The 144,179-nt window shown below is 38.5% G+C and overlaps 4 protein-coding genes across 4 annotated transcripts; 2 read left to right on the forward strand and 2 right to left on the reverse strand.

Annotated features, from left to right (window-relative positions):
- Positions 1 to 13,118: 13,118 nt before the first annotated feature.
- On the reverse strand, positions 13,119 to 22,280 carry LOC121393888 (protein kinase C delta type-like). Its single transcript, XM_041563728.1, has 8 exons — positions 21,635 to 22,280; positions 19,358 to 19,467; positions 19,090 to 19,251; positions 17,859 to 18,013; positions 17,353 to 17,491; positions 15,762 to 15,953; positions 15,528 to 15,656; positions 13,119 to 15,014 (listed from the first exon to the last, which is right to left on the reverse strand). Exons 1-8 carry the CDS (start codon positions 22,278 to 22,280, stop codon positions 14,901 to 14,903), a joined length of 1,647 nt encoding a protein of 548 aa, XP_041419662.1. The 3' UTR covers positions 13,119 to 14,900.
- A 7,242-nt stretch (positions 22,281 to 29,522) lies between these two features.
- On the reverse strand, positions 29,523 to 62,395 carry LOC108716112 (two pore calcium channel protein 1). The gene is made up of 19 exons (XM_041562681.1): positions 61,997 to 62,395; positions 57,583 to 57,668; positions 55,786 to 55,900; positions 53,148 to 53,276; positions 52,891 to 53,007; positions 52,499 to 52,617; positions 51,975 to 52,076; positions 49,671 to 49,797; positions 47,505 to 47,706; positions 46,142 to 46,286; positions 44,277 to 44,462; positions 43,488 to 43,552; positions 42,474 to 42,561; positions 41,296 to 41,365; positions 40,858 to 41,077; positions 39,036 to 39,126; positions 36,190 to 36,303; positions 33,682 to 33,791; positions 29,523 to 30,819 (listed from the first exon to the last, which is right to left on the reverse strand). The coding sequence occupies exons 1-19, from the start codon at positions 62,102 to 62,104 to the stop codon at positions 30,674 to 30,676; spliced, it is 2,340 nt and encodes a 779-aa protein (XP_041418615.1). The 5' UTR covers positions 62,105 to 62,395; the 3' UTR covers positions 29,523 to 30,673.
- A 7,074-nt stretch (positions 62,396 to 69,469) lies between these two features.
- Positions 69,470 to 73,404, forward strand: mtln.L (mitoregulin L homeolog). The gene is made up of 2 exons (XM_041562682.1): positions 69,470 to 69,844; positions 73,191 to 73,404. The coding sequence occupies exon 1, from the start codon at positions 69,621 to 69,623 to the stop codon at positions 69,789 to 69,791; it is 171 nt and encodes a 56-aa protein (XP_041418616.1). The 5' UTR covers positions 69,470 to 69,620; the 3' UTR covers positions 69,792 to 69,844; positions 73,191 to 73,404.
- Positions 73,405 to 77,628: 4,224 nt separating this feature from the next.
- Positions 77,629 to 122,079, forward strand: nphp1.L (nephronophthisis 1 (juvenile) L homeolog; the record flags this gene model as incomplete). Its single annotated transcript, NM_001091731.1, is given in 20 exon segments — positions 77,629 to 77,986; positions 89,498 to 89,571; positions 89,906 to 89,966; positions 90,149 to 90,273; positions 90,433 to 90,625; positions 92,406 to 92,507; positions 95,336 to 95,433; positions 97,842 to 97,896; positions 98,982 to 99,066; positions 101,175 to 101,269; positions 102,561 to 102,689; positions 104,042 to 104,116; positions 105,314 to 105,424; positions 105,532 to 105,614; positions 105,954 to 106,030; positions 107,828 to 107,927; positions 111,950 to 112,062; positions 114,441 to 114,514; positions 118,298 to 118,342; positions 121,684 to 122,079. Coding segments are annotated over 20 exon segments (2,043 nt in total). The 3' UTR covers positions 121,963 to 122,079.
- Positions 122,080 to 144,179: the final 22,100 nt, after the last annotated feature.

The following is a 144,179-nucleotide window of genomic DNA, read 5'->3' on the forward strand; positions in this document are numbered from 1 at the left end:
TGAATACTGTGTTCAGTGGGAGGGGTTAAGCCTGCTCTGGCACGCCCACTCAATTTAAATAATTCAAGTGTCCTGCCTCCGGAGGATCGAGCTTAACCCCATCGTTCCCTGTGTCCCCCTTATCGACTACAGAGAAACAGATTTAACGGTAAGTAAAAAAATCCTGTTATTTCCTATACTGCATCACTATTGGCTTAATCATTATTTTGACTCTAGGTGAATAGCTTTAATTGATTTAATTTTTTCCCTGTTTAAATAGACTCTCCCGATTTCTTAAATTAAGCAGCTTAAAAATAGATCTTGCATCTATAACTGGATGTATGTTGGATTTGTGCAGAAATGTAAATGTCTCCCTCTTGTGGCTGACACTGCTCTCTGCTAATAAAATACAATGAAGTTTATGAATAAAGCTACAAATTCATGTTTACACAAAATTGATCGTAGAATTGTTCTTAATTATTAGCCGAACACATAAGAATTATTCTAAATAGATTCTTCCTGTCTTATGCTAATCACACATTAATTAAGGAAGGAATATTGGCAGTTTTGATGAGATTATATTAAAGGTTATAATTGATGTTGTTAAGGGGTAAAACAGTCAGAGAAGACAGTGGGATCCTCACAGCAGTGCACAATTGCACAAGCACCAAGTCCAGGACTAAAAGAAGGAAAACTATGCTGGAGGGACCCAAAAAGAATCACTCTTTATCCAGACCACCTCCCAAAGAATGAATGGTGACACCTTAAAGGCCAAGGCAAAGATCCAGTTGTTGGGTCCCAGACGCCCCAACCTCAACCTAACTCCATACACACAGATACAATCTTGTGTATAAACACTAACATTTTAACTAATAATAAGAAAAGTTAAGAGAGAGTGAAAAAGAGACGTTGGTTTAAAATGTCCCTGCTAACAGATTCAAGGACGTTTTTTAAAGCACTGTTTTTGTCATAGTTGCATAGTTATATACAAAAATCTAGGGGGGCGGTGGAAGCACTCTTAAGGCTAATACAAAATATATTTTAAGTATAAGGGAAGTGCTACTTACAATGCACTTCCCTGGGCCCCTGTCTCATAAGTAATTCAATATAAATGCAAGTGCATATGCTTACAAAACAGGGGTTTTTAGTTACAAAGTTATGATCATAAAGTTGAGAAGCCACCATACCACGTCAAGGTAAACCCCATATGGCGGTCCCTAACTTACTTAACTCAGGTCACAATATAAAAAGATACCCCCCTAGATTTTTGTATGTTCGCCTGAAGCTGTGGCTCAGCTCAGTGTGGTTTTTTAATAGCACCCCATACCCACCCCTTTATACTAATGGTGGTCCTATGCTTTTAAATATAGGCGTTGGTTTGAGCAATCTCTCTCTCTTAAAAGCCCTTGCTGGCGGGGGAGGATTTAGCTTCCAGATTGAAACCAATGCACAACACACATTGTGTACAGGTAATGCTATTATGCAGAGAAGTATCTTTTTATATTGTGACCTGAGTTAAGTAAGTTAGGGACCGCCATATGGGCTTTACCTTGACGTGGTATGGTGGCTTCTCAACTTTATGATCACAACTTTGTAACTAAAAACCCCTGTTTTGTAAGCATATGCACTTGCATTTATATTGAATTACTTATGAGACAGGGGCCCAGGGAAATGCATTGTAAGTAGCACTTCCCTTGTACTTAAATATATTTTGTATTAGCCTTAAGAGTGCTTCCACCGCCCCCCCTAGATTTTTGCATAGTTATATAGTTAAATTGGGTGAAAAAAAGACCAAGGTCCATCAAGTCCAACCCCTCCAAATGAAAACCAGCTTCCATACACACACACACTTACACCAACCCCTCAATACACTCACTAAAACTCTATATACCCATATCTATACTAACTATAGAGTTTAGTATCACAATAGCCTTTGATATTATGTCTGTCCAAAAAATCATCCAAGCCATTCTTAAAGGCATTAACTGAATCAGCCATCACAACATCACCCGGCAGTGCATTCCACAACCTCACTGTCCTGACTGTGAAGAACCCCCTACGTTGCTTCAAATGAAAGTTCTTTTCTTCTAGTATGAAGGGGTGGCTTCTGGTACGGTGATCCACTTTATGGGTAAAAAGGTCCCCTGCTATTTGTCTATAATGTCCTCTAATGTACTTGTAAAGTGTAATCATGTCCCCTCGCAAGCGCCTTTTTTCCAGAGAAAACAACCCCAACCTTGACAGTCTACCCTCATAATTTAAGTCTTCCATCCCTCTAACCAATTTAGTTGCACTTAATCTCTGCACTCTCTCCAGCTCATTTATATCCCTCTTAAGGACTGGAGTCCAAAACTGCACTGCATACTCCAGATGAGGCCTTACCAAGCACCTATAAAGAGGCATAATTATGTTTTCATCCCTTCAGTTAATGCCCTTTTTTATGCAAGACACAACTTTATTTGCTTTAGTAGCCACAGAATGACACTGCCCAGAATTAGACAACGTGTTATCTACAAAGACCCCTAGATCCTTCTCATTTAAGGAAACTCCCAACACACTGCCATTTAGTGTATAACTTGCTTTTATATTATTTTGATGATATATCTGCCTGCTTCTACCTGTATAAGTATTTATAAAGCAGCAACAAACTCCGCAGTGCTGTACAAAGGAAGGGTGTAAAAATCTAAATATACAGGCTACATACAAATACAGGTGGTTAAGAGAGTCTTGCTCCTTTGAGCTTACATTCTTAAAGAAGAAGGGGTATGCAGGGCTGGAACTAGTTGGCAGAAGAGGCACGTGCCTAGGGCTCAATGTTGGAGGGGTGCTAGACACATAAGTCTTTTTTTGCATTCCCATAGTTTGGGCCTTGAATAATACAGAGGTTGTTTGACCCACACTTTCAGTTATTCCCCTCCAGCAATGGAATAAGGGGCCCAAGGCCCAACGGGACTGAAGTCTCAGGGCCCCCCTGAGCCACAACCCTGCCACAAATCCCACTCTGGACCCCGTTTGCAGCCACCTTCGGCATGACCTCCCCCTGTCTGTGCATGCACGTACCTGGTTTTGAGGCAATCGGGGCCAGAGACAGAGATTGCGGCAGCAAGCAGGTCTTCGGCCCAATCCAACCCTGTTCCCCTCCCCTGCTCGAGTGCACATGTATGGGGGAGTGCCCCTCACTCCTTGCCTTGGTTATCATATTGCCTTGTTCCAGCACTGGGGGTATAAGACATAAGAGGTGAGATAAGCAAGACAAACAACATAAATAAAGAATAAATATGGCTGCCATTATGTTCGGCACTGAGAGCCACCGGCCTATCTGAATGGAGAAACAGCCGGCAGAAAGTGAAAGAGTTGATTAATGCTAGCGAGGTTTTTGGGGAAATATTGAGAAAACCTTTCTGGATGGGAAGCAGTGTTCTCTCATAACTGCTATACCTTTTTTCTGATATCACCAGATTCTTCCACTTTGGTCCTTATTTCAGTGTTCCATTTGAAGGATGTGCTAATATATGGGGAAAAAGTTGGATGTTTAACCCTTTAACTGCAAGGAACGGGCACCAGTTCCAAAAACATAACAAAGTGCCAGCAATATAGATTCTACATTACTGACAGTCACAGCGATGAAGAACATCTCTAACTGTGGGGCCTGTCCATTGCTCATATTCTCAGTACTTGAGTCATTCAATATTATTAAGAACACTAGGCCAGATTACAAGAAGTAACCCTCAGTTTGGTGTTGTCTGATTTATTGTTACGGTGGGGAAGGGTTATTAGGGGTAATAAACGTATTTATAGAGAAATAAGAACCAGCCCCAGCCTATGCTTTTCATCAGGTCACTGCTGTATAATTGAATACAATGTAAGAGACCCCTCAGATACTTATGAAAACAGAGAAATGCCCTCGGGTGCTCAGTCACCAAAGCTCTATCCCATTTATTATACAAACAACACACGCAGTAAGACATGGCCTTGTGGGCCACCTCCATCTGAATTCTGGGAGCCTCTGCCTTTTGTTCCATGGCTCTAACTGGAGAGCTGCTATTGATCTAATACAGAGGATACAACAAATAATACCCATTGCAGAGCTGAAGGTAATATGCTCCATCCAACACAGTCGTAGGGAAAAAAGAGACTTTCAGTGTAAAACTGACTGGCTCAAGACTGGAGGTTAACTCCCAATTTTGGTACATATATCACTATAAAACTATAATTGTGTTCAGAAAATGGAAAGAAAAAACTACCATAGATTTCATTTTATTGCTTATATTAAAGGGGTCGTTCACCTTTAAGTTCAGGAATCAAAAAAGCCGTACAATCCAAGATTTCGATTTTATCGAGTCTTTTCTTGCCCCAACTTTTTCAAACTGGTTATTTGATAAATGCCAAGGGTCCACAAGAAATCCTTAGACCGTGGGCCAACTTTCCAAACTATTATTCCTCTTCTCCTTACTCAACCTCTTTATTCTCCTAGTCTTTTATATCTACTTACTATACTCTATTCTTTCATTATTAAGCCTCTTTTTTGCCATAAAGAAATAAGGAATGACCATGAAATTGGTCAAATGTTTAAAAGCAAGAGGCCCACTGACACCTGGGCCCACCGGGAGTTTTCCTGATATCCCTGAGGGCCAGTACGACCCTGAGTTAAATTTGTTAAATGAATTAGGTCGACTTTGTTTTTATTACAAAAAGGGGAAAATTTTTAATTTTAGTAAATACCCCCCTTAGTATGTTATCGAATGGCCAGTTCTAAGTAACTTTTTAATTAGTCTTCATTATTTTTTTAAGTTTTAGAATCATTTGCCTTTTTTTTCTCTCTACATCATACTAACAGTTAATTCAAAGGTGAAAAACCCCTTTCAGCTTTCATTACCAACGTTAGTGTTTAATCAGAGCAGCAATTTATACATTCTGCCATACAGATAGGTTATTATTTTTTATAAAATCTCAATGTTTAGTTTAGAATCACTAGGCACAGGGAACTGAATAGGATTGGAACAAGATGCAGAACTCCAGATGTACTGTGTTACTATAGACCTACCTTAGCAATAAGACAAGCCGTAATCAGACGACATCTGGGTGGCATGGAGGTACCAGTATCCAGATGGGTCAGGGGAGCTTAGAAAGGGACTGCATTTGGGGGAGATAAAAGAATGAATAAATGTCCCTTTAGTCCCTATTCAATGATGACAGTGCGGCTCCATAAATCATCACCACAGTTAAGTTAGGAACCAGTGATAATTTGTTTTATGTAGGGGAGACAATGCAGTGCAACACAATCCTAATACAGTTAGTGCTGTACCTCAATCAGTATTGCTTCACTGATCCTCTGCCCCCCACCCACACATTTGGGCAATGCCCCCCCACACACACACACACCCCAGCACTAAAATGGTAAAAAGGTAAAGAATGAGATGAAATTCTTTGCTTTCTTCTGCTGACTCTTTCCAACTATGAAATGGGGGTCACTGACCCCATCTAAAAACAAATTGTCTGTAAGGCTACAAATGGATAATGTTGGTTTACTACTGTTCCTCCACTTCCGCTTCTTAATTTTTTTCTTATTCTTAGTGCTCCCCCATTTTCTAAACGCTTCTCCTTATACAGTTTTAGGGGTACAGCACCCAAACTCTCCAAACTTCTTTGTCCTATAGTTTAGCAGGTTGCTTGTGCTTTTCTAAGTGATCCTGCACTCTGTCTTTTTGCGGCGCCCCTTAGAACACCCTAATTTTTCCATTGACTTTGACAGGGAAGATTTCCAAACTGCTGCCACTCTTACAGCATTGAAGCTAAACTCACCAAACTAGTATCACATAATCATGGGAAGCTGCAAATTCTTTCAGGTTGTGGACAATCAGGCTCAACAACTGCAAATACTGTGTTGCAAGTTTATTTAACACAACATGTTTCGAGCGGTGGCTCTTTTTCAAGTGTTAGATCAGTGCCCATTACACATATGTTTTAAACCCAGTTACGACCCACCCCCTTGACGTGATAGGGTGCATTAAGAGATTGACACGATGAGGTCACTGCTGTTGGGGTTTTTTTTGTAGCCTGACCCCACATCCGACAAAGTTCATCTGTGATCTGTGAAGAACTCAATAGTCCTTGGTATCCAAAGTTAGTCCAATAAGTGAATGAAAAAAAGTGAAAGTAGAAGGCTGTCGAATTAGCCTCAAACATACACTTAACCCCTTGTATTGCAATTCAGCCTACAAAAGAGTCCAAGTAGCTTTCAACATTCATTGTAATTCATATACATGAAAAATCATTATAGGTTTGTAAACCATAATTTAATCGTAAATACATATCTTTCTGACCAAAACTTTTCTTTATATATATATATATATTGCGGACCTGCCCCATGTATCTTACCAATCAGTAGTTTTGCTAACGTAGAAAATCTTTTCTATCTTACATTCAGACTATAGGGCAGCCGCTTCCAATCGTTGCTGAAATGGATAAAGAACAAAGTTAATCATTGAATACATGTTAAAGGAAGCATGCAACGCTCCATTGGTCATTCATGCCTGTTGGAATCAGGCTATTTAGTTTTTTTATCCATATTGCCTCTTTTTGTAACATTATTTTCCTAATGTCACCTCCCCTATGTGGTGACTCTACCACCTCCAATACCAACCATTTTAACTGTGATACATGATGTTTGTTCATATTAAAGTGGCGTGAAACGGGGGTATCAGTAGCTGTATCTTTCTTAAAGTTACGAATGTCCCCTTTATGTTCCTTTATCCTTTCTTTCACTTTACGTATGGTTTGTCCAACATACACTATGCCGCACGGGCATTTTAACATGTAAACTACATGCTCTGACTCACATGTTGCATAGCTGTGTAGTTGGATTTTATTGCCTTTTGTCGGATGTTGTACTTTATCTCCTTTTATAATAGAAGGACAGCAGACACAATTTAAACATGGGAATGTTCCTACCACTGGCTTACCCTTAAAGATTTTTTGCATTCGGTTTTGTTTAGGTTCTGCTGGGCACAAAATATCTCTCATTGTATACCCCCTTTTATAGCAAAATAATGGCATGTCTGTAATGGTTTTACTCATAGTTTTATCATTTTGTACAATTGGCCAAAATTTTCTAACTATGTTCTCAACTTTCTTGCTATGTGTCCCATAAGTACTGACTAAGGGGATTCTATTTGTTTCATTGTTCTTAGGTTTCTCTATTAACAATGTTTCCCTTGGGATCTGCTCAATCTCTCTTGCTATAGAGACCAATCTTTTTTTCTGATACCCCTTTTCCGTAAGTCTGTCAATTAACTCAAATGCAGCCTTTTCATAGTTTTTATCCTCTGAGGTAATTCTCCTGGCTCTCAAGAACTGGCCTTTGGGAATAGCGTTAATGCATTTTGGGTTATGAAAACTTGTTGCATTTAAAAGATTATTACGATCTGTACTCTTTCGGTAAAGATCTGTACAGATCTTTCCTTGTTTCAGGGTAAGTTGGACGTCTAGGAAGTTCAGGGACCCTTTTCCTATCTCTGTAGTAAATTTTACATTGTATTGAATATCTCTTCTTATAAACTTACTCCTGCAGAAGAGAAAGTGCTGAACAAAGGCCTTGGTTTTGTTCCCACCTACCCAGTGGAATTTTCATCTTGGGAGATTGACTTTCAAAAATTTTTAAGGAATTTAAAGTTAAAAATGTGTTTTTCCAAAACTGATAATACACCTGTTTGCAATCAAAATAAGGGGGATACATGTCCTTATAAAAAAACGAGTAACTTTATGCCTAATGTAAACAATGAAGCCTTAAGTGCATTTGAATTTGTGGTCATCTCTGAAGTCAAAAAAGAGTTTGACTCTGCACACAGATTTAAACATAATTTATCTTTTAACGAAAGAGCAGCCCTGAAAAAATTGAAAAATAATGATTCAATAATAATCAAAAAGCGGATAAAGGGGGCGCTATAGTCGTAATGGATAAATCTATGTATGAAAAAGAGGTCATGAGACAAATAAATACCCCAGGTCATTATAGTAAGATACATAAGGACCCTACTAATGACATAAAAAACGAAATATTGTATATGGTGAATGATACAATGATGAATAATATTATTAGTAAAAAAACTGCAGATTTTTTAACTACTGAATACCCAAGGACCCCGGTGTTGTACTTACTACCTAAAGTACACAAATCCTTGGAAAACCCCCCCGGCCGTCCAATCGTATCTGGAATAGGTTCTGTGTTAGAACCCCTTAGCAAATTTGTAGATTTTTATCTGCAACCACTGGTTAAACAAATACCTAATTGCTTGAAAGATACGAGTGAGTTATTAAGAAGGCTTAACAATTTGGAGTGTCTAAGTGAGCAGTGTACCCTGTGTAGTATAGATATCGAAAGTCTGTACACTTCAATACCACAGGAAGAGGGGTTATTGTATATAGAAGAATATCTCCTAGAGACAAATTTGCCTAACAGTTTAATATACTTCCTACTGGACTGCCTTAGTATAGTCTTGAAAAAGAACTACTTTAGAATTAAAGGGGATTACTACTGGCAGTCCCAAGGCACATCAATGGGGGCAGCGGTCGCCCCTGCTTTTGCAAACCTGTTTGTTTATCATCTGGAAAAGAAGTTTTTCTTACAGCACAGATATAAACAGCACATTGTAACCTACCAGAGATATGTGGACGATATCCTAGTAATTTGGGAGGGCGAGATCGAAAAGTTCCATGAAATGGTTAACGAAGCCAATGACAGCCACCCCACCATAAAATTTACTACAGAGATAGGAAAAGGGTCCCTGAACTTCCTAGACGTCCAACTTACCCTGAAACAAGGAAAGATCTGTACAGATCTTTACCGAAAGAGTACAGATCGTAATAATCTTTTAAATGCAACAAGTTTTCATAACCCAAAATGCATTAACGCTATTCCCAAAGGCCAGTTCTTGAGAGCCAGGAGAATTACCTCAGAGGATAAAAACTATGAAAAGGCTGCATTTGAGTTAATTGACAGACTTACGGAAAAGGGGTATCAGAAAAAAAGATTGGTCTCTATAGCAAGAGAGATTGAGCAGATCCCAAGGGAAACATTGTTAATAGAGAAACCTAAGAACAATGAAACAAATAGAATCCCCTTAGTCAGTACTTATGGGACACATAGCAAGAAAGTTGAGAACATAGTTAGAAAATTTTGGCCAATTGTACAAAATGATAAAACTATGAGTAAAACCATTACAGACATGCCATTATTTTGCTATAAAAGGGGGTATACAATGAGAGATATTTTGTGCCCAGCAGAACCTAAACAAAACCGAATGCAAAAAATCTTTAAGGGTAAGCCAGTGGTAGGAACATTCCCATGTTTAAATTGTGTCTGCTGTCCTTCTATTATAAAAGGAGATAAAGTACAACATCCGACAAAAGGCAATAAAATCCAACTACACAGCTATGCAACATGTGAGTCAGAGCATGTAGTTTACATGTTAAAATGCCCGTGCGGCATAGTGTATGTTGGACAAACCATACGTAAAGTGAAAGAAAGGATAAAGGAACATAAAGGGGACATTCGTAACTTTAAGAAAGATACAGCTACTGATACCCCCGTTTCACGCCACTTTAATATGAACAAACATCATGTATCACAGTTAAAATGGTTGGTATTGGAGGTGGTAGAGTCACCACATAGGGGAGGTGACATTAGGAAAATAATGTTACAAAAAGAGGCAATATGGATAAAAAAACTAAATAGCCTGATTCCAACAGGCATGAATGACCAATGGAGCGTTGCATGCTTCCTTTAACATGTATTCAATGATTAACTTTGTTCTTTATCCATTTCAGCAACGATTGGAAGCGGCTGCCCTATAGTCTGAATGTAAGATAGAAAAGATTTTCTACGTTAGCAAAACTACTGATTGGTAAGATACATGGGGCAGGTCCGCAATATATATATATATATAAGAAAAGTTTTGGTCAGAAAGATATGTATTTACGATTAAATTATGGTTTACAAACCTATAATGATTTTTCATGTATATGAATTACAATGAATGTTGAAAGCTACTTGGACTCTTTTGTAGGCTGAATTGCAATACAAGGGGTTAAGTGTATGTTTGAGGCTAATTCGACAGCCTTCTACTTTCACTTTTTTTCATTCACTTATTGGACTAACTTTGGATACCAAGGACTATTGAGTTCTTCACAGATCACAGATGAACTTTGTCGGATGTGGGGTCAGGCTACAAAAAAAACCCCAACAGCAGTGACCTCATCGTGTCAATCTCTTAATGCACCCTATCACGTCAAGGGGGTGGGTCGTAACTGGGTTTAAAACATATGTGTAATGGGCACTGATCTAACACTTGAAAAAGAGCCACCGCTCGAAACATGTTGTGTTAAATAAACTTGCAACACAGTATTTGCAGTTGTTGAGCCTGATTGTCCACAACCTGAAAGAATTTGCAGCTGCTCTAGCCTCTAAGGGACAGAGGCCGTGGCACAGGCCTTGAATCGTGGGTGTTGGTACACTACCTTTTTTTCCAGACATAATCATGGGAACCTCCCGAATGAAACAGGGTTATTTGTTGGATGACCCAAAGTGGAAGAAGCCAACAGCAGCCAATCGAATTTCACCCATTGACTTAAATAGAGAGATTTAAACTGCTGATATTATTACAGCTTTGAGGCAGGGCCGGAACTAGGGATAGACAGAAGAGGAATGTACCTAGGGAGCAATAAAGTGTGGGTGCCACATACCTCTTCTTTCACCGACCCCTTCCGCTTTTTTATCTTTTTGTTATTCTTAGTGCCCCCCATTTTCTAAACGCTTCTCCTCCTACAGTTTTAGGGGTTCATCAGCCAAACTCTCCACACTTCTTCGTCCTATAGTGGAGCAGGTTGATTGTGCTTTTCTAAGTGATCCCGCACTTCCATTGACTTTGACAGGGAAGATTTTCAAGCTGCTGCCAATGTTAGAGCTTTGAAGCCACACTCGCCACACTTGAATCACATAATCATGGGGTCAGCATAAATGAAAAGGCGATATTTGTTGAATGCCCAAAAGGGGGAGGAGCCAACACCCTTTGTTTTTCAATGAAGCAATTTATACTGCTGCCACTCTTACAGCTTTGACGCAGGGCCAGAACACGGGGCAGGCAGCAGAGGCACATGCCTAGGGCGCAATGAAGTGGGAGGCCAAGCACGTTCTTCTTCACCTAACCCTGGTCCGGCCCCTTGTTCTCTCACCTCCACTCTCCAGTGCACTCCTTCGTGTCCTAAATCTTTCAGTAACAAAGGAAGGGAAACACTATATCCATGGCACATGCTATCAATGACAGACCAATCAGAAATACTCTGTTTGGTTCAACTCCATCTAAGCAGACTGCAACTATGACAAAATTGGTCCTTGCTATGGAGCTGCTTTTCATCAGGAAAGACTGATTTTACTCTACTGTGCAGCCAGAATTCTAAATCTGGGAAAAAGGTTGTGGCTGGTATTTGCTTACTCAAGTGCTTAAATCTGTTATGGAGCCAAAAGACAACTTTACAGACAATTAAAGTGTGGGAACTGAATAATTATGCAAACGGTATATTTCCTTTTTTCTACATAGTTTCAGTGTTTTGAAATAAAAATAGCCTAGAAAACAAAATGTAAGATTAGTTTTTCAGTAAAATGAATAATTGTTCAATGGTCTAAATACTAAATATACTCCACAATCACTATCACAGCCTCATAAATGGTTGAATTGGCACATGGTTACCCATGTGAGCAGTAACGCCACGTCAAGGCTTCAACTCTTGTTACTGTCCATTTATTGCAGCAAATGGCTCACCCTATAATTTGCTGCAATAGTTCCCTAGCTGGTCCAGCACTGAGTGACAAACCGTCATGGGACCTTTCCTCCTCAGTAATGACTGAGAGGCACAAGCTAAATATTCCCACACACATAATTGGCTTTTATTCACATATATACTAGCTAATTTTATTTTGTTGGAGCAAATCTTCTGGTGATCATAGGCATAAGGGCTGAACTCCATGGCACATTGAGGTCATATTTGTCGCCAGGTGATGACACGCATGTGATGTGTCGGACGTGCAGAATATAATGGGACTGATCGAGAAATCGCAGGTACAAACGACATGGATCGACTGTCGGATGTGAACGCCCCATGCTGCATCTCCATCCGACAGTTATATCGAGTGTCTGCGATTCCTTGATCAGTTCCATTATATTCTGCACATCTGACACTTTGCATGCGTGCCACCACCTGGCGACAAATCGTCCTTATCGTGATGTGGAGTTCAGCCCAGTTCAGTTCAGGAGAATGAAATCACCAATGATTTGCTAACATATGATTTGCTGCAATGTTCCCTATTTAGTCCATAAAGCTCTTCACTGGGATTTTTTAAGTTAACATTCAGACACAACACTGACACATACATTGGCTATTTTTACTGTGTTGGAGAAAATAACATTGAGACACATAGAGCAGGTGGGATTTATACTGCTGCTGCTTGGCTAAGTATATTATTTGCTGCACTACTCCCCTAACCAGTAAGGATTTTAGATTATAAATACTGGTGAATGACTAATGATGTCCCTATTTAGCTGATCAAATTACTAATCTAATTTGGGGTACAAAACAGGTAGTGTCTAGGCAGCGTTTTGAATAATCAAGCTATTTTATGCCCTAGATAATTTTGGTTTGTTTTTACAATGCTCATATGTCTCACAAAGCCATACAACATACATGCATATTAAAGCAAATCACATAGTAAGCTATCGGTATATATAAGCTAATATTATTGCTGTGGTTTGCTGGAATAGTCCCTGATCCTAGATTCATATGTAGCCAATTACCGGCTTAAAAAAGCCAGCACTGAACCCCCTCCTATTTGATTCAGTTTTGTTTTTAGGGGATTTTGTTTTAGTTTGTTTTAATTTATATTCTAATGGTGATTTGAATTATCTTATCTGCACTTAGTAGTGAGGCTAATGCCACACCAGGCTGTGAAAAAGCAGATCCACTTCCATCTTCTCCATGGTGTAAGTGCCCTGACACACACAGAGTAGATTTTGGTGCAAAGCAGCATAAATATGCATTTTAACACTAAAATCTGTTCCATGACTGTCAGTGCACTTATACCTTGGAGTCAATGGGTGCAGATCAGCTTTCTCAGCCAGGTGTGGCATTGATCTTATGGTTGAAAAAAGGTGTCCAAATTCAACCTTTTGCTCAAACAAACCCTACCTAATTTTTGGATGATCCAGAGGAAGGCAAAAAACCCCCGTCTGAAGCAGCCTCTAATTTGCTTCAGAAGGGGGAAAAAATTCCTTCCTGACTCCAAAATGGCAATCGGTATAATCCCTGGATCAATGGTTTCCTAATTCTACTAAAAACAGTAGCTTTGTACAGTAAGTACAATGCTACCGTCAGGGCATATGGGTTGGTTCAGTATTGGCATACATTTGGGAAAGTACCAGGTTATAAAAATATCCTGGCACTGGTGACTGGTTCATTGAACAGGAGAACAGTAAGGATGATACACACAGGGGCATTTGAAGGTGGTTCTAAGCCAATTTCACCTCCAGTACAGTCAGCAGCAGCTGCGCTATTAATGCAAGCTCTACAAATACAGTGACCTCTGAACTGGCTATGGACTGCAAGTAAAATGACTCTAGACGCACCTAGAAATACTAGTGGATAATAGTAAGAAATATATCTCAGTGTTCTCCTGTTCAACAAATGGGTGAGCATTTCAAATGACTAAACTGACTTACACTCAATCACACACACAAATACATAGAGCACACACTCACAGAGAAGAGCTGAGGGAGAAGTTGTGGAGAGGACAAAGAGGGCATGGGTATGGGAAGTGCTAGGGTTAAGGTATGGAAGAAAACCTGGAGGGTTTAAAAGTGGATGGTAAAGAAGCTGGGAATAGGGAAAGGGATTGAGAGTAAAAGAGAGAAAATGTAAATAAGGAAGAAGGAAATCAGGGGAAAGGAGGACACAGTATAGAGGAAGTAGACCCATGCCCCCCGCAGCCACAGGGTCTGCTTTCTTTATAGTTATGCCATCACAGGTAAGGAAATAAGGGAGAAACAGAAGTTTGGGGTGTTGTTTAGAGATCTGGAAGGAGGGAAATCAAGGGTAAGGGAGCAGAAGGGAGAAAGTATAGAGGAAGTAGACCTGGGCCCCCCGCGGCCAGGGGTTCTGCTTCCTTCATAGTTACACCACTGCTTAAGAAAGGGGTTAATCACAGGTAAGGGAATAAGAGGAAGGCAGATGTTTGAGGTGTTGTGTAGTGAGGGAAATCAGAGGAAAGGGAGTAGGAGGAGACAGTATAGAGGAAGTAGACCTGGGCCCCCCGCGGCCAGGGGATCTGCTTCCTTTATAGTTATGCTGCTGGTGTGACCCACTTAGGAAAGGGGTCAATCATGGGTAGGGGAAATGAGAGAGACAGAAGTTTGGGGTGTGGTTTAGTGATTAGAAAAGAGGGAAATCAGGGATAAGGAAGGAGACAGTATAAAGGAAGTAGATCCGTGCCCCCCGCGGCCATGGGGTCTGCTTCCTTTATAGTTATGCCACTGGAGTGGGCCACTTAGGAAAGGGGTTAATCACGGGTAAGGGAATAGGAGGGAGGCAGATGTTTGGGGGAGGGTGGGGGTAACCTGGTTATGTTTAGCAATCTCTTCATTCCAGATGTAACCTCACCATTGTACCTTTCCATCCTTTAGAAGCTACAGTCAGAGATCCCGTCTGGTGCTGGCTTTGATGGCAGAACCAGGTGACAGTCACAGGAGATGGTTTAGGTTTGGTACAGCAGGTGGATTGGTTGTTTAGGGGTGCAGCTTGCCACAGATGTTAAAGGCCTCAGGTTGTTACAGGCAGCAACTAATGATGGTATCCCATGTTAGAACAGAGGTCATGCCTTACTCCTGCCAATTCCAGTTGGGATCAACTTCTGAGAAATCTTTTAAATTCTTTCCATTGCAATTATGAGTGGAGAATGGTAGTGGAAATTCATAGAAGTCGTCCGCAGATGGCTGTGAACAAGAGAAAAGCACTTAAACTTTTATACAACAGTAGAATTGTGTATTAATTTCACTCATAGTTTTAAGTAGATTTGTTTTAACACCTTATTGGTCACTGCGAGCTTCCTAACTGCAAGGAAGAAAAGGATGAACTCATTTGCCTGGTGTTATTATGCAAAAGATCTGTCCTCCATCGCAATAACAGCAGGGGTTGTATGCACCGGACAACCTCTGTCTTAAAACTGTTATCCCTTATCACTCTGGTAGATATCAGCAGCAGCAATTTTTGGAGCTGTCTACTAAAGGGGGCTTTTAGTTATTAAGGGAGGTCCAACTTGACAACTATTTTGGGTAAAGGCTTATGATAGATGTTTTAGCTGACCATCACTGGAACAATGGGAGAGTTACGGTTATGACCATGTTTTCACATAATTCATACATGTATAAGAAGTCAGAAGACCTCTGCCCTGCTATTTCATGAAAGTATACAAAAAGTGCATTGATTGCTGCAGCGCATTAATTTACCATTCCTGGCTGAAAAGGTGTCTCCAGTCTTCGATTTTCCAGATCATCCCAGTTGATAGTGCTGTAGAAAGGATGCTCCCTGATGTTCCCATTCAGTCCAATTCGTTTGGTGTCATCAGTCTCCAAAAGCTAAAGAGAAACATGGTCATATGTTAGAGTTTTGCAGATGTTATACTAGGTAACTCCCTGCATTATTGGCAGGCACATAAGCAGTATGCCAGTATATCTATTTACCTTAGACAGGAGGTCCAGCATTTCCTCGCTCATATAAGATGGGTAATCTGGTGTTTCCGTCATTATCGCATAGGTCTGATTTAGAATGCTGCCTGATGTTGAATATGGCAATTTACCTGTGGCCATTTCATACATTATCACCCCGAAAGACCACCAATCCACGGCTGCATTGTACTCATCCTGTAATAGAACCTTTAAAGAGAAAATAAATAAAACAAATTATACCAACAAATATATTTACTCCTTATATGTGTGATAGTAAAGAGAACCAAGAGTACAGTTTTCTCCATGGAATTGCTATAAACTGCTTCTCTCGACTGTCAATAGGAATCACAATGCTTATAGTACAGCAACAAGATCATTGCCCAACACCTGGGATGTCTTTTTGCAACATATTGGAACGTCTAAACTGCATCAGAAAAGGGACGGACACAGTTACCTTAATTACATGTAATATTAACATTTAAACACACCATACATCAATATTGAAACAAATATATTTATTAAGCAACAGGTATAAAAATTTTATCTAAAAATCATGGGTGGCTAATTAGGAGGAATACATGCACCTGGGAAAAAGACACGTGCAACTAACAAACTGAATCACACAAGCTTTGGATATATTTGCACTGGAGTTCTGGATGTACAACAGGAATTACTAGTGGATTAATGTGTTTCCACAGTAGGACCCTTTGTAACTGGATGAGTTACAGTTCTGCAGTTACAAACTACATATTAATACTAAGATCCCATATAAGACTTTGTAACTATAACTGACATTTCTGTGCTGTATAAAATGTATTGAATGTCATTTAGAATGCTTTGTGTTAATTAAGTTTTAATTGCAACAGGAGAGGTGCATTCTTTTGCCTACCAGTGATTTTAAGGTGGGAAGTTCTGTTAACCCGTTGTTTAATAAATATATTTGTTTTAATATTGAAATACAGTGTGTTTAAATGTTAATAGTACATAGTTGGTCTATTTTCTGATACAGGATTAAAGGTTATAACATTGGGACTGACGGTTTCAGTTTCATTTCAATACTATAGGACCTGTTATCCAGAATTCTCGGGACCTGGGATCTTCATATCTTAGGTCTACTAGAAAATCATATAAACATGAAAAAACCCCAATAGGCTGGTTTTGATTCCAATAAGGATCAATTAAATCTTAGTTTGGATCAAATAAAAGGTACTAATGTATTATTACAGAAAAAAAGGAAATCTTTTTTAAAAATCTGGATTAATTGGATACAATGGAGTCTATGGGAGACAGCCTTTCTGTAATTTGGAGCTTTCTGGATACTGGGTTTCCGGATAACGTATCCTATACCTGTAATCATGTAGAGGTCACATTGGGTTCAGACCAGTGAAAATTATAACATCGAAACTGGACCCTAATAGATTCTAAGAAACTAAATTGCCGGAATTGGCATTGTGCCAGCATTTGTCAGGTGATAGATTGGGATAGATGGGAATGGGATCATCTGAGATGTTGATACTATTCTCTCTTTTTTTTTATACAAACCTTTTTTTCCAATATATATGCTACTATGCATATATTGTAAATATTTTACAACAAATTATGTTACCTCTGGTGCCCGATATCCACGGGTTCCTGCTAAGCCGTAGTTATTCTTCTGGCCAGTGATGTTCTCTTTTGCAAGGCCAAAGTCGCAGATCTTTATGTGGCCATCTTTATCCACCAATACGTTGTCCGGCTTCAGATCACTGTAGGTTAAACACAAGAACAATTTACTTTCAGAAAAATATACAAAGAGGTCAATGTTCATGGAACAAGTTAAGTCTTTGTCAGTTAAATGTGATCACATATTTTATTCCCTTCTGTTTAAGAAAGTTAATTGTTGTTAAAAATAACCTCAATTAAATAAACCACAAAAGAAGGTGATAAACTAATTTAAATTAAATTAAGCGTACAACAAAGCCCACTGTGTGCCACTGTCCTTGATTGATTGAGGGCATAATAGAGTACTCTATACGTATGGAACTTATAGTTGATAAGTAGCCACTTATACTGACCTCAAAGAACTTTACAAGGTTAAAGAACACAAACACAATATACTGAGATTTTACTGACCGATGAATGATTCCTTTAGAATGCAGGAACTGGAGGGCAACCACCATCTCTGCTGTGTAGAATATGATTCTCGACATTGGCAGATTTCCGTCACGAAGAATCATTTGCCATAAAGATTTCCCACTGGCATACTCCAGGACAAAGAAGGCTTCAAGCTGGTAAGTGCAGGTTAGAAGAATGTGAGACATGAGACATTACTACACAGAAGTAGAGCTGGTAAAAAGAAGGGCTAAAGGGACTTGAATAAAACCATCTATGTAACTTGGGCCTGCTGCAATGATCTCATACCCCCTCCCAACTGCATCAACATTAACAAGGCAAATAGGGCAGTATTGGGAGCTGTGTGGGGGGCATTTGAGGATGTGAGTCAACGTCATATAAATAGCTTTTGTTTAACATATTTAAATGCAAAAAATTATATATCAAAGATATATGTTCCAAGGCTCAATTAGCTCAATTTTTTATTAAAGCTTACATTTCAAATGGTACATACTAACCCCACATAGCCCACCTTACGAGTTTCATACCCTCCGGTACTTAGTCATAGGTGTCTCAGAGACACCTATGACTAAGTACTGGAGGATAAGAGCCTTGGGACATATATCTTTGATATATAATTTTTAGCATTTTGACTGCCTTTGGAATCAGGGCAAGTCCCTCTGGCTCAGCCTGGGATTCACAGGAATCGGTTGCATGAATTCCCCATTAAGAATAGAGAATAACATATTTAAATGTTAACTAAGTACCCTTGTAATACACACCATTAAGGTACCACCACTCTATACCAACAAGAATATATTGACAATGACCAAGCAGATTATGCTGTTAGTACTAGATGACAATAAGCAGTGTCGGACTGGGATGCCAGGGGCCCACCATAAAACCTCAGATTGTGGGCCCACCAGAAAACCTTAGACCATGGGCCCACTTTCCAAATTATTATTTTTCCTCTCCTCACTTAACCTCTTTATTCTCCTAGTCTTTTATATCTACATACTATACTCTATTCTTCCATTATTAAGCCTAAGAAATAGGGAATGACCATGAAATAGGCCAAATGGTTAGAAGCAAGAGGCCCCTGACACCTGGGCCCACCGGGAGTTTTCCTGGTATCCTGGTGGGCCAGTCCGACACTGACAATAAGCCTGTGAGTGCCAAGAATTGAATCTCAGAGACACATACAAAGTGCTATTTTAACCTGTTATCGTGCATAAGGATCAGTATGCTTTACCTCTGACTGAAAAGTTGCATAAGAATGGCATAAAAATGCACATTCTCTGCTGATCTTCAATAGACGGGCTTCTTTAGCGATGGAATCACAGTTGTTCTTCTGTTTCTTCAAGATCTTAATTGCCACCAGTTGTTTTTTTGGTCTAAAAGAAGCCAATATCACCTAATAAGAATAAGAGAAGAGATTCAATATCACGGGGTCTCTCGTAGAGACACAATGTAACTTGCTATGCAAACATGCTTCATGACTTGGGAAATCCATCACTCACCCAGCCAAAGCCTCCTTGTCCCAGTACAGTGTGGAACTTGTAGTTGTCACTATCCAGTGTAGCAGGTCTTTCGATGTCCAGACAGGGTCTCTTCTGTATGCTTCCACCTTCTTAAAGAGAAAAAAAATGCCATAAACAGATCACATCACAGATAAATTGTAGTGATGAGCCAATTTTTTCACCACACATTCCACATTTCGCCAACGGTGGACAAAAATTTGCCACGAAAAATTCACCAAGAAAAAACTGCCCATTCACTTTAATACATTTGGAATAAACTTGAAAAAAGAACCCCATTGACTTTAATGCATTTAGAGTGAGAATAAAAGCTGATTGCTGCAATAGGAGTGAGAAAAAAAGTCACCCATAGACTCTGAGTTATTTTGCTAGCTAAAAATCACTGCAAGAAAAAAAGAAAATGCCTATAGACTTTACTGTGCTTGGCAAATATTTCTCCATTTCGCAAAAATTTTCTGCACTTTTACAATCGCTAATAAATTGTACATGATACAGGTATCCGATCCATTATCCAGAATGCTCAAGACCCAGAATTTATCGGATAATGAATCTTTCCATAATTTAGAACTGCATGCCTTAAATCCACTAGAAAATCATTTAAACATTACATAAACTGAAAGGGCTGGTTTTGCTCCCAACAAGGATTAATTACATCTTCGTTGGGATCAAGTACATGGTACTGTTTTATTATTACAGGGAAAAAGAAAATCATTTTAAAAATTTGGATTATTTGGATTAAATGGAGTCTATGGGAGACAGCACTTCCATATTTCGGAGCTTTCTGGATAATGGGTTTCCGGATAACAGGTCCCATACCTGTAGCATATGTTAAAAAATTAATTAACAAATATAATGAAGATTATGTGAAAATCAAAACAACCTTTATATTTTAAATGTATAAATGGTTTCTTGGGAGGTACGTATTTATAACATATAATTGAAAGGGTGATACCTACCCACTTATATGTATGGCCTCTCGCAACCTCATTTTATGACCCAATGGCTTCATTTACAAATGTGAGGGGCAAAATGCAGAAAACAGCTGTACTTTTAAAGTGCCATGTTTTTTCTACTTTCTCCAAATTTGTTCACAGAGACCAAAATGGAGTTGTGCTGTTCTCTCTCTACCCGGAAATGGATGTGCCTACGTTTGTCAGTGTTGCATAGAGGATCAATGGGATTTTTGCAATACAAGGTATAGAGGGAAATTAGCAGATAAGGGATAAGTTGAAGGGGAACTAAAGTGTATATCGGACAATGTAAAATTGCTCAGCCTGCTAATATACTCACTTTTGCAGTTTACAATAGCCAATTTACTGTTCATGGTGGGACAACAGTTGTAGTACTGGGGAACTAGATTCAATATCAGCTAGGAATTAAAGAAATGTGTATGTTCATCCAAATTGATAATACAGGTATAGGATCCAGTATCCAGAAACCAGTTATCCAAAAAGCTCTGAATTGCTGGATGGCAATTCATAGATAATTTAAGTTTTAAAAAATGATTCTCATTTTTCTCCGTTATAATAAAACAGTAATTTGTCCTTGATCCCAACTAAGATCAAATTCATCTTTATTGGAGCCAAAACAATCCTATTGGGTTTCAATTCATGTTTAAATTGGTGGTTCACTTTTTAGTTAATTCTTAGTATGTTATAGAATGGCCAGTCCTCAGCAACTCTTCAATTGGTCTTCTTAGTTATTTGCTTTTTTTGACTCTTTCCAACTTTAAAATGGGGGTCACTGACCCCATCTAAACACAAATGTTCTGCGATTGCTACACATTTATTGTAATTGCTACTTTTCATTACTCATCTATCTACCCAGGCCTCTCCTATTCCTGTTCCAGTCTCTTATTCAAATCAGTGAATGGTGCTATGGTAATTTGGACCCTATCAACCAGATTGCTGACATTTTAAACTAGAGAGCTGCTGAATAAAAAGCTAAATAACTCGAAAACCACAAATAATAAAAAAATAAAACCAATTACACATTGTCTCAGAATATCACACTCTATGTGATACTAAACATGCTTGGAAGGTGAACAACCCATTTATATTATTTTTAGTACACAGAATAGGGAAAGACACTTTATCTGGAAGATCCCAGGTCCCAAGCATCCTGGATAACAAGTCCCATACCTGTAATGTATTAGGGCTTAGCAAAAGTGTTTATAATGGCACTGTAATTTCACATTAAGTGATCATGTACCTATATGTCTCTATATGTCATACAAAAAGGGTAATGTATTTTTCTTACCTTCTAATGGGTCTTCTGATCTTGATCTTTTATTATTATCTTCATTTTGCTTTATATTTCTTCCTTTACTGTTTTCTTCTCTGATTTTTTTATCATCTACATCAACCTGACTTGTTTTACTTCTCTCAAGCTTACTGGTCTTTTTCTTTGCTTGGCTTTCCTTTTGTAACTGTCCTTCTTCAACTGCTCTCCCTTTAGTGCTCTCACCTTCACTGGTCTTCTTCTCTGCTTGGCTTTCTATTTCTCCTTCTTCAAATCTTCTCCTTTTAATCCTTTCATCTTTAATGGTCTTCTTCTCTGTCTGGCTTTCCTTTTCTATATCTCCTTCTTCAAATCTTCTCCTTTTAATCCTCTCGTCTTTACTGGTCTTCTTCTCTGCCTGGCTTTCTTTTGAAATTTTTCCTTTTTCAATGTTTATCCTTTTAATGGTCTTCTTTTTATTTTCTGTCTGTTTCTCTACTCTCCATCTTCTTTTAATGCTCCTATACAGACTTGTCTGTGCATTTCTGCAAATCTTTTTATCATCATTTGCTGCATCTGATTTTCTTTCTCCTGACTCCTTGATCCAATCCTTGTTGGTCTTACCTTCTATGCAGCTTTTCACTACCTGTCCAGCCGGACATCTCCTTCTTTCACTCAAATCCATGTTAGTCTTTCTTTACTCCTATACTACACCTCCTATACTGTTTTTTATTTTTAATCACGCTTTGAATAAATTTAGCAATCGCTATCAAAAACACCTACTCTCTCCTACTCACTGTCTCTCCTACCAACGGCGGTTGGTCTGAACCAGCAAGTAACAGTTAAGCTAGGTGTGTCATGTGACCACCAGCAGTGGCATGCGGGCATCATTGGGTTTACCATGGAGCAACAAGCATGCAGTTGAGAGCTGAATACATTACTATGGCACTACAAACCTTTCTCTAATTTAGAAGAAAAGAAAACTTTCTAAAAGTAAAAAACTTACGCTGCTCCATGTTAAAGTATATAAAATATCGGCAACAACACTAGCAGAGCCTGAATCCTTCCAGTGATGATCGAATTTTTTTCGCCAAATTTTGCAGCAAAAATAATGCCCATACACTACAATGGGGTTTTTTTTTTCGTCACCCATAGACTTTACTGCATTTTGGCAAATTTTTACCGTTTTAGGAATTTTCAGCCAAACGGGTCAGATTTGCGGATTACTACTTGTAACGTATCCCATAATGTTGATTAAATACGAACTGCTAATAAAAGTTCAAAAATATATACTGGTTGGTGCTATTGGTTGGTTGTCTTCTTTAGATAAAATGTTCAGCTTTAACTCACAGTGCCAAAAGTGACCATCTGCAATCCCCATAATCCTATATCCACCTGGACAGAATCATTTTTATGTGAGGATGGTAATGCACTGACTTTGATCAGTTATGTAATGGCATTTGAACCTCTACTATCCATCTACAAGCAAGTGACTGCAGAGTCTGTATAGCTTTCCCTCCTAACGTATATTTTAACTTTTTTTTTTGTTTATTTTGGGCATACCATACTTTTGGTTGTGGGAATTTCCGTTTTATATACTAGGTGATGCAATCCAATGGGTCATTCTTTTTCTCTCCTTTGGTCAATTAGTATTTCACTTGACCCTGTACACTGGTAATTTCTATCAGCATTCTATCTGATGGAAGGTGCTCCCATTGTTACCTTTGGTTTATTAGTTCAAAATTTGTGTACACTTAGAGGAGATTACTGATGTTTGAAGTAAAGCATGAAAAAGCTACAGACTAGGAACAGATTATTTATGGTGGACATACATAACAGCATCATTCCTCCCAACATTTGTGAAAGAGGGACAAAAGGATTTTGAGATGTAGCAGCAACATTTTTTGGCTTTGGGCGGAGCCCTCCGCTACTCAGATACTGCTAGGAGTTAGTGTGAGAGGACAGAAGAGAGAGTTCTGGGCAAGCTAGGGAACCAAAAGTATGAAAGGGACGGGGGAGCAGGCAGCATAAACGTGGAACAGGCCGGGTCAAACCAAATGGGCAAGCAGCAGGCCCGGACTGGCAAACTGTGGGTAAGCCAAGCATCTAGAAAGGACTATCCTAAGCAATGGCATCATAGCCCTCACCCTGCCTCTTTCAGTGTTGTTAACGGTGTTGGACTGGAGGGTCTGAGGCGCCCTGGGGATTTTTCCTGCCGGCCCAGCCTGACCCTGGTTGTTACCATTTAGATGGACTGATGGTTGGTTTGTTGATTTTATCAAATTTGAAATCTTGGGGCTGGTTACAGTTGGGTGCAGGTAAGTATATGTCTGAGTCACTCATACACTCTAGTAGGATCACACTCACTTTACAAACCTTGCTTATGAAAGATACTAGGGATTTACAGCACAGTGCCTCCCCCACTGGGCACTAAGGAGTACTCCTCAGGAGAATGGCACTAGGAAAAATAAACACGCACAGTTTGCAGCAACAAAGATAAACTTTATATAAGAATCAGAAATCATAAATGTCCAGTCCCTGCACTGTATGACACATGGGGTCAGTCTAACTCACTATCACAGTCTTTCAAGTGCCACAGTCCCCCACTCCACTCTGGACAGACAATGTAATAACTCAGCTCAGTCCCTGACAATTTGTCTTTTCCCCAAGAGCTCTTAATACACCCCAGGTAGCGCTACCTGTCCCAGAGAACCTCTCCTATGGACAAAGCAGTTGCTCCTATATATCAGGCTCACGATTCACACAGGGGGCCACTCACACTGACGCTTCCAATACCTTCCTCCTGTGCATCACACACACTGGGGACTCACAAAGCTGACAGAGGGATCCACAGGAAGCTGGGCAGAGAGTGGCACTTCCTGTGTAGCTGGAGCTCTAGTCTTCTCATCCAAGTGGAGCGCACCACAGCTTGTCACAGAGATCCTTCCTGTATTCCTGGGCAGCTCTCTCCCCTTTATAAACTGCCCATCCTGTAGATTGGGTGACAAAACAAGGCTCTTTCTGGGTCCGCCTCTTTTCCCAGATGTCCTCTGGGGCTCCCAGCATGCCTCAGGCCTTTCTCCTGCTTCCCAGCCAATCAGTTAATTTCCTGCCGGTAACCGGGCTAGATTATGTCATATGTCACAGGCAAAATAGGGGGCAGGGTTCTTTGATTATACCACAGTATTAAAGTCTTTTTTTTTTCTTAAAAAAAAAAGGATTTTCGTTATAGTGGCAACATAGTGGAAATTTCACAGCAGCAAACGCCCATCTTCATATAGTTAGTGTAAATATCAGTTAAAACTAGAACTTCACTGTTCTGAGTTTGATCTGACCTGGACAGTTTTCCTGTGGAGTTTATGTGTTTTCTCCCTGTCCTACAGCCAGGTCTGGACTGAGATTCATACTAGGTCCTGGCATTTCAGATACACGGAGGCCCAAACAGGCCACACAGCAGCCCAAGCAGCCCCCCACCAGCCTAATATAAACAGTGACTGTCTATGGCAACTTACAGCAGCCCCTCTGGCATTTGCCACAACCCACATATTGCCAGTCCAGGCCTGCCTCCAGCTACTCTATTATACCAGGGAGGTGGGTGTAGTGTCTGGCAGGGGTGCTGTTGCCGTGAGAAACTCACCTCAGGTGGCAGCATCAAGCATGTTACCAGGGGTGGCAAAAAGCCTCTCCTGGTAACTTTAAAAACTGTAAATTCAGCTTTTAAACAAGAAATGTGGTTCTTCTAGTGCAAGAGAATGCAATTACGCTGTCTGCACTAGCAATACGGCCCCCCTGCAATGTTGATCGGGCACAAGAAAGGTAATTGCTGAGGGGTGAGTGGAGGTGGCATCGCAGGGGCCAAATGAGACATAGAATTGGCGCTGGTGTCTGGTAGAGACCTAAGTCTAGAGCAGGGACTGATGTAAATGAATTTTACTTTCTAAAGTGCTGCATAACATATAAGCACTTGAGGGCCCATGCCTAGGGCAGCAGCTTTAGTGGGGTGCCCCCCAGTTTTCTCTTGGGGGCCCAGTCTCTGTCTGATACTGAGGGGTGGAGCACTAGTGATGTGAGGGTCGGCCTGATACCCGCGAGTCGGGCTGCTTCGGGCCTACCTCACACTCCTCTTCGCAGGTGGTGGGTGCAGGTTGAGCTCTTCTCCTGCTCTCCCCACCCGCCACGTTACAGTGCGGACTTCCAGGTTCTTCTTTTTTAGACACTGCAGCTGCTTGCCCCGTCCCTTTTGTGACATCATCGATGGGGCAGGTCTATAAAAGTAAGCCGGCAGGTGCACATCGCTATGGGGCACCTAAATCTCTGCTATTGGCACATGTGCAGAACTGCATTTGGATTCCCTCCCCCAGTCTGCCATCACTCAATTGGGTATATTTATCAAAGAGTGAAGTTAGAGATTGCCACAGTCTGCTAGAGGGAAATTCCGCCACTCTCCATTCACCTCTATGGGATTTTGAAAGATGTATTTATCAAAGGATGAACTTTCACCCATTGATAAATACTCTTTGAAAAATCCCATAGAAATGAATGGAGAGTGACAGAATTTAACTCTAGAGGACTGTGGTGATCTCTGACTTTACTTTTTGATAAATATACCTCAATATGTGTAGACAGGGTCAGACTGGACTTTGGGGACCAAACCTCCAGACCCCCAGTGCGCATGCGCGAAGGGCAGTGCGCAAGCGCATGCTACCGTTTTTTTTCGGGGGGCCCAGCAGATCGGGAGGGGGTCTGGGCCAGGGCCCAATAAGGGCCGGGCCCACAAGGTTTCTTTCTGGTGTCCCGCCGGCCCAGTCCGACCCTGTGCGCAGAAGTGTTCCATGATGTCAGAGAACCATTTGTGCACATGTGCAGGCAGGGATCAGTAACTTCTGAAGCGCTTTGTGCGATTTCCTAGTGACATCACTTCCTAGGAGTAGCAAAAAGTTTGCAGCACTGTACGGTGAATTTAGAGTAGACTGTTAGCACTAAATTTGTAATGTTACTAGTGGCACACAGGGCTGATGATCAGCAGGCAGAGAAAAACCAATGTACTGCTATCTGCTCTTTTATACATGTGCACTGACAGGCACCCATTAGCCTGTGTGCAGACAAACCATGAATTTCAAGACAAAAATGCATGCTGGTACAAACATGTATAAAATAATCTTATACATATGCTTTATAATGGAAAAAAATAAGGAAAATATGGTTTGTTGTTTTTTAAATTAAAAGAGCAGACAGAATGCATTTTCACCACCAATTTAGTTTTATTTATTTACCGTGCTAATTTGTAGCAAGTGTTTTATTCTGCCCCTTTAACTACAGGCAAACACACATACGGTAAATGCACCTTGCATTCAGATTTAGTGCCAAATAAGTGTTAAACCCTTTGGGTGATGTGTCATTACCCCCCCCCCCACACTGATTATTGTTTCTTCAATATTTGTAGTTACTTTTATATGTATTTACTTTCTACAGAACCCATTACCTATATGTTCATCCTTCCACTAGATGCATTTGCATTTTGCAATATAGAGGGAAATACTGGAAGTCATAGAACCTGTTTCAGACTGCATTGGCAAAAGTTCATCTTGCAGTAGTGCATGGATCACAAAAACAAGGCCTTATTAACAGTTGAGTGGCTCAAGGAGTAAAAATGTTTAATTCCCTACCATAGACCAGTCAGTATCCCATCCCAAATACGATATCCTTCTGTTAGTGTGTGACTGTGAATTCCATTTGGAAATTTTCCTTTGCAGATTAAATTTAAACCTCATAAATTGGGAATGGCAGATTTAAAAGGGCCTCAAAGAAAAAACTTTAGGGGTGAGACAAGAAAAAGGTTTCCCATTAGTGCATAGTTTATTGAGGGTGTAGCTCCTGCATTTATAGATGTAACATGGCGATGAGTGAAATTTCTATTTTATTTATCTTTAATCCCTTTTCAAAAATAAGTTTCTGTGCATCTCACTCCAGCTTCAGATGGTGCCATCTAGTGCTGACCCTCTCTAGCTAAAGTGGGTTTATTCCTTTGGTATATGTCAGACCATGGAGCTTTTATCCATCCACAAAGGAACAATGTTGTGAGATAGGCATTCTGCTTATTTGTTGTAAGTCAGAAGTCTGTATGTATGTATGTATATTTTTTATGTACTGCAGACCAATAAATTAACAGAACAAACATTTTAATAATACATATAAAATAACTGCAGGCAGACCAGTACATTTTGAGCTTATTCAAAATTATTTTGGCTTGCTAGTTAGTTTTATTGACCCTGATCATTTTATCAGAGCATTGGGGATATTTTGTCTCCATGGAAAAATGATGCTTTTGATTGGCTGTATTTGGAACACAGGCTGGCCTTCTAAGATCAGTAGTTATACATATGAGTGTCACGTGACCATGGCGTCAATGCTAAAGGTGGCCATACACAAGCAAATATAAGCTTCCAGTTGCCTCCTTTTAGATTCGGTTGGCAACTTATCTGCCCTTGTATGGGTCCTTCTCAAAGACCTGCCCGACCGATATGTGCCTGCAAATTGGCTAGATATTGATTGTGCAGGTCTAAAAATTCCTTTGTGATCTGATCATTTGGCACTCATCCCAAAATATTAGATTACCCGATATAGCCCACCTCAAGGAAAGCAGAGTAAAGATCCGCTCATTTGGCAGCATATCTTCCAAGCAATGTAACAGAGCTAATGTGAAGTGATTTCTAAGTCTGGGGACACCATAAAGCTTTGAAGGGTGGTCCTACTGAATGCTGCTGAGGTCCTTTAAAAATATTCCTGTCCAAGTCCTTTAGCCTTTATTTATGAAAGAAGTTTGTGACCCTTTTTGGTGATTAGTACATCAATTCATACTTTTTATAGGAATATTGCGTCTCTTCCCCAGTGCATATTTGTTTTGGCTTGGTCTGTTTTTATATATACTTGATATATAAACTGAAGGACATGTTTCTGCAGGAGTTTGGTTTTATCAGACGATGTACTAGACAACGTATAAAATTCTCCTTGCATAAAGAAAACATAAGAATGTAACTATTTTATTTACTGTTTTCACTTTTATTGCAGTTATTGCCCACAGGCTATGTGCAAAGTGCAATAAATAGTGAAAGTTTGAAGAGAGCCGCACACCCCATTTATTACTCCACCAAAGGAGCAATACACAGACCATTTTGATGTTGACCTTGGCTTTTCACATGACGCCTAAAGAATATAAATATTTGGCTGTATTTAGCTCTTTATCAAGCTGGCCTCTTTAATTTATTGCTTTGACAAAAGAACATTCAAGGCAACCCTGTCTGTTTAACCTAAAATCTAATCTATTAAATAAATGAAGCCTGCAAAAAGTAAAATACAACAAGGACACCGGAAAGCCCTGGCAATCCTTATAAACAAATATAGGATGATTTCCATTTCATGTCCCCTCTCAGGTATGACAGTTTCCACATTGTACATTCCACTATATGGGGCAGATTTACTAAAGGGCAAAAAATTCACCAAAAAGACAGTTCACAGGGAGAAGTGGACAATTCGCTAGTGAAAAAGCTCAGCTCTAGAGAAGTGTTGTGCTGTTTTGCCAGGCGATTTTTTTCTCAGGGGAAATATTGTCAATCCGCAAATTTATCAAAGTGCGAACTTTCCTATTTGTCACCATTTTTTAGAAAGTTCATACTGATGAAGTTTTGCTAGCAAAAGTACTCCAGCGTTCATTTGCCGAGATGAAACGTCACTGTTGCTGCTGCCCCCCCTCCCCCGGAAATTCGCTCTTAAAGTACCAGGAGCAGCATTTTTGCTGCCCCGGGTACCTAGTGTGGCGCTGCCATCTGAGGCGACAGCCTCACCCTACCTCATTGGTGAAGCACCCCTGCCCCTGAGCAGCAAAATTGTAAATGGGTCAGACTCAATCAGCAGCTACCAGACCATCAGATTTCTTTTCATACAGTTTGTTCTTTATTTATAAATAATCACATCTTGCATATAACATAATTATAAACCATATTACCATTTGATATATATAAAATTTGTAAATGAAAAAGAAAAGTACATGGAACGTTTTCAGGAATGTAGATGATATGATCCCAAATAGCTGAGCACGTTACCGTAACCAACTGCGACTGTATCACACGTTTAACACAGGCATTTCAAGTAAGCGAATGGATCAAATGGAAAAAGTCTTGCTTCTCAGGGGAGATACTAAAAATATAAAACTGAATACACTATCTATGTAATAAATGTATCAGAGGAAGAGAAGAGGAACAACAGGGATCATATTGCTTATTGAAATATAGCTTCTATTCTGATATGGAATTCTGTAATTAACACGAATAAACTTCCAAAATGTATAATTATTGCCTCTATCTAGAATTTATATATTCAAAAGTAGAAAATCAAGTACTTTTCCCAGTAGTGTGGTATACAGACCAGTAACCAGTCAACAGTTATCTTTAATTGGACAAATGCAGTTACCATAACAATTGGACACTTGGCAAATTTTACCCACCCGACTGCACAACTTTCAGCTTCCAATGTCTATATAGGATGCACCTCATCTTTGGGAAAATCTTCAATATGTAAGTAGATCAATGAAAAGATGAAGTCATAATATGCGCTAAGCTGGTTGAACAAAGCCAAGATGGATACTGTCTACAGAAACATTTGTTTTACCCCATCAACATAAATAAATCAGATCTGTGGGAAGTTATACACAGTTATGTGGAGTCTCTTCTTCAGCATTTCATATACTGTCCAGATAATGTAAAAAGCAACATTTAGCAAAGAGCTTCAATTTGTCACGTCATTTGTTCAAATATCCTACTGAAAGATCAGATAATGGAATCAGTCATACATGTGTCCTTCCTAAGAGATTCTTTTTATCCATTTAATTCACATGAAGTGTGAAATTTAATGTTTTTTTTCCATTGCCTAAAGCTCTGTGTCCTCTTACATCTCTCAGCTTTTATTGTTTCCTCTTTGGTGAGTGCCAAAAAAGTATAGAGCCACTCGCTGAGTAGGGGAGCTTATTTGAAAATAAAGTGGATGTCTTGGCACACACACAGGTTCATATAGTTCAAGATATAGTTAGGCAGCTGTATCAAAGGTTGGGTTGTGAATGTACAGATCATTAGGAGAAAGGCTTAAGATATCTTCGATTGGGGGGCCTTCATCTTCTGGTGCTATTTCTGCTTCAAACATGCGCTGTAATAATGCATCCACTGTCCTGTATCCTGAAATGAATCAGAATCTCTATCAATATTTCTTACATAATGTGCTACATAGGAACGTCTCATCTAAAGTTCGTTATGAGAGAAATTTTCATTATTACATTTGTATGTATGTATATATATTTTTTTATTTGTATAGCGCTCCTTGAGGGCAAAGCACTGTACAGCAAAACAATAAATTAGTAGTAACAAACAAGGGTTCACTGCATTAATAAGTAACACTAAGTGCATTATTAGAAATACAATTTTAACTGTACGCTTCTATTTATAAAGGAAGTTACATGCATCAACAACAAGACACTTTCCAAAAAAGCCAATAGTCCATAAAATACTAGTCCAGTTTTCTGGGAAAATAATAATTAGTCCATAAAATCCAGCAATGCAACACTGCACTGACAACTAGGCTGCAACCTTGTGTTTTGGACACGGAGGGGGTTATTTACTAAAAGTCAAATTTATCTCGTCTTTTTATTAAACCAAGCTTAACCAAACTCCCATCCACGATTTCATTTTATTTATTAATAAAATAACTAGAAAAAGTCTGGATAAAATCGAGTGAAAACTTGCTCAATTTTTATGGGTTATCGCCCAAAAACCCTGAATTTCTCAGATTACCGGAATAAAACCCAGGGCAGATCACGATATCTTCAAAATGTAAAAGGGACATCTGTCATTGACTTCTATATGACCTCGGCAGCTTTGAAATGGCAGATTTTTAGATTCAGAGTTTTAGCAGCTTAGAGGAATAATATATCTCAAAAAATCCAAGTTTTTTTTTCCCTCTAAAATTAGTTTTTGCCCAAAAAATCTCAACCAGAAAATAACAGGGTTTAGTAAATAACCCCTTTTGCCCTATAACAAGTACGCTTTCAGTTCAGAATCTTTTAGCAGGTTCCAGTTAGAGACATTATGGGGGTTATTTAATAAACCTTTGAATTTATCTGGTCAGGCTTTCTGATGCAAAAACTGGAAGATATATTATACCTCGATGCTGCAAAAAGCCAGAATATGAAAATCTACCATTTATGACCAATAATCTCAACTTGAAGATTTGTGCTGAGTTTAGCCCAAAAATCCAAAAAATTTACGGATTTACGGGCAAAAATGTAACGATTCGGGAAAAAAGTTTGAAGGAAAATGGGACGATATGGGGTTTTGCACGATTTTATCTGGTTTTTGCCCGAACCAATTCAGTTGAGTTTTTTTTATTATTAAATAAGGTCAAATCGGTCATGGGATCTTATTTATTTATTTATTTTTTTTATAAAATATGAGAAATTCAGAGTTTAGTAAATAACCCGCTAATTATGTTCAGCATATGAGAAGAAGGAAATTTTTAAGAGCATAAAATAAACTGGGAACAAAGAAAAGGAAAAGCAAGAAAGGAGTAGAAAAAAGAGAAGATATGTCAAGAACAGAATAGAATTGATGGGTGAGAAAAGAAAATGGTATGGGGTAAAATCCAAAGACCAGGAGGGAAGGGGCACAGAAGAAGCGAGAGGTGAGAATTTTGGGAAATTCACAACCCATGCATCACTACACTGTTTTTTTTTTTAAATGTATATTCTATGAAAATTTTAAAAAAATACATTTTAAAATCCAAAAAAAGAAAAAGAATGGAGAGCATCAATGAATGTGTATGTGTTTAATACATGAAAACAATGAAGATGTAGCTCTTTATACAGTCAGAATAATAAACCAACTGTTTGATTACTATAGGAAATCCAGGAGTGCACAAAGTGGCGGATTAAGGACATGTAAGGCCCCTAGGCTACACTTTCCACAGGGCCCCCTTCTAGGGTACCACATTTTTTTTCTGTGTGGTCCGCGCCACGTTTTTTTAAAAAAAGTCAACCACCACGTAAATATGCTAGCGGTTTCAAGCTTAGGCAATGGCACTTGACGCTAGCGTATTTACGTGGTGGTCAGCTTTTTTAAAAACTGTGTCACGGACCGCGCAGAGACCCTGAATGGCCACCGGCTGCTAGATAGCTGGCTTGGTGTTTCAAAAAAATTTTTTTTTTTAAAGTTATCTTAAAAAAAATAGCAGGTACGCAGCTATTGCCTGGGAGTGGGACCAATGCTGAGCCCAGCAGTGGTGCACAGCACAGCCAGCAGAACCTGGTTGATTCAGCCTGTTTGGGCCTGGCTAAATTTTTTTAATTAGAATGAGAAAAATTCTATGTCCTGCAGGCTGCAAAGCACTACTGGATCTGGTGCTGCCGCCTGCCCCCATGTCTTGCTGCTTTCTAGCTGGCTGGGAAACAATTTAGGCAGGATAAAGGCAAGATATAGGTAGATTTAGGCAAGAAGTGGATTACATGTGTCTTCTGCCAGAGACTAGGATCACGTGTGCGCGCTCAGCTATCCAAAGCCGTGTGAGTGTGACGCATCTGCTTCGGTGCACACCAGTGACGTCACTGGTGCTCGCCAATTCTGCAGAAGACAGCCCGGCTTTAGAGACATTTGCACACACATGAGTTATAGACATGCAGCACCCGGACGCCTTGCCCAAATTGTCGCCCAGCCAGCAGTAAGAATCGGCAAGCACCAGGCAGCTACAGTGGACGGTGAATTTTTTTTTTTTAAAGAAAAAACAAATTTGCAAAAAAAAACCCATGGGCCCCTGACCACTATGGGCCTCTAGGCTATAGCCTATGCGTTAATCCACCCCTAGGTGCAGAAGTGTAACTTTGGCCAATGTGGACTGTTATACTGATGCCATTGAGGAATGAGAATTGGTTAAATGTTCTTATGACACTGGAATATGATTTTTGGTTATGAAGGTGAATAGGCTATAAGACAAAGTATTTTTAGGCTTAAAGTATTTTATATAACAAATTGAACAAACAGGAACAAACATACTTTTAGAAGCAATTCGAAACATCAGTCCTTTCTGAGTTGTCTCCCCAAAAGTACCAGCATCAGTTTCACAGCTTTCCATGTTCTCCACTAAATTTTCAGATGGCTCATCTCTATAAATAAACATATACCAAAACAGGAAAAAAAGAGTTGAAGCAGTGGATAAAAACGATGGGGCAGATTAACCGACTGGCGAAAATACGGCAGTGTCCACTTCGCACCGAGCACAACACTTCGCAAGCGAAAACTCAATCAGACTGCCATTTCAGTAACTGCAGAGTTTCTTACTGGATGACGAACGCTGGCGGCTTTTCGCTAGCGGTACTTCGGTAATGCGAGCATTTCAAAGCGAAGATACGCTAGCATTCATTTCTGCCTAGCGAAAATTCGCTAGAGATCCTGCCCTCAGGTTCATTTGCATATGACGAGAAATTTAAAGTTGAATGGACGTCTTTATGTTAATACTTTACATTTACTCTGTTTTTTACACATGTCCAGGAAACCTTAATAACGACAATAGAGTTGTTATAATGCCCTACACATGAGCCCAATGTAAAGTTAAAGGGATACTGTCATGGGGAAAACATTTTTTTTCAAAATGAATCAGTTAATAGTGCTGCTCCAGCAGAATTCTGAACTGAAATCCATTTCTTAAAAGAGCAAACATATTTTTTTTATATTCAATTTTGAAATCTGACATGGGGCTAGACATTTTGTCAATTTCCCAGCTGCCCCTGGTCATGTGCCTGAACTTTAGGAGAGAAATGCTTTCTGGCAGGTTGCTGTTTTTCCTTCTCAATGTAACTGAATGTGTCTCAGTGAGACATGGGTTTTTACTATTGAGTGTTGTTCTTAGATCTACCAGGCAGCTGTTATCTTGCGTTAGCGAGCTGCTACCTGGTTACCTTCCCATTGTTCTTTTGTTTGGCTGCTGGGGGGAAAAGGGAGGGGGGTGATATCACTCTGACTTGCAGTACAGCAGTAAAGAGTGATTGAAGTTTATCAGAGCATAAGTCACATGACTTGGGGCAGCTGGGAAATTGACAATATGTCTAGCCCCATGTCAGATTTCAAAATTGAATATAAAAAAATCTGTTTGCTCTTTTGAGAAATGGATTTCAGTGCAGCACTATTAACTGATGCATTTTGAAAAAAAAAGTTTTTTGAACTTTGATGCCTTTTCCACTCACAGAATATAATGTAAGTGAGAGATGATTGAGGATGATCTATGTACTCCATTGCACTTCTCCTGGTCTGAGCTGGCTACGGCAAGTCTGGCGATAAAGGCAACGTTCAGTAAAATCCGCATTTTAGTGAATTTGCAGAGTAACATCCATTAGCCAGAACTAATTGTCGCTTGGAGATAGAGTGCGAATGACCACTAGCGCCTGTCTCTTTCGCTAGCGAATTGGCGCTTGCGCCCGTTAGTAAATTTCGATTGTCCCTGCGGGTGGTAACGTCTGCGAATTGACGTTAGCGTTAGCCACTTCGCCTTTTAGTAAATCTGCTCTTTTTAGCTGATAATACAGGACACAGTGTTCCATCATTAGGATCTGTTACACAAGGGTCAGGAAAAATGAGAGGGGGCATGCAGGACTCCTTTGTTTTTTCTGTTAGTAAACAAGCAGGTCACCTACTGTATAAGCTAACTTTTAGTATATTAAGCAACTTTTCAACTGGACTTCATTACTTTTTTTTCTGACTCTTTTCAGCTTTCAAATAGGGGTCACCGATTGCTAGTATAATTTGGACCCTACCAACTAGATTGCTGAAATTGAAAACTGGAGAGCTGCTGAATAAAAAGCTAAACAACTCAAAACCACAAATAATTAAAAATTAAAACTAATTGCAAATTGTCTCATAGTATCGCCCTCTTTAACAGAAAGAAGTGAATACCCACGAGAGAAAACAGGATTCTGCACAACTGATCTATTACAAAGACTAGTGATGGGTGAATTTATTCGCCTGGCGCGAAATCCCGTGATTCGCAAAACAGCCGTGAAAAGTCAAAAAACGAACACCGTCGTCAAAAACGAGACGCCAGTGCCGTTTTGTGGATTTTTGCTGGAAATTCGCGCATTTTTCGGGGACGCTGAACGCCCCAAATTTTTCCTTCACTAACAAAGACCAGTTATATTTTTGATACTAGTCATATTAAGCAAAGACTCTGAAGAATGCTGGGGATTGTGATTTATTTAAGGATCCATCCAGTTTGTTGGTAGGATTAGTTGTACAGGTTCCCAGCTATTTTTACAGGCTAATCAGTGTTTACTATGGAAATAGTAAAAGGAGCCCCAAAGTGTTTCTGTGGTGGAGCAAAAGGCCACAAAGTAGCCACATAGCTGTAATTCCTCATGTCTGAAAGCATACAGTAAAATGAGCTTTGGTATTTTCTGTATTGTTCTGTACTGTAGTTGGACAGACTCTCTATTTAGTTTTTACAGCATAGTTTTGTATACTTTAAGATTGCTTGTAATAAAGTAATTAAATACATGAAGAAAATGCACTTACTCCTGAACCGCCATACCCAGCTCCTGAATTTTTTTTTCAATTGCAGTTTCAACTTCGCTCTTTTCTAGAGAATATTCAACAAAGAAAGCTTCCAAAATAAAGGCCACAAAAATGCTAAAAAAAACCAGAAATGCATATTTAGTACAGCTGCAACCTTCATACATTTACATGATCTTTATTAACACCAGAAAGCATTTGCATCATGTACTATCAGGACTGCCATCCGAAATCGCAGGGCCCCATACGACAAAATTTCCTGGGCCCCCTGGGACCCACCTCAAGCCCCACCTAAAGGTCCGCCCTCCCCACCCCACAGGTCCGCCCCCCACCACACAGTAAAAAAACAAAAAAATATTGGTGGCTAGGGTTCCCACATGTTAATAAAAAATAAAGAGATATTGGTGGTTAGGGTCCCCCATTAAAAACATTTGTGGCCAGGGCCCCCCCATTAAAAAATATTGGTGGCTAGGACTCCTCATGAGAAAAAAAAATTGGTGGCCAGGCCCCCCCCACATTATGAGAAAATTGGTGGCCAGGGCCCCTTAAATGTCCATGCCTTCCCGAATTCAGCAGCTCTCAGAAAGATGGGGGGCCTGGCTAATCAAGTAAGGGTGGTGTGGCCGGGCGTGAGGGGTTAGGTAGGTGAGAAAGCCAATCCACACACTTTGGATAAAAATCACTGTCCAGCTTTATTGAAAAAATTAAAACAACAGACAGGCATCTTTAGCAGTTGTACTCCTACCCTATGACATGTTGTATCACTTGACGCGTTTCATGCCCCCTTCTGGCACTTCATCAGAGGTGAGGTCACAGGATATCCTGTGCCTTATATACCTGTGTTCATTAAAAGAATCTCACATATATACCCTCGGGGCCCCCTACAACTCTGCCCCCTGTCCCCCCCGATGGCTGCCCTGTGTACTATGAACACAAGGGTACCTGAACTTTGCACCGTTCTTTAACCAGGTATCAACTTCATATTTCACTCAAATTGAAACACATGCAATTTGTACAAGATTTACAGTGGCTAATATTCCAGTTGTGTCTGTATTAGAATATCACTTGTGCCTAACAGTCTGCATAATGCAATATCTTGGAAAACACTGCATTCTGGGTACAAACCTTGGAGATTCATGTTGATTTTAGTAAATGTAGTAGACATGTGAAGAATATTGCTTAAATAAATATATAGGCATGGGATCTGTTATCGGAAATGCTCGGGACCTGGGGGTTTCCGGATAAGGGGTCTTTCCATAATTTGGATCTCTGTGTCTTGTCTACTTAAAAATCATGTAACCATTAAATAAACCCAATAGGCTGGTTTTGCATCCAATAAGGATTAATTATATCTTAGTTTGGATCAAGCACAAGGTACTGTTTAATAATTACAGACAAAAAGGAAATCATTTTGAAAAATGTTGGATTATTTGATTATAATAGAGTCTATGGGAGACAGCCTTTCCGTAATTCGGAGCTTTCTGGATAACGGGTTTCCAGATAACAGACCCCTTACCTGTATATATACAAACTAAAAAACCCTCGTAAATATAAATTATATAATAAATGATTAAATTACAGGCTTGACACAGTATGACTTGGGAAATTTAGTTCCTTTCAAAGCCACGGCAGATCCCATGAGTGCTAAAGGGACTTAAAAAGGTAAATTTCATTACTTGCAGGGTTTTGGTTTAATCGTGGGAAAATACATTACTGAGAGTAATGTAATTTACTTGTGGTGATTACAAGGTTAGTGTACGACAAGGCATTTTTGGGGAGATTTTAAGTCCACAGTAGCAATTTTTTTTGCCCTATGGACCATGGCACACGGAGATTTGTTGCCAGCAGTTAAATGTTGGCTACCCTGATCGTCAAGCCTCCCAAAAAACACTTTTCATTGAATAACAATACAATCGCTGCAAGCAAAACCGAGTACTCGGCGATCAAGGTTAATCTTAAGAAAATGTGAAGGAAGGCAATTTCCTGTGGTTCCGCTGGACCGCCCTGAGTACTAAGTTTTATTGTAATGATCATAATGTTATTCAACGCTAAGTCTTTTTCAGGAGATGTCACCTGTTGTGCTAGTGAAGAAGGAAAGGAAGGAAAGAAAGGAGAAGGAAAGGTCCAATCGATGGGGGGTGCCAAATATTAGGGCATCCCTAAGGATTGTAATGACTTACTTTATACCCCAGGGCGGTGCTCCTGTTAGCAGAAAACCGCACCAGCCAGGGGCACTTGTGAGCGAGCAATCCTCTTCCTCCGCTCTTCTTTCTTCAAAATCCATTTGCCGATGCATGTGCAGTAGAGCGAAATAACTGGCTTTTTTGTTAAAAGTCTGGCTTTTAACTCTACGGTGCATGCATGCCACAAAGAAAGAAGGAAGGAAGGAAGAGGATTGTTCACTCACAGTCCCCTTTGATTGGAGTTTTCATTCTCCTTTAACCACAGGTGACAAATCTCTCTGTGTGCTATCACCCTAAAGCAAAAGGCCTTGGCTGCATTTTTGGCCAGGAGCCTGGGGCATCAAACCTGATGACACTATGTGCTGGGAGACAGTTAAATGGGGGGCATTTCTAGTGCAGAGTGCAATCATGCTATCTGCACCAGAACAGCAGAGTTTTTGGAAATGTGACTCTTAAAAGTTACCAGGGGCAGCTTTTTGCCTCTCTAATATAGTGCTGCCTAGATTATCACCATGCCTGATGGCTAAAAAGGCACTGGCTTTGTTAATACAGACTTTAGCATATCAGTTCTTTACAAATAATTTCATGTGCACGTTGCTGTGCCTCAGGACAAGCTCTGCTATGTGATGCATGCATAGCGGAACCACAGAATAGAAGAGCACTTACTTGATGATCAGAATGACGATAACAACGTGAAATGCGATGAAGTAAAGCCTTGCTGCTGTATGGGTCGCCAGAGAAAACCCATTAGCCAGAAGTATGATATTAAGAGAAATAAAGCCATATTGAAAACAGCCGCTCACCACCTTCACATGTCTGCAGCAGGCAGGAAGCAGATAACTCAGCAGCCATGGTTGGGTGCCCAAATGATATGTTCTATTGTTATTAATGGTTTATCAGAAAATGTTTTACTCTGAGACATGATAATGGCCAAAGGTCATTTATACAGTATAAGCTATGTTACTTGTAAAAAAATTAGGCCACAGATTAGAATGACAGAATCCACCCATACACTGATTTTTTGCATAATGAAAGAAAATGTACTTTCTACAGTATTTATTATTCCTGTGGTGTCTTTCTGTTTCCATTCTCTTCCTTTTGCCTCTGACTATTTATTTGCATATAAGAAAATTGCTTAGACTACATTTTCTCATTGCTCAAACAGCTTTTTAGTGGAGGATGCCTTTAAAGGAAAACTATACCCCCAAAATTAATACTTAATCAACGGATAAGTTTATGTCAAATTAAGTGGCATATTTAAGAATCTTACCAAACTCACCATTTTGTGACGGTCTCTGTGCTGCCTCAGAGATCACCTGACCAGAAATACTACAACTGTATTGTGGAAACAAAAGACAGAAATCTGTCTGTTATTTAGCTCATATGACCTAACATGTAGGGTTTGTTTGTGTGCACTGTGAATCGTAGGATCCCAGGGGGGCAACTCTTATTTTTTAAAATGGCTATTTTCTATTTATGATTACCCAATGGCACATACTACTAAATAAGTATATTATTATGAAAATGGTTTATTGACATGAAGCAGGGTTTTACATATGTGTTGTATTATGTAATATATTTTAATAGAGACCTACAGTGAACGGGGGGATTGCCCACAACCTATGGCGGCCACTTTACTAAAAGTTGCCAAGCAAAATTTTAAAGTTGAATGGATGTTATTGATAACTGCACTGGTGAAATGTTGGTAAAATAGTTTAGGTGATTTAAGCACCTTTCTCATTTCTACCAAATTTTAGGAGTGCATTTAACATTAGCAAATCAACATTTGTCAGTAATTTCATACACAAGCAGTTTATTTACAGTTTCCACAAAATGAACACTCGCAGAGTTAGTAGTGAAAAGGCATAAAATATATTAGAATTAATATTGGTGGGCTATGTGACCCAGTGGGACTGATTTATTAATGCAGGCAGGGGTGTAACTATAAAGGAAGCAGACCCTACAGGGGGGCCCAGGGGTGTAGGGGGCCCAGTGAGGCCCTAATTAATGAGCAATTTTAATATATCTTGGTAGAATAGGCCAATTTATAAATATTTTGCAGCCCTAAATTGGGCCCAGTAACATCTAGTTACACCACTGAATGCAGGAGCTAAATTGCCTCAGACTACATACAGAAATTGAAGGAAAATTGTCAAATTGCCATAACTGCACCATAGTCAAAATGGGCTGGAAGAGCTTTGGGGAAACCCCACCTGCTGACTGGGATGGGGGTTCAGTTTTCAGGCGCTGTGGTGGTGGTGGTGGAGGGTGATTATGGCAGGGGTGGGGCAATCCACAGTTGTGTTGGTGGAGACTTGAGGTGGCAGAACCCCTGTGGGCCCTGGACACCCTAATCTAACACTGAGCTGCACTGGTGCAATTTAGCCCTTAGATTGTAAATCAGTCCCAATCTTTATTTAGGTAACCTCCACTAGGCTTACAAAAGGTACATTATGTTACATATCATGTAATTAGGTGCAAAGGATATCATGCCACTGGTTAACAACCGTCAGCTCCACAAGCACAATGAAGGCAGATCCCAAGTCATTGAAGTTATTTCTGCAGTACTTGCTCTTGGCAAAGGCAGAGTCTTTTAAAGCGGACATTCCACATTCCTGTGCATAGGGCTCAGTTGAATTTTCTGGGAAGAATCTGATTTTTCCATTGAAAATTTCCATTCCAACAATAGCAAACACATAGTATATTGCCTTTAAAAATAGAATGCATAATGTTACATTTATTCATTTTATGTTAAAAAAAATGCTATTTAAAAATATTTGGCTTGGCTAAGGATCCTTCAGAGAGCTGGTTGGTATAGTCGCATGCTTGCAGTGCAATATTTTGTATTCTAGTGGTTTTATTTCACAGAGCAGGTTAAAAAAAGAGAAGCCTGCAATGGTTTGGGGAAAAAAGGGAAATAACCTACTATGAGAAGTCCGGAAAATGTCAGCATCGTTGGCAATATATTAATTAACGTGTTCATAATAACCCGAAACCTGGAAGAAGAAAACATTGGCCACTAGATGCAAAATAGAAAACCTTAAGTTTTGTAGGATTCTAGTTTATAACCAAGGAAAGCACTTGTACAGTTCTCAGGTCAGCCCAAATCATCTCCTTTCATAATCCAATTCATTACAATGGAAGCTATGATAGCTATGACAATTTTAAGAGAGGAACTGGGTTAAACTATAATGATCAACTCAAACTGAACGTGCGGAATAAAGCACTGCAAAGATGACATAGGAATGCTGAGTGGTTTAAAGGGAAAATTAAAATGTTTAAAGAGATACTGACATCAGAAAATAATCTTTTTTATTATCACAACATTGTCTTTGAATGCTATTTATTATTTTGCCAAGTATTGCTACTACTCTGTTCCTCTATAAGGGGACTGCCATATTTGTGCAGCAATAGTCTGTTAGCAATGGAAACTATAACTGACAGACTTGAGATGGGACAGTCAGGTTTAGGAACTTCAAGTGACAATTACAAAAGCAGACCTATCAGCCAAAAACGATCAACATGACCTATAGGTAAACTATTTTTAAAAGAAAATTGTGGGGAACGCGTATTTGCTACCGGAAATAAGTTTAAGCTATATTGTCCATAGTGTTCAAATATATGTACCCATGTTAGGGTAAGGCCACACTGGGCATTTTGGGGAGATTTGGTCACCTGGCGACTAATGGCCTCGTCTTTGCAGGGACCAATCTCCCCAAATGCCTTCCCTCACTCTGTGCCAGCTAAAATGAAAAATCACTGGCGCTAATCACATGCGGCGGTTCATTTTCAGAAGTTGCCCGAAGTTGCCTAGCCGGTGCCGAGTGAGGGAAGGCGTTTGGGGAGATTGGTCACCGCAAAGACAAGGCGAATAGTCGCTAGGCGACCAAATCTCCCCAAAACCCCCAGTGTAGCCTTACCCTTAAGGTCTTGAACTGAAAAATGCATATAGGCACTTTGGAAGACCCACCAGGTATGCCTGTCTGTCAACTGGTTTATAAAGACACTTTAGGCAGAGTTAAATTTTTGGCATTAAAAAGCAAATATGTTTTATTTCTCATTAACATAAAATGTAACAAAAAATTCATTTTCAATATTCTTTACCTCTGAATGCTGTCAATGATCCTGATGAGTCGGAGAACTCTTAAAATGAACACAAGATCGAGCACCTGTTGACTGCTGTACTGGCCCACTGTATGAAAAGAGTAGCAACTTGTTAACTTTCAGCCCTGTATAAACTGCCCTGTGAAATCAACGTTTAATGGGGCAATGTAATAATGCTAACTGAAAAAAACTTTGTGCAAACAAATTTTCCTTTGTTTTCCAAATGTAATATGGCTTTTGCGAACCCGGAAACTTTTTAGCAACCTCTTCTGACAGTGGAAGACAGTTTGCGAATTCTATAGTTTGCACCAAAAAAAAATACGACACCTTCAAGCACTTCTTAAAAGTACATAATTAAAATTCACAATGCAATAACATTTTAAGGAAAAAATATTACATTGCAAGATGTTAATTTCTATTCTTGTTGGTGCAAATTGTTTTTCTCTTTGCAACTTTTATTACATTTCCCCATATAAGTCATATTTTGACTGAGTGATGGGAAAGAGGGTAGCTGTACAGATACATAGATAGTACAGGTATGGGACCCCTAATCTGGAAACCTGTCTCTCCGATTTACAGGAAGATAATTTCCCTTAGACTCTCTTTTAAGCAAACAATTAAAATTTTTAAAAATGATTTCCCTGTTCTCTGTAATAATAATGCAGCAGTTTGTACTTCCTAACTAAGCTGCATGGCATCTGTTTTGATGGCAAATCATTCCTATTTATTTAAAATAAATAAATAAATATATATATATATATATTAAATTATATATTATATTAATTTAAGGCATGGTGCTCTAAATTACAGAAACAATCCTTTATCTAGAAATCCTCAGGTCCTAAGCATTCTGGATAATAGATCCCAATACTAATAATAAAATGGACTGGTGGTTCATAAAACATTTTTCTTTTGCAGTCACATTCTGTTTATTCAGTTATATAATATAATTGACATTCTCTTGTGCACCGGTTACTAGCTGCAGACGATTAATAATATAGATGCCAAGCATACCTGATTTCAGCCATGTATTTATAATTGTAGCAATCAGAGCAGCAACAATGATAAGTGTGTCAAACCTGTCAATTACAAATAAAAATTATTGGTACTGCAAATACACAACAGAAATATTGTACATACAGATACAGTCTACAGCAGGGCCAGCAATAATAAGATTAGAAGTTTAAAGGGTTTGTTCACCTTCAAATCAGATTGGTCACCAGAAATAACGACTTTTTCCAATTACTTTCTATATGTGTCACTGTTTTTCCAATAAGTCTTTTTCTGCCTTCTGAAGCAGCCCTGGGAGAGGGGGGGGGGTCGCCGACCCTGTAAACTGTTCTAAATTGATACATTTAGTTGATACATTTCTTTTATTTGTCCCTGCTGTGCAGGGTTTAGTAATAGTTAAAGGCAGCTGTTAGAATTGATACAATAGTAACTAATATTCCAGAGAGTTGCTGAGAAATGTATCAACTAAATGTTGCACCTGAATTACTGAGCTGCCAGACTCAAACACCAGAGACAGGGACATTTAAAGCCAGCAACAGTTTTCAACAAAAAAGAAAGCAAAAATTAAAGTTAACTGTACAGGGTGCCAGCTTTTACTAGTTTAAAGAGAAGGGTTACCCATTATTGAAGTAGCACTATAGAAATATAATATATCTATAGAAATATAATGTCACCTGGAGGGCACTTGTCTCCCTATGTCAGGTCATTCATTCAGAGCTTTTTTCTTCATGTCTAAACACTGACAACAAAAATCTATTGTCAAACAAATAAAATATAAAGAATTCAACTAACCAGTTCCAGAATTGGTTCTTGGCGAAAAATGACCTGGGATCATATGTGTAAAGCTTAAGAAGAATTTCCACCAGGTAAAATGCAAGAAATACCCACTCTGCGTTGGAAATCAGTGGGTTATTTTCGTCCAGGGCAATGAAAATTGCATTCACTAGTATGATACCATCGTAAGCATAGACGAACCCTCTGAAAGCAGAAAGAAAAAGCAATATTTATTCCTCCAGTCTGAGTAGGCTTTTTAAAGCAGAAAAGAAGTCATCAGGAAACAAAATACATTATTTGTATGAATTGTTTGGACAAGATGATGCTCAATACTCTTCCTTGATGACAAGTAGCAGCAGATGAGAAGGGATGAACAGTTATAGTTTAATTAGCTAGATATATCCATCATCATAATATACAGTCACAAATAAGAACCTGAGCTGTAAGAACAGAAAAGGTCTTTGAAGCAAGATTATGCAAGTATGTTAAAATGGCCACATACAAGAAATGATAATACTAAAATATCGGAGGAGATTACATTATACATTTAGTTTTTAGACTAGACAGTCACTGAGGCGCCCCAATACGCACATATCGGTAGTAAAGTCAAGAGCAGCCAAACTGCCCCAAACAAATCTAGGCATGTTCATCTCAAGTATAAATTTTAAGAAGTTGTTGTTGATTTAATAAAAACCTCAGATGGTGGGCTTCAAACGATTTTAAATTGTAATTACCTGAAATTGGTGACTTTCATAGACCTAAATGGTAGCATAAGGTAACGAGAGTATTGAATTCAACGGCTGAGGAGCTGAATAGTATTCCATGTACAGTAACATCAAAAAATGAAAGTGTTTTAAAGTAATACAAATATAATGCACTGCTGTGTTTGCTTCAGAAACACTACTATAGTTTATATAAATAAACTGCTGTGTAGCTATGGGGGCAGCCATTCAAAGGAGAAAAGGCTCAGGTTACACAGCAGATAAGCTCTGTAGAACATAATGGTGTTATCTGTTAACCACTATTTAACCTGTGCCATATAGTCTTTTTTTCCATTATCCACCATGGCTACACAGCAGCTTGTTTATATGAAATATAGTAGTGTTTCTGAAGCAAACAAATCAGTTTTACCAGTACAGGGTACCAGTATATTATATTTAGTGATGGGCGAATTTGTCCCATGAAATTCACGAAAAAAAAAAATCCCAAAACAAGAATTTTGACGCCAGTGACAATTCGTGGGCGTCAAAATTGATGCCAGTGACAATTCCGTTGTCAGCATCCAAATTGGAAAATTTTCGCTACAATTTCACAAATTTATTCGCCGGCGGCAAAATTCAGAAATTCGCCACAAATTCGCGCCTGGCGAATAAATTTGTCCATCACTAATTATATTTTAATTACTTTAAAACACTTTCATTTTTGGTGTTAGTGTTCCTTTAAAAGTTACATTTGGTAGCTCTAAGCTAATTTGCTGTACAGTATATTGTGGGTTTTCCTCTAAGTTCTACAGCCAGAGCAGACTGAGTAAGGGTTGTACCCAGAGTACCAGAGGGTCTCCCAGTGGACGTCTGTACTACTGAGCCAGGTACAATTTCCATCAGCTCTTATTTTCACCATAGGTCTATAATGGTGTCTATAAACCTATCGCATTTAGTCTTTTTTCCAAGAGTGGGACCTCAATTTCAAATTTCAGTTTCTTTAGTGGGTGCTCAGTCAGATACTGAACTGGGCATGTGTAGTACCTTGGCAAAGCAACTTGGGTCACATTCCCAGGCATGGATCTTAAATATCATAAAAATGTAATTTGCAGCAATACTAGTCTAATCCATTTTTGTTGACCAACTGGTGTAGGCAAAAGGGAAATTAAAAAGTCCACTTACTTATGCTGAACCACTCGGCGAATGAACCGACTCCACGCAGACCTGTACACACGAGGCATCAAGAACTCCAAAGGATGTTTCCGTGTTTTCATAGTAATAACCTTGATGTTCAGAAGGTCAGCCAGGCGTATAAATGCATCTTTATCTAAATGTGAGAGTAGTGTGTATAGCCATGTAGTTATATACAGTATGAACTATTGATTTCTTAGGACATTTTCAGGTAAAAAATCAGGGACCAAAAGATACTACTCTTTCTATTGCAATAAGTGAGAGGCAGCCTACAGTAACCAGTTGGCCTTCATTATTTATTTTTTATAGTTTTTTGATGATTTGCCTTTTTTTTCTGACTCTTTCCAGTTTTCAAATGGGAGTCATTGACCCCATCTAAAAAAAAAATAAATGCTCTGTAAGGCTCTAAATGTATTGTTATTGCTACTTTTTATTACTCATCTGCAGGGTCGGACTGGGGGCCCTGCAAGTTTTTCTTGATGCATGTAAGTGCTTTTTTGAAGCGCTTTTTTTTTTTCTTACATGTGTCTTTTTTTTTTTTTGCTCATGATCCAGGGAGCGGGTCCCCCAGGTTTTTTCCCGGTGTCCCACCGGCCCAGTCCGACCCTGCTCATCTGTATATTCAGACATATCCTGTTTATATTTCGGTCTCTTGTTCAAATCAATGCATGGTTGCTAGGATAATTTGCACCCTGGTAACCAGATTGCTGAAATTGCAAACTGGAGAGTTGCTGAATGAAAAAGCTAAATAATGCAAAAACCACAAATAATAAAAAATGTAAACCGAATTGTCTCAGAATATCTACATTATATTAAAAGTTAACTCAAAGGTAAACAACCCCTTTAAAGGAGAAGGAAATGCATATTTAATTGGGGGTGCCAAAAGTTAGCCACCCCCAAGTGATTATATATATACTTGCTTCACAACCCTGGCCAGTTCTCTGATCAGCAGAAAACTGCACCGGTCCAGGGGTTCTTCCAGCGAGCACCACGGAGTGATTGGCTTCCTTCTCCTTTCTTCAAATTTCCCGGGGTAGACGCATGCGCAGTAGAACGAATAGCCGACTTCGTCGATCTTTCCGTGGTGCTCGCTGAAAGAACCCCGGGCCAGTGCAGTTTTCCCCGGCCCAGGGTGTGAGGCAAGTATATACAATCACTTGGGGTGTCTAACTTTTGGCACCTCCAAGTAAAGAGTGCCTTTTCTTCTCCTTTAAGCAGCGGAGATCGAAATGCTTTGGGTACCAGCGCCCTCGTTGCTTAAAATGGATTTTAAAGTTTAAATAAGCAATAAAGTGAGCTGTGATTGCAGCAAATTTTAGAAGAAAACTTAAGTAAATAAAGTAACTGTACTCACCCACATATCCATTCTGTTCTTCATCTGATACTCTCAAAAGCAGTTCTCTGTGTGAGTTACTGATATCTGGAGCCACCAGCTTCACCAGCTCTTTCCACTTATCATCTCTAATAACAAACTCAGAGCCCTCTTTCACCTTTAGAGTATTAAAGGCATTCACCATCTTGCGACGCTTCATGTATGCCAGTTTCCGGATTTCATTCTACCAACAGTGACAGCAAAATTTGTAAACTGTGAACTTTTTCCCTTTAGATTTTGAAGGTGACAAAACAGCAAATTGGCCAAGGGGCAAATAACTACGAATATTGCACAGCTTTTCTCATTTATGGGGCAACCAGGGCAATTCTGCAGACTAATTCAATATATACTGGTCACTTTGTAATCTGTGGTATTGCACAGAGTCAGCTGTAATGTAAAGAAAATAAAATATGAAAAAAATAGTATAATATTGAGATACCTGTATATCACCTCCACTTACATGCTATATCTTATATGAAGTGGATGTTCACCTTTAACTTAACTTTTATAATGATGAAGAGATTGATATTTTGAGACAATTTGCAACTGGTTTTCATTTTTTTATGATTTGTCATTTTTGAGTTATTTAGCTTTTTATTCAGCAGCTCTTCAATTTGCAGTATCAGCAATCTTAATCAAATCAATTCATGATTGCTAGGGTAATTCGAACTAGAATATGAATAGGAAAGATCTGAATAGAAATATAAGTAATAAAAACCAGCAATAACAATACATTTGTTGCCTCACAGAGCATTTGTTTTTTAGATGGAGTCAGTGACTCCCATTTGAAAGCTGGAAAGATTCCGGAGGAATAAGCAAATAATTCAAAAACTATAAAAAGAGAAAAGACGAAGACCAGTTGAAAAGTTGCTTAGAATTAAAGATGCACCAATCCACTATTTGGGATTCAGCCGAATACCCGAATCTTTAGTGAAAGATTTGGCCGAATCCCTGAATCCTTTGTGAATGGATTCTGCTTAATACTGAACCGAATCCAAATTTGCAATTGCAAATTGGGCCTGGGAAATGAAAAAGTGGGGAAAAATTGTTTACTTCCTTGTTTAGTGATGATAAGTCACGTAATTTTCCTTCATGCCCCTAATTTACATATGCAAATTAGAATTTGGTTCGCACAGGTGTAACCAAATCCTTTATTCTGTGCATCTCTACTTAGAATTTGCCATTCTATAACATATTTAAAGTTATCTTAAAGATGAACCATCCCTTTAAAAACATTTTAAGGTGACCAAGTAAAAACAATTAGTATCTCAATGCTACATTATATTCTTTTTAGTTTTTCCTTCTTCCTCTCCTTTATTCCTCATTCAGATGAATTCTGAGCTACACCAGAAGAGGGCACTCCAGATCATTTTGTTCAAAAACATTAAGGAAAACTGCTCATCTGTGGGGTTACATTTAGTTTCTGGGAATCAAACATGGCCTCTAATAAATGGAATATTACAGCTAACTCTAGCAATAGTAAGACCACATTTTATTTCAGAAAAATGCAATGAGACTATGCCAACCCCCGGATGGGGGCACTTGTGTCGGAAGTCCTGGTGGGCCTTGGATCCTTCAGTCTGACACAAGGGCCCCTAGCTCCTCCGCAACCCCTCCAGGCTGGAGGGTCCGGGGATGGGTTGATCAGGGGCAGCGTGGGCCTGTGCAGGCAGCAGACATGTGCGGGTCTGAGCCAGTAGGTCCCACAAGGTGTCCCACCAGACCAGTCCGACCCTGATGCCAACCCCTTTTCTTCTATTGCAAGTACAACTCATACTGCTTCGCCATTCTGGACTGTAAGCAATGCCCTCTTTTTTCTGCCTATCAGCACTGGTTTTATTATATGATAACATGAAAAAATACTGGCACTGTAGATTTTAAAATTTTAAAATTATTTAGCATAAAGGCTATTCAGGCTTTTCAGTTTTTATTATATTTGCAGATGAACTTGCAGTTAGTTTTTATATATCCATGTACAAAGATCAGGACTATGTAAAAGTAAAGTGTATAAGACGAAGTTTGACAAAGTACCAATTACTCATAACAACCAAAGAGTACTTAGCTTTTACTGTCTGAATGAAACCAAATGATTGGTTTCTAAATGTTACAGGATTGTGTCAAACTATTTACCCTTTTTCTGCTAATTACCTTCAGGTGTTTTCTGTAGTTATTGTACACCACAGCCAGAAAGACGGACATGAAGATGTAAGTATTGAGTATAATATAGGCTATGAAGAAAATGGCATACCACGGATTATGGTCATAGGCTGGCATCCTGAGAAGTACATAGAAAGCATCCATGAGCACATAATAAACTTATACAATCAGTTCCACGTGTTTGGATTGTTAATTGTGACAGTACTGTATAGATATTGGTTGCAGCACTACATCATATTTTATTGTAAATGTATGAGTAGCAGGGAATAAGCTGCGTAGAGACAGCAGAGGTGTAAAGTTGAGCCAAGAAAATAAAGTATTAAATAAAGAATTCATAAAAGTTATCCCAGAAGAAACATCTATCAGGTGATCACTCATCTAAAAATAACTTACTCTTGGGAACTGCTAGAATTGTTGCAGGTAACACATGAAATTGGCATTCCCACAATTCCCAGTGGCAAGTTATTTTTGGCTTTGTAGCTTTCAGAGGTGAAATACAGTAGCACCAACATACAGCAGAACCCCCATTTTTTTTATTTTTCCAGGGGACAAATAAAAAATGTTGCAAAATATAGAATCCAGGAATTGTGTTAAAGGCAATTAAACATTAAGTATTCCAAAGAAAAATAGGCAAAGGAATATTTTTTTTTCTTTGAAACATATAGGGATGCACCAAATCCACTAATTTGGATTCAGCTGAATCCCCCGAATTACGGGTGGGTAGGGGGGAAACATTTTTTACTTCAATGTTTTCTGACAAAAAGTCATGTGTTTTCCCTCCCCGTCCCTAATTTGCATATGAAAATTAGGATTCAGATTTGGTTCGGCCGTGCAGAAGGATTCGCCTGAATCCGAATCCTGCTGAAAAAAGGCCGAAATTCTGAACTGAATCCTGGATTCGGTGCATCCCTAGAAAGATATGTACTTGAGTGTGTTTCTGCTTTCACATGGTTTATCACATCTATACATACTGCAGTATAAAGTTTAACCAATGAAACAGCACAGTCTTGTGTCAAACACTTGGCCAACAGAGATGTGTAATAGAAAAAAGGTACATTCTGCATTTCCAGAAGGCCCTAGAATATAATAATAGTAATATAATAATAGTAGTGTATACTAATGTTTAATTTACCTTTTAGAGAGCGTAAATAGGCATTTAAGGGGGTGAAACTGTGGTGTAGAATGCAGGGAAAGATTTTTTTATATTCATTTTTGAAATCTGACATGGGGCTATACATATTGTCAGTTTCCCAGCTGCCCCAGTCATGTGACTTGTGCCTGCTTTTTAGGAAGGAATTACTTTCTGGCGGCTGTTATTTCTCCTACTTAATGTAACTGAACAAGTCTCAGTGGGACTTAGCTTTTACTATTGAGTACTGTTCTTAGATCTGCCAGGGAGCTGTTATCTTGTGTTAAGCTGGCCATAGATGGAAAGATTTTTAAAAGATTCGATCGTCATCGTGAGACCACAATTATCTCGAAACGATCATACGAATTGTCCATCAACTAAAAAGATCAATTTGCCAGGAAAACAAAGGGTTGCTTGGCCCTGCAAACATAGATAGATTGCACTGGGACCGTTAAAGATTTTTTAACCTGGCCGATCAATTTCCTGACAGATGTTGGCCGAAAAATCGTAAGATGTACGATCGTTCGAAACCCATTAACTTCACTATACTTTCGAATGATTGGTCGGACTCCGGTAAAATCGGTCGTTCGGCAAGAAAAATCTTTGTGTCTATGGGGAGCTTTAGGGAGCTGCTATGTCGTTACCTTCCCATTGTTAGGCTGCTGGGGGGGTGATATCACTCCAACTTGCAGTTCAGCAGCAAAGAGTGACTGAAGTTTATCAGAACACAAGTCACATGACTGGGGGCAGCTGGGAAACTGACAATATGTCTTGCCCCATGTCATATTTCAAAACTGATTAAAGCAAAATCTGCTCTTTTAAAAAATGGATTTCAGTGCAGAATTCTGCTGGAGCAGCACTATTAACTTATGCATTTTGAAGAAAAAAACATGTTTTCCCATGACAGTATCCCTTTAACAAAAGCATGAGGAGAAAAACACAGAAATTGGTAGCACCATATAAAAAAAAAAAAATTAAAACTAAAATCTAAAATTCGAGAAAGTAAATAAGGGGTTTATCTGTAGGTTACACAAATACTGGTTACGTCTTGGCTCTTATTTTTTTCCAACCCACTCATTTTTAATTATTCTGGCAAGGAATACATGTAATTACTTCAAAAATAAACAAGCAGGGAATAGTTTTCCCTAACATGCTGAAAGACTTACATGACATCCGGACTGTTAGCAGTTGTTACAAGTACATACAGGTTAAATACCACATCCAGGTAGTTTGCAAAATATGGCTCCCCTTCAGCTGTCCTAAGTTTTCTGCCATTGAAAAGGTAATCAAAGTTAGATAACTGCAGTAAGTAACTATGGTTTAGATCTGTTATCCGAAAAACACCTTAATCAATAAAGCCCCGTATAACAGAAAGGCCTTCTCCCATAGACTCCATTATGATGAAATAATTCACATTTTTAAAAATGACTTCTTTTTTCTATATAATAATAAAATAGTACCTTGTACTTGAATTAATCCGTATTGGAGGCAAAACAATCCTCTTGGGTTCATTTAATGTTTTAATGATTTTTTAGTAGGGAAATCCAAATTACAGAAACCCCTTATGTGCAAGGGCCTGAGCATTCAGGATAACAGAGCCCATACCTGTATAGTAAATGTTGTAACAATTCTTACACTTTTTACAAAAACTATTCTAACTAAATGCATTCACAATGAATTGTGCACTTACCTGTTCCCAAAAAGCTGCAGTGCCATCAGTGAAAACAAAAGAACACTGAACATGAAGAGAAGGAAGACATACATGATCTCTGGCAGTGTGTTTCTGATACTCCGGAATGCCCGACGGATCTAGAAGGTTCGAAATAGAATATTTACTGCAGGAAAATATACTGATCTTCATTTCTTCTTCCAGTTCTTAAATTTACTTATACAGAAACTGTAATGTCGAATCCACCACGTATTCACTGTGGGATTTCATATTTTGGCTTAGGTAGGTAGTTTTGACCCCATACATGAACCAGTAAACTGCCAATAAATTTAGTGATAGCCGGCAAAAGAATTGTCTTGTGCCATCCATTCAGCAAAGGGATCCACATAACACAAATAAAAAAGAAATCATACCTGTCGACTTTCAGCAAAGTTGATCAAATAAATGGGCCTTAACACTCTTGACCATCGGACACTCTGTATCTCAGCAATAATCAGCGCCCCATATATAATCAAATCAATTAAATTGAGCTGTAGAATAAATATATGCACAATTCTCAATTATACTAGATCCAAACACAACACTCATTTAAACATTGTAATTAGAAAATGGCAACAGATTACCAATTTCTCTTTCGTTATTGTCCTTATTATACTATAAACGATCTTACCACTATCGTAACCATAACGCATATATTCTTTGTGTCTTTCCAGAATATGCTGCGAGGGGTAACTTTACTAAAATGTACAAGTCGACCAAAAAAAGCCAGGAGACATAGAACCTCCACGATCGAGGTTGCCTGCAAGGAAGAAAATAGTTTATAGTATCTTTAATTGGAATGGAGGTACATTATTTATTCCTTGTGGGCATTTAGTCAAGATGAGATTACTAGTTGTATGGTTTATAAAAATATGTGGCCACTAGACATGCTGCAACATCTCCATGACTAGGATAGGCTGGTAAATATTTTAGGAGGCATAGCTGGCTTTGGTCATAAAGAACAACTTAGTCATAAAGAACAACTAACACCATCCTAGGGGTTTAAGCACACGGGCAGATTTGGGGAGATTTAGTCGCCTAGCGACTAATCGCCTCTTCTGCCTTCCCCTTGCTATAATGACAAAACACCAGCGCCAATGCACTCGCGGCACTTCGGTTTCTGAAGTTGCCTTACGAGGGAACCTCGGTCGACTTCGGAAATCGAAGCGCTGCGAGTGCATTAGCGCTGGCGTTTTGTCATTATAGCAGGCGGCAGGCAGTTAGGGGCGAACTGCCCATGTGCTAGCTCCCTTAAGCACAACTAAAACTGCAAGGAGCCAGCTACAGTTCCAAAGGAACTTGGGGATAAAAAGGAAAGGGAAAAAAAACAAAGGAAAAATAAAAAAAATGAAGGTAAAAGTGGCCTTTTAATACCTGATCCCGAACTAACAGGGCCATATAGAAACTTTAAATTAGGGGCAGAAAAGTAAGGAATTTCTAGTTATAGCCAAATAATTTCTAGTGTATTTTCACATGAAAACAGGGTCATCGATTACTTATGGGATCTCTTACCAGAAATATTCAGAATACCATTGCTTCAGACCAGAATGATAAGAAGCCTGAAATTAGTTCAGGACCATTTATGCACACGTTTTAATCTTTAATAATGCTGACCACTCTCATAGTATGGAGAAAAGTATTGTATGTCCACATAAAGGATAAGAATCCCTTATTTAATCACTATTCTTAAACAAGGGACAATCTGCAGCCCTACGAAGCTGGGAAATGCAGCCCATCAGAAAACCACTGGTTTCACCATAAACTTCTTGAATCTCTTCAGCTTTAGTATATACTGTTCTAACCTGATCCTCAGCTCTGTTTTTTAAAATAAAATAATGTAAAAGAAAAAAACAAAAACAGTGATGAATACATAGAAGACCTTACATAAATCAAATTACCCCCTATGTCTAATGCATTAAGGTCACTCCTCGAAAAATGGAGTTCCCTTAATATATTATGGACAGGACAGATAAACTCTATTAAGCTGACTATACTACCAAAAAACTCTCTTCCAATTCTTCTTCTAACTGGAGACCTTAAGTTCGAATCCAGGCTGAGTCACTTTGTCTGGGCTGGTAAACCATCCCAAATTAACAGAAACACTCTTTCCATCAGCAGAAATAAAAGAGGGGGGTTCTCGAAATTCGCCCTATTACTACAAAGCGGTCTAAGTTTCACGAGAACTGAATGCCTTCATTGGATGTCATTAGAGGCTTGTTTGACATTATTCAACCACAGCATTAGTCTGTGCCCTTAGCATAAAAGTGTCCCAAATCAGACATTAAAGATATAGGACACAATCAGCAGTGAGCAGAGCCAACCCAGCAATAGCGCACAACCAAGGACGCACGTGCGCAACCAAGGACTCACGTGCGGAACAGTGCGCAACCGGGGACGCGCGTGCGCAGGTAAATAGAAGTAGACACTAGGGAACTTATCTGTGCTAATGTCAAGAGTTCATCTAAAAATGTTTATTTAGTTGAACCCAACTATAAAGTCCTATTTAGGTGGTACCGATCTCAGCATACAACCAAGTTTATCCCTCTCCCTGACCCAAAGTGCTTTAGGGGCTGTGGAAGCATAGGCAGTATGTTTCATATTTGGTGGCAAATGACCCAATGTCCAGATCTATTTCAGTCTTTAATATCCATGTCCCTAAACACCCCTTGTACAACCTGTTTCTTGCCATTATGGCTGTGACAACGAAAACAATTGTCAGAGTTTGGAAAACCAAACAATTATCAATTGATTTAACCAGACATAAAGTTGATTGGATATTAATATCTCAGGAAAAGATGTTTAGTATCCTATCAGACATGCATCAAAAATTCTTATGTGTCTGGACCCCATGGTATATTTATGGATATGGAAATTCCAACTCCATTGCCTTGTTGAGTGCTTGCTTGAAATACATCCCCCCCCAATATGTACACCCCAAAGTGAGCTTTGTAACACTCGGGTTCTGTCCTTTCGTTTAGTGTGGTTTATAATCCTTTTGTTTATTCTATGTAGGTTATGTTCTTTAGGTCTACAAAACACAAGACTATATAACATTATATTGATTTGAAATAGTATAACCAATGTTTCATTTCTGTACACTGCCTAGATGTTAGTATGATTATCTGATGTCATATTTATACTACTTTATTCCCTATACATAACATCTGCTTGTTTGTATGACCTGCAAACTACCAATATAATTTTTTTTAAAAAAAAAAGCAAAACAGTAGGACATAAGTCATGTAAAAGTGTTCACGTGGGTCACTTACCAGAAATGGCAATGGGAAAACTGCAGGCTCCTCAAACACTGCCAGTAACAGATCCACCGTGATAAAGCAGTAAGTAGCCACTTGCATTAGCCAATGGTTATAAAAGTAATAAAGCCTGGAACACAATGTGAGAGATGGAAGCTATAGTCCAAGCAGAAATCTTAGGAAATGGACAAAGTACACTACAATATTCAGCACTTTAACTGAAACATGTGCCTTAAAGGGATGGTTCAAATTTAAATTAACTTTTAGTATGTTATAGAATGGCTAATTATAAGAAACTTTTCAACTGGACGTAATTTTTCTTTTTTTATAGTTTTTTTGGATTATATGCCTTCTTTTTATTCTTACTCTTTCCACCTTTCAAAAACGAGAGTCCCTGGTTCCATCTGAAAACAAATGCTCTGTAAAACTACAAATGTATTGTTATTGCTACTTATTACTCCTCTTTCTATTCAGGCCTCTCCTTTTCATAATGAGGTCTCTTAATCAAATCAGTGCAGGATTACTAGGGTAATTTGGACCCCAGCAACCAAATTGCTAAAACTGCAAACTGGAGAGCTGCTGCTTAAATGACTCAAAAACCACAAATAACAAAAATGAAAGCCAATTTCTAATAGCTCTCTCTCTACATGATACCAAAAGTTACTTTAAAGGTGAACAACCCCTTTAAATTGGAAGTTTAACTTGGACTTAACTATAGCCCTTTTTTACTAAATTAAAACTATAGTTCTATATAGATGATTTAGATCACACTGGATTTGTGGCGAGGCCACACAGGCGCCAAAAAATTAGGGGCGGCATGCCGCCCAGCCGCATTATGGGGACCTGTGCGTCCCCATTCAATAGCGCTGTTTGCCGGCGCAGGCGCGTGTGACTCGCGGAGCGTGGGAGCAAATTCACTAACCTCCGGAAATTCGCCAGCAACAGCTTCGCTCACAACGCTACACTTCGCCAGTGAAAATTCGCCAGGACAATGCTTATTCACTAAAATGCGAAGTTGCATCCAAGGCGCTTAACAATGGCGAAGTTTCGCTAGCGTTTATTCAGCAGTCTTCGGCATCTTAGTGAATTTGCGAAGTAACATTCTTTCGCCTGGTGTAAGAGTGCGAAGTAGCGCTAGAGTCTATCTCCTTCGCTAGTGAAGTTATGCCAGCGACTGTTAGTAAATCGGCAAAGTACCGAAATGACGTCACACTGGTGAATTTTCACCAGCGTTAGTCACTTCGCCCTTTAGTAAATTTGCCCCTAGGTCTCTAGCATTCTAAATAACATACCTGTACATGTTTTCATTTGCTATAGGAAGTACGATTTCCCTATCCAGAATGCTTGGGACCTGGGGTTGTCGAGATAATGGACAACCCCATACTTAAAATCATGTCAACCCAATAGAATGGTTCTGCTTTCAATAAGGATTAATTATATCTTAGTTTGGATCAAGTACACAGTACTGTTTTATTATCTTTAAAAATTTGGATTATTTGATTATAATGGAGTCTATGGCAGACAACCTCTCCGTAATTCGGAGCCTTCTGGATAACGGGTTTCCAGATAATGGATCCCATACCTGTACTATAATTGGAAGGAATGGCAGCAGGTTTGGTGCAGCAGCTTGCCCAAAGCTGTTCATTATTGAAGCAACGTTATTGGAAAATGTACCCTAATGTTTTGTGTAACGCACTATTTAGGTTATTTCCGTTGCAACCTTGTGCCACATAAATTCATAACTATACCTATCCGTGGAACCAATTAAGGGGAACTGCGGATAGAACACATTTGTCTGCATGGTTCCCTCACCTGACTGCTTCCGGCGATGTCTCAAAGTGGATGTTCCTGTTATACTGAGCATCATAAACCAATGCAGCTGCCAGCAGAAGATTTTGCTATTTCAAAAAAGAAATAAAAAAAAGGAAACTGAAAAAGGAATCAGGTGGTATATTCATTTGCACAGCTCTACTAGAAAAATTGTATGAAGCCTAGATTTATTCAATGGAACATTTTCACACATAACTCGTATAAACAGTAACAAAAAAGATAATAAGACTAGAATGAGTGTTCACTTGTTGCATTGTTCCGATTACAGACGTGTATTACAATAACATATTGGGGCATTAAAGGAACAGTAACATAAAAAATAAAAGTGTTTTAAATAAAAATATAATGCAGTGTTGCCCTGCACTGGTAAAACCGCTGTGCTCACCAGGATCACTACTACTAATTATGTAAATAAACTGCTGTGTAGCTATGGGGGCAGCCATTCAAAGGAGTAAAGGCTCAGGTTACACAGCAGATAGCAAATAAGCTCTGTAGAACATAATGGTATTATCTGTTATCTACTATTTAACCTGTGCCATATAGCCTTTTTTCAATTTCCACCATTGCTACACAGCAGCTTGTTTATATGAAATATAGTAGTGTTTCTGAAGCAAACACATCAGTTTTACCAGTGCAGGGCAACAGTACATTATATTTTCATTACTTTAAAATAATTTCATTTTTTGGTGTTACTGTTCCTCTAAGAAGACTATAGATAGTGCCATGGACATATACCCTAACTGGCTATTAGTCTGGGCCCTCCAGTCACTGCTGCAGTCTGTGTAGTGCTTTTATTATTACCAAATAGCACCAGAGCTTTTCATCATATGGACAATACGGACAATACTCAGACTTTTAAAGGGATCCTGTCATCGGAAAACATGTTTTTTTCAAAACGCATCAGTTAATAGTGCTACTCCAGGAGAATTCTGCACTGAAATCCATTTCTCAAAAGAGCAAAGAGATTTTTTTTTATATAAAATTTTGAAATATGACATGGGGCTAGACATTTTGTCAATTCCCCAGCTGCCCCTGGTCATGTGACTTGTGCCTGCACTTTAGGAGAGAAATGCTTTCTGGCAGGCTGCTGTTTTTCATTCTCAATGTAACTGAATGTGTCTCAGTGAGACATGGGTTTTTACTATTGAGTGTTGTTCTTAGATCTACCAGGTAGCTGTTATCTTGTGTTAGGGAGCTGTTATCTGGTTACCTTCCCATTGTTCTTTTGTTTGGCTGCTGGGGGGGAAAAGGGAGGGGGGTGATATCACTCCAATTTGCAGTACAGCAGTAAAGAGTGATTGAAGTTTAGCAGAGCACAAGTCGCATGACTTGGGGCAGCTGGGAAATTGACAATATGTCTAGCCCCATGTCAGATTTCAAAATTGAATATAAAAAATCTGTTTGCTCTTTTGAGAAATGGATTTCAGTGCAGAATTCTTTAACTGATTCATTTTGAAAAATGACAGTATCCCTTTAAGAAAATACGGGCGAATGTAATAAAAGTTGGTAACGAAAAAATATTTGCAATGCGAAAAGTTATGCCTCTTTGCAAACAAATTTTCCTTTGCACAAATTAAATATAGGTTTTGCAAAACCTGGAAACTGGTTAGCGACCACTTCCGACATGTTCCAAAAGATTACGACACCTTCAAGCACTTCTTAAAAGTGGGCAATGCGCAATGAAAATTCGCAATGTAATAACAGTTTAAAGATGAGTATTACATTGCGAAATATGAATTTTAATTCTTATTTGTGCAAATTGTTTTGCTCTTTGCGACTTTTATTACATTCCCCCAATAGACTTTTAAAATTTAAAAAAAAACAAAAAAAACACAGATCATAATCTTTAAGGAAGGAAAGTTGAAGTGAGCCTATTGTTTTCCCACTGGAGCTGTACAATGGCACCGCCTGCATTAGGGTTTGGGGAAACAATAGAGTCTGGGGCATACACATGCACATATCTCAAGATATATTTCATAGTTTTGTAGATGTTTGCGGCCAGAAACATAATTTAGTTATATATTATATAACACTGGGCAGAGGTGCAAAGGCACTAAGGAGTGCGAGGGTGTTCATGCAGATCTGGTTGCACTCTGCACTTCACAATGGATAATAATCAGATAAAATCGGACGTGAAGTAAAGCATGCACAGCACTGACAAGTGGAGGGCAGCCATTCCCTTACTACCTGACATAGAGTAGACAATAAGTACAGGACCCCACTGTTTTCATGATGGCAGTCACAGACCTCTGTGCTCTATTTAGGCGTACAGAGACCTTTGGCTTTAACCATGAATACTGGGATGCCTGCATTTCACAGGTCGATATTCATAGGGAAAAGGCACATTGACATCCCACCTAGTTCCCCTATTGTGCAAATTGTTCAGACGGCAAGTTAGAGATTGGATACTGTTATTAAGGCAGGCCTATATTGCCAACAATTGACTGTGCACCTCTGTCCGCAGCAATTTCAGTAAAGTGGAAGGCAGGGTGAAAATTGCAAAAAGTGGAAGATTGCACTTTGTACCCTGCCTTCCACTTGGTAAAATGACTCATGTGTTCCCACATCAGAAACCGCAGCTGCCAATGTCCTAAGGCAAAAAAATGCTCAATGAAATAAATAATGGCAAATAAATAAGTTTTCAGTGGCAGTAAAAAGGAACCAACGTCTAAAACAGAATAATGCTAGAAATGCTGTATTTTGTATGCTAAGCATAAACATGAACTTACTGCACCAGAGGCCTAATTAAACAAATGATTTATGCTTTCAAAATTGGCCACAGGAAGCTGTCATCTTGTAACTTTGTTAAACATCTTTGCAAGACCAAGACCGCGCACATGCTTAGTGTGGCCTGGGCTTCAGTTGGGAGGTTAAGCTTAGGGATCGTCATAAATTATCAAAACAGCACAAGTCAAATAATATCTGCCATAGAAGCCAATACATCAAGACTGATTAATAATCAGACTGCAGACTGAACTGGGTCTGCAGACAGGCCAGGATTTGTGGCGAGGCTACATAGGCCCAGGGCGGCAAAATTTTAGGGGCGGCATGCCACCCTGCTGCATCCAAAGGAGCCCTTGGTGCTCCGATACTGAATAGCGCACTTGCGTGCACACAGGGGCCAGTGCTAGGACCATGTGGCTGGCGCTAGGACCGCGCAGCCACGGGAGGGCGGGCACGCACGCGAAGCGTCCAGGCGCTGCTTACATAAATCCGGCCGTCTGCAGATACAATACTCTATGCAGTCGCCAGCTGCTTTATAGGGAAACAAACAAAGCTGCTCGAGGTAAGGGAAGTATTGAAAGTATGATTGTTTCCCTGCAGAGCAGTTAGGGGCCGTCTGCAGCTGTCAGAGCAAGTAAAACGAAGGGGGAGTTTCACTGCATACAGTCAGGTTTATTATAAAAACGGTACACATTTTTTAAATAAAGTATATTGGAGATAGATTTCTTTTTCATTAAAGAAAGTAAATATAGGATTTTATTTTTTTGCCTTTACATCCCCTTTAAATGCAGTAGCTGTGCTGTAAGTAACTGACAGACAAGACCAAGTATGTGAAAGTATCAGATCAGGGCACATATAATAATTTGTCAGTTTCAATTCAACAACACACCAGTTTTCACTACAAAGGTTAGTAGAAGCATGCTTATAAACATTAACTAAAATCTGAAACACTGAACTAGACCATCACTCCATTAACTCCTATTTAATTATAAACCACTAACCTCACAAGCTTTTAAAGGGCAGTTATCTTTAAAATGAGATTTTAGCTCTATGCAGTGGTATTCTAACAATTTGCAATAGGTCCTCTTGTTTAAATGCTTAACCTTACTGCTCTCTTTCTGGCATTTAATTAAAAACATAGCAATAATAACAATTATGCCCCAAAATAGCAGAATGGAAAGTTAAATAACGCTAAAACAACACACAATAGTTTTACAGAATTACTACTACAATGTTACAATGGTAAATGCTTCAGAAGGAAGTGTTGGTTAGAAACATTTGCCTCTGGTATTTCTGAGCCCTGTACGAAGAGAAAAACCTCAGATTCCATGCAATAATTAGAGCCAACTGTGTGCAGCGGCATTATACAATCCATGTGTAAGATTCTTTCATCCTATAACCCTGTTGATCTTCCTAAACCACAAATGCAGGCATGCTGGGAGAACTACAGGCTTGTCAGTTGTCAATTCATTGCCCTTATCTGTTACCACTTTAAATGGACTTTTGCATTAGTTTCCCAGATTTTGGATTGTAAGACACTTATGAAAAAATACAACTGCCAGGGCTACTACAATTGTATTAATCCACTATACTCATTTCATCTGCATTTCATTTCTGCATTTATTAAGCACTAGTTTTCCTTCTAAGTATAAAATAAATGAGTTAGCCATACCTCATCATCAATATCCACATCTGTGTGACTTTTCCCTTCAGTTCTCCCATTCTTCCCTCTGCTGAAATTCCCTTTACTCGCGACTTCAGCTTCCGACATGTCTTCCATAAACACTGGACTCTGCAGCCTGGGACGGAATCTGGTAGCTGGATGCAATGCCTCCAAGGTTCTCCAGTGGTTTTGCTGCTGCCTGTAAGACTACTACTGCAAAATCTCCTACTGTAGTATGCATAAGTTTTTCTCAATTCCAAAATATCAACCAACTACTTCCCCTGCTCACAGCACAGCTCCCCTACTGCATTATTAGCCACAGTTTGGAAGGGGTCATGTGATGGAAAGGAAACAGATCAGCAGGAAAAGGGGAATATCTCAGGTTTCAACTCTTTGCAGGAAAAGATGAGCTTAAAGGGAAACTAGCATGACAATTAAATGATTGTATTTATCACTGGATGTTAAAAATAAGGTATTTAGAATGTTCATGAATTAAAGATCTGGAACCACTAAAGAGAGTTCTTTGTAGTTTTGCCTACCACCCTCTCCTTCCCTTAGATTATTTAATGATTTCATGGTGCCTATGAACAATATATAATATTAAAATCTATAACCTTGTAGTTAAAATCTGAAATCAGTCTTCAATTGTTGGGTGTGTTTTTTTTATTATTGACCTCTCTTTCTTATGGAACATAAAATAATTTTTATGTTCCAGGTCCAATTACGTTACCAATCAGAAAGTAAGCTGTGAGGCAGATTTTTAATGTTAATTTATTTAGCTAATGATTACTTCCCTCAAAGCTCTTATTTAACTCAGTTTCAGGGTGATGGCACACAGCAAGGCTCATTTACTAACTATGGGCATATAAACACCGGGGCAGTAACACGCAGCAACAAGTTAAAGGGGTTGTTCACCTTTTTTCAGTTCAGTTGTTTTCAGATAGTTCACTAGAAAGACTGGTTATTTTTATCTGAAAACTGAACTCACTGAACAACCCCTTTAATAAACAAGTTGAGTTCAAATGATTAAAAATGTGATTGATTGCCATGTGTTACTGTACAGGTACAAATTTGTCTACTATAAGGACTTTTAAAGGAAAACTAAACCCTAAAAAATATCATCCTTAAAAATGCCATATTTTATATACTGAACTTAGTGCACCGGCCTAAATTTTCAGCATCTCAATAGCAGCAATGATCCTGGACTTCAAACTTGTCTCAGGGGGTCTCTGAGCAGCTGTTGAGAAGCTAAGCTTAGGGGTTGTCGCAAATTTACAAGCTGAATATGAGGTTGACCTGTAATATAAGCTGATGCTACAAAGGTGATTATTAAATTCTGATGCTAATTGCACTGGTTTCTGAGCTTCCATGTAGTAGTTATCTGTTAAAGAAACAGTAACACCAAAACATAGAAATGAAAATATCATGTAGTGTTGCCCTGCACTGGTGAAACTGATCTGTTTGCTTCGGAAACACTACTATAGTTCATTTAAACAAGCTGCTGGGTAACAATGGTGGAAATTGAAAAAAGGCTATATGAGTTTATCTGCTGTGTTATCTGAGACTTTTCTCCTTTGAATAGCTGCCCCCATTGCTACACAGCAGCTTATTCATATACACTGGATGTGTAACATAATAGCCAGAACACTACTTCCTGCTTTGCAGCTCTCTTGCTCTTCACTGATTGGTTACAAGGCAGTAACCAATCAGTGACTTGAGGGTGGGGCACATGGGTCATAACTGTTGTCTTTGAATCTGAGCTAAATGCTGAGGATCAATTGCAAACTCACTAAACAGTTATGTCTCGTGGTCCCTCTTCAAGTCGCTGACTAACTCAGAGTTAGAGAGCTGAAAAGTAGGAAGTTGTGTTCTGGCTATTATGTTAGACATCCAGTCACTCCAGCCTATATAGATTACATTTTTGGCTAACTAACTATATTAGAAACATTTTTTATTTTGCACAACCTATCTATCGTTGCACCCTAGGCAGGTGCCTCTTCTGCCTACCCCTAGTTCTGGCCCTGCTTACCTCATCATGAAAAGCAAAATTTGATCTGATCTGATGACCAATCCTTCATAAAGCCTTTCGATGGAATTGCTAGAGATTGCTTATTTTAGTTGTAGAACCCTTGTGCACCATATTCCCAGTTGGACTGAGATCAGGGACATAGCAGAACATTCATCCTTTGTTTTTGAGCCACTCCAGCTTTATTTTGTCTTCATTGCTCTTGTGAATGTTTGGGGTAATGATTTGTTTTTTTTAGCAGACTGAAATATTCTTTTGGATGATTTCCCTATATACTGTATTACCTTTTACTATATTATACAGTATATTACTAAATCTACTTTATAAACACAGTGTAGGTATATCCTACTTAATGTGGGACAGATGCTATAATAATTTATTATAACATATGTATGGTATACCAGCTCCAAAATATGTATGTTAAATGTTCTACTTCTGGTACCCAATTCGATGGCTACAGAGTATCTAAGAGATAAAGAAACATGTTTTTCTATTTCAGATACAAATCTCCATCGTGCCACCCTTGTTGAGTCACCTACCTAAAAAAAGTCTTGCAACCACTGATGCTAACCAGCTAATGAAGGCTTCATTTTTAATAGACCCAATTCTAATAATTCCAAAAAGAAATAATTGTTAATTTAAATGTAGCACACCATTAGATAAGGTCTGCATCTTCTCCTACAGAATATCCTGTGTTAGTAGTAGTCAGAGGAGACTTATGCAGTAACCTTTGGAGGGGTTGAACTTGATAGAGAAAGAGAGATACAGGTGAGAGGAAGCCATAGTTCTACAATCAGTGTCATATGGTAATTGCTGTAGTACAGGGGTTCCCAACCTTTTTTACCCGTGAGCCACATTTAAATGTTAAAAGAGTTGGGGAGCAACACAAGCATTAAAAAGTCCCTTGGGGTGTCATAAGGGCTGTGATTGGTCATTTGGTAGCCCATATGTGGACTAGCAGCCTACAAGAGGCTCTACTTGACAATATACTTAGTTTTTATGCAATTTAAAACTTGCTTCCAAGCCTGGAATTCAAAAATAAGCACCTGCTTTAAGGACACTAAGAGCAACATCTAAGGGGTTGGAGAGTAACGTTGCTCACAAGCTACTGTTTGAGGATCACTGCTGAAGTACCGTACATCTGTTTGTTTAAAGGAAGCTGCAAAGCAGAAGGGAAGAAAATGGGTTTATAGTGGTGGCTCAGTGGTTTGCACTGCTTGCTTGAGTTGTAGATAGGTAAAATATCAAAGTCAAAGTTCTTGTACCTCCTTGCTCTCATCTATGCTATCACTGAGTATCAATGCTGGTTGCCAGTGCTGGATTTTGAACATTCATTCCTCTAGGCCCATTGGATGCTTTTATGCTACCACTGCGCACCACTGACCACACTTTTAGATAAAACAGATAAGTGATTTATTGATGCTTAGCACAGAAGCTAAGGGACCTGTGCGCAACCAGGACCCACTGACCTACAACCCGATCCTCACCCACCACTCTGCTATGCCCCCCACTCAGACCCACTACCTGACCTAAACCCACAAGGGTTTACTCCCCACCAGATCCGGGGACCCGTGAGACTGGACATGATGTCACTCTGAAGGTGGATCAACCAGGTACAGGAAAAATAATGTGAGTGGGGGTGGAGTTGTGACATCACCAGCCATAGCTAGTGAACTTTATGAGTGGTGCAGGGCAAAGGGACAAACTGGGAGAGGGAATTGGAGGTGGATAGAGGTGGATCAGGGGCAGAACATGGCCAGTGGACTAATTATCACAAATTAATTTGTCATGCCGGACCCAGCCTTAGCTGATATTTTACTTGCTAGGGAAATACCGACCTGGTGGCTGAATATGGAACTTTCTATCTCAAACCGACAGCTTTGTGAGTATTCAACAGATATCAAACCCTTGGCAGGTCTCTCTTTCACAGTGACTCAGCAGCTATTTCAAGTCCATGTACAAATCACCTGGCCAACCTCCAGAAAGAGCTTTATATATGCTTTTAAAAAAATATATACATTCTCCAACCTGTATACTATATTAAATCAAGCATTATGTGGTTCCACATCCTCAAACTAGCAAAAGTATTCTGAGCCACCTTTATGGTGTTTATCTATTCTCAATCACTAAATAACTAATTTGCCCCTAAACCTGGTCATACACCTTGCTTTGGCTGTTCCCAGATATTATTATATCACTATAAATATATAGTGATATAAATATCTAAAGATATTTCAAAGGAAGTGAATCAGATACCCATCCAATTCACTGTGCCATTTGTTTGTTGGTGCTTTAAGCTGGGTATCACTGAGGAGCCACTACTTCAGATTTATGTTACATTGAGTCTGCTGTGTCAAATGGTTAATTAGCATTTAGCAGACAAACTTTTCCTTTCAACATACCAAGAGTTAAGGTACAGGTACACTTTTATATAAACTTTTAATATAAAAAATGGGCTTCTTTAAAGCATCAAGGGCATACATTAAAGTTTTGGCTTTAATATACAAAGAAGGCATTGTGTCTATAGAAAAGGGGTTGCAGAAGAACATACAAAATTTACAAACAGTAAATAAGGAATAAAAACATTAAGAAACCCTTTAAGTATGATACAACTTAGGAAATCTATGTGTGTCCCCTGAGCAGGGTCGGACCTGGCCGGCGGGACACTGGGAAAAATCCCGGTGGTCCCGGCTCTTTTGGGGGGCTCACCTGCCCAGACCTGCTCCCTGGACTCCTTATGCTCACCTCCCTCCCTGAACACAGTCGCGACGTACGTCCTGGGCGATGGTGTGGGGGCCTTGAGGCTGCAAGCCCATTGGGCTCTGGGCCCCCCAGTCCGACGCTGCACCTGAGGCAAGATGAAAACTGGACAAACACTCCCAACAGAATTGGGTACACAAAGTATGTGCTTCTGAGCACTTGTATTCAGGGGCGATCCTGGCCCCTCCGCCGCCTGAGGCAGCAGCAGAGAGGGCCAGTACGCTAGCGCAGACAGCCTAACTGCGCTCTCTGCGCTAGAAGAGCCAAATTTCCAGTTTGAAAACTGGAAATTCCGCTCTTAAATTACCATGAGAAGCATTTTTGCCGCCCCTGGTACCTAGTGGGGTCACTACCGCCTGATGCGACAGCCTCAACTTGCCTCATTGGCAAAGCGCCCCTGCTTGTATTCTCTTGATAGGACATTCCCTCTCTTTACTTATCCAAGGAGGGCACACGTTCCAGGGGTCCTTGCCATTCTGTGGTGGCCATTCTGATTTTGCCCCTCTTGCACTTGATGCTTATGTTTCCACGTGCCAAAGCAGGCCAAGGGGCAGGTCTGGATTGGCAGTCAAAATAGGCCCTGGCATTCCAAGTACAAAGAGGCCCAAACAGGTCCCAGCAGCCCACTAAATAGTGACTTTCTATGGCAGCTGATAGCATCCCCTCTGGCATTAGCCAGAACCCACAGATTGCCAGTCCGGGCCTGCCAAGGGGGAAAGCAGTGTGGAAAGCACAGTTGCACTCTACTCTTGCAGAAAAAATTCTGATTGTTTAAAGGGGCTACTCACCTCAAACACTTTTTTAAGTTGAATTATTTCAGATTGTTCACCAGAAATAAAAGACTTTTTTCAATTGCTTTCCATTTTTTACTGTTTAATGTCCGTCTCTGGTGTTTGTCTGGCAGCGCAGTAACCCAGGTGCAGAATTTAAACTGTTACAATCTGCTGCATTAGTTGATACATTTCTCAGCAGCATATGTGGAATATTAAAAATTATTGTATCAATTCTAACAGCTGCCTTTAATGAAACTCAGGGATTCTGCCCAGCAGGGACGAAGATAACAAATACACAGCGTTACAGAGTTGGTGGCACCCCATCCCAGAGCTGCTTTAGAAAGACAAAAAAATATGAAAAATTAAACGTTACACACATAGGAAATAGAGTGTAATTGGAAAAAGTCTATATTTTTGGTAAACTATCTGAAACCAAAAGTATTAAAGGTAAACAATCCCTTTAAAGAAGTCATGCCCACTGATGCATGTAATTTCATATGAAAGAAAGCCAGGCCAAATGTTCTACTCTTTCAGGTGTATTGAAAAAAAGTGTGTACCACAGTTAATTATAGTTAGGGCCCGCACGGAAATGTGGTGTGGTTTTTAAAAAAGCCGATCACTGTGTAAATACGCTAAGCGGTTTTAAGCCTAGGCAATGGCACACTAGGTTAGAGTATTTACGTGCCATTAGGCTTTTTTTAAAAAACCGTGCCACGTTTCCGAGCCACAAAACACGTGTCCATGCCCTTACACTCCCCTCCTGTCTATTCACTTATTTAGGATTTTGAGGGGCCTTTTTTCCACCGGGTACTCCGGTTACCTCCCACACTGCAAAAAAACATACGAGCAGGTAAATTGTCCTCTCATAAAAATTGTCCCCTCTGTGTGTGAATGTTATAGGGACCTTAGATTGTAATGTCCACTGGGAGCAGGGACTGAGGGCAATGTTGTATCATTTCTATAAAGTGTTTCAGCATTAAATATGAGTAAATACTCCAAATAATCTGAGGAGTAATGTACTATATTTTCACCCTCTGATAAATATGTCCCAAAATATCCTAGATCTGGTGTTGCCATATTGCATATTTACCTCTTCAGGATTTTTATACCTGCGAGAATTTCGTTCACACTGCACAAGAAGATGTTTTTTTATTTAAATGAATGCTAAAGCGGTTGTTCATCTTTGAGTTAACTTTTAGTATGAGGAAGGGAGCGATATTCTGAGACAATTTGCAATTGTTTTTTTTTATTATTTGTGGTTTTTGAGTTATTTAGCTTTTTATTCAGCAGCTCTCCAGTTTGCAGTGTCAGCAATCTGGTTGCTAGGGTCCAAATTACCCCAGCAAACATGCACTGATTTGAATGAGAATATGGAATATTAATAGGGGAGGGTCACAGCAGAAAGATGAGTAATAAAAAGTAGCAATAACAATAAATGTGTAGCTTTAGAGAGGATTTGTATTTAGAGGGGGTCAGTGACCCCCTTTGAAAGCTAGAAAGAGTCAGGAGAACAAGGCAAATAACTCATAAACTATAAAAAAAAAAATAATGAAGACCAGTTGAAAAGTTGCTTAAAATTGCCCATTCCCTATATATACTAAAAGTTAACCTGAAGGTGAACCACCCCTTTAAAAATACTTTGGTCTTGCCCTCTGTTAATAAAGACACGACATAATTTGCTTCTTTCCAGAAAACAAAATAAAAAAACTGGAATATTTCAAGTAAATTTTTTTTTATTCAAACTAAAAAAGCATATGCAGTAGCTCATGAGGAGGCTCCATGTGTTCACTGAGCGTACATATACACGCTCTGCATATAAACCAGGCCTGAAAGTTACAACCAGATACCAACAAGCCTGGGCGTAAGATGTAGCAACCTGACCCCGCCCACAATTACCCGACGTCCCCTATAACACCACCCCGGATAATAGCAAAACAGTGTATGAATTCTTCAACAAGTTTGTGCCATTAGGCGTGCCGTAACAGCTGCCGATCTGAAGTAGACCCGGAAGTGTGACCTTGCGGAGAAAGTTATCTGTAGCAGAGGCTTGTGGGTGATCAGTGCGAGCGCTACTATGGGCGATGTATCTGAGCGCACTCTGCAGGTAGCCATGCTCTTGTCTTTCGCCTCGGGGCTGCTGGTGGGCTGGCAAGCAAACCGTATCCGGAGAAAGTACCTGGACTGGAAGAAGAAGAGGCTGCAGGACAAACTCGCAGATACACAGAAGAGAATAGACCTCTCCTAAAGCTGCAGGATACTGGGACCTCTGACCTATTAACTTCAGGGTTTCTTGAGGAGGTGAGGGATGTTGTGCGACCACTATCGCCTTTGTCAGTCAGGGATACAACGTCCATTTTGGAACATTTATGTAAAATGACAAGGGTTCTTGCTCCCTCCCCAATCTAAATGATCTGTTCTACTTATTAAATCTCCCCCTAGTTAAGCTCTCAGTTATCTCCCAATCAGTTCTGAACTTGGAGTCAAACTAGGCCATGGCTTTTCAAGAATACAGAGGCCTCACCAGCCCAATAAATAGTGACTGGCAATATCATTGTACAGCAGCCCCCCTGGCATTTGCCAGAATCCACAGATAAGCAGTCTGCGCCTGGCCCCAATGTGTGATTACTCTGGTCTGCCGCATACTTTCTCTTTTCTGCTGCTTTACATGTTCCTGTAGCAGAATTCTACCCGATTCCTTTGGCTCTTCTATATTACGCTGACACAGAATATGTTGCATTGCAGATTCAGGGCATTAGAGTTCACGTGCGCCATCTTCTTCTCTTCGGTAATCTTCAGGAAGAGAGAAGTGTGCCGGTCCCGAACAACTGTGCATGCGCTGAAAGCCACTGAAATTGCCAAAGAAGACCTGAAGATTACAGAAGAAAAGATGGCACCCGTGAACTCTGATGCCCTGAATCTGCAACAAGGGGTAAGCAAAGAGTTAGAGGCATTTACCCAGGGTAACACCTAGACTGGGGGGGGGGGGGAAGGGGTGTATGTAGGGTAGGGGATTTTAATAAAAAGGGTTTGGTTCTTCTTTAAGGTAACTTTTAGTATGTTATAGAATGACTAATGCTTAACAACTTTTCAATTGGTCTTCATTATTTATTTTGTATAGTTTTTTTTTTCTATTTGCCTTTTCCTTCTTTTCAGTTCAGTTTCAGAGTCTTTTCAGCTTTCAAATGGGGGTCACTGACCTCCTCTAAAAAACAAATGCTCTGTAAGGCTACAGATGTATTGGTCATATTTATTTACTTATCTTTCTATTCAGGCCGCTCATATTCATATTCTAGTCTCTTATTAAAATCAGTTCATGGTTGCTAAGGTAATGTGGACCCTAGCAACCAGACTACTGAAACTGCAAACTGGAGAGCTGCTGAATAAAAAATTAAATAACGCCGTAACAAATAATAATAAAAAATGAAAACCAACTGCGAATTGTCTCGCTATATCACTCTTTATATCATACTAAAAGTTAATTCAAAGGTGAACAACCCCTTTAAGCATAAAGGGTCATTGAGCGAGATCATACTGTATTATCCATATGTTTTTTCCACCTCTATCAGGGCTAGAACTAGGGGTAGGAAGAAAAAGCATGAACTTAGGCTGTAACTGTTGGGATGGGGAGCACTAAGCAAGTACCTCCTCTCACTGCCTTTCCCTACTAGATTGTCCCCCGGGCATAGTCTTTGTGTAGGCTGGACAGGTTGACCAGGGAGCCTGACTGACTAGGTCCGCTACTGACTTTTATTAAATAGAATGTAAACATGGATATATATATATATATATATATATATATATATATATATATATATATATATATACTCCAAGGAAGACCAGCAACACCAGGGTTTCAGTGTAACAAAGCAAAGTGTATTCAAATATGCATGAATAGCCAACCCTGGTGTTGCTGGTCTTCCTTGGAGTATCTACAATTCTTACCTTGCACCCAGGTAACACGTCATCAGCAGGGTGCTGTCCTAATGAGGATATATATATATATATATATATATATATATATATATATATATATATATATATATATATATATATATATATATATATATATATATATATATATATATTTATAATATAAAGCAATCCCTTAATGAAAATGTATGCTCTACCAGTGCTGCTACTGATTGGGTTGATTTGCTTTTAATATGGATACTGTCCTGTTTTAACAAATTATTATATAGACCCAAATAGCTGACACCGTGCTTAGTGCTCAGAATAAAAGTTATAGGCACAGTAAGGAAAATAAGTATTCTTCAGTAAATATATTTCTAATGGCGCTATTGACATGAAATTTACACACAAAAATCAAGAGTTTTTCAGATTTTTTAAAATTAAAAAAAAATTATTATAAAAGCACGATTTAAGGTGGCCATAGATGCAGATAATATCATACAAGACAAATGTTTGTACAATATTCGGTGTGTGACGGTGGTTGATAATTTTGATCTTGTGCTTTTGAAGACACCCAAAAATCGGCCATTGTTAGTGCTGAATTGTCAGATACAGGTAGAATTCTGTTGTTTCTACCTGTATATCTGATGATTCAGCTCTACACCTTTGTATTGAAACAAACGATCTTACTTGGAAATGTTAGGCACCCCAAGTGATTGTATTTACTTACCTGAAACCTATCCGCAGAAAACTGCACAGGCCAGGGGGTTATTCCAGTGAGCACCATGGAGCAATCCTCTTCCGCATGCCCAGTAGAACGAAATAGCCGACTTTTTAGTTAAAGTTCGGCTTTTTGATCTACTGCGCATGCACAGCTGTGTAAAAAAAGAGGAAGACAAAAGCTCTGTGGTGCTCACTGGTATAACCCTGGGCCAGTGCAGTTTTCTGCTGATAGGAGCACCGGCCCAAGGTTTCATGTAAGTAAATACAATCGAGTGAAAACCTGAATCGTACTATTTTTTTTTTTTTTTTTTCCAGGCTTTTTGGAAAAAAATATTTTTAGGATTTTTGCCCGAAAAGCCTGAAATAGTTGGATTTTCAGCTAAGTTCCAGTGCAGACCACAAACTTCCAAACAGGATAGGGACCTCTCCTCCTGACTGCAGGCAGGTCTGAGATGGCAGATTTTCAGATTCTGACGTTTTGTAGCATCAGACTTTAATAAATGCCGAACAATTTGAGTTTAAAAAAAAAAATAAAAAAAAAATAATAATAATAATTTGAGTTTTGCACCAAAAAGCCCGACTAGGCTTTAGTTAATTACCCCCAGATGTCGGTAACAACCCAAGTAATCCACTTTATTACACATAACTTACTTTATGAACTTGTTTGTTTTACTTTCTTTGTATGTGTGGATTACTTGGGTTGTTAACGACATATGGTGTAAATTTTATGTTAGTAGCCCCATTAGAAATATAGTTACTGAGAAAACTGATGTGTTCAATACTTATTTTCCCTGCTGTACATTTTAAAGTAAGTAGACTTGCTGTATTCAGAGGTACTGGTTTGCCTGCTTGAGTACAAAAAAGTGACTGTACCTGTAATTGTTTTTATTGAGATCAATGTCACTATACAGTACTTCTGAGAGTGATCTTAAGTTGTCTGATAACATTTCTGTACTTTTGTGCTTTCCCTCCTTTTTATATTTATTATTTATAATTTTTTTTTCCTTTACAGGTTATAAAGAAAAACAAATTACTGATGTGAGCATAAATCGAATCTCTATTGTTTTTACATATGACTTTTGTATAGAGACTCTATTTTAAATATTTTCTATGAAAAAGAAGTGGTGGACATACAGAAAACACAGGTGTATACAGTGACAGAAGAAGGAATGCACCCCAAAATGCTGTGCCATATGGGATAGTAATAAAAATTGAATCTGAGAATATTTGTGTCTCTTTGGTGGATTTTTTTTCTATAAATTAGTGGTAGTGGCACTGAGGAGGCAACTTTAAAGTCTAATACCGTACATGTCTTATCAAAGAAAATGTAATTCTAAAAAAAGTTTACACATTTATTAACATTAGAGACAACCTCGCCGTTGTTGCCCATAGCAACCAATCCGCAATTTGATTTGAACAGTCACCTACAAGTTACAAAACAAAAGCAATGATCTGATTGGTTGCTATGGGCAATATCACCAGTGATGTTTGTCTCCAATGTTCATAAATATCCCCCAATGTGTTAATACGTATTACCCATTATGTCTTTTACATTATTTGTACATCTAATTACAAAACAAAAGTATTTGTTTATCCCTTTCTGTTCTCTGGTTCTTGAAATAATGTAGCAGTTTTCCTCTGGGTCTGTTAACTTTCTGCTACATTGTTTCAGGAGTCAGAACCAGAAGTGAGAACTATTTAGTGTGCCAAAGCCATTCCCCCAATGCTTTGCACACTTTCATGAGACTTTTTCACAATTCTTTTCATACATTACATGCAAGGCAGTAGTGATGATAGGGGAAGACAGACATTTCTTTCAATAGCAATTACTTTAAAACAGCAATAAAATATTTTTAATTGATGTATTGTGGAATTTTGTTTAGAATTACATTTTATTTTTTTATTATGCAAAATTGCATTTATTTTTAGGCAAGCATCCCATTTTAAGCATTCTTCATTATTTAGAGAGCTCAGATCCTGTAATGGTTGTGCTTCAATTTTGAACATTTTTGGTGAATTGAAACTGGTTAGATTCGCTCATCACTACCCCCAACGTATCCAGAGGTTGATCTGTTTTACCAATATATGTTATATATGTGCGTGACTGCTTATTCTGGGGTAATATGAATTAAACCCATTTTTGTTCTATCTTTCTAAGGGTAGAAATCCAAAGGCGATTTTACCTGCAATATCTTCCGTTCCGACGCAATGAGACTAATCGCAGGCGCCACGTCTCATGAGCCGTATCTAATGTAAGCAATACAAATGTCGCACGTAGAAGCTGATTGCATCCGACACGACTGTCAGATGCGAACGCTGCATGTTGCGTCTTCATCCAACAGTCGTGCCATGTCGGATGCAATCAGCTTCTATGTGCGACATTTGTATTGCTTACATTAGATTTAGCGCATCCGACTTGAAGTCTGCGATTAGTCTCATAGTTTCGGAACGAGAGGTATCGCACGTAAAATCGCCCATGGAGTTCTACCCTAAGACATGATAAATACTGCACCATATTATTTTTTATATACTCTCAGACCATTATTGCACCATGTTAAGGAGCCACAATAGTTATACCCCAGATTTCTTTATTTTTAGATTTTACCCTTGTTTTACTTGGGGGATGAGGCCCCCAGCATCATTATTTGTATAAAGGACCAGTAACAATTTCTTTTAAAAAAAAAAACAAAAAAAAAAAAACATTTGTACATAACGAACAAAAAAAAACACCAAGACACATTTAACTTTAAATTCGCAAAGTTTTTATTAAGAAATCACTTACCATTACTCCGCTTGCGCTCCTCTTCAGAAAAGGCGACATGGCGATGATCCATTGTGCAGCGCTTGATTTCTCCTCCCTGCCTTCTATAGGAGATAGCCAGGGAGGAGAAATTGAGCGCTGCACGATGGATCGCCGCCATGTCGCCTTTTCTGAAGAGGAGTTATTTCTCAATAAAGACTTAGGGGCAGATTCACTAAGGGTCGAATTTCGAAGTAAAAAATACTTCGAAATTCGACCCTCGAATTGAAATCCTTCGACTTCGAATATCGAAGTCGAAGGATTTAGCGCTAATCCTTCGATCGAACGATCGAAGGATTTTTCGTTTGATCGAACGATTAAATCCTTCGAATCGAGCGATTCGAAGGATTGTAATCCAACGATCGAACGAAAATCCTTCGATCAAAAAAAGGTTAGCAAGCCTATGGGGACCTTCCCCATAGGCTAACATTGACTTCGGTAGCTTTTACCTGCCGAAGTAGGGGGTCGAAGTTTTTTTTAAAGGGCAAGTACTTCGACTATCGAATGGTCGAATAGTCGAACGATTTTTACTTCGAATCGTTCGATTTCGTTCGACTTCGATCGAATTCGAACGAATTTAACCAATTCGATGGTCGAAGTACCCAAAAAATACTTCGAAATTCGAAGTATTTTTCATTCGAATCCTTCACTCGAGCTTAGTGAATCTGCCCCTTAGCGAATTTAAAGATAAATGTGTCTTGGTGGGTTTTTTTTTCGTTATGTACAAACAAATTTTAAATGTTTTTTATTTTTTGGGTTTTTTTAATGTTTTTTTAATGAAAGCTTAACAAACATCTTTCCAGATACTAATCCTGTATGTCTGTTACTAGGCCCTGGTACAGGTGTGTGATCTGTTATAAAGAATGCTCGGGGCCTGGGGTCTTCCAGATAATGGATCTTTCTATAGTTTGGATCTTCATACTTTAAAGGGCTGGTTCACAGTTAAGTGAACTTTTAGTATGTAATAGAATGCTCAGTTCTAAGCAACTTTTCAATTGGTCTTCATTATTTATTTTCTGTATTTTTTTTTTTTTTTAATTATTTGCCCTGTTTCAAACGGGGGTCACTGACCCCATCTAAAAAACAAATTCTCTGTAAGGCTACATTTGTTTTGTTGTTGCTACTTTTTATTACTCCTCTTTCTATTCATACCCTTTCCTCTTCATATACCAGTCACTTGTTCAGATCAATGCATGGTTACTAGGGTAATTTGGGCCCTAGCAACCGGATTGTTGAAACTGCTAACTGGAGAGCTGCTGAATAAAAAGCCAAATACCTCAAAAACAACAAATAATAATAAATGAAAACCAATTGTAAATTGTCTTAGTATATCATTCCCTACATCATACTAAAAATTAACTCAAAGGTGAACCACCCTTTTTAGTCTAATAAAAAAAATAATAATTTAAACATTAAATAAACCCAATAAGCTGATTTTGCCTCCAATAAGGATTGATTAGGTTTGGATCCAGTACAAGGTACTGTTTTATTATTACAGAAAAAAAACAATTTTTTTAAATTTTGGATTATTTGGATTAAATGGCGTCTATGGGTAGATGGCCTTTCTGTAATTTGCAGCTTTCTGGATAACAGGTTTCCCGATAATGAATCCCATACCTGCAGTACTCTATATAAAGCTTTTTGACAACTGAATCATTTCAGTTGCATTAAACAGTTTACCCAATTTGCACACTACGTTTTGTTTAATTCAATGGCCACTAAAAAGATTCAATGGCCACTAAAATAACTTTATGGTGTTGCCGTTGCCATTTAGGGACTAGGGGGCAGATTTATCAAGGATCGAATTTCGAAGTAAAAAATACTTCGAAATTCCACCATCAAATTAAAATACTTTGAATATCGAAGTCGAAGGATTTTTTTTACCGAATTTAGCCAGCGGACGATCAAAGTAAAATAGATTCAAACGATTTTAGCATATGATCGAACTATTTTACTTCGATGTGTGAAGACTTAGAAAAATGCATTAGAAGGTCCCCATGGGCTAACATAGCACTTCGGCAGGTTTAATTTGGTGAACTATTGAAGTTTTTTTTAAAAAAATATTCAAACTATTTTACTTTTAATCTAATTCGATTAGATGGTCGAAGTATCCAAAAAATTACTTTGAATTTTTTTTACTTTGAAAATTCCCTCTAATTCACTTCGAACCTTGATAAATCTGCCCCTAGGAGTCACACATTTATTACCAGCAGTATGGGCAACTAATCAGTATGGTGAGTTTGGGAAGGACCATTTTAGTTCATGCTCAGACCTTGCTAATTGCTTATTCGGAAGCCCATAAGAAAGATGGAAGAAGGCTGAAGCATACCATTACTCAGAGGAAGGGCGGTGAGGAGGGATGGAGGATGCGTGGGGAAGCTGGGACCTGTCAGGAAAAAGTGAGAGTAGATAGCTTGCTTGACATAGGGGAGGATGAATGAAACAGGTGAGACCTGTCGGCACAAAGTAAGCGCAGTCTGAGGAGATCGTATCACTATCACCAGCAGCCAGTGAGGGAGGTACGCAAAGGCTTTTTGATCGATACGGAGATTTCAAAAGGGGGGAGAGGGCAGGACGAACTTGAGTTAAGTGCACAGATATCCTAACTATACACTGCACTACATTCTCAGACAGCTGGAGCGTTCTAACCGTGCAGAATGGCTTCCTCTTCTATCCCCATGACGACGGAAGCGTGATCAAGTTCGTCCATTTTTGATGACGTACCAGAATGTTGCCTCTCTGGCGTCCTAGTTACAGTGCCAGTGGATTTTGCTTGTTGTAGGCGGCGAGGCCACCGGGCAGAGGGCTGTGTTTCTGAAACACTTAGCAGTGTCACATAAAACACGTTTGCTCATGTGCAATCATTGCAGCTGATTGCTGTGTGCCTCCTTAGTTTCCTGACAACACCCCCCTGGCAAGTGGCATCTTGATCTCTCCCTATGTCTGCCAGAAAGGCAAGAGGGCCCCTGCAGTACACCCTGAGGGTAACTGATGACCTGAAGAGACAGGTATATATTTGCTGTTACTTCACTGACTGCTGCTGCTGAACTGGTGGGAGTGTTTGGATAATGTCACATTGTGATTTATATCGCTGGCAGCACTTTTTAGGGACAGTAGCAGAGAAATAACTAGCATAGTACTACAAGGGGGTTGTGCTGGTAACAGGGGTGAGATTATTGCCTAGAAATGCATGTTCCCCCCATTAAAATTCAGAGATCATTCATGACCCATAGGTGCAGTTGCACATACTATGGATGACTCACTTGGGGGCAGATTTACTAAGGTTCGAATGGTAAATTCGAATTTTCAATTTTTTTTGGTCAAAACTAAAAAATTCTGATTTAAAACCACCAACTCGAATGTGTGATTTATCACATCTCGAACCTGGAAACAAGTTCTAATTCGACGATTCTCCACCTAAAACCTGCCGAGTTCATGTAGAAGTCAGTAGCAGAGGTCATTTGAACGATTTGAAGATGTTAATAGTAGCGTTGAGCCAAATATTTTCCAGTTTAGCCTTGAAAATGACACCCCAGACAATGGGAGAAAAAAATTTAGTTTTTTTTTCGGAGTTAAATTTAATTTGAGTTTTCGGGCCGGGACTTATTCAATCGAATTTTAAACGTTCTAATTCTTTCATAAGTAACATACCATTTGATTTGTGACTAAAATCAAATGTATAAAAAAAAATCAAATTACACTAAAATTCAAACTTTGATAAATAACCCCCTTAATCTCTAGGGTCCAGTAGGGCTCATTTAAGAATCTCATGTCATTACATGTATTTCCACAGGGGAACCCCGAAGCCACCTTGAAGTTGGCAAATAATTTCAGGTTCCCACTATTGCCTGTGTGCATGCAGTTGAAGGAATTGTTTAGTATAAAAATATAAACCAGGTAAATAGATAGGCTATGAAAAATAAAAAATGTTTTGAATATAGATAGTTAGCCAAAAATGTAATGTATAAAGGCTGGAGTGACTGGATGTGTAACATAATAGTCAGCACACTATTTCCTGCTTTTCAGCTCTCTTGGTTTACACTGACTGCTTACCAGGCAGTAACCAATCAGTGACTTGAGAAGGGGCCACATGAGTCATAACGGTTGCTTATGAATCTGAGTTGCATGTTAAAGGAGAAACAAACCCTTGCTACTAAAATCCCCTACCCAACATAGACCCCCCCCTGTTTCTCCCCCCCAGCCTAGGTGGTACCTTTGCTAAATGCCCCTAACTCTTTACTTACCCCTCTGTGCCGATTCGCTAATCTTCAGGTCTTCTTCCGGCGCTTCTGCAATTTCCGTGACTTGGCACATGCGCAGTTATTGCGAAGCTGAAAATTGCTCCAACTGCGCATGCATCAAACTATTCCCGAACATTACCGAAGAAAAGAAGATGGCTGCCGTGAACTCCGCTGGACAGAATCTGCACTGAGGGGTAAGTAAAGAGTTAGGGGCATTTAGCAAAGGTACCACCTAGGCTGGGGGGGTTAGCAGGGAGGGGGGTCTATGTAGGGTAGGGGATTTGAGTAGCAAGAGTTTGGTTCTCCTTTAACATGCAACTCAGATTCATAAGCAACCGTTATGACTCATGTGGCCCCTTCTTAAGTCACTGATTTGTTACTGCCTGGTAAGCAGTCAGTGTAAACCAAGAGAGCTGAAAAGCAGGAAATAGTGTGCTGACTATTATGTTACACATCCAGTCACTCCAGCCTTTATACATTACATTTTTGGCTAACTATCTATATTCAAAACATTTTTTTATTTTTCAATTGCAATTGCAAACTCATAGAACAGTTATGTCCCATGTGGTTCCTCTTAAAGAAGCTGACTAACTCAGAGTTTAGAGAGATGTGAAACAGGAAGTTGGGTTCTGTCCTGTTAGACATCCGCTTATTGATGAGCCAAGTTCGTGGCCACTCACTTACCAACTCAGTCCCCCATATTTGGGTTTTGCATAATGAAAGGAAAATGTAATTCTAGGCAACTCTGCATTATACATTAAATGGAAAAAAATGGTTTTAAAACTATGAGTAAATATATTTCTGTTGAAAATATTTTTTTGTTTGTCTTTTGCTGCACCTCTGGTTCTGACCAGCCAACATCTCACAACATCTTTTTTTTTTTTTATCCAGGTAAATTCATTACCTGGATTATGATACATTCATTCAAGATCAGAACCAGCAGAGAAATAACTGGCAATTTGCATAGAGAATTATATTGCAAAAAATATGTGGAGTGGAGGTTCCCTTTGAAAGTATCAAAAAACCTTATTAACAATATATGTTGTGCAGGGGAAAAAATATATCGTGTATCATAGGACTTTGGTTTCTCCCACCAGTGGTGCGGGGTAACACAGCCTAGAGTCCTGCAGCGAGTCAGGTTCCAGATTCCCTGGCTGTGCAGGCAGTCTGCAGGTAGCATGCCTGGGTACCTGGCTAAGGTACCCTTATTGTATTGTGGGTCCGTGTTGTGGTTCACAGCTATGGGTCTAAGAAAATGCATCCGCACAGGACTCTTACACAGCCCACTTATTTTTGAATTGGCACAGCCCTGATTTTAACAGCTCAACTCGCATTCCCGGGTTGGTTACTGAAATGTCCCGACTGTCGCTTTAATCTCTTTCACTGAACAGCCAGAAAAAGATACAAAGTTTTAACTTAATTGGCTTTTTGCAGAGAGCCCAGAACAGCACCAGGTGCACTTCGATACTTTTATAACAATTTTAACTGTAAATTTGTTTCCCACGCTCCACACAGCAAATCTTTTTGTCCCTCTCTCGATTTCCAAAATGTTGAGAGGTATGAAATAATATTGTTTCAGCTTCTTATCCCCCCCAGGCTGCAATATGTTAAAGGAATAAGGATTGCTTTAGATGAGCACTGTTTATATTCCTATAGTTCTAGGCATGTCATATACAGAGCTGGGCCAAGGAGCTTTGGCAACTAAAGCAAGTGTGGCAGTTTCTTCAGCCCTTATGGTTCCACTGTCTGAATTAGTGACATATGCAAAGCAACTGCTTTGGGGAAGGGTTAGAGGAGACAAGGTTGAATAATGCAGGTACTATATTGAGCAGCTCGACTTCTGTGCCTAGCTGTTTGTGTACGCTTTATATTTTTTCATGTAGGTATGTAGCGTTGTTATTGACTGCTAACTGGATTATTATAATAAAACATCAACAAACCACAATAAACATTTTCTGGAATTGAGCTCCCTCTTTTATCCAAAATGGTGGAGCCCTAGGCAGGTGCCTGTGTTACCTACTAGTGATGTGCAGTGACCCGTGGGTATCAGCAAAGTCGTTATCTAGAAAGCTCAGAATTACAAGAAGGCCATCTCCCTAAAACTCCATTATAATCAAATAACTAAAATGATTTCCTTTTTCTCTGTAATAATAAAACTGTATCTTGTACTTGATCCCATCTAAGATACAATTAATTATTATGTAAATTATTTTTAAGTAGACTTAAGGGGTGGAGATCCAAATTGTGGAAGGATCCCTTATGCGGAATATCCCAGGTCCCAGAGCATTCTGGATAACAGGTGCCATACCTGTATAAGTATAAAAGTGATTCTGCAGTTTTAATCTTTTTCTTAAATGTAGTTTAAAGTTGTTTGGGTTTTCCTTGCCAAGAAGAAAGCCCTGTAGGCTGAAGTGCAACATTTTTATTTGCTGTATTTATGTAAGTGAAAAATGCTATTCTGTTAAATAGGGGTCACCCATTCTGTGAGGTGTGAACCAACCTATGCTTGATTTGTGTTTTACTGTTATGACTTGCTATAGTGTCTACAGTTAATACTCTGGTAGACCGGCGCTATCTAGTGGTGTGCTAACACTATTGCACTATGCTTTTATACCCAACTTTTCTTACTTTTCCATTTGATATTATCCTTAACACCCATTGTTGTCTCCTATATTCTGTGGTAGGGTGCATAGATGCATGCAAATGACATTTGTGGTTGTTGCGTCAAGCTTGGAAAAGGTCTTTTAAGCAGTCAAGAAGTGCCAGCTTTAGAACTTTATTTTTTTTTGTTTTGTTTTACTGGTGCAGTTTAGACATATATAAGGGTCTTATACAAGGCTCGGACTAGTTTTTGCAAGGGCAGGGCCCTCATGGAGAAATATGTCTGTATTTACAGTTACGGCCAGATTTATCAAAGGTCAAATGTTCGAGTTTTTTTAATTAGAATGAACTTGAATGACCTCAAAATTCGAAAAGTATTTATGAGTATCGGGACATTTTTGTTTAATGGTGATCTTCAAATGCATCCCTGGACCTCTGCCATTGACTTGTATATGAACTCGGCAGGTTGAAGGTGGCAAATAGTCAAAGTAGATGTAGTTGTTTCCAGGGCCCAGGTATGATAAATCTCGAATTCGAATTTTTATTATTCCCAACTGGAATTTGTGAGTTTTGATCAAAAATCCAACCCGAAAATTCGAATTTCCAATTCGAACCTTAGTAAACTTGCCCCTTAAAGTGTTGAAAAACCACCCTAATGCATGTTTTAGTTGTAAATACCTGTGCATCTGAATATTTTAAATTATTATGTCTGGTTTGGAGCTTAGGGCAGAGCTTCGGTGTTGGAGTACAAGCACTGAAAATAATCAAATCAGATTTAAAGGGGACCCGTCACCCAAAAAAATTATTCAAAATCCTATTTTATCACATTAGTCAAGCAAAATGAACTTTAATTACAATATATAAATTATTTGAATCTTGCTTCCTTCAGTCTGGGATTTCAAAATTATTGCAAGCAGGCAGCAGCCATTTTGTGAACACTGTTATTAAGACAAGCCTTGTATCATCTCAGAATCTTGTTTGTGCACCAGAATGGGGGACCCAATGTCCATCCCCATGCACTGGCTACACAATTATATGGTGAAGAGAACGGGGGAATGTGTGGAGAGCAGTGACATCTAGGAAGTGCTGAATGGAAAGTGAAAGTAATTGTCTTCCCCGCCTCTATGCCACTGGCATAGAGGAGTGGCAGACAATATTTGATTGACAACTGAGATTTTTAAATGAGCTTACAGCAGCTATGAATGCTTTAATAAAAAATAGAAATTGGATTTCATGTTTAATTTGAAAAGGACTTTTATTATACAGATTTTTGTGTCTGGGTGACAGGTCCACTTTAAGAGCTACTATGAAGGAAGATATGCCAGAAGCAATTCTGTTTCTAAGAACAATACTTTCGTTAATTTTGGATTGTATTTAAAGGAAAACTATACCCCCAAAATGAATACTTAAGCAACAGATGGTTTAAATCATATTAAGTGGCATATTAAAGAACCACCATTTCATGATGGTCTGTGTGCTGCCTCAGAGATCACCTGACCAGAAATACTACAACTCTAACTGTAACATTAAGAAGTGTGGAAGCAAAAGACACAACTCTGTTACTTGGCTCATGTGACCTAACAAGAATGGTTTGTTTGGTATGTTTGTGTGCACAGTGGAGACGGCCCTTGTTTTTTAAAGTGGCTATTTTCTATTTATGAGTACCCAATGGCACATACTACTAAAAAAGTATATTATTATGAAAATGGTTTGTTTACACAAAGCAGGGTTTTACATCTTTATATAGAGACCTATATTGTTTGGGGGGTATCGTTTTCCTTTAACAGCTATTCTACAGCAATTTTTTTTAGATTTTCCAATTGTTTTTGGTTTATGTAGTTTAACTTTGATTTTGTTTTAGAATTACCTAAGGATATGGTTTATATTTTTGAGCTTTGTAAGTGATAAAATGCCTTGTATGTTGTGTACTTAAAGGACCAGTAACACTAATTTTAAGATCAAAATCCACTCTACACTTTTCCACCTGCAGATATATCTCTCAGAAATGGTAATATGATTAATGCTTAATAAAAAAAATACCATTATAAAACACAGCTTCCGGATGTACTCTGTCTTTCCCAAAAGGCGACTGCAAGATCTGATGTGCGTTGCTCGACATCTCCTCCTTGACAGCCTTCTAAGCCGGAAGTTAGTTTTGGCGGCGGGCAGTGTAACTTCTTCAGCATAATTTATTTCTGTAAATGTAGGGGAGAGGTGAAGGAATGCACGCGCGGTTTTAGGGGGGGGGTCTTAAGGTGGCCATACACGGGCCGATAAAAGCTGCCGACAGACCGTGTCGGCAGCTTATTGGCCCGTGTATGGGGGCCCCCGACGGGCTTCCCCGATCGAGATCTGGCCGAAAGTCGGCCAGATCTCGATCGGATGGGATTAAAAATCCCGTCGGATCGCGGCCGCATCTGTTCGTTGATGCGGTCCCGCGATCCGACCGCCCGTTTGGCGAACGCTAGGATCGATCGTTGGGCCCTAGGGCCCACGATCGGATCAGCCCGATATTGCCCACCTCAAGGTGGGCATATCGGAGGGAGATCCGCTCGTTTGGCGACATCGCCAAACGAGCGGATCTATCCGTGTATGGCCACCTTTAGTTAGTTTTTAGATTTATTGCTGACCAGTATGCTGCTGCAGTCCGTCTCTCGCCTGCTCTTACAGAAATAAATGACGCCAAAGAAGTTACACTGCCCGCAGCCAAAACTTACTTCTGCTTTAGAGGGCTGGCAAGGAGGAGATGTCGAGCGCCAAACATTGGATCCTGCAGTCGCCTTTTCGTCTTTTTTTATTAAGCATTAATCATAGAACCATTTCTGAGACTTAGATCTGCAGGTGGAAAAGGGTAGAGTGGAGTTTGAACTTGAAAATAATTAGTGTCAACATGGAAGATACGTTAGGAGTTGGAGTCAGAGGTACCGTAAACTGAGGAGTTGAAGTCAGAGTCGAAGGATTTATGTATGACTACACGACTCCTGGTTTAGTGAGGGAATTAGGTGTCTACCAGTAGATCTTGCTTGTGACATAAGTAGACCACTATTGAAAATACAGTAGGGACATAAGGTGTTTAAAATTGCTGTTTGGCGCTAGAAATCTGGAATGGGGGAGGAATATGGCCAATTTTTTTTTCACCATTCCTTGTGTTTTTTTTTTTTTATAGGGCTTTATAGGGCACTGATTTTCTATTGGGGCATTAAATTTATTCCAATGCATATGATAGCAATTAAACAGAGCTTAGCTGGCCGGCTTGTATATAAACTATGGATCTGCTAATGCTAAGATAATGCTGCCTGTAATATTTAAATTTGCCCTATCACTAGTGCCACGCGGCATGCTATGCATTGTTCTTGTGTGTGAACATATTTGATAAATTTCATAGATATAAGGAAGGTGGTATAGATTGTTTGTAAATATATCATCATTCCTGTATACTCATTCCTGGAAAAAGAAGTATTCTGCAAGCATGGTCATGGTGTTGCTTCATTTTAAAGGAACAGTAACATCACAAAATTAAAGTGTTTTCAAGTAATAAAATTATAATGCAGTGTTTCCCTGCACTGGTAAAACTGGTGTGTTTTCTTCAGAAACACTACTTTTGTTTATATAAATATAAGCTGCTGTGTATCCCTGGGGGCAGCCATGAAAGGAGAAAAGGCTCCAGTTACACAGCAGATTAACAGATAAGCTCTGTAGAGCATAATGGTGTTATCTGTTATCCAATATTGTTCACCTGTGAGTTAACTTTTAGTACGATGTAGAGAGTGATGTTCGGAGACAATTTGCAATTGGTTTTGATTTTTTATTATTTAAGGTTTTTGAGCCATTTAGCTTTGTATTCAGCAGCTCTTCAATTTGCATTAAAAACAATCTGGTAGCTAGGGTCCAAATTACCCTAGCAACCATGCACTGATTTGAATTAGAGACTGGAATATGAATAGGAGAGGCCTGAATAGAAAGATGAGCATTAAAAAGAAGACGTTATAATAAGTGTATAGCCTTACAGAGCATTTGCTTTTTAGATGGGGTCAGTGACGCCCATCTAAAAGCTAGAAAGAGTCCGAAGTAAAAAGCACATAATTCTAAAACTATAAAAAAATAAATAATGAAAACCAATGGAAAAGTTGCTTATAATTGGCCATTCTATAACATACTGAAAGTTTAGTTAAAGGTGAACCACCCCTTTAATCTGTGCCATATAGCCTTTTTTCAATTTCCACTATTGTTACATAGCAGCTTGTTTATATGAACTATAGTAGTGTTTCTGAAGCAAACACATCAGCTTTACCAGTGCTGGGCAACACTACATGATATTTACATAACTATGAAACACTTTAATTATTTGGAGTTACTGTTCCTTTAATGTTAGAATGGCCAGTGGGATAGAACAGTAAGGCAGAGATTGTACATTCATTGCAATGCAACAATACCTAGCAAAGCATGTGTACCTAAAATAAATTCCTCCTGGTTAACGCATATTATATAACACATATCAATGATATGATTTGAAGTGTTTCAGTGTAGTCATTGATTGTGAAACTATAACAACATGCTTGTGTTTATATCCCTGGAGACAAGATAATTAATCTCAGTAAATTGTGTTGGTGAGCATAAATAGATCAGAGGAAAGAATTCCACAGAGGTCAGATGAAGCAAGGTGCAGACTTTGCTGTGTATTTACTAAATGCCGCTAGGGTGTGGCACTAGGACGGATGTTGCAGCCCATGACTAATTGTATTATACGATACAGGGCGGGTAGGGTGTATTTATAAGACTTAGCACATCCCTGAAAGTTACATGCTACCTTTAAAAAGCCATTTTTGGATATAAATATTTTTGCATAAGTAAAGGTGCAGGTGTTTGTGTTTTTATGCCATTTGTGTTACGTGGGTGTGGGCCAGTGATTATTTTGTTACTTCTGAATAGGTGTTTACTAATGGGAAATCATATGTCATGTCCCAAATGAATATGGATTCAGAACATGATCAGTACATGTCAGGTCAATAGTCTTCATATGTTTCTAACTTAAGAAAAAAACTCAAATCTGCGAGTTTGGGCTTAAAGGAGAAACAAACCTGTAACATAAAAAACCCTACCCCCCTACCCTTTGTAGACCCTCTCCCCCCCAGCCTAGGTGGTACCCGCGGCAAATGCCCCTAACTTTTTACTTACCCCTCGGTACAGATTCTGTCCCTCGCAGTTCATGGCAGCCATCTTCTTTTCTTCGTTAAACTTCAGAAGCCGACCTTCGTTTTCGGCGCATGGGCAGTTGGAGTAATTTTCCAGTCCCGAACAATTGCACATGCTCCCAAAGTCACGAAAAATTTTCAGAACTATTAGTGACTTTCGGTTCATGCGCAGTTTTTCAGGACCGGAAAATTACTCAAACTGCGAATGCGCCAAAAACGATGGTCGGCTTCTGAAGTTTAACAAAGAAAAGAAGATGGATGCCGTGAACTTGAAGAATTTTTGAGCTTTTTTATGGCAAAACTGTCAAATTAGACTAGGGAATTGTTGAAATTAGATTCAAGTTTTTTTTTAAATTCTAATTCGATTTTCAAAATTTATCATACACTGGCTCTTTAAGAAATTGAATTCGACTGTTTGCCACCTGGCGAATCGCTGTTTTAGTCAATGGGAAAGGTCCAGGGATTAATTTGGAGTTTTTTTGCACCCTTCCTGACATTCGATTTTTTTTCATAGAAAAAACTCGAATTGAGTTTTCGCGTTGATCCTTTTCACCCGAGTTTGGAAAATTTGTTTTTTTAAATAAATTTCGATCGGTCGAATATCGAGTTTATGGGAGTTTTTCAAGACTCGCATGAACTGAAATTCGACCTTTGATAAATGTTCCGCCCCGTGTACGTTTATAAGAAAACCATACATTTTATTGTATTAGGTGTTGCCCAACCTGTTTATCAGGGCGCCTGATCTGCTTTCCTTTGCAGTAAATATATATATATATGTTTTTTAATGTCCTGGGCTTTTGCCTGAGCTGAGGCGATGTTTGAGGAGTTACCAGAGCGAATGTCTGAGAATTACATTATTGTTAGTAGGGCCGGAATCAGCCTAGCACCTAGTGAAATAGGATGGAGGGCACTATGCAGATTTCACATAAATTATATATACAGTTATTGGATCTGTTATCTGGTAACCTGTTATCCATAAAGCACTGAATTACGAGATGGCCATCTCGCATAGACTACACTTTTAAAAAAAAAATTAAAATTTTTATAACGGATTTATTTTTTCTCTGTAATACTAAAACAGTACCGTTTTACTTTATTCCAACTAAGATATACAGCATACTTCCCTTTTTCGGAGGGACATTCCCCCTTTGACAGCTCAACCTGCAGTCCCTCATTTATACTGGAAAGTCCCTATTTTCTCTGTACTGAACAGCCAGAAAAAGAAACAAAGTTTCTAACTTAATTGGCTTTTAGCAGAGAGCACAGAACAGCTTACAGGTGCAAATAAGAGACTTTGTAACAATTTTGAGACAAAAAAAACAGTTTAGATAATGAACATAATTAGGGGGTGTGGCCACAGAAAGGGACGTGGTCAAAACATTTGAAAAAAAATGTTGTCCCTCTTTTTACTTCCAAAATGTTGGGAGGTATGATACAGTAATTCATTTGGGTTTAATTGTTTTATTAGTAGACTAAAAATATGGAGATCCTATTTACAGAAAGACCCCTTATCTGGAAAATGATAGTTCCCAAGCTTTCTGGATAACAGGTCCCATACCAGTATTATAGGCATCATATTTTGGGTCAGGGTATGGTGCAAGTGGTCTTAAATGGTTTTGTCCTGATTTTTAAATCTGGATAGTTTGCTTGTTTGACTGTTCAATACAGAATGTATTATTACATTCATACTGTATGAATGTATAATATATATATATATATATATATATATATATATATATATATATATATATATATATATATTTGTCCTGATTTTTAAATCAGGAAAATCCCAAACTGAATCTGAAACCCAATTTGCATATGCATATTAGGGTAGGAAAGGGTTAAAAAGAACCATGTGCTGTGTGGGTGCAAAAATAAAAAATAATCTCGTAATGAAAAGACACGTTATTTTAAGAATTCTGTTTTACTTGGATTCAGCTGAATCTGAATCCTGCTGAAAAAGGCCAAACCCCAAACTAAATTCTGGATTTGGTGTATTCCTATTTTATAATAAATAATGTCTGATACAAAGATTAATGCAATGTACTCAGCTACTCCATATAATGAAGACACATTACTCCCAGACACTCCAAATTGAAACAGATTTAAATGTAAGCTCAAAGAGATATAGGGTCTTTGTACAAGTATATACCTGTGCGTACATGAGGTTTTTAAGTAAATAAGCATTACCCTTATATCATACAATATGATTTAGGGGTCATTCATATTTACTCGTGTCATTAAGTCTGAAAACCTCATGCATGCATATAAGCACCCTTTTGAGCTTGCAATCAAGATGCCAGAATTACAATTTACTGTTACTCAATGAGAAATATCAAATGAGCAAATGAGTATATGTTTAAAAAAAAAATAAAGGTTTTGAAAAAATTTTGTTTATTACATAAACACATTTTCCCTGTTAAGAAAACAAGTGGGAAATATTCCTGTAATAACTTTGTCTATATTGTTATTTTTATATTATTAGTTTGACGACTTGCTGCGGGAAACATTAGAAAAAGATGTTTTAAATCCTGTGGCTACAAGGGAATTTTACCAAAGGTAAGGACCTGTTAACTGTGTTCTTTGATATAAATCATAAAATAAATGTGCTCATCAATAAATATTGGTTATGTCTGTTTAACGGGGTGGTTCACAAATTAACTTTTAGTATGTTATAGAATGGCCAATGCTAAGCAACTTTCATTATTTATTTTTTTTATACTTTTTTTAAATTATTTGCCTTCTTCTGACTGTTTCCAGCTTTCGTTATTGCTACTTTTTATTCACGTTAGCGAAAAATACATTTACTCTATGTAACAATTTTGGTGGCCTGTGGTTAGTTTTTGCTGTATATGCTTAACCAAATGATAATAATAAAAATTTACTTATGCAGATGTGTACACCTAAACACCCTTGTAGAAAAAAACAGAGAAGCTCTTGACAAGTTAAAAAAAGTAAGTTCAGTATCTCAGTTGTGTAATAGAAATGTGTCTGATGTTGAGTGTCAGAATTCATTAAGGTAATAGACTTTTTTAGCATCATGTTATGCAGAAATATTTTTCTAGAATTATGATAATTCTAGTTTTTCAAGGTGTACCGAACCAAGTTTTTACTTAACCCTGTTTTCACACTTCAGGCTGATGAACCAGCCCCTGTAGGGAATTATGAGCAGAGAAAGCAGGAAGAAGAACAGAGGCTGACTAAACTTTCTCATCAGCTGCAGGAACTTGCAAAAACTCTGCAACAGGGAGATGAACAGAAGTAAGTTAGAAAACGAAATACAGTAACAGGATATTGGGGATCGTAGGTTACAGTAACAATTTGCTTGATGCTTTCAACCATGAATTAGTGTGATATTTCATTTTTTCTGCATGATTGGAAAAATACATATTCTCTGAACAGACATGTGCTATTTGACAGCCACCAGACAGAAAAGATGAGCAATGAGGAGGAAGAAAGTGAAGAGGAAGAGGAGGAAGACAATGAGGAAGAAGAAGATGAGGAGGAGGATGACGAAGAGGAGGAAGAAGAAGATGAAGTTGACTCAACCATCAAAGAGTACATTACGCTGGGAGATTTCCAGGCCCAGCAAAAAGATGATTTAACTTTTAAGGTGAGCCATATGTTCCCTTTAGTCAAGTCACATATTGAAATGTCTGATTTTTTTTTTTTATCGCACCACTTTTATGCGACTAAAAGAGTTCTGAAAGATGATTAATTGTCACTGTTTTCTTTCAATCAATTATTGTCAAGGGGCCATACGCAGGTGGGACGCAGCATGTTGCATTCCACTTGCGTTTGCCTCTTACATGCGTCTGTGTGAGTACAGCCCCCTTGACAATGATTGAGTGCGTTTACTCCTGCGCTCCCCTGCAGGTGATTGGAAGAAAATGGAACGCAGGGGAGCGCACCAAAAAACGCCTGTGTGTAAGAGCCCTTAACCTGTGGCATGCTTTGACCATTCTAGAGCAGTTACATGACATGATTGGATCACAGTTTGTCTTTTCAGGTGTTTAAATTACTGCAAAGTATCTCCTCTGATCTGACAATTAGTAACAAAACACTAACACACAGTTTCAGTATCACCTGCTTATAGGCTTCTGTTACTTCCCACCAATAGCTGCAATTTCTTCACTGAATTCTTCTGCGTTGATTAAAGTGTTTGTCCTGAGAACAGGCACATTAAGCACAAGAATTACCAATGCATAGATACAGTAAATATAGTATAATGCAAAGATGCCCAAAACTTAGATCAGGTTCTGCCAGTAGATCTGAAGCTAGTGAACAGATGACCACTGCAAGCCAGTTCATGAGCATTTTCATTAAATCGCCCATCTATGTACATTCCATTATAATTTGAGAAATCACTTGGAGTAACAGATGCTTTGAATTGAAATACAGCACTGTTTTCTCTCTGTGTAATAAAGTGAAGTTACATTTCAATACACTTAGGGGCAAATTCACTAAGGCGCGAAGCGCCGAACGCTAGCGTTAATTCGCTAGCGTTTGGCATTTTCGCTACTGCGCAAATTCACTAACGAACGCTGGCGTAGTTTCGCTAGTGTTACTTCGCAACCTTACGCCAGGCGAATCTTCGCTAGCGACGAAACTACGCAAATTCACTAACTTGCGCAGTGTAGCGAACGCTACCTTTTACGCTAGACTTCCTTCGCCACCTCAGACCTGGCGAAGCGCAATAGAGTAGATAGGGATTGTTTAAAAAAAAGTCCAAATTTTTTTAAGTCCCAAAAAACGCTGGCGTGTTTTCTACATGATGGCTGATAGGCTGAAAAAGATTGAAAATTTTTTGGGGCTCCCCTTCCTCCCCCCTACATTTCCTGACTCATGGCAACTTACCTAGACAGTGGGCACATGTGTAGGGCAAAATTAAATTTTTATTTGCAGATTTGAAGATTTTCTAGGCATTTGTAGTGCAGATACGTGTTCCTCCATTGAAATTTGAATTTCGCGCCGTATGCAAATTAGCCTTCGCTAGCGCAACTTCGCTTTATATAGCGAAACAACGCTAGCGCAACTCCGCAACCTTACGCTACCCCTGTGCGCAACTTCGGATTTTAGTGAATTTGCGAACTGCTGACGAAACTACGCCTGGCGAAGTGCGGCGAAGTTGCGCCTGGCGCAACTTCGCATCTTAGTGAATTTGCCCCTTAAGGTGGTAGACCCTGATTACTCCTCGAAAGTAGACCCCATGTCTGTACCGTTTGGTACCCCTGGTGTAGTATATATAAACCTTCAATGTCACTTGTACTATCTACCTTCTGTTAGTTCCATGTAACCATGTTTCTTAAACCTATGTCACATTCATTTATAATAAATAAATAACACCAGTTAGGGATTATAAATGTAATTGATATTTATGAATTTGTTTATAGAAAGGCCAAGTATTGCATATTCTGGATAAAAAACTTGATGGCTGGTGGATTGCTGAAGATTCTAAAGGAAATAAAGGCCTTGTACCAAAAACATACTTACAGGTAATCTTAATATAAAAGTAAATGAATACACTTATAAGCACTATAACCTTTACCAAATAATGTGAAAAACTGAAAATAAAATTTTTGGTTGTAAAGTAATAAAAATGAAACTTAAATATGCCCTAAAACAATAACAAGGGTAACCATAAAATAATGCTAGTACTGAAATGCTTAGGCTGGATATTATGTTTAAAAGCTGTTGTTTCCTTAAAGATTTGTATGGTGTAGACAGTAAAATTCTAGTTTGTGATTAGCTTTCATTTTTGGAGGTTTTGAATTAAACCCTAGCCAACCAGGCAAATAGAAGATGGTCAAAATAAAAAAAATAAAAAAAAAGTAAGAATAACAAAATTAAAGCCTTAGTGTTTTTCAACTGAGGATGGAAAAAAGTAGAATATAAAAGCTCTCAAGTAAAAAAACATTATAAATAGAAAAGAAGCTACAACATAAATATATCATAACATTTTCACATGATGTGCTTTTTCTTCTGTGTCTTAATCTGTAATTGGATTCAATGACAGTTTTCTAATAAAAGGGATTTTAAGCACAACAATGGCTTACATGCAAAATCTGAACTGACTACTCACGAGGTCTCATAAATTGACTTGAATTGAAGTTAAATCTGTATATCAAAATATGGGAGGGGGGGATGAAGGTCCGCGCTTGCCGAGTGATTAGGGGGTTAAGCAGCTCCAGAAAAAAGAATGCACAAAAAGTAAACTTTAAAGCAAAATTAGGTGCGCTATGCTGAATTAACAAGCGTTACCTAGAAAAGAAGAGAGAAGGACCCGATATTGTGTTATCCTCTTTTAAAAGGGTAACTTGCGATATAGAACTACTCACAGGAGATTGTTGGATTATCTCGCAAATTGAATGGTAGTAACTTCAGTGTCCTGTTGGAGTCGGTCTAGTCGGAGTGGTAACCTGTCGGGAAAAACTCAAATAGCGCAGAATACCCGGCTTGCAGGTGATGATTATGGGCACTCTGAACCTGTGATGATAGCGGTCCGGTAGCGCAGTCCTCCTGGGATTTTCTGCCGGTCCGATCAGCGGTCTGGAAGGATAGTTTAATCGCAAACGCCGGTCACTTGCGGCGTGTTGCTTCCGGAAGTCGGTTTCCTCCTCGTGTCCGACGCTTCTGATTGTAGCGTTTGTATGCGCTAATACTTTTCTCGGGCACTAGTCATTACAACACAGTGTTTGTAAAAATGTATTAAACTTTTATTCACATAAATTAGGAATTAACAGAGCCTTAGTAGAGCCCAACGCGTTACGTATCTTAGAATACTTCCTCAGGAGCAAATTTCCCACGCTACCATTCGATACAATTTATCAGGTTGGTGGGTGGGTATGTCAATTTACATAATTGGTGTAATTAAAACCATTAAACTAAAAGAAGGAGAATTGCTCGTTTAAAATGCATTTTGCTAAATATAAGAACTTACAGTATATCGAACATTTTTTAAAAGTAAAAACAAATTAATCATTTAAGAAACATTTCAGATCAATTTCTATGTTCAATCCTTTTGGTGTCAGAGTTTTTAATTTATGGATCCAAAACGTTTCTTCTTTGGAAGTTAGATTAATTATATTGCCACCTCGCCAGTGGGTCTTTTTTTGGGTTATTCCATTAAAAGTTAGCAATGAAGGGTCTGAGTTGTGGTGAGTTTTGAAATGAGCAGAGACACTGTGTGTTAGAACACCTTTCTTGATATTTTTAATGTGTTCCCTTATTTTTGTTTTGAGGTTTCTACCAGTCCTTCCTACAGACCCTTCATTGCTAACTTTTATGGGAATAACCCAAAAAAAGACCCACTGGCGAGGTGGCAATATAATTAATCTAATTTCCAAAAAGAAACGTTTTGGATCCATAAATTAAAAACTCTGACACCAAAAGGATTGAACATAGAAATTGATCTGAAATGTTTCTTAAATGATTAATTTGTTTTACTTTTAAAAAATGTTCGATATAAGTTCTTATATTTAGCAAAATGCATTTTAAATGAGCAATTCTTTCTCTTTTAGTCGAATGGTTTTAATGACACCAATTATGTAAACTGACATACCCACCCACCAACCTGATAAATTGTATTGAATGGTAGTGTGGGAAATTTGCCCCTGAGGAAGTATTCTAAGATGCGAAACGCGTTGGGCTCTACTAAGGCTCTGTTAATTCCTAATTTATGTGAATAAAAGTTTAATACATTTTTACAAACACCGTGTTGTAATGACTAGTGCCTGAGAAAAGTATTAGCGCATACAAACGCTACAATCAGAAGCGTCGGACACGAGGAGGAAACCGACTTCCGGAAGCAACACGCCGCAAGTGACCGGCGCCTTCGATTAAACTATCCTTCCAGACCGCTGATCGGACCAGCAGAAAATCCCAGGAGGACTGCGCTACCGGACCACTATCATCACAGGTTCAGAGTGCCAATAATCATCATTGTCCGGTAAGCTTAAACTATCTGCCTCCCCTCACCCGCAAGTCGGGTATTCTGTGCTATTTGAGTTTTTCCCGACAGGTTACCACGCCGACTCCAACAGGACACTGAAGTTACTACCATTCAATTTGCGAGATAATCCACCGATCTCCTGTGAGTAGTTCTATATCGCAAGTTACCCTTTTAAAAGAGGATAACACACTATCAGGTCCTTCTCTCTTCTTTTCTAGGTAACGCTTGTTAATTCAGCATAGCGCACCTAATTTTGCTTTAAATCTGTTTATCGCCAACTTTAGCATCAGTATAGTCTTGCTCTGAATAACATATAGTTTGTGTATCTGTAATTTTCTACTATATCACTTTTGTCCACTGTAATGGTGACAGGTGTACAAAAGTGGGGATCCAAGCGTAGATCAGAGTGAGGAGGAAAGTGAAGAAGATGTGGAAGAGACAGAAGATGACAAAACAATTACCATGCAGAGGTTAGTAAACGCTTATTTAAAGATAGGTTTTGCTGTGAATGTTACCATTAGGCTACTTAAGCAATACGACCCAAAAGCAACTGTGGCTGGAATATATTTGGAGCACAAACATGCATTGATGGTAGCTGCAATGTCAAGGATACATAAGCATGAGAAACCTGGACAATTTTGTTGTGTGTATTCAGAGCATGAGTAATAAGCAACAGCTTGGCATACCTGCTTTCCACCCACCTGCTTTTCTTGTAATCCTTTAGAGCCTCAGCTTCTCTATTCTCCCTTGCCTTCTTACTGACCTGATCTGCCTTCTGTGTGATCTGTACCAGACATATGATTTTTGCCATCTTCATTGCATGGTAGCTTGGGTGCAGTTCTACAGGTTTAGCCTAATCAGAAGAGCATGTGAATGCCATTGTATTCCCTTACTTTACGTGGTTTATCTCACTAGCTTATCAAGGAGTCAAAACATAAAAGGGGTTCTAGTTCCTACGGTTACAAAGGCTAGACAGGTGACGTTTCAATTCTAAGCATATTGCCATGATGGAAGGAACGCCAGTTGTCTGAAGGCTCAGTTGTCTAAGTTGTTTTACGTAGTTGAGGCTGCATTGACTCTTGCTATGCTAAACTGCTGCTTCAGCAGATTTGCTTTCACAAGGAGCCTCCCCCATCCCCCCCCCTTCCTAGTGGGTCCAGTAACACTGCAGTCCCAGTGCATTTTGTACAGGGACTGCTAGCTTGGGCAACGTTCTTTAATTAGCTGCATAAGCATTTAGAGACAAATAAAAACAAATAACAGAAGAATAACAGAACCTTTCATCAGTAGTAACAGTGTCCTCTGCATGATTCTCCATTATTTCTGTGTTTCCCAAACTGAATTAAGGAAATATGGTGGTGAGTAATCACTGCATTCCAGCTGGAAAGCTAGATATTTATAAGCCAATTTCTGGTTATTATTGTAATATTGAAATACAAGATGGGAATTTATAGTCACATTTAAACAAACCAATCACAGCTTGTTCTAGAATAGTGTTCTTTCACTGAAAATACCAAAAGGTCACACAATGTGCAACCTCTTTAAAGGGGTGGTTCACCTTTAAGTTAACTTTTACTATGTTATAGAACTTTTTAGTTGGTCTTTATTATTTATTTTTTTTAAAGTTTTTTTAATTATCTTATTCTGACTCTCTCTAATTTTCAAATCACTGACCCAATTTAAACAACAAAGACATGATCTTTGTCTGCTATTGCAGAAGTGTTAATAAAGTTATGCTACTGCTACTTTGTATTACCGTACTTAAATTTCTATTCAGGCCCTCTCCTATTCATATTCCAGTCTCTCATTTAAATCAATACATGGTTGCTAGGATTATTTGGATTCTAGCAACAAGATCTAAACTAGCTGAAATGGGAAACTAGAGAGCTGCTACATAAAAAGCTAAACTCAAAAGCCACAAATAATAATACATGAAAACCAAATGCAAATTGTCTCAGAATATCACTTTCTACATCATACTACTAATTTAAAGGTGAACATCCCCTTTAATAATTACTGTATGTTTCTGACAGTTGACGGGTAAGAAGGTGACATAAAACTCTTCTGTGACATCCTCAGAAATTGCAGACCCCAATTTTGCAAGATCTTTTTTAAAAAAAATTTTTTATCTTAAGTGAATACATTTTTTTGTGATGTCTCATGTACAGTGGGTTGTGAGTTCCTGCTTGTTTGTTTTCCATCAAAGTGCTCAAAATGAGAGATGTCTGGTTTTTATTATTCATATATTTGAGATATTTGCCTTTAGTCTATTGTTACTTTGAAGTGGTCCTGAATTTTTTTTGTATCACTTTGGTACTATATAATAGCATTTCTTCTTTGACTATTTGTACATTTTTTTACACATAATTTTGTTGTGCAAAAAACATTAGCTACATATAGTTTCATGTGTGCGCCCATATTTCTGTAGGCAAAGTTTATTGACAACGGTTTCAGAGGCTACTTTATTTCTTCATACTATTAGAAGCACATTCTGCTCTAATTGTGGGACTCGTTAATGCGTGTGCTCTCATCTCATCCCATACTGATACAGAGTCATGTGACATGAGCTTTGTCTGCTATTGCAGAAGTGTTAATAAAGTTATGTCTTCTTGAAGCAAGAGAAGCCTGGTGTCTGTGTGCAGTTTCTCCTCTGTTTAAAGAAAGCTGCAGGCTCATGTGAGATTGAGCTACCGGTTATCCCATCTCTTAAAAAGAATGGCAACAGACTCTTTTGTCTTGTAATGTCCATATTACATACAGTCAATTGTGTATTATCAGTATGAAGTGAAATATATAATAAAGCCATATATTGAATGATAACATTTGCTTTTAAAGACTTATACATAGTAACTAATATGTTCACATTTATTTTACTTAGCAAACAAGCAGAAGATACCATTTCACAGCTAAGTTCTTCTAGAAAGCTCAAAGAGGTAATTATCCTGGCATTTGTGCCTTTTTTTCTTATATTATATTATACCATACCATTGGGAAGAATTTTACATGAAAACTCTGTGTGCTACTATGCCCTAAGAGAAAGAGAGTTATTACTTGAAAGCAGGTCAGAAGAAAGTCACTACAGTTATTATAGTGGTCTGTTTATATCTAGCATACACATTTAACATTACTGCTGCTATGAATTGTGGCATGCGCTAACACAATCCTGACTTAAAGCTATTACATGTGCTGGATATATGTTGGGGCATATTTGCTCCAGTATATAGTAGTTAACAATTAATACCCTGGTTACCTAAAATTAATTTAAACCAATAAGTCAAAGCAGAGGTCACGGTTAACAACGCCTTTTCCAGCTTTGTGGTGTTCCAGGTTTAGAAATCAGCAGGCAGTAGTTTTTCTTCATTTAATTTTCTCTTCTTTTAATCTGAACAAGTGTTTTTTTTTTTTTAGATTTATTCCATCAAATCAAGATTTTTTTTAACTCCTCTTTTTTAAAATCAATTTTTAGAATTCATTTGGGAATCTAATTTATTTAATATTAATTGCACAGCACTTAAGTTTTGTATCATTATCTAATTATTTAAATCATGAACCTGTAATGAATAGGTGTTTTAATTGATCTAAGTTGTGGATTTTTAAATTAAATCTCTGATTAATCACTCTGAAGGAATTAATTGATATCCTTGCACTGCACTTATACTTGTACTTTTACTTATTTAAAAAAAAAATTTCAATAAGCACTTGCACTTTGTACACCTAAGTGGTGGATCAATTCTGCATATTCTGCAAACAATTATTTCCCATTTATTAGGTACGAATAGAGGAGTATAACTTAGAATAGGTTAAGCGGGGTACTTTCTCTTTCTTGTTTTCTTATATTTGCTCCAGTAGTCATGTCCATATATAAGGTGTCAGGGTCTTGTTGAGGCAGTGCAAATATAGAGAAATCTATAGTGTCGGTGATATCAAAACATTATTAGTTAAAGTGGTTCATTAAAATTATTGTATAAAACAGTGGAATTAACGTCTCGGTTATTAATTAAAACCCCTTTTTTCTCAGATGAGTTCAGTTGATGCATTGGTCACAATGGGCACAATCCCTTCTGGCTTTCGTTTTTCAACCCTGGCACAACTTTTAAACCAAGGTTTGAGTTATTTACTGTTTTTATTCTGAACACTCGATAATACATACTGGACGATATTAAACAGATGGCATTGTAGACAGGCTGATTTGTAGCATTTTGACATTATCCCATGTATCAAAAACATAGTTATCCTAGGCACTGGTGCAAGATAGCAGTTTGCTGTCTTATGCAAATGACAGATCATAGACTCTCTTGCAAACTGCTGGATTTTTATTTGTTTTAATTGACATTTCATTAAATGGCTGGTTTACATTTAAGTTTAACTGTAAGTATCTTATAGAACAGCTCATTCTAAGCAACTTTTCAATTGGCCTTCATTTTTTATTTTTACATTTTTTTTTTAAAAGAAAATTTCCCTTCTTCAGACTCTTTTCCAGTTCTCAAATGGGGGTCACTGACCCATCTAAACCCCCTAGTAACTAGATTGCCGAAATTGCAAACTGGAGAGCTGCTGAATAAAAAGCTAAATTATTGCTCTCCGTGGCCTCAAAGTAGGTGCTTATTTTTGAATTCCAGGCATGGAGGCAAGTTTTGGTTTCATAAAAACCAGGTATACTGCCAGAGTCTCCTGTAGGCGGACATTTCACATATGGGCTACCAATAGCCAATCACATCCCTTATTTGGCACCACCCAGGAAATCTCCCCAAATCTTTTTACATCTGAATGTTGCTCAGGGGGGAAAAAGGTTGGGGATCCCTGTTTTACATCATACTAAAAGTTAATTTAAAAGAACAGTTCCGTGACTTTAAGGAGGCCCACATAGGACATAATTGTTCATTGAGTTAGCAATTGATCCTTAGCATGCAGCTCAGATTCAAAAACAACAGTTATGACCCATGTGGCCCCCCTCAAGTCACTGATTGGTTACTGCCTGGTAATCAGTGGAATCCCAGAGAGCTTCAAGTGTTCTGATTATTATGCTACACATCCAGTCACTCCAGCCTTTATAGATTTTTGGCTAACTAACCATATTGTAAACATGTGTATAATTGCACAGCCTATCTATCTGCCCAGTTTTTATTTTTATGCTGAAAAATCTTTGTTTCATGTGAAGAATAAAGGGGGCCATAGACATATCGTACAAAACACATTTTCATACAATATTTGGTATATGTGTATGGTGGGGTACGAGCCAACGATATTGGCAGAAGACTTGGATATCGGACGGCTCGTCGATTGTCTGGCCGAAAAATCCGTGTAAAAGCTGAATCTTAAATTATTCATACACGGCAGCATTCTTATATGTGAAAATGCATTGTTGCATTGGTGTTATATTTAGATTATATGAAACTGCATTCGGCAGATTTCATGTCTCCCTCTTTTATCGGGTATAACCTTACATTTATCAATAATAATAATATCTAAAGCAATTGTTTTTAACTGGACAGAGGTGGCTGAAGGGAGAGGTGAAAGTTCAAAGTGTGGCTTATGAGCCAACTTGACTAATATTGTGCAATGTGCCAAACTTGAATGGCAAAATACTAATTTGTGAGGAAGTGACAAGTAGTTACAGCTCCTCTCACTTCTTACTTATCCAATGTACATGCTGAAAACTGCATCGGCAGATTAAATTTTCAATCTGGCCAAATTGACTGCAATCAGATAAAAATGCAGGATGGTCTGTGTAAATTGCATCTCCACTTTCACCCAAAACAGTAAAAGGATCCTTTTACTTAACTCTGCCCCCATGACCTGGATGAAACCAAGGCTCAACATATAAACAATGATGCAGTCTCAAAGTATTTTGAGACAATTCCTTTAGACAGTGAGCAGGCTATTTTTGCACTCTCTGTACTATTGCTATACTGCAAATGTGTACCAGCTTGCTTTCCCTATTGCACAATGCTGTGGAACACTGCAGTGCTTTTAAAAGACATAATAATAATGCCTTTACATTTTACTCATTCGATACCTTTATTTGTTTATTAGCTTATTTTGCACAGCTCTTCTAATTTACACAGCCCTGTACCTTGTTTCCTGTCATTACTTGTCATTATTGTGTAGTGCTTACAGTCTGATGCTGGGGCCTAAGTTTCAGGGAGATACAGTGCAGTAGAATTTGGATATAGACAACACTTACCTGTTGCCAATTATTCTTTTTGTGTAGGTGAACAGTACAGAACATATACATACCTTCAGCCTGATCTTAACCCTTCACAGCTGGCTTTTAAAGATTTGATATGGGACAGAGACACATGTGGTGTAAGTACATTTTGTAAGATTTTCTTAAGGGGGATGCAAGTGTATTTACAGTTAGTCCATTACTGTAAGCACCAAACACAAAGACTTGTACCCAATCCTGGTAATTTAATTATAATCCCACACTATTCCTGGAGCAATGATATTTAATTTTAGGTTAATGGCCCATGGGGTGTTTTGGTGCAATTAGTAACTATGTGAAATGTTCCTCTCCATAAACTGTAACTTAAAAACTCACAACTTTGTGCAAGTGATTGTCGCTTGAAAACGCAATCATTGCCTACATGAAACTGCTCTGCCTGCTTTCAAATCAAAGTTTGAGAGTTTTGTCAGCTACCCATGGAGCTACAACTTATCTGTTGTGCTATTATCATAACATTTGGCTTCCATTTGGAAGATTACAATGAAAGGCTACTGATCTACTCCCACCACGATCTATTGTGGGACAGCCGACTAGCAATGCTTTCAATAAGCAAAATGGGTAATAAGTTTATATATTTTATTTATATATTTGCTTCTGTAAATTTAAAAAACTTCTATTTTATGCTAAAACAGTAAACATGTAATGTTATAGTGAACATTAGTATATATCTCACCTTCAGTTTATAGGTTTTTGCCCAATCCTGAAAGAAATGGGAAATGAAGGAAAACTAAAAAAAATCAGGGGATGTAATATTGAGTACTATGTTTTCTTTCATTCTAAGTAAGTTCATTTTAGATTAAATGTGTTTATTTTTTCTACTCCCCATTTGTACAAAAATGTTTGGAAAAAATATATATAATATTAGTAGATAGTTGATAGATCATTATACTGTATTATATTGTTTATTCATTTGTTATGTTAATACAAATGTCTTTATAATCCAAATGTGTGCCATTTTGGCAACAGATGCTGTTTAATATCATATATATTAATCCTATATATGATTGGACTGTGTACAATCTAATTATCTTTTTTTGTATTGTTCTTTTGTTGCTTAACATGATAAATCTTGGATTGGATAAATCTTGTATGATTTATTTTATCTTGATTGGTCAACACCTCTTTATGTACAGGGGTGTAACCATTATCAGTAAGTGCCCATTTCGTACAAAACGCGTTAGGCTATACATGTCTTATTAAAGATTTTTTTACTTTTATAATTATTTTTGCTACTGAATTATTATTATTATTGGGTCTCTTCTAATTTATATTGTAATTTTTAAACATGTATGGGTCTAATAAACAGAATAAGTGAATGCATTTTAATTTCTCAATAAAAGTCCAGCACAGAACAAATGTTGTTTTCTTTAGATTCAAGCATTACCAAGCCGCATCTCTTTGATAGTAACCTTGTGGAGCTGCAAAATGATTCCTCTGCCTGGGGCAAGCATTCAGATACTTAGCAGACATGTGAGACTCTGCCTGTTTGATGGTGCTAAGGTAAATTTTAATGCTGCATCATTTGTCTTGTTGAAAATTTTTCTTCAATGTAATAAAAATGGCAAAAAAATGTATTTATTTCTGGTGGTAGCACGGTAGTTACCACTGTGGGCAGCATTGCTGCCTTGCAGTGCTAGAGTTTTGTGTTAAATTCCAGCCAAGGCACAACATGTATATTGTCCCTGTGTCTGCTTGGGTTTCCTCTGGCTACTACCACACTCCAAAAACATACAGACTTAGCTCCTGATAAAATTGGCCCTACTCTGTGTGAAAGTGATGGGGAGCTTAGATTGTAAACTCCACTGGGGAAAGGACTGATGTGAATAATGTATAATGCTGCTGGCAAATGGGATAAAAGAGAAAATAAATACCCCCATTAGTTCATTCCATTTGTAAAAAAGGTGTGCAAACTCCAAAAATATTTTTTTTCTACACTCACATATACATTATACCACAAATTTAAAAGAAATCTGCCTCTGGAACAGAATCATACAACCCTCCTTCACCTTGTTCTATTGTGGTCTTTCTGCTTTCTATAATTGGTGATGTACGGAAAAGCAGAGTGACTCTTAAAGTGATACTGACACTAAAAATGTTTTATTTTAAATATTAATCTACATGTAAAGTTGCTTATAGGTCATGTTGATAATGAGACACGGTGTGGAAAAGGTTGCATGACTCAGTAAGCTCAAGGGGGGTTGGAAACAGTTCCTACGAATCAGAGGCAGACTATCATGGTTTTATTTCAATTTGTGAAATTAGGTATGTTTATTTAAAAATAAAACAAAAACTAATATTTATTTTTGCAAATTCAGATAGTGTTTATGTGCATTTTTAGATAAGTCTAACTGAATGAGGTCATGGCAAAAAGGGTGATATTGTTTCCCTTTAACTGAATATCAAATCAATATGAAGCATTGCTACATATTATTATTAGATAACCACAAATTATAGCAAGTCATTTCTTCTACATGACTATAAAAATTATGCATATTCCATATTTCGAATACCTCAGCAGACCATTAATCAAATTGGCGCCCCTCCCTGAACTACTAATATCTCTTGAAAGCATCTAATCCTGTCTGAAACCAATTGTTGACAATGCTGCAGGATATTAAGTGTAACCAAATTAATTATAATAACCGGAATTAGTAATATTAGCAAGGCAATGCAGGTCAATAGCAGTTTCAAAATATCTAATTTTATGACAACCTGATTTGCTGCGTGTGCCTCTGCTCTCAGATAAATGGTACACGGTGCAACACTGCATATATATGCATACAAAAATGAAATAGAAATATGAAAAAGGAATTGTGTGCGTTTAGTTTTCTTTACATTCATTTTCTTTTCAGGTCTTGAGCAACATTCATACAGTGAGAGCTACATGGCTACCCAAAAATGCAAGAACATGGACGTTTTCTCCGAGGGTGTGTAAAAATTCTTGATTTATTTAACAAGAGCTAAGTAATCTGATTGTCCTGTGGCAGGCCAGGCTGACTGGCCACTAAATATATAATATACCCACTCACTTAAAATCTCTGCTGTCAATCATATATACCTGCCTCTATTCCTGAGGCATAGCAATCATTTCCATTTTTATTTCTGCGCATCCTATATGTCATTGGACTCCTAACATGCCCCCTCCCTCCTGTGTATAATTTTATAGCTGTTGCATGGGCATCAGGTCCAAGCAAATATACGCGATTTTGGGACGATTCAAAGCATGATTTGATAGCAGCTTAAAGATGGCGCCTGCCTGCTTGCTGTGAATGTGTAAAGGAAGCAATGCTTAAATAATATAGTGTAAATAAATGTATTTTGCCCAACTAGAACAAATATGATTTCGAATTATTTCTTAGGGTGACAGGTCCCCTTTAAACAAACTAACTTTTAGCACCTGAGGTGTGAACACAGAAAAAAAGGAAGTTCCTTTTTATCAACCACATAACATAGCATAACAAATTTATAAAGGATGTGTGGATAACAGGGAACAGATGAACCTTATATGCAGAAAAATAGTTCTTAAGTTTGTTTTTAACATTGCTTAAAATAACTGTAGAGAAAGTAATTGAGTAAGTACAGTTATAGGGTTGCTATGGGTCTTCAGAACTGTCCTTTTCTTGGCTGGCAACTCAAGAGTGTAGAAAGGTGATGCCAGGAACCGTACATTGCTCTGGTGGTACTGAAGAGTAAAGTTGGGGGGAAGCAGATTTTTAGAGCTGTCTGATACTCATCTTTAAAATGGAAAGTGGTGAAGCTGGGTCTGTTACATACATACATACATAACATTTCTTCATTGCACATATATAGGCATGGAAACTGCCATACAGCTCATACATGCTTTATTCTTCTCCATAGTGGTCATAAATAGTGAGCAGTATTTTAACTTCCAGTTATATACATTGTTTGCTTATGTCAGGGTTGGGCAATCTGCTACCCTCCAGCTGTTGCCCTGGAAGACCTCATGTCATACATCACTGGCATATTTATACCTCAGTCTAAGAGCAACTATTGTACATTTTTTTGGGGCACTGTTTGATGAGAGACTTGTATTGATGTGTAAGGAGAGTAAGAATAATGTAAGCTGTTTATTTTAAAATTCAGTGTTTTTTTTTTAAATTTAGGTGACGGGTATTCTTCCCAGCATCCTGGATGGTAATTGTTTTGTGAGATCTGACAGCCAGTCTCCAGAGATCGGAATTCTATTTGAACTTGGAGTCACCTACATCCGCAATGTAAATAAAGATAGAGAAATCAGTATAGATATTAAAATAACTTGAGTGAAAAAGCCTCAGATCATGACTTTCTCTAATAACTTTTAATACTTATTTGTGTGCCGTAGTCAACCGGTGAGAGAGGAGAGCTGAGCTGTGGCTGGGCTTTTTTAAAGCTTTTTGATACCAATGGGATTCCCTTACCTGCAAGGTAACGGCAGTTTGCTGCTGCAACATTTGTTTATGAAAAAAACAGTGTGGCCACAGTGTGACAAAAAGTGCAAAATGTTATATGCTGGGTTGTGTAGTAGAGAGACCCATGGCAACCAATAAAAAGTTTATAAAATCAAGATAATGAAATATGTGGTTTGACATTTATATGTATTTGGACTCTTGGCCAAGATATGTAAGCTCCTACCATACACTTACCTGCAAATGGCAGAGAAACTGGCTTAATGATTGACATCTCTATGCCATTTTGTCATTGTCACTGCTTTTATGCTACTTTTTATAGACACTGTAAAGCAAGTAACTATTTATCATCTTTCAGGACATATGAGCTTACCTTGTATGGTGGAACACCGTATGAAAGAGGAGTCGAAGTAGATCCATCTATTGCAAGAAGAGGTAAATTAAATGTCAAACAATGTTGAGTTACTAAATAAATCCTACATTGAAATGCCATGTGTAATTATATTGGTAGAATGGAACCCTTTGATGTGGTGTTGCTGCTGTTTCATTTAGTATCCCTTACACATTTTATAGAGCAACCTTCTACAGCATCAAAAAGTCCCACCTTGATCGTGCCTGCCTAGTGGGGGAGTGAAGGGGGTATGTGTGGTACTGATGAACAGGGGGTGGGGGTATGGGGTTGGCAGACAGAACAGGTACATGCTTAGCGCCTCCATCACCGTTGTGCCCTTGACATGGGACTTTTCTGCCTATGCCTAGTTCTAGTACGTTTGAGGTAAGTATGTACCAACTTTGAACAGTGTGAGAGTGATGTTATCCCATTCCTACCACGTTGTTCAGCTTGGTTTTATGACACTTGTACACCTCAGGCAAATTAAAAAAAAATAGTTTTCAGGCTGACAATGGCATTCCTTTTTGATGAATGGCACCATATTAGGAAATCACCTATTTCTCAGCACCATGCTAAACATCAAAGAATTCTAGAAAATTACGGTAAGTAGAAAGGTTTTCCCCTGTATTTCTGCAGCATCCGTTCTTCTTTCTAGTTAACAAAATAGCCACTCCTTGCAGTTTAATTCCAGCACCATAGTGTGCAAAGCTGGTATATACCATGTTATCACTTTTACTTAATATCTTACAGACAGTACCTGTGTATTGTATACATTATATTGGCAAGAATGAGCATTTTCACCAATTTAAAGAGTTACTGTCATGGGAAATCATGTTTTTTTTTCCCCCACAACAAATCAGTTAATAGTGCTGCTCCAGCAGAATTCTGCACTGATATCCATTTCTGAAAAGAACAAACAGATTTTTTTTTATATTTAATTTTGAAATCTGACATGGGGCTAGACATATTGTCAGTTAATACTGCTGCTCCAGCAGAATTCTGCACTGAAATCTGTTTCTGAAAAGAGCAAACAGATTTTTTCATATTTAATTTTGAAATCTGACATGGGGCTAGACATATTGTCAGTTTCCCAGCTGCCCCAGTCATGAGACTTGTTCTCTGATAAACTTCAGTCACTCTTTACTGCTGTATAGTCAGTTGGAGTAATATTACCCCCCTCCCCCGTTGGTTTGATGGATTAACATTTTATATGGTAGAGCGAATTATATGCAGTGTAAACATCGTACTTTAGAAATAAAAACTACACCACAAAAATCATGACATAATCCCTTTAGCAAATAATGCATTTAGCTCTGTTTTTTTCAAAATGGGTTCATGAATAATAGATATTTTGCAAGTTTATTTTATGAACTTATTTGTTGATTTGTGTCCCCTTTAAAAGGGGACTTGATCTAATTATTTTTATTGACTTTTAATCAGTGTTTGGGTGCTTTAGCACCCACCACGTGAAATTCTCACGTGTATGTTGCATAGCTACTTAGAAACAAGTGCTTTCTGCTGCATGTGCAGCTGTGCATTATCATTTCATATGTTGCCTCTTTTAAAGCAATAAGTTGCCAATGCTAAAATAAAAAAGGGCTTATTGGTTGAATTTAACTACACAGTTTGCCATTCTTTTCCAAGCTATCTGAGAAAAGAACAGCAAGTGGGTAAAGATGGTGGACACGTTGTGTTAACAGCTACAGGAAAACAGTACAGTACTGGTGCATGTGGTTGATTAGTATTGGGGGGAGGGCCTCTGCGGGGATGAAATATAAAAAGTTTCTTTGTTCTTTAATATAAAATAGCTAATTGTGGTCTTCATTTTGAATCTTTTGAAGTGAACACAGGAGTTTTTCACCAGTTGAGGACCCAGAGAAAACAGCCTCGGCTACTTGTGAAACTTAGAACCCTGAACACTGCACAGAGAAACATGCTAAAGTAAGTTCTGATCCTGTCTGCTAAAATATATATTACAGTATTAGTTGATAATCTGCATTAATGTACAAAGAACTTACTTTTACAAAACTTTGATTTTCTTCTTAATAAACATTATTATTTATTCAGATTGCTATTGCTTTTGGTGCTGATCAAAAGCTTGTTATTTACCCTATGTCTAGCATGCACAGTTATTTTTCTTTTTAGAAAAGAAAGTGATGATGGTGAGATTATAACAATCCAGATTTACTGTGCCCTTAACCCCTAGATTTTAACATTTACTTACAAGTTAGAAAACAAAAGCAAAGATCTCATTGGTTGCTTTGGGCAGTATCACTGTTAATAAATATGCCCCATAGTCTGTGGAGAATGTGTACTTTAGGGTATTGTAGTATACCTAGAGGGAATAATAAAATGGAACAGGGTAAGGAGCCTTTCCAGCATGTAATTTCCAAGAAAATTTTCTCTGCTGATTCATTCATTATCCTTTAATTTCATGCTCCACCTAGTGGCATAATGTAGATTCTGTTATTAAAAGGGATGTAAAGTCAAAAAATGTAATTCCTTTAATGGATCCACTGTCTAAAAATAAACCTATTGTCAATATTCTTCCATTAAAAATTATGTTCCTGTTGAGGAATTCATGCAGGCTGAAGTCTGTGCGCATAGAGAGAAGGGGGAGCTGGAGCGCAGATAATCATAATTTTTATGAAAAAGGTACAGAATTTTTAATGGAAGTATATTGATGATAGGTTTATTTTTAGACAGTGGACCCCTTAAGGAATTTCTTTTTTTGACTTTACATCCCCTTTAAAAATAAATGTATAAGTACCGTAGCTGTTTGTGATAAAAATATATACATTATCACATTTAACTCTAAAGGGCAGATTTATTAAGGGAACAGTTCAGTGTGAAAATAAAAGCTGTGTAAATAGATAGGCTGTGCAAAATAACAAATGTTTCTAATATAGTTAGTTTGCCAAAAATGTAATATATAAAGGCTGGAGTGAACAGATGTCTAATAAAACAACCAGAATCCAACTTCCTGCTTTTCAGCTCTATAACTCTGAGTTAGTCAGCGACTTGAAGGGGGGCCACATGGTACAGTTCTGTTCAGTGAGTTTGTAATTGATCCTCAGCATTCAGCTCAGATTCAAAAGCAACAGATATGACCCATGTGGCCCCCCCTCAAATCTCTGATTGGTTACTGCCTGGTAACCAGGTTAACCAGTCAGTGTAAACTAAGAGAGCTGAAAAGCAGGAAGTAGTGTTCTGACTGAAATTTTAGACATCAAATCACTCCAGCCTTTATACATTACATTTTTGCCTAACTAACTATATTAGAAACATTTTTTATTTTGCACAGCCTATTTATTTACCCAGTTTTTATTTTTACACTGAACAATTCCTTTAAGGGTCGATTGGAAAATTCAAATTTGAATTTTCAAATTTTGTTATGGTCAAAACTCTCGAATCGTGAATTATAAATTCAAATTTAGAGATTTATCAAACTCTGTCCCTTTAAAAATTCAAATGTGACGATTAGCCACCTAAAACCTGCCGAGTTCATGTATAAGTCAATGGGAGACGTCCAGGCACCAATTTGGACATGTTAGGAGCCTTCCTGACATTCGAGTTTTTTTCAGAGAAAAAACTTGGATCAAGTTTAGTCGAAATTGATTCAAGTTTTCAAGTCGGTTAAATTCGTGTGAGTTTTAGACATTTGATTGTTTTCTTAAATAACCCCCCAATCGAATTTCGAGTATATTTGAATTTATTAGAGTTAAAAAAAACTCACATGGATTTGAAATTCGACCTTTGATAAATGTGCCTCTAAATAGTATAAATAAAAACACTAATGATTGTATTTAATATTCAGTGCAATCCTATTTCTCATCTCCCACTAGATTTCTCATAGGAAGAATAAATTCATTTTTTTTGTGAAGCAGGAGTGCATAGATAGTAACATACATATTGCATTTGGCTGCATGGGTTGCAGCATTTTCCTGAGACAGCCTTTTATTTGTAACCATACTTTTATACTTTTGTATTGCATTTGTACCAGCTGGCAGCCAGTCTTCATCTAATTCCTAGGCAGAGTATCTTAATATAAAGGCCAAAGTAATTGCATACCTCAGCAACATCCCAGAAATACCAAGCAAAGTCCACATGACAAAATGTAATTATGTTATGCCAATGATTACTTTGGTATCTAAACCCATAGAGGGCCAATGCATTTTACTGATAAAAGCTACAAAGGAAACAGCTGAGATCATACTTCCAATCATGGGACCCATGTGTGGACAAAACGTAGGCCATATTATTGAGGCTGTTGGCCTCCATATTGGCATGGGAATCAAACTATGTGGCTCCAATTTTACTTTGAGTTGAGATTCTTTTTAGTAGTTACCCTGCTAATACCTCAGAATTATTTCTCCTTCATACTAAGCCACATAATTTAATATATCAAATTTTCAGTACGATTTACTGGGGAGGTGAACACCATGTTTCAGGTTTACAAAAGGGACTGATCCTTTTAAAACTTTTTATATAGGATTATAGCTGCTTTTTACCTTTATTTTATCTTTACCACTATCTCTAGTTAGTATTTTATTGCGTGTACATCTTGTCGACAATGGAAGGCACATTTATCATGGGTCAAATTTCGAATTCATGTTATTAAACTCCCATAAATTAAACTCCCCTAATTTTTTTAAACTCCCATAAATTAAACTCCCCTAAACTCCCATAAATTCAAAATTTGATTAGTCGAAATTTATTAATAACATCAAATTTTTTAAACTTGAACTGATTTAAACGACCCGGAAATTCGAATAAAATTTGGTTTGAATTATAAATACTCGAATCCAATTTAAAAAACTCGATTCGAATGTCAGGAAGACTACAAACATCACCAAATTGATCCCTAGACCTCTCCTGTTGACTTTTACCGTAATTCATCAGGTTATAGGTGACGAATAGTCAAATTCGAGTTCCTAAAGGACCAGAGTATGATAAATCTTGAAATTCAAATTAAATCTCGAATCGAGTTTGTATAATTCAAATATGAGGGTTTTGACAAAAAAAAAAAAAAAAAATTTGAAAATTAGAATTTTCACATATAGAACAAAATTATAAAAAGACCGACTATGGGGCGAAGTCACCGCCGCTAGTGAAAATTCGCCAGAAATTCCATCCGCTGGGACATCACCAATTTACTTACAGGTGTAGACGACAATTTGGTAGGGAAAGAGAGCGTTGCTAGAGCAGTTTCGCACCCTATCACCAAGAAAATTTTCGTTCAGGTGAACGATCGTTATGCTGCAAATTCACTACACTACAAGTGCAAATTTTACAGAACTTTACTTCTTTCGCCAGAGTTTTCTTTGCCACCTAAGACCTGGCAAACTGATAAGATATTATCAGGTTCCTCAATCTTATGTAAGTGACATCATATGCTGGAAAGTCATAACAGTTCTAAAAAAAAATGCTGGCGTCTTTGAGATTGCCTTCAAAAGTCCTAACTATTAAAGATTTTTGTGTTAACATTTTATTCCCAACCATTTGAGGGGCATGCCACAATTGTTTTAGGGGTATGGCATTAGAGGGTCTCTTTTGCCTTTATTTTGCTTCCTTGGACATTTGTAATAAGTGGTCACTTCAAGCATTTGCAACAACATCTCTAATAAAGACGTATATATAACTTATATGTATCCGCCCTATTTAAATTGATCTAAGCGTAAGAGCACTAACGAATTTGCCTCAACAGAAATGAACGCTAGTGAAAGATCGCTATTATATGGTCTCGCTGACAAATTAACGCTAGTGAAACTTTGCCAATGTTCAGCTGCTGAGACACAACTTCGCATTTTAACGAATTAGCGTACTGGTAACGAATTTGCGCAATTTGGCACGAAGTGTGGTGGATGGTTCACTGGCGAAAATTCGCCCTCTAGTGAATGTCTTATATGCAAGTTCTCATTTGTTTACCGACAAAATAAACTGCTGTTCTGTCTGTTTATCAGCATGCTTCCTCAAACAATAATTGGTAGCAGCGGTCACCTACCTACACTGGTGTACTATCGGGAGATACTTGGTGACGCACTTCTAAAAGAAAGGAAGAATATGCAGAATGCAGGTAATATTGAAATATATTTCTAAGCTTAAAATTGTTACTCTGGTTTTCAATTTCTGTTAATTTATTAGAACTGTGTGTAAATATATGACATATTAAGTGTGTTTTTTGTGTGCTCTGTAAACAATATCATTTTTTATCCTACAGGGCCATTTTCACAGGATATTTTGTTGTTGCTATTACAAAATCAACATTCTGATCAAACAAGTACCTGGGTAGCCAGGTGCTTACAGTATATTTAAAGTGAACCTCGTGCATTTCATGGTAAACAGCAGGCATCATAGATACAATATTAAGAGAAAATTGCAAATTAGTTTCAAGTAAATCAGCACAATCTATAATTAAGGAAATGATTCATCAGCTTTTACTATAACCAGCCCAATGAAACCTATTCAAGATAAACCAGTTATGCATAATCAGTCCTTTGTTTTCATGCTGCTATCGTGTGAATATTTGATAAGAATTATTATTGGGGCCTTGATATCTGGGCCGGTCTCCCTAATCGGTGAAAAAATTCCATAGCTAATCAGTGAGTAGGAATTGGGCCATTACAAAAATACCTCAGTAGGGCATAGACTTCTATCACGTTAAAACTGAATATTCACTATTTTGATTAGTATCAGAAAGTGGATATAGTGTGCAGTTTGGGCCAGTCAGAGGCATTGCACTGGTAATGTCGCTAGCTATTCAAATTATTCTTTTTTTATTAAAAGTAACTTATTTTATATTATTGGTCTGTGTTTATGATTGTTTTGCCATAGCTTGTGAGCTTGGAACTGATTATATGCCTCTTTTTTCTCTTTTGTTTGCATTCATCAGATCATCTAATTCTACTGTTCAACCAAGGCATTTCTGATCTAGCTAGATTATGTGTTTGTCCTAGAATGTGACCAAATGTTAATTCTGGGAACCACTAATGCTTTATTTAGTAGTGAATAGTGTTCCCCTATTGTAAAATATAAAGATATTATAAGTTGCCTTCAGCCTTGTGCTTTTTTGTAGGTCGTGGAACTGACTTATATCCTTATATTTTACAACAGGGGGAACATTATATTTTATAATGCACAAGTTTCAGTTAGATTTGCACAGCAAATATGCTTCTTATTACTATATTATACAGTGGGCATTGCTACAGAGCTGCCATAAAGGGGTTGTTCACCTTTAAGTTAACTTTTAGGGGCAAATTTACTTACCTCCGAAATTGCGCCAGCGACGGCTTCGCTAACATTGCAACACTTCACCAGGCGTAGATTCGCCAGAACAATGGTAATTTGCGAAAATCCGAAGTTGCGTCCAGGACGCCGAACGCTTGCGAAGTTGGGCTAGCGTTACTGCGGTAAGCAAATCGAAGTTGCGCTAGCATTGGCTAATTTGCATACGGCGGGAAGTTAAAGTTAAATGGACGTATATGTTGAAGCAAATACATTACACTACACAAGCCCAGGGAACCTTAATAAAATAAACTAGAGTTGTTATAATGCCCTACACATGAGCCCAGTGTATAATTTATGTGTCATATGTTAGGAAATGTAGGGGGAAGCCGGGTACCCCAAAACAAAATTACGATCTTTTATCAACCTGTAAAAAGTAAAAGACGCCAGCGTTTTTTGGGACCAACTCCTGTCTACTCTATTGCACTTTGCCTGGTCTGAGCTGGTGAAGGCAAGTCTGGTGATAGAGGTAACGTTCAGTAAAATCTGCATCTTAGTGAATTAGCGTAGTTACGTTTGTTCGCCAGAGCGCAACTTCGCCTGCCGTTAGGGTGCGAAATACCGCTAGAGTCTATCTCTTTCGTTAGTCACTTCGCCCTTTAGTAAATTTCCCCCTTTAGTAAATTTCCCCCTTAGTGTGATGTAGAGAGCTATATTCTGAGACAATTTGCAATTCAATTGGTTTTCGTGTGTTATATAGCTTTTTACTCAGCAACACTCTAGTTTGCCATTTCAGCAGTCTGTTAACTATGGTCCAAATTACCCTAGTAACCATTCATTAATTTCAATAAGATACTGGTATATGAATAGGAGAGGGCCTTAAGAGAGAAAAGATGAGTAATAAAAAGTAGCAAAAACAATACATTTGTAGCTTTAAAGAGACTTTGTTTTTTACATGGGGTCAGTGACTATATAAATAAAAAATAGTAAGAATAAGCCTTTAGTTCTCTGCAGACCATATTTTTAAATTAAGCGTTTTTCATTTGGTCCATCCCTGCAGTCCCTTAGTATTTTCTAGGACGAAATCTATTGACTGTTTAGTACTAAATGTGTAACCTGCAAGCACCATGTGCTCAAAGGGAATTGAGCAAAATGTTTGGTTTTTTTCCAGAATAGGATTGACATATTTAGGAATAAAGTGTTTCATCCTTTTTCTTTTTTTAATTGCAGACCTCATTTGCCATCCTTTACTTGCCACATTTCCCAGGCTGATGGAGCAGCCCGATATTCTGGATGCTGTCAGGGTACGTGAGTAAAAGCAACGTGACAGTGTTTTATAGCTGTCAGTCCCACACCTTGGGTGTTGTGCATCCTGCTTGTTTTTACTCCATACAAATGCATGAGTTTCTACAGCAGGCTGGAAAGTGTGTGTGTGTGTGTGTATATCACCCACATTCTCTTCATTATATGGGGTGAGTTTTTATTTATTAAACTCTAAACTCATATTTTGATAAATCTGCCCCTAAGAATTCATAGTATTATGGGACATATTTATCAAAGTTCGAGTGATAAGAGTTTTTTTTTACCTCGAATGACCTCGAATGGTATCTCATTTAAGAAAAAACTCAAAATGTCAAAAATTTTCACAAATGTTACCAACCCGAAAACTTTGAACTTGAACGCATTTCGCATCTGTTTTTTTCTTCCTCGAATGTCAGGAAGGCTATTAACATCTTTTTATTCAAATGGGTCAACAGACCTCTGCTATTGACTTCTACATGAACTCAGCAGGTTTTAAGGTGGCATACTATCGAATTTGAGTTGTTCCCAGGGTCGAAGTATGATAAATCTCAAATTCGAGTGTGGATTTTTCCAAACTCGAATTTGTGAGTTTTGATCAATAATTCAACTCGAAAATTCAAATTTGAATTAACCATTTGAACCTTAATAAATCTGCCCCTAAATGTCAGCTGGAAGTGGAGTTATAAATACATCTTTCTGGAGGATCCCAGTACATTTAAAGTTAATTAACCACCTTTGCTCCTTATATAGTGAATAAAGTACCCCCTTTTGTAAATTATAAGGATATTATAAGTTACTGAGGAGGAACTGAGGAACTACGAGTTAACTTTGAATATCCTCATATTTTGCAATATGGGGTACTTTATTATAATACACAAGTTTCAGTGAGTCATGTAACAAAAATGACATCACTACTCACCGTTTATAACTGATGACATCAGAACTCACCGTTTATAAGGATATAATTTACAAGATATTCATGGCTTTTGTGTATTATATACACATTCTGTCACAGATCTGTTAATCTCCAATGGAGGCAGTGATGTCAGAATGAAAGTTGTATAACCAGCAATGGTTGTTACTATAACAAGGCAAATGTGACTAATTTAGTTCAAACATTCCACTTGGTTCCTACAATATAAGTACAGTCTGCATGGTTATACTTCATAGTCAGGCGAGATGTGGAAATAGCCTCTATATTTAGTCTGTCAAGCTGGATTGTAAGGTGACACACACACACACAGTGCTGAGGTTACAAGCCATAAGCAGAGTCTCGTATGACTGTGAATTTTGTAAACATATTGTCATTTATAATTAAATGTCACAGAGCAGTATTCCAAGTGATATATTATGAGATGTTTTACATTTTGGGGCATGATTATTGGGCTCAATATTACATTAAGATTTGTCTATCCAGGGGATGTCTGAATAGTGGCCCCTAGTATCTGTCCTAGGAAAGTGGGGTTGGTGCCTCAAAAGGACATTCCAAGCTGTAAATCTTTGTTTTTTTGCACTTTGACTTTCTTCCGTTTCCTTAAATAGCCACCTGTTATCAGCCACTACCCTTATATTCAGGCACTTTGCCACGTGCTACTCCCTTGTGCCTGAGATACTGCCATGACAGTGTTTGTTATACTGCATATTGATCATGACTATTTTACACTGGACACTGGGAAAGTGTGGCTTGTACATCTGTGATCATGAGTGTTTATGTTTGCTCATGTAAGAAGTACAGGTATGGGACCTATTATCCAGAATGCTCGGAACCTGGGGTTTTCCAGATAACGAATTGGGTCTTCATACCTTAAGAAAATCATGTAAACATTAAAGGACCAGTAACATCATTTTTTTTTTTTTTTTTTAAAAAAAATATAGATTGGAAAAAAAAACACCAATACAAATTAAACTTTTAAACCGTAAAGTCTTTATTAAGAAATAACTTACCGAATCTCCGCTTGCGCTCCTCTTCAGAAAGCAATCGGGCGATCTATCGCGTGGCACTCTATTTCCCCTCCCTGCTTTCCTTATAGCAGATAGCCAGGGAGGCAGTACATGAAAATTTTTCGATATTCGAATGGCCTATTTGATAGCCGAAGTACACAAAACATTAGAATTTTTTTACATTGAACCTTGATAAATCTGCCCCTAAATAAACCCAATAGGCTGTTTTTTTCTTCCAATAAGAATTACTAATATCTTGTCATCATGTACAAGTTCTGTTTTATTATCACAGAGAAAACGGAAATCATTTTTTAAAATTTGGATTATTTGGATAAAATGGAGTGTGTATGACAGGCTTTCTGGATAATGGGGTTCTGGATAATAGATTCCATACCTGTACGTTGCAAAGTATCATTATTCTGTAAGTGCTGGCCCAATTGCCTGTGCAATACTAGAGATCCTGGGGTTATATTGAGCCTTGACGAGTCAGATATAACTGACGTATATACTCTTAACACAAATGCACAGCAATATATAGCAGGATTGAGTAGGTTAACAGTCTTAAATCAGTGAATTGGAAATTACATGGTGCATGTGTGTGTGTATATGGATCTCTTGGTATTTTTCTACATTTATATACAGGTATGGGATCTGTTATCCAGAATGCTTGGGTTTCCAGATAAGGGGTCTTTCCGTAAATTGGATCTTCATGTCTTTAGTCTACTAAAATATCATGTAAACATTAATTAAACCCAATAGGCTGGTTTTGCTTACAACGAGGATTCATTATATCTTAGTTGGGATCAAATACAAGGTAATGTTTTATTATTACAGAGAAAACGGAAATCATTTTAAAAATGTTAAATTATTTGATTATAATGGAGTCTAAGAGTGACAGCCTTTCCGTAATTTGGAGCTTTCTGGATAAGAAATCCCATAGCTGTACTGTGAACAAGATTTTATACTTCAGTTATTCATCACATCTATCAGCCAGTAAACTTTATGCACGGTTCTATCCTAAAACCAAGAAATCTAAAAATAATGAGGCAATGTGAAGTATTGTAAATAGTGATTACATTAATGTAAAGTCTTTATTTAATTTGGGACAAAGAGAGGTTTTCTATGAAAAATCAGTGAACAATCCTGTTTGGTTCTAGCACTTAAAAGCAGTTTTAAAGTTACAAATAAATACTGGTTAAACATCAAAGGGGTATGTAGTAGAGCCACAGTACTTATGGGATATATGAGTTTTTTCTGTATATGCTTCAAAGTATTACAGCGACACAGCAAATACTTGAAGTCCTCCAATGGGCTTGCTAGCCCTTGTATTCCTACAGTCACATGTTCACAGTGGCTTTGTTTGACACATAAAGCTAAATAGCTTTTTTAAGGCTTTCTAAATCCTGGAATGGCATTTTAATGGGAAGGGTTTCTGCTTGTCAGCGATTACATGTGTTAAAAGTGAATAAAGCACGAATGCCTGTTTTTACAACCTGTAACCAATGTAGTAGACCTTAAGTCTACTAGAAAATAATTTAAACATTAAAAAAACCCAATAGGCTGGTTTTGCCTCCAATAAGGATTAATTATATATTGGTTTGGATCAAGTACAAGGTACTGTTTTATTATTACAGAGAAAAAGGAAATCATTTTTAAAATTTTGAATTAATTGGTTAAAATGGAATCTTTGGGGCCTTGCCATAATTTGGTGCTTTCTGGATAACAGGTTTCCGGATAACTGATTCCATAGCTGTACTATATACAGTTGCTGCAAAAAAAAAAAAAAACCCATAAATAAGCATTGTTAATGATTTTTCAATACTTTTTTTCATGCTGAATTTTAGAGTGGATGGGCAGAGAAAGAAAACTCCATGAAAAGATCAGAAAAGGTAAAAACTAAGCCGTCACAATTACTTTCGTAGTTGCTTTAGTTGTTTTTTTTTTTTTTTGTAATACCAGAGATGGATTCTCTGAGGAGGTAAATGTTCTCCACCACAAGAGTTATATGGAAATTACTTATGGTTAATTAGTCATTAGACGGAAGGTGGAAGTTTAACAGAATATATCCCATTTGACTTGTATATTATGAGGCTCATTCATCTTTAGATAAAATCATAATTCCGGTTGGTCCATAAAAATAATGTATATGAACACATTTGGGGTGAGGGTGAAATAAAGCTTGTCACGGTTTGTTAGTTTGAGCGTATTTTCCCCTTTTTCTGTTAATTTCTATGGGATTTTTAGGGTCAGGGCACATGCTCAGATTCGGGGAGATTAGTCGACAAATCTCGTCTTCTTCAGGCCAACTAAGTCCCCCGAACTACCTCCCACCCGCTGGAGTAAAAATTGCCAGCGGGATGGCACTTGGAGCTCCACCTTTCCGAAGTTTCCTCGTGAGGCAACTTTGGGCGACTTTGGAAAACGAATAGATCAAGTGCCATCCCACTGTCCATTTACATTCTACCTGGCGGGAGGCAGTTCGGGGAGATTAGTCGCTCCAAAGAAGATTTGTCGATAGGCGACTAATCTCCCCCCGAATCTGAGCGTGTGCCCTGACCCTTAGAGGACATGTTTATTAACGGGAGAACTATCTCTGTCCCCCAATGAAAAATAAGAACCTAAACATTCCATAAAACTAAACAGAGATAGAGCATTTGCCTGTTTCAGAATGTAGCAAACTCTGTTTTCAAACTTTGATCAAAGTGTTATTTCTTACAGGAGAACTAAAGCTCAACACCTAATGGGTTATTTATCTCAATATTTTCTGGAAAAAATAACTCAGACCAAAAAAATCTTGAAAAATACGAAGTTTACGAATTTATCAGAATTTCCACCCGAAAACTCAGATTTTTATAAAATTCTGATTTTATACTAAATATTTTTTCTTCATATTTTCGGCATTGGGAGTTTAGTTAATAACCCCCCTAATGTTTTAGGTTTCCACACCAGCACAAGGTCACCCTTATGTGCCTTTGAAGACTACTCCAGTAGCTCCCCATCTTCTTCCGTTTTCTTTTTTAATTCAAAATGTGGCACATTCTCTGGGCTACTGCAGTAACCTGAGCTTAGAGACTGCTGCACAAAATTCTGTTTTTATACGATATTAAAATAATCTTAAAGGGGTTGTTCACCTTCCAAACACTTTTTTTTTCAGTTCAGTTGTTTTCAGATTGATTCACCAGATTCACCAGACGTACTTTTTTTTTTTTTTAATTGCTTTCCATGTTTTATATTTTTTACTCTTTTCCATTAGTGAAGTTTAGGTTGAATGTTCATGTCTCTGGTGTTTCAGTCTGGCAGCTCAGTAATTCAGGAGCAGATTCTGAACTGTTACAATGTGCTACATTTCTCAGCAGCATCTCTGGAATATTAGCAACTATTGTATCAATTCCAACAGCTGCCTCTAATGAAACTCAGGCATTCTGCTCGGCACAGTCAAAGATAAGAAATGTTTGAACTAATGTATCAATTTAAAACAGTTTAAAGAGTCTGTGACCCCCTCCCACAGCTGTTTCAGAAAGTGTGTCGCCCAGTGACAAATCTCTTCTTCAGACGACTGATCTCCCCAAAATGCCTTCCCGCTGGCTAGAATGTGAATCGCCGAAGGGACAGCACTCAGATCGCTTCGGCTTTCTGAAGTTGCCCAAAGTTTCCTCGTGAGGCACAAATAAATAACAGAAAGTAATTGAAAAAAAGTCCTTATTTTTGGTGAACTATCTGGAAAATAAAAAGGAACTGAAAAGTGTTGGAATGTGAACCGCCGCTTTCATTAATTTAGATTCACATTACATGGAAACATAGAAACCTAGAAGCTACTATGACAAATGTACTTTCTGCTCATATTTTGATTGTTTCCACGGACCCCTAAGTTTAGTTGATTAAGAGCAGCCCAGATAAATATTCTGTGGCACACAAACGTCAGTTTAGCAAGACTGAGAGCTGCTGGGGACAACTTTAAAAGGGGAAGGAAAGGCAAAAATCATGACCTACCTCCCTCTAATGTACTCCTCAAGACCTCCTAAATCACTATAATTTTAACTCACCTATGCCAATCTAATCGCGTAAAATCCCTGTTCTTGTTTGTCTCGCATTTTCAATCATGCAGCTGCCATGTTTGTAAAGTAGTGAAAGCTTCCTTTGCCTCTTTCCCCTTCTTGCTCATGCACGGGAAAAAAAGGCCTTGACCTCAGGAGAGCGTCACTACTGACGTTGCGTTCATTACTAAGTGTATAAATTACTGTGTATAAATGTATTGTCCCCTCGCTGCGCACCGCAAGCGCTTGATGCTGACAGTTTGCTGTCCCCAGTATAATTAAGAAAATAATGCTCGTGCGTAAGGGTCAATGATGACGCACGCATAGCCAGATTTGCATGCGCGTCATCATCATCATAGAGAAAAAGGCCTTTACACCGAAATTTTGATGCCTGCAAAATGTGTGACGTCACCCGAGTCACATGCTGCAGTCTTCTGAGAGCGATGTTGCTTCTACATGACACCAGGGAGACAACTTTCAAAACGTTCAGTAAGTTTTAAGTCCACCAGACTTAGGATAGAAAGCTATTTATGTTTTGCCTTTCCTTGTCCTTTAAAGGCCTGGATCATTATAGGGCTTAGGGTTGGCACCTTTTGGCTATGTGCACTCAATTGGCCGATTGCTGCGTCAGTCATTGAGAGTCCCATTCGGATTTCGTCATATGTAAAACCAGGCAGCCAGTTTTGACCCAGACAGTCAAAACTCGGACAGTCAAAACTCGGACAGTCATCTCATGCATGAGGTGCAAACGGAATAACCCTATGGCCTACCATGTTAGCACATCTTCAAGTTTTGAAATCACTCAGGAGACCATGATGTAATATTTGAAGTAGATACAGACAAACATGCTCATTGTATTGTCTGCTCAGAAGTCCTGTTTTGAACAGGTTCATAGAGCCTGACATGCCCTGGTAATTATATATATATATATATATATATATATACATATTTTAATCCTTCAATATTTCAGCTTAGTGGAGTGAAGTTCCCAGGTGGCAACACTAATAGAGCTGCTGAACATACTGGCTGGTACAGTAAAGTCAGTATATAATATACAACATTTCTAGCCAAACTCTATTTTAGGATTCAGTTCCCCTTTGAACAACACAAACATATGCTCAGATTTGCTCTACAGTTATTGCAGTGACAGTGTTGACAACATTGCTTGACGCTGTCCAAACGTCTGTCTTCTTTAGAGGGACAAAGAGTTCATGAAAAATGCCTTCATCAGTGTCTATCACAACATTGCCTACCCTCTCCTGGAATCAACATTTCTGCAGGAATCCAAATGGGCGGAAGATGAAACAGAGGCTGCCCGGTGGAAAGTGATCGCTGAGTTCCTCCGACAAAACCGTGAGAAAAACGGGAGCCTTCACTTCCTGCTGTCTCCTGACAACCTTCACAAGCCATTTGATGTATCTGAGATAACGTATGATTTCCTTGGTGCGGCAAAGAAGTCTTCTGTGTCATTATGACCTCAAACTGGGGTTTCCGTGTAATGCTCAAATGTTCTTTAATCATTGTTTTTATGTTTTTCTAAATTGTATTTTGATGAAAATCTGGTGTTAATAAATAGTTTTTTTTGAGAGTTATTAGTCTTTTTTTATTGAAAGGAAGGAAAATAAGTTGAGTGATGACCTAGACGGCAGATTCTTATTAGTTAGTTACTAGTCAGGAATGTAACCTATATACAGAAAAATGTAATGGTGCCTCCTGTCATCTCCACATTTCTTTTTTATTACAGTGACCCAGACACCTCTGAGCATTTTGCCCTATTGTATAACTCTTGCGAGTAGCCTTTATTTATGCTACTAGTTTAAGGGTAGAGGTACATGATGCTATTTGGGGGAGATTAGTTGCTCCAGCGACAAATCGCCTCTTCTTCGGCAACTAAACTCCACACAATGCCTTCCCGCCGGCTAGAATGTAAGTCGCCAGCGGGATGGCACTTGGAGCACTTCATTTTCTGAAGTCGCCGAAGTTGCCTCACATGGAAACTTCTGACGACTTCGGAAAATGAAGCACTCTGAGTGCCATCCCGCCGGCGATTTACATTCTAGCCGGCAGGAAGGCATTTGCCTTAAAAGTATTCCCTAAGGGCTCATGTAAAGGAACACCAGGACAGGGCCACCATCAGGGGGGACAGTCGTCCTTGGCCTGGTGGCTTTCAAGGTTTTAAGGGGGATTACCCGTGTCCCCCTTGAGTTGCCAAAGTAGCGTCTGAAGGGAGCTGAATGCACTGAAGGTAGTTGAAGAATACCTCCCGCTGAAGAGGGAGAAGCCATCGCTGAGGAGAAAAGAATAAAACCACCCACCAAACATTAAAGGTAAGTTCCACTGAATAGCAATGTTTTTTTTTGTTTTGTTTTTTCTAAACCCCTGGCCACCAAAAAAATAAATAATACATTTTAAAAAAAGCTTTTATGGGAGGGCTCTGGTCTCCAATGGGTTTTTTTAACCTGTAGGGAGGGGGGAGGGCCCTGGTCACCAATGTTTTACTTTTAACTTGTAGAGGGGGCCCTGACCACCAATGGGGTTTTTACCCAGTGTTTTTACTGTTTTAGCATGCATGCACTCGTGTCTGTTTTTACTGTGGTGTGAGGGGAGGTGGGGCCCAGGAGGTGGGTGAGCAGGTCCCAGAAAATGTTGTTGTACAAGCACTGTGATTTCTTATGATGGCCCTGCACTAGGAGCAAGCTCTATGCACAGTAATGGGCAAACATTGTTGCGCATCAGTGTACAGAACATGTAGGGGCTTGTTTATTAAAGATCAAGTTGTGTTTTTCCTGAAAAATTTTAGTTTTTCTGGGGTAGTTTCAGTAAAAATTTTAAATTTTTGGAATTAAAAAAAAAACTTGAATTTTTCGAGATTTATAATGCCCAGAAGCTGCAAAAAGCCAGAATCCGAATAAAAAACCCAGCTAAAACGTGTCAAGGTCATGTAGAAGTCAATGGCAGAGGTCCCTTGAACTATTTGATGATGTTTGTAGCCTTTATGATGTTTGGGTTTTTTTTTTGTGGTTGAATCAATTTGAGATATTCAAGGTTTTTTTTCACCAATAACTTGATCAATTCGACTATTCGATTTTTTTTTTCAGTTTTTAACATTTGAGTTTTTTACATTCAGGGTTTTTTTTATAAATAAGCAAGCTGGTGTGCTGCTAAAACACAAAGGAGCTCATTCATAAACTTTGCCCTGCACCTGGTTATATTTATAAAGCTTAATAAGAGTGTGCAAACAGATTTGCGAATTTGTTTTTCACACTGCAAATGTCTATAAGAGCTTTTTAAATATGGCAAAAATCACAAATTTCAAATATTTATTTGCACACTCTGCGTTTGAAGAACCAGAACCTAGAACCGCACTCCAAATTATTTAGATGAATAAAGTCACATTCATTGCATTCAATCTGTGTCCAACGTTTCGACCCACCTTAGGGCCGTATATAGGGCCCTATACATACATACATACATACATACATACATACACCATGTCTATACCAAATCAAAACTCAGATATAACAGACAAGAGTCTACTATATCCAGTGAGCAAAATAACAAACTGCAGCAGTCTCTGGCTGTGTATATTTGTCTCTCTAACCGATAATATAGAGCTGAAGCATAATACACATGAGTGTAATATACTTACCATACCTCAACTGGTCTGCTGCCCTTTGGTACTACAGGTAGTTATGTTTTAATGGTGCTATAACTAGCCCTTATGTGTGACTTTACACTGCATCTCAATTATACATGAACCTAAGTGATTACAAGGTAAGTATAATAATTGAATTAGTAATTGCATATACGTGAACCACAAATTATATAAAATTATATTTAATTTAATGCCAAGCACAATAATACCATTTCCAAAGGAAAGTGTGATTAAAATAAAAAAGCTGCTAAAAAGTAAAGTATCACTCATTTAACAAAAGGAACAGAACAGGGAATTCCAGAATGCTATTGTCAGTGAAATTTAATTAGTCACATTTGCCTTGTACTTGTATGGGACCTGTTATCCAGAATGCTCGGGACCTAGGGTTTTCTGGATAATGGATTAATTCAGTAATTTGGATCTCCAATACAAGTCTATTAAACTATGAATCATGTAAATATTGATTAAACCCAATAGCACTGTTTTACCTCCAATAAGAATGAATTATATATTTTTGGGATCAAGTACAAGATATTGATGTATTATTACAGAGAAAAAGGAAATCGGGTTTTAAAATTTGAATTATTTGATTAAAAATGAAGTTTAGGGGAGATGGCCGTCCTGTAATTTGTTGCTTTCTGGATAACGGATCCTATATCTGTACCCTGCTTTGGTGCAATACTCACAACTGACCCATACAACTTATCCAGCCATAGAGAACACACATGGACAAATGGCTGAAGTAGTAAAGACCTTTTCACACCAGTGTTAAGCAAGAGAAAACATGAAACCTCTTTTGATTTATGGTCATGTCCTTTATGGCCACAATAACATTTTTATGCAAATGCTTACAATAAAACCTTTAGTAATCAGAGGAATGACACAAACTGACGCAATTAGAATTTCTTAAAGGCTATTTATAAACCAAGAGTAAAGAAATATTGTGAATGATTCATACAACATGTACAAGCAAATAAACTGTTTCCGAACCATTTCCCCTCCTGAATTTGTGGATAAATCTTGTAATTGCACATCTATGAGGGAATGGGAAATCTTGTATTGTACAGGTGCGGGATCTGTCATCCAGAAATCAATTATCCAGAAATCTGTGAATTATAGGAAGACCATCTTTTAAAGAGTCAATTCAAGCTAATAATTATATTCTTTAAATGTTTTCTTTGTCTGTAATAGAACAATAGCTTGTACTTGATGGTACTAAGCTGCATAAATCCAAATTGGTGGCAAAACAATCCTATTGGGTTTATTTAAGGGGTTTGATTGTTGGAGTTTTCTTATACCTCGAATGAACTCACAACTCAAATGGTTTCTTAATTTAAAAAAAAAACTTGAATCAGCAAGTTTGAGGTTAATGACCCGAAAACTCCAATTTATCAAGTTTTTGACAGGAAAATACTCAAATCACTCAAATTGTTAAAATTTTGGGCAAAACCCTCTGAAAAAAACAACATGAAGGCTATTAACATCTTTAAATGGTTCAAGGGACCTCTGCCATTGACTCCTATATGACCTCGAGGTTTTGTGTATTTTTGGATTTGAGCTATTTCCAGGGTCGGGGTACAATAAATCTTGAAAAATATAGTTTTTTCTTTTTACCCGAAAATGTGAATTTTGACCAAAAAATCAACTCGAATTTTTATGTAAAACACAACTCGATCCTTAATAAATAAGGGGTACTGTCATGGGAAAACATGTTTTTTTCAAAACACATCAGTTAATAGTGCTGCCCCAGCAGACTTCTGCACTGAATCCGTTTTTCAAAAGAGCAAACAGATTTTTTTTATATTTAATTTTGAAATCTGACATGGGGCTAGACATATTGTCAATTTCCCAGCTGTCCCCAGTCATGTGACTTGTGCTCTGATAAACTTCAATCACTCTTTACTGCTGTACTGCAAGTGATATCACACCCTCCCTTCCCCCCCCAGCAGCCTAACAGAACAATGGAAAGGTAACGAGATAGCAGCTCTCTAATACAAGATAACAGCTGCCTGGAAGATCTAAGAACAGCACTTAATAGTAAAAGCCAAGTCCCATTGAGACTGATTGTTACATTAAGTAGGAGAAATGACAGCCTGCCAGAAAGTAGTTCCATCCGAAAGTGCCATGACTGGGGCAGCTGGGCTTGAGAAAGGGCCCTGTGCGGCCCGAAACGTTGCCGTGTTTTTGAAGTTTGCAATGAGCCAATAAAAGTCACTTTTTGCATTGACAAAACTGGATTGTGTGCTACAGCTACTTTGGACTTTGTTGCAATTGTACTGGCTCTTCGCAGGGGGCCTTGTATGCTGTTTAGCACCAGATACCTGAAAAGGTTGATGGAGTAACAGGTGAGCGCTCTAATTTTTGTGTGGAATGACTGGGGCAGCTGGGAAACTGATATCTCTAGCCCCATGTCAGATTTCAAAATTGAATATAAAAAAATCTGTTTGCTCTTTTGAGAAATGGATTTCAGTGCAGAATTCTGCTGGAGCAGCACTATTAACTGATGTGTTTTGGAAACAACATATTTTCCTGTGACAGTATCCCTTTAATGTTTAAATGATTTGATGGATATCCAAATTATAGAAAGATGCTTTATCTGTCAAACCCCAGACCCCATAGATGTATATGAATAATGGATGGTACACAAAGCTGGGGCATACACCCACAACTTTTTACTCTTTTGTCTGTGATTTAATAATGGGGTCACTTGCAATATAGCTTTCCTACAAAGGATATTAGCTGAACTCTCCCTTTTCCTTTTTGCCGATCCTTAGACCAGAAAACTATCTAGGGTTCTTTATAGATAGTGAGGAATAAATACACTTTCTGTACCCTTTAGGGCTCATTATCACGTCCTGTAGGACCTGTGCATGAGTCATTAACACTTGTGTCTATGGTCGGTGCAAGCTGTACTAGAGCATATTAAAAATAAGGCACAAGATGCAGAATTTTGTCAGGGTAATACCAGGCTCAAAAGTACCTTGCAACCCCCATGGCCCTCATTATATCAGTGGTTCCCAGACTGCATTGCTGGCCCCTTATGGGTGTTTGGAGTAGTAGAGAGGCTTAAACCAAAGGCCAGTTAAGGTGAGAATTGGTGTTGTCTCTGCTCACCTGAAAGTCCAATTTGTAGGTTGGTTAGGTTGAGATTTGGGATGAATATGTATTAATTGTTACAGCTCCTGGGACAAATTACAGGTAAGTGCCAGTATGTTTTAATAATAACAATCTGCATTCCACTTTGAATATATGTAAATACAAATCTTTTCTTAGTCCTAGTGCTCCCATTGGATGTACTCTCTGTTACATAAACAAATAACCAAAGCACCATGGCATTTATTGCAGTCCCATGGAACCTTCCATGCAGGCACCAAAATGATACATTCTATATATGTGCAGGAGGATTAGGAATCTGGAACTAAAGATCTTTTCTGATGCATGGTCTCCTTTATGAAATGCATGTTTATGAAAGCAAGAAATACCAGCAGGGCCTGTGCTGTATGAACATCTGATGCTCTTTGAACATTATTCATTCAATTTCATTGTCTCCTGATGTCTAGTAGCATGTGCAGTACAAAAATTTACACGTGACAATTTGGAGACCAGTACCTGAAAGCATTCAGCAAAATGAGTGATCCCATATTTATTACCTGATGCTGAAGACACTTTACACACAATCAAATGTTTCAGGACCCAATTGCCCTTCCTTGGTGAGAAATCACTAATTCTAAACAACTTTTCAATTGGCTTCATTTTTTCTTTTTCATAGTTCTTGAATTATTTCTTCAGACTCTTTCCAGCTTTCAAATGGGGTTCACTGGCTCCATCTAAAAAACAAATGCTCTGTAATACACATTTATTGTTACTTTTTATAACTCATCTTTCTATTCAGGCCTCTCCTATTCATATTCCAGTCTCTCATTTAAAGGACAAGGAAAGATAAACTAAAGAAGTCGCAAGAAATGTTTTACATTATGTTTTGTGCTTCTGTACCAGCCCAAGGCAACCACAGCCCTTTAGTCGGGAAGATCTGTGTCTCCAAAGATGCCCCAGTAGCTCCCCATCTTCTTTTCTGCTGATTCACTGCACATGCTCTGTGCTGCTGTCATTTATTGAGCTTAGAGACCCACTCACAATATACAGTACACATAGAATAGAAATGTCACAATATAAGACTGATTAGTAATTAATATGGATAATTACTACATGGCAGCACATAAACCAGTGCAACTCGCATCAGAATTTAATAATCACCCCTGTTGCATCAGTTTATATTACAGAAAACCTAATTTTCTGCTTGATAATTTTTGAGGACCCCTAAGCTTAGCTTCTCAACAGCTGATCAGAGCCCACATGTGAGTGTCACAGACACTTTCTAAGTTGGTGACCCCCTTTGACAAGTTTGAAGTCCTGGATCATTGCTGCTATTGACAAGCTGAAACTTTAGGCTGGTGCAATAAGTTCAGTATATAAAACATGGCATTTTTTAGCCCTATTCATTTTTAGGGTTTAGTTCTCCTTTAACTTAAAGGAGAAGGAAAGCTACCAAGGCAGTTTATTGCCAATAGATTAGCCACAACTGTGCAAGCTAGAACACTTTTTTTATTCTTTACAATGCTTTTCCATACCTGAATAAACAACTCTAGACACTGTCTCTGTTTGTTTAGTATAACAGCTGCCATATTAGCTTGCTGTGACATCATTTCCTGCATGAGTCTCTCTCTGCTCACTCATAGCTCTGGGCTCAGATTACAGCTGGGAGGGAGGGGGAAAGGAGAAAACTGAGCATGCTCAAGCCCAAGCCCTGGAGATTTGAGCTGAAAACAGGAAGTCTGATACAGAAGCCCATGTGTACAAAAAAGAAGGAAATAAATGTGTTTTTTCTTTTGACAGAGGATTCAGAGCAGCATTACTTTGAGGGTTTACTAGTGTATTTATATAGACCTTTCAGATACAGCTTATTTAGTTTTAACCTTTCTCTCTCCTTTAAGGCATGGTTGCTAGTGTAATTTGGACCCTAAGCAACCTGACAGCTAATATTGCAAACTGCAGAGCTTCTGAATAAAAAGCTAAATAACTCAAAAACCACAAATAATATAAAATGAAAACCAATTGCAAACTTTATAAGAATATCACTCTCTACATCAGGGATCCCCAACCGATGAGTAACATTCAGAAGTAAAAGGTTGGGGAGCAACACTAGCATGAAAAATTTTCTTGGGGTGCCAAATAAGGGCTGTGATTGGGTACTTGGTAGACCCTATGTGGATTGTCAACCTACATTGAGGCTCTGTTTGTTAGTGCAACTGGTTTTTATACAACCAAAACTTGCCTCCAAGCCTCAAATTCAAAAATAAGCTCCTGCTTTGAGACCACTGGAAGAAACATCCAAGGGGTTGGAGAGCAACATGTTGCTCATGAGCTACTGGTTGGGGATCACTGTTTACATCATACTAAAAGTTAATATAAAGGTGATACTCTGGGCTGGTATGTTTGGTAAAGACGTGGAGAGCCAAACAAGAGCACTAGCATCACTGGTGGGTGTATCTTGACTTGCCCACCCCCTAGGGAATTCATTATTTTTCTCATTTAACTCTATTCTTATTTTATTAATGAGACCTGCAACCAGTCCATCTATTATTGTGTATGTTTTGTAAAACCATATAAAAATGTAACTCCTGTATTACTGTACACAGTGTATACTCTTGCTATAGAATGCATTAAAATTCTGTGTTAGGCTTCTGTAACATGTTAGCTCCAGGCTATTCTGTAACATGTTAGCTCCAGGCTATTCTGTAACATGTTAGCTCCAGGCTATTCTGTAACATGTTAGCTCCAGGCTATTCTGTAACATGTTAGCTGCAGGCTATTCTGTAACATGTTAGCTCCAGGCTATTCTGTAACATGTTAGCTCCAGGCTAGCAAATCGCCAAGTTTATTCAGTGGGTGGCTGAGACAAGGTGTATATTTATCATCAGTGCTTTAGGCTGAACTGGAAATGGAAGGGGTCCAATCCAATTGACATCTCCAAAGCACCCCATGTACAGCCATCCCTTCATGTGCTTAAAAAACTTTAATTTTGAAGTACATTAGCATATTTTTCATGTAAACTGTACTGATGCCAAATTAGATAATATGCCTTGATTTCCATGTGATTTCTATGGTACATAGATAAGTTATCAACTGCCTCTGTTTGACAACCTGCTTAAACGTAAGATGACAAATCGGAATGAATGTCAAGAACTAATTCCATTTACAATTTCTGGAAATAAATTAAACTACTATTATTACTATTATTACGTGTATGGGATCCTTTATCTGGAAACCCACTATGCAGAAAGCTCCTAGCTACATGAATGCCATCTCCTATAGAGTCCATTTTTAGTATATAATTCTAAATCAGTTTTAAAACTGATTTCCTTTTATCCTAGTACAGGTATGGGACCTGTTATCCAGAATGCTCTGGAACTGGGATTTTCCAGGTAATGGGTCTTTCTGTCATTTGGATCTTTATACCTTGTCTTGTAGAAAATCCCATAAGCATTAAATAAACACAATAGGCTGGGTTTGCTTCCAATAATGATTAATTATGTCTTAGTTGGGATCAAGTACACGTTACTGTTTTATTATAACAGGTATGGGACCTGTAATCCAGAATGCTCGGGACCTGGGGTTTTCTGGATAATGGATCTTTCCACAATTTGGATCTTCACCTTAAGTCTACTCAAAAATCATGTAAACATTAAAGAAACCCAATAGGCTGGTTTTGCTTCCAATAAGGATTAATTATATCTTAATTTGATTCATGTACAAGCTACTGTTTTATTATTACAGAGAAAAAGGAAATAATTTTTGTGGCCATTCTGTAATTCTGAGCTTTCTGGATAATGGGTTTCTGGATAACGGATCCAATACCTGTACAGAGAAAAAGAAATCATTTAAAAAAAAATCTGGATTATTTGGATAAAATGGAGTCTATAGGAGACAGCCTTTCCATTATTCTGAGCTTTCTGGAGAACAGGATTCCAGGTAACGGGTCCCATACCTGTACAGGTATGCGATCTAATAGCCGAAATGCTTGGGACCTGGAGTTTTCTGGATAAGGGATGTTTCCACCATTACGTAAGCCTACTAAGATACATTTAAACATGAAATACACCCAGTAGGATTGTTTTGACGCTGATATGGATTAATGCAGTTTAGTTACTATCAAGTACGAGCTACTGTTTTATTATTACAGAGAAAAAGGAAATTATTTTTAGAACGTTTGTATTATTTGCTTTTAATGGGCCCTATGGGAGATGGCCAATCATTTAAATGTGGAAAACCCCAGGTCTCAAGCATTGAAGCATTCTCCTTTAATATCATCACAGTTGAAAAGGGACTACTAGGTCACATCTGCTGCCATTACAGCTGCTAATAGAATAATGATTAAAAACTTAAAGATATCTCAAGATATTATGAACAACTGTCACACCTATAAGCAATGTATTGAGGGCTCAGCTTGATGGACTCTGCATTGAATTCTGTGTTCCACTGCCCACAGAGTGCCAGTTGTAGCCACAAAGCATCTTGTACTGACGTGTTTATATTTTGATATCCAGTATGACAATGAGGTCACTGTTTACTGGCTCTTATAAGGTACATATGACTTATGTATTTTGATTTCCAAATTGGCAAATAAATTGCAGTCATCTCTGGTGTATTGTGGGTTTCCTGATTCATTGTGGTTTATAGGTTATCCTGCACGTCACCAGCTTTGTTTGCATTATTCTCTAAGCCAGTTAAACTTTTCATTGCTTTCTGAGGGTGTGGTAAGTGTTAAATAGCAAAAAATGATGTGCCATAAACACAGAGGCTATTGTACTATCCCTGTGTTACAGCCGCTCCAGCGGCACTCCACCAATGAGTCGAGTTGAGACACTTGCCTCAGGCAGCAGCGCCCCTGGTTGCCAGGGGTGGCAAAGAAGCCGCTCCTGGTAATTAAGTGCCGAATTTCCGTTTTTCAACTCGGAAATTTGGCTCTTCTAGTGCAGAGAGCGCAATTGCGACGTGGACTGCCCCCTAACCCCCTAGTTAGGGGGCAGTAATTTTGCATATGCCAAGAGCAGCTGGTGTTTGTGCTTACTTGCTTTAAATGGCCAAACATATCAGCTTTAAAGGGGCCGACTGATCAGCCTGCTGTTTGAATGGTCAGATCTAGTGTAAAGTGATCACAAGGATTCTGTTCTTCTTAAGGTGGCCATACACAGGCCGATAAAAGCTGCCGACAGACAGAGTCGGCAGCTTATTTGGCCGTGTATGGGGCCCCCCGACGGGCTTCCCCGATCGAGATCAGGCCGAGGATCTTGATCGCATGGGACTAAAAATCCCATTGGATCGCGGCCGCATCTGTTCGTTGATGCGGTCCCGCGATCCGACCGCCCGTTACCATTTGTTAGGATCCGATCCTTGGGCCAACGATCGGATTAGCCCGATATTGCCCACCTCAAGGTGGGCATATCGGGGAGAGATGCGCTCGTTTGGCGACATCGCCAAACGAGTGGATCTCTCCGTGTATGGCCACCTTTACTTGAACTACTGGATCTATTGGGAAGTTTAGAGAAACGGGCTCCTCTCAGTTCCTCCAAGCACTCACTGTCAAAGGGTTTGGCTTTGGAATTTAGCATTTTTCTGCCGGATTTAGAGACGGCCGCATCAAAGTGCCAGGCAGAACTGAATCCAAATTTTCAAGGAAGTAAAAAAAAATGTAACCACACTTGCTTCTCTTTCACCCTTCCTGACCCTAATTTGCTATGTATGTAAATTAGGGTTCAGATTTGGTTCGGTATTCAGCTGAATCTTTCACAAAGGATTCAGGGTTCTGCTGAATCCCAAAATAGGGTAAAATTTACTAAAGGGTGAAGTGACTAACATTAGTGAAAATTCACCAGCGTGACGTCATTTTGGTACCTCACTGATTTACTAATGGGCGTTACTTCGCTAGCGAAGGAGATAGACTCTAGCGCTACTTCTTACTCTTACGCCAGCGAAGTTTCGCTGTGGTGAAAGAGCGTTACTTCGCAAATTCACTAAGATACTCATTTTACTGAACGTTACCTGTTCCACCAGACTTGCCTTCGCTAGCTCAGACCAGTTCAGTTTTTAGTTGAAAATGTTCCCAAAAAACGCTGGTGTCTTTTAGTTTTTTCAGGGTGATAGGCTGCAAAAGTCGGTAAAATTCTTTTGGGTACCCAGCTTTCCCCTTACATTTCCTAACATATGGTACATAAACTATACACTGGGCTCATGTGTAGGGCATTATAACAACTCTATTTTATTTTATTAAGGTTTCCCGGGCTTGTGTAGTGTAATGTATTTGCTGCAACATATACGTCCATTCTACTTTAACTTCCCGCCGTATGCAAATTAGCCAAAGCTAGTGAAACTTCACTTGGTGTAGCGCAGTAACGATAGCGCAACTTCTCCAGAGTTCGGCGCCCTGGACGCAACTTCGGATTTTAGTGAATTAGCGTTGTCCTGGCGAATCTATGCCTGGCAAAGTGTTGTGATGTGAGCGAAGCCGTAGCTGGCAATTTACGGAGGTCAGTGAATTTGGCCCATAGTGGACTGCTATACAACCTCACTAACTTGTTCTGGTGACTTTGTAGTTTTTATTTAACAAATCCTGACTATTCGAGATTTCAAAAGATACACTTTTTTGCATCCAGGTTTTTTCTCCTCAATTTTTTCAGCTCAATTTTTGATAATCAGTCCCATTGACTTCTATGCAGGTTCCAAGTGCCCTTTCCAATTTTATATGCAAGCATTTTGCGCGTTCACCCCTCCCCCCAAAACATGGGTCCTTATTGCAAGAGCCAAGAGGTACCTTGAAGGTGGGGAAGAGGGTATGCTGGACCTGCCAAATCATCACCTGATAACTATAAAAATAGACATCCTGCATGGCCAATAAGATGGCATAATCACTACTTTAACCAAGGATACAATGGTGCCATGAAGGTGCATTGAGATCATTGCTGCATTATATTTTTTGTGTGATCCTCTTACAGGGTTGATCTTGTCAAACATGAGATACACATACTAGTTTGCTAATCAGTAATTAATTCCCATATCTACTAATGTAGGTAGCATGTATATGGGATATTGAGTGGGACTTATTTACTAACCATGCAACCTGCTGATCTGGCAACACTATCCCTTTAAAATCCAATGTCTTCCACTGAGTTGCTGAGCTGATTACGACTGAGTTGAGATATGTATGCTGAAGTATTTGGCATCTTCTGTGCAAACACATGGTATTCTGCTGAACTCATTCGATACCTCCCAACTGTCCCGTTTTTCACGGGACAGTCCCAATTTTGACAGCTCAACCCACAGTCCCGGATTGTTACTGAAATGTTCCGACTTTCTCTTTAATCTCCTGCACTGAACAGCCAGTAAAAGATACAAAGTTTCTAAATCTTAATTGGCCTCATTGCACCCCCGCCAAATGGTTTTAAAAAATAGTGGTGAGCACAACTTTCCCTTGTTTGCTTTTGACAGAGAGCCCAGAATACGTGGCAGGTGCACATCGATACTTTTGTAACAATTTAAGATAAGCAAAGCAACAAGTGTAACGATTTAAGATAAGCAGGTCTCCTGGGAAAACTGACTTGCAGCTTAAAGGGCAATTCACCTTCATTAACAAAACTATAATTCATAAAAAACACAAAATTGTGTTCAAACTTTTAGAACCTGCCAAATTGTGTAAAACAGACATGGTAATTGGGTGGGTGGTCACAAAAATGCGCAAGGTCAAAAAATTGTCAATGCCCTTATATTTCCAAAATGTTGGGCGATATGTCAGTGTCCATGTGTGGTATATATATTATGTCTCCATTTGTAAAAGCACCTAGGAGCCTATTTACTAACATTTGAATTTCTATTTATTTCCACTAATCAAATAATTTTCTCTAAAAAAAATTTTTTTCTCTAAAACTCAAAATGTGAGATTTATTAAGTGTAAAAACAGCAATGAAAAAAAGCTAAATCAAAATCTTCAAGTAAAAACTCCAAATAAAAGCAGTCAAGTTTCTGTATAAGTCAATGGGAGCTGCTCTGAGATTTTTTGATTTTTTGCTAGTAATAACCCAAAAAAACTTAAAATATTTTGAAGTTTTCTGGGGGTTTTTTTTTTAGTGGATCAGTGTTTTTCTCCATTTGTGCATTTTCTGTTCAGATCTTTTAATAACCTTCAAGACATACACGGTTTTTGAGAAAATGAGTTTATTTGTGGTTTCAAAAACCTCTATAACTATACCAATTCAAATTTTGATAAATATAAATGAAGAAATAATTATTTCAATAGGTATTAAATAAGGGTAGACCCAAGCACAATTCTTTAAATTAAAAAAGAGATTTATCAGAGACAGATACAACTTCACTCTCTGTTCAACCTGATAGTTTGCTTTATTCTTTGAGCCAGCATTAACTTACAGGGAATCAGAGTTGCTTAGCATGTGCTATGTTCTGGGCACAGGGAGGCTTCCTTCCATACAATGAAGTGCTCCTCTCATACTGTTCCCACCTTGAACTTGCCCCACAGGGCTTTGTGAGCACACAGGGGCAATATACTAACAGGTTACATTGGTGATACCGCTATGAAGATATGACCTAGAACTGGAGACAGGCAAATCCCAATTTTTAGCACATAAAGGCTTGTATGGCATATTCTTATGTGTTTTAAAACAACAAATGAAGCTGTAATTAGGAGGCATGACTAGCAAAAAAGGGCAGCAAACCGACATCTCAATATTCAGTCAAATTACAGTGTATAATATTTTACTACATTACTCTGTGATCATGTTATTTTAGTGAATGTAGTACGTATTACATTTTATCATTGGCAAGGATAGGATCATATTTAAGCTCACTGGTCTATAAAGCTTAGGGCTGGTCCTTGTGGAATGCTGGTGACATAAGCAATGGGAGTAACATGGCGAAGCTTAAGGAGAGCAAGGCAGGTCTGGGACTCTTCATTTCCTTTTGTCAATATAGTAAAAAGACTAAGGAATTTACAGTGTGGGAAGAGCTCTAAAAGTCACCATTGACCTTGCATGGAAAACACCATTTCTACCAGTTTTTATCTCTGCAATCCAAAACATTACACTGCTTTCTGATTTGGAAGCCCAGCATCAATAGAGTCCCTTTTAGTGTCTTAACTCAGAATATTTTCCCATCACATTGTGTTATATCTGCCAAACCTCCCAGGAATGTTCCAACATTTCAAAGGGAACACCCAGAAACCAATACAGAGTCCAGAATATAGAAAACCTGAATAGCAGGACTGGGCACACCTGCTCTTACCATCTATTCCTCTTCCACTGCAAACATTCTTTTTGGATTACTTACACATCTCATGGAACGCCCTGTTTATTTTGTCCTACAGTGACAAGGCAGTGCCATGCACATATCTATAATAATACTAGTTCTTTGGCAGGGCAGAGGCATAGAAAAGGTAGAGCAGAAAAACTGGCAGTAATTGTTATACAGTTTATGACTAAAGAAAGATCTGATATTCACCGTGGTTCTGAAAAATACCCTCTAACTGTAAGGCTAGCAAATGACTTTTAAGGGAATTCCTTGAAAAAATAACAGGAATATTCAGTTTGAGAAATAGGGACTCAGGTGCACCAGATGATTACCAATGTTTGCTTTATCAGTATGCCAGTGAAGCATAATATAGTGTGCCTATGAAGCCATACTTTTAATATTTACGGGGCGATATTCAAAAATGGTTCTGAGGCAAACTTAATCCAATGACACTGTAACGGTTGGCACCCTAAAACCAGAACCGATGCCAAGCACCCTGGTCTCATCTCGTGCTTCTGCCTGTAGCAGCCGCCTTTGGCTTCGGGAGGAGCCAACAGCTACTCAGATGCCGCCAGGTCTTAATAACGAGAGGTGTAAGGCGAGGGGTTCTGGACAGACAACTGTAAGCAAAGTCTCTGGGCAGAAGGTCACAGTACAAGGCGTGAAACAGAATCGTAGTCAGAACAGGCCGGGTCAGGGCAGGCAGAGTACAAACGTAGTCAGGCAGGCAAAAGGGAAGTCAATCAGAGGGATTTAGCAGAAGAGGTAGTCGGATTTCAGGCAGGGGTCAGGATCCAGAAGTCAGAATAGTCAAAAAGCCAGGCAGGGGTCACAACAAGAATCAAGAATCAAAATACAAAGTAGCTAAATGCTCAGAAGCACCAGGAACAAACTCCTATAACGGGCAATGTGAATAAGTGCGTTGTGGCTCTAAATACCTTTAAATTTCACGCCACTGCATGCTGATATCACACGCCAGTGCATGTGTAAATAAATCAGGAAACGGCGCGCCGCTGGTGCCTTAACTATTCCCCTTTTGCAGCCCAGAGGAGCAGCGTGGCAGGCGTCCCTGCAGATCCCCTCCCACTAGACCACCAGGTACAGTTGTCACAGTCACATGAGGAACCACATGTCTTTCAGTGAACCACTGTTATTTTAGCCAAGGACATGATAAGTGCAGACAATTGGGCAAATTCACTAACCGGCGAAAATTCGCCAGCAACTGCTTCGCAGCCATCGCAACTTTCGCCAGGTGTAAATTCTCTAGGACAACTAAATGCACTAAAATGCAAAGTTGCATCCAGGGCGCCGACCGCTGGTGAATTTTCGCTATTATTACTTCGGCAATCAAAGCGAAGATGAGCTAGCGTTATCTAATTTGCATAGGGCGGCAAATGATAAAGTTACATGGACGTATATGTTGCAGCAAATACATTACATTACACAAGTCCAGGGAATCTTAATAAATAAAATAGAGTTAATATAATGCCCTACACATGAGCCCAGTGTATAGTTAATGTTCCATATGTTAGAAAATGTAGGGGGGAACCCGGCAACCCAAAAAAAAAAAATGTTAGAAACCTTTGTAGGCTATCACTCTGAAAAAAGGAATAGACGCAAGCATTTTTTGGGACTTAGAAAATGTTTCCACTAAAAATTGAGGAAGTCCCAGAGCGACAAATCGCCTGCGATAGAGTGCGAATGATCAATAGCGTCTCTTTCGCACGCCTGCGCCCGTTAGTAAATAGGCGAAGTCACTTCATCGTTAGTCACTTCGCCCTTTAGCAAATCTGCCCCAATGAACACTTAAGTTGATTAAATCCTTTCTGTGTCAGAAATTGCCACCAAACAGAGCCAGTGCATTACAGACATGGGACCTGTTATCCAGAATGCCATGGACCTGAGTTTTCCGTATAATGGGTCTTTCTGTAATCTGGATCTTCATGCCCCAGGTCTACTAGAAAATCATTTAAAGGGGAACTATAGAGAAAATGAAAATTTAATATAAGCATCCTCATACTGAAGTGGGAAACGTTCTAAATACAATCAATTAAAAATTTTGCATTGTTTCTGAAATAATCAAGTTTATATTCACTATTCCTCTCTCAGCATCTGTTACTCTTCATTCTGTCTTCATGCAGCAGTTGGGTGTCAGATGAATGATCCAATATATCTTACAGGGGGGCTCCCTTTCCTAGCAGATGTATTGGAGCTCACTCAAACAACTGATTCCAGTACAAACAAAATCTAACAAAAATAACTGCCTTTTGCACAAATCCTGCATGTAGAGAGACATGATATCTGGGGATTTTAATAGAATGAGCTCTAATACATCTTCTAGGCAAAAGGAGCCCCCATAAGATATATTGGATCATTCATCTGACACCCAACTCCTGAATCAAGACAGAATAAGGAGAAACAGATGCTGAGAGTGGGATAGTGAAGAAAAACTTGATTACAGAATACAGAATTTTTAATTGATTGTATTTAGAACGTTTCTTATTTCTAATATTAAATTTTCATTTTCACGATAGTTTCCCTTTAAACATAAAATATACCCAATAGGCGGAATTTGCTTCCAATTAAGGATTAATTATATCTTTAGGGCCAAGTACAAGGTACGGTTTTATTACATAGAAAAGGGAAGTCTTTTTTTTTTTTTTAAAAATTGGATTATTTGGATAAAATGGAGTCTATGGGAGGTGACCTTCCCATAACTCAGAGCTTTGTGGATATTGGATCCCATACCTGTACAAGGTAACTGTGACTCATTAAATAACATTTCTTAGTAAAAGTCCATTTATCCCCCTGATCATTTGAATTTGTCACTGTAATATACCTGGCTGAGATTCTGCTCCACTGAAAGAAGTGTGTGTGTGTGTGTGTGTGATTCCCATAGTGACCTCTAATGCTCTGGTGATGGAAGTGGCAAAAATCCTGCCTGAATCATAAAGTCCCCAACTCTGGAAAGAATGGAATTTGTGGACAGAATAGTTCCACTGTCTGCATAAGGACTTGCACTAATTCTGTGCAAAGGCTGAGTAAGGCTCATACAGTGAGATGGTGCATATTTCTCACTGGTGACTGAACATATCAACTGAGGAGAGAATCCAAACATTGTCTAATTCATAACATACTCCCAGTGTCGGACTAGGATGCCAGGGGCCCACCAGAAAACCTTAGGCTGAGGGCCCACTTTCCAAACTATTATACCTCATCTCCTCATTCAACCTCTTTATTCTCCTAGTTTCTTTTCTCTACATACTATACCCTATTCTTCCATTATTAAGCCTATTTATTCCCATAAAGGAATAGGGAATGACCATGAAATAGGTGAAATGTTTAGAAGCAAAAGGGCCGAATGACACCTGGGCCCACCGGGAGTTTTCATGTTATCCCTGTGGGCCAGTCCGTCACTGCATACACCATACCTCCTGCCACTAGCAATAGCATTGGATACCTTACTCATTCTAAACAAGGGAACAGAAAGAGCTGGAGAAATAATATGTAACCGCTTCTAGTAGCAATTCTAGAAAGAGCTTTGATTTAACAATCCTTATAACGTTATTGCATCCTGTTATTCATTGATTTAAAAATGTTTGTATATGTTGTGGATGAATTCCGAGCAGAACTGATCCAAGTGGGGGAGTGTAGTCATATTTATGGGACCAACTTACATATTGGGCCTAACGTTTTACCACAAAACATTGGTATTCACTAATGACAGCTGTATAAATTCATTTACTTCCTGACTACGCAAAGGATTATAACCATAGTCAGGTAGTAGACTACTTCAGTTTTTATGACCCAAATTCTAGATTCTTCCTAAAGGATTACCCATCCTGTAGTCTAATCAAAGGCAAAATAAGTTAGGTCCATCTAGGATGCTTTAATTCCTAACTGATATGCTAACAGGTGGTGGTCTAAGAACAACATACCCTGAGAAACCATCTGTAGAGGGTCTTTTGCATTTTTAAAGAGGAACTTTTTGTACAGTTGTTATTGGTAAAAAGAATCTAAGAAATTAGCTGGTTGAAAGGAACAGTAACATCAAAAACATTTTTACAAAAATTCAAAAATTTAGAACGAAATAAAAAGTGGAGTTACTGTAAGTAATTTCTTAATAAAAGCTTTACTATTTTAAAGTTTAATTTGTCTTGCTGTTTTTATTTCGTTCTAAATTAACAAATTTTTTTAAAATTTTTTTTGATGTTACTGTTCCTTTAAAACAGTAAGATTGAGATACCTGTTTAACTTGTCGGCAACCAATCGGAACCATTCCCCATTTTGGTCATAACAATGTAGCTGGTTTTGGCTGGTTTTATGAAGGAAAGAGAGAAGAAAGAGATAAGGGAAGAAAGATAAGAGATAAGGTGTTACGATTGGTATCCCTAACCTAGAACAACCCCTAGGTCCCGGTCACAGCTCAGTCTTCTGCCTGTAGCAGCAACCTTTGGCTTCAGGAGTAGCCCTCTTATACTCAGGTGCCACCAGGTCTTCATATGAGAGGACCCAGGGAATAGTTCTAGGTAAGCAAGGGAACCGCACATTAAACTGATTGGGAGAACCAAGAACGTAGTCGGGGTCACAGATAGGGTCAATACACCAGATGAGCTGAGCAGAACAATAGCAGATGGCGGTAGCGTAATAGCGGTCACAAGCCGGGTCAGTTTACCAAACAGGCAGCGCAGTACAAAACAGGAGTCAGAATAGTAATCAGGTCACAGGCCGGGTCAAAATACCAAAGACAGGACTTGGTCAAAATAGGCAGTGTCAAAAAACTAGTAAATACACAAAGAATCACACAAAGGAATTATAAATAGACCTTTACATTGGGCAAATAAAACTACACAGACCTTTAAATATTTGAATTTTCACGACTTCCCATTCAGCAATTTCCTGATAAATTCGGAAACAGCCGAGTGGCGTGAACCCGGAAGAATGCACATTTAAAGAGCCAGCGCCAACAAAGACGAACGCGGCGGCATCCCCGTCGCACCCCCACTAGACCACCAGGGTGAGTCCTCCCATAAGTGAAGGAAGGAAGAGAGAGAGAGAGAAAAAGAAGGTGGTAGAATGAAGGGCATAAGGAAAAGCTCTTTTGTGGACTATACCCTATACATATAACCTTTGGGCACATTTTGAAGGACCCCTGTATCATTTGCTATCTCTGGGCTGGATAATTTCAATAAATAATTTCATCTCTGGGAACCTCGGTTGCCTCTTTTTATCTGACTGTGGTAAATTGTGGAATCTACATTTCACACACTAAACGAATACATGTCTATAATTACACACAACACCTGGCTGGGTATCTAGGATCTAGCAGCACCACAGGATCTTTACCTTACATGTGGTATGCAGGGGAATTCCATATAATTGAGTATAATTAGGATTTTGCAACATAAATATTGTAGTGTTGGATATTAATAGCATATTAATCGCATGGAGCAGAGGTATGAAAACATTCATGAAGCCCAGTTATTGAAAACCCTTTGAGATAAAAGTACACAGGAGCCCATGAATCACCTAAAGATGACAAATACTTCTTAACTTAATTGTCCCTTTTTCAGTAATTTTCACCAAATAGCTCTGGAACCCACACACACTGCAAGAAACTTATAAATAAACAATCTTAAAGACCCCAGAGCTGTCCTCCCCAGTAATATAACCCATAAGACTTTATTCAGAAGAGTTACCATGTTGGATTACTTAAAATGTGCGGACATTGTCAGGCCAGGTCTTTGCACTCCAGAATGAAGCCTTAGAGCCGTGGTGTTGCATGGCAAGATCAGATAAAATCTGACCTACAAAGTCTGATCAAAGTCTCTTGTGTAGTTTTACCCTTAGAATGCTGTATTCTTGAGAGTGGGTACTTGGGTGTCCCCTAGGATGCTCAATATCTTCTGCCTCATTTAGACAAACAAACTAGGAATTGCAAATGGTTGAAAGGTGTATTGTGGAGTCTTGTTTATACCACCCACCCAGTGTCGGACTGGCCCACTGGGATACCAGGAAAACTCCCGGTGGGCCCAGGTGTCAGTGGGGCCTCATGCTGCTAAACCTTTGGTCTATTTCATGGTCCTTCCCTATTTCTATTAGAACAAAGAGGCTAAATAGATGGAATAACTGATTATAGTATAAAGAGGACAGACTAGGAGAATAGAGGTTGATTGAAGAGACCAAGAATATTGGTACTGAGAGTGGGCCCCTGGTCTCAGGTTTTATGGTGGGTCCTTGGTGTCCCAGTCCGACACTGTACCCACCTATGGACTGAATTGTGCCCACAGATAGGTGAGCTGAATGTTCAGGAGGACCCAATGGGACAGCAAAGAAATGTTAGTTGGCTCAGCTAAAGACAAATTCATTCCATCAACTAAAGCAGGTCACAAGTGACAGAGGAGTCACAATAAAATATATAAAAGTAAAAAATAGGTATAAAAAAGGTATAAGCCATTGGCAAATTGTTAGACAATCCTTAACTAGTCAGTACAGGTATGGGATCCAATACCTTGAAAACCCTTATCCAGAAAGCTCCGAATTATGGGAAGGCCATCACCCATAGACATTATAATCAGTTAATCCAAATTTTTTAAAACATTTCCTTTTTCACTGTAATAAAACAGTACCTTACAAGTTAAAAAAAAGGAATTGGTGACCAGGGCCCCCCTATAAGTTAAAAAAAAACATCGGCACCAGGGCCCCCCCATAAAAGTATTTTTTTAAAAATAAAACATTGGCGCCAGGGCCCCCCATAAAAGTTTTTTTTAAAAAAAAAAAACATTGGTGCCAGGGCCCCCCATACAAGTTAAAAAAAATTGTGGCCCCAGAGAATATTTCTTAAGAAATCATTAGTGCTAGGGTCCCCCTTACACTCACATTGGGCGCCCCAGAGAAATTTAAAAAAAAAAAAAAAAATTCTCACCTCAAGCTGCCTCTAATGTGAATCAGATGAGGAAACATTCCCTCCTTTAGTTTATATCAGTAACCTTGCAATTTCTCTTGCTAAAAATACTTTTATAAAACTATGTAATGTACCTGCCAGTATGGATGCTTCACAGAGAGAATTCCCCAGCTTCACTATAAAAAAAAACTACACACTTTAAAGGGATACTGCCATGGGAAAACTTTTTTTTTTTTCAAAATGCATCATTTAATTCTCAATCAGACATCAGCACTGAAATCTGCTTTTCAAAAGAGCAAATGGATTTTTTTATATTTAATTTTAAAATCTGACATGGGGCTAGACATATTGTCAGTTTCCCAGGAGCCCCCAGTCATGTGTCTTGTGCTCTGATAAATTTCAGTCACTCTTTAGTGCTGTACTGCAAGTTGGAGTGATATCAACCCCCTCCCTTCTCCCCCAGCAGCCTGTCATCAGAACAATGGGAAGGTAATAAGATAACAGCACCCCAGCACTCAATAGCAAAAATCCATGTCCCACTGTGACTCCTTCAGTTACATTGAGTAGGAGAAACAACAACCTGCCAGAAAGCAGTTCCATAGTGCAGCACTGGCTCATTCTGAAAGCACATGAACAGGCAAAATGACCTGAGATGGCTGCATACACACCAATATTACAACATATTAAAAATACATTGTTGGCTTAGAAATTACCTTTTATATGGTAGAGTGAATTATTTGTAGTGTAAACAGTGTAATTTAGAAATAAAAACAACACCATAA

The sequence above is a fragment of the Xenopus laevis genome, chromosome 5L (assembly GCF_017654675.1).
Source record: "Xenopus laevis strain J_2021 chromosome 5L, Xenopus_laevis_v10.1, whole genome shotgun sequence".
Classification (NCBI taxonomy): domain Eukaryota; kingdom Metazoa; phylum Chordata; class Amphibia; order Anura; family Pipidae; genus Xenopus; species Xenopus laevis.

Excerpts from the sequence above, each read along its gene's own strand:
- LOC108716112 (XM_041562681.1), bottom strand. The coding sequence starts at position 62,104 with ATGGAAGACATGTCGGAAGCTGAAGTCGCGAGTAAAGGGAATTTCAGC. Across the intron at positions 46,287-47,504 it reads AGAACAGAATGGATATGTGG|ATAAAGATGCATTTATACGC; the intron begins GTGAGTACAGTT and ends TCTCACATTTAG. Across the intron at positions 30,820-33,681 it reads GTTTCGAATTGCTTCTAAAA|GATACAGGACAGTGGATGCA; the intron begins GTATGTTTGTTC and ends GATTCATTTCAG.
- mtln.L (XM_041562682.1), top strand. The coding sequence starts at position 69,621 with ATGGGCGATGTATCTGAGCGCACTCTGCAGGTAGCCATGCTCTTGTCT.
- LOC121393888 (XM_041563728.1), bottom strand. The coding sequence starts at position 22,280 with ATGGATTTGAGTGAAAGAAGGAGATGTCCGGCTGGACAGGTAGTGAAA. Across the intron at positions 19,252-19,357 it reads GACAAGGAGGCTTTGGCTGG|GTGATATTGGCTTCTTTTAG; the intron begins GTGAGTGATGGA and ends TATTCTTATTAG. Across the intron at positions 17,492-17,858 it reads TCTAAAGGAATCATTCATCG|TGATCTGAAGCCGGACAACG; the intron begins GTCAGTAAAATC and ends TTTAACCTACAG.